The sequence below is a fragment of the Ambystoma mexicanum genome, chromosome 5q, assembly GCF_040938575.1.
Source record: "Ambystoma mexicanum isolate Mex_15411 chromosome 5q, UKY_AmexF1_1, whole genome shotgun sequence".
NCBI classification, from domain to species: domain Eukaryota; kingdom Metazoa; phylum Chordata; class Amphibia; order Caudata; family Ambystomatidae; genus Ambystoma; species Ambystoma mexicanum.
Genome location: NC_090933.1, coordinates 1,322,931,946 through 1,323,061,941, shown reverse-complemented (window position 1 = coordinate 1,323,061,941; position 129,996 = coordinate 1,322,931,946). Strand labels below are relative to the sequence as shown.

General features: G+C 47.3%; 1 protein-coding gene across 1 annotated transcript; it reads left to right on the top strand.

The window, feature by feature from the left end:
• Positions 1–39,754: 39,754 nt before the first annotated feature.
• LOC138498507 (zinc finger protein 850-like) lies at positions 39,755–103,428 on the top strand. The gene is made up of 2 exons (XM_069622283.1): positions 39,755–39,970; positions 100,420–103,428. The coding sequence occupies exon 2, from the start codon at positions 100,679–100,681 to the stop codon at positions 102,887–102,889; it is 2,211 nt and encodes a 736-aa protein (XP_069478384.1). The 5' UTR covers positions 39,755–39,970; positions 100,420–100,678; the 3' UTR covers positions 102,890–103,428.
• Positions 103,429–129,996: the final 26,568 nt, after the last annotated feature.

Here is a 129,996-nt window from a genome sequence, read left to right as displayed (position 1 = left end):
CACGGTTTCGCTTCCTGCCGCATCTGTGCCCTTGATCTACGTTAATCCAGCTGGTGAGGGCCCTTCTTGGCAGGCCTCTCCCTTATGGCCGTGGAGCAACTCCTCTCATGAAAGACATCTGCCCGCCCTAGTGTCTGAGCATTCGGTAGAGGATGCCTTTTTTGGAAAATTTCAGAAGCTTATGCATTCTGACTCCATGAAGTAGTATCTGAGGTCTTTTGAGGTAAATCTGCCCTCCGGTGCCGTCTCCTGTGCCGACGGTTCCTACTGTGACACTGGTTGTCCCGACAGCTGTGCCACCTCCAGCCCTTCTGCCCCTGCCTCCCTTGTCTCCAGTAGACAAGTCTTCGCCAGAGCCAGATGAGTGATGCAGGTCGATACGGACGCATTGGATGACACGCAGGGAGATCAGGATAACGATTACCAGCCCCACTCTGTTAGGGCGTTCCATTACCGGGTGCTGGACATGTGTCTTCTGGATGTTCAGTACCTGAGGCAACTGCTCTGCAAGAAGGGGTGCTCTCTGGGACGTTCACCTTGTCTCCTCAGGAGCGTAGCGGCTTGTTCTTCCAGAAGGACATTTTGGCCAAAGTCTGCAAGGTCTGGGATAAACCACACTTTGGACTGATCGTAAACAAAAAGATTGATGCTCGATATAGGCTTCATACTTCGGAGGAGGTAGCCTTATAGTATTGCCCACTCCCTTCCTCGACGGTGGTGGTGGCGGCTGCCACACAACAATACAGAGCGGCTTCAGCGTCGTCTAAAGCATCGGCCCAGGTCCTGGCCAAAGAGGACAAGCTTATTGACTCTTTGGGGCGGAAGATCTTTGCTAATTTGGCCCTGCAGTTGTCGGGTGAACGCAGAGCTCATATTAGAGGGGGCAAATATGAATATGTGGAAAGGTCTGTCGGAATTTGAGGAGTTCTTTCCCGCTGACAAGCTGGACGATTTTTAAGGCTGGCATGTCAGATGGCAGAGTCCTGGCGCAGGATATGCTTGAGGCTGCGCCGCATCATGTCGACACCTCAGCTCGGGGCCTCATGCTTGGTGTGGACACCTCTCGTCAGGCTTGGCTTCATGCCACAAAGTTTTCCAAGGAGGTTCAGGATAAAGTTCTGGACCTGCCTTTTGACGGCAAAGAACTGTTCCATTCATCAACAGATGTAGAGCTGACCAAGACTAAGGACAGCACTCAGACAGCCAAGTCCCTATCTGTTCTGGTGAAACCACCTTTCAGGGCTCAGAACGCCTTCACAGCCTTGGCCCTCCTCTGGTTTTCGGGGGTGTCTCGATCGAAAGACGCGTAGAGTGGATCCTGCAGCTGGAAACTCCCGTCAGCATTGAGGCTGGTTTTTCTCTCGATCCTCTGCCTCCTCCTCAGGATCAGGTGGTCCCGCCACTGAGAAACCTGCTAAATGAGGGTTTTCGATGCTCGCACGAGACCCAGGTGGGAGGGAACATTTAGTCTCACTGGGAGGCGTGGCAGACTATCACGAGGACCAGTGGGTCTTCTCCGTTGCTTAGGCAGGCTTCTGCTTGCCCCTTCCTGCTACCCCACCCATCAATCCTCCCTTCCATCAGTCTGGGACACCCTCCCTCGGAGCCGAGGTCCAGAAGCTTCTGGATCTCAAGGCTGTGGAACCGGTTCCCATAGGGGAGCGAGGGGAGGGCTTCTACTCCTGTCTGTTTACGGTGCCCAAATCCAACCAGGCTGGCCTGCACACCATCCTAGACCTTTCTAGTTCAACCACTGGGTGGGCCACTCCCACACCTGTCAATGTATGACTGCAGAATGTTACATTCTACCTATGTTTAAGTTTAAGCCTTCTGTAACAGCGCCACAATGCCTCAGGGCAGCTCTGTCTGCTTTATAAATGCAAATAAATAAAAAAGTTGCCTTCATCAGCAAGAGCTGGTGCTCCCATCCCACTTCAGGAGCAGTGGACCGCCGGTAAGTGCCCGCCCATCTGCGACGCTTCACGAGGAGTGTCGCCCGACCCCGGTAAATTCAATCTAAATTTATTGGCCACCATTATCTTCACTTTGCACCCCTTTGCATTCCCCTAACAGCGCGCAGACAGCACCACAACCATCTGCACTATTCCTCACCACGAGGAAATAGCCATTACAAAATGGCAGCCCGCATCTGTGCCTGATGGCTTTGTTGTGATTTAAGTGCACCTTGCCCCATCCTCCCGTGCCTATTGGCCATCAGCCCCTCTTATTCATCCAATAGTGAGCCGGCCGGCTCGAGAGCCGGTCCACAATAAGGCACTCACAAAGGCACAATGCCTGTCGTGAACCTGTGTGAGTGCCTCTCTGTGCCTTGGGCCACGAGTCCTACTCTGTGCCCCTGCCTATCCGCCAGTCCTTGCAACTTACAAGATCACCAGCCAAGCAGTGCTACACCCGCCTGTTCAGGACATCTTCAACATGAACTGTGACACTTGGTAAGCCTACCCCCAGGCCACTTTTTAAGATTCTGAATACTGCATACACTCTATCCTGCTTTTATTATGCATTATATGAAACTCGGTCTGCACCATTTACAGGTGCATACCACTTCCACCATGATTACTATGGCCATAATGTACACGCTAGTCGCTGTGCCTCGTTGTAACAGCCTGCTTCACGTTTGTTGCAGCCATTGTTTTAACCCTGCCTCATGCTAATCGCTGCGCCTTATCACTACAATTGCCCAGCCATATGTTTGCTAAGGCCTCTTTGCACTAGCCTTGCCTCTTGTTTGCTGCTGCTGCATTTGCCTTGCCCTCTCATGATTGTTGCTGCCACTGCATTCGCCTTGCCCTCTCATGATTGTTGCTGCCACTGCATTAGCCTTGCCCTCTCATGATTGTTGCTGCCACTGCATTCGCCTTGCCCTCTCATGATTGTTGCTGCCATTGCATTAGCCTTGCCTCCTCATGATTGTTGTTGCCACTGCATTAGCCTGCCGTGTTTACCTACTGCACCAGCATCGGCTGCACTGTATAGTATTAGCCTAGCCTAAACTGCTGAACCCTACTGTAGCTTGCCCACTCTGAACTCCATTTGCACCTACCTTTTGAATTAGCCTACTATCAGCCTTTCAGGCCCAATCAGGACACAGGCTTATAACCTATTGTCATTATGTACCCCCATTGGTCATACAAACTCCTAACCGGTGCCCTACCGAAGTTAGCTTGGCTTAACGCTTCACGTTGCCTTCTCCTTCCTCTCAGCATCACAGACCAATAGCCTGGTCACCAACACTCGCACCATTATGTTCTCCTGTACAACGACCCCATACAATACTCAAACCTGCCCCATAATGACAGACACACAAAACTGCATACAAAACCAGCCTGCAACAAGAATGCTCTATCGCACAGGCTCCATGCAGCACTGCTGATGGAAACCTAAGATTGCGTGCTCGCCTATCTAAACTATATGAACTACCGGCAGAAAAGATTGAGCATCTAAACTACCTAAAACGGTGCCTACCTCATAAAGTAGACGTAGAGCTTACTACAAGCTGCACCAATCATAAAAAAAACACACCCAACCATCCTAGACAGGCGACTCAAGACAGTCTCAGTGCCATTTCTGCATCAGAAAGCCACCCACTAAATCTTAAAGGAGCTCTCATAAATGCCAGGTCTCTAGTTGCTCATGCAACTGAAATATCGGACATTATCCTAACAGATAACCTTGACTTCTTGGCCATTTCAGAATCATGGTTGCATGATGCTGCAGGCCCTGCCCTATCTCTGGCAGTCGCTGATAACTATGATAACTATACCATCCTGCGAGCAGATAGATATAGCCCTCGAGGTGGAGGATTAGCAATTATAGCTAAGACCAACCTAGATGGTTGCCAGTCAAAGGATCGAATCTAAAGGGTCGACAGGTCAAAGGATCGACACCAAAGGGTCGACAGGTCAAAGGATCACATTTTTTTTCCACATTTGTTTTTCCCTAACCAAAAGCCTAAAATTTTTTTATATATATATATAATTAAAAAATAAATTCGATCTTTGACCTGTCGACCCTTTGGTGTCGATCCTTTGACCTGTCGACCCTTTAAATTCGATCCTTTGACTAGACACACTAGGTTATGAGAGTAGTTCTAACACCCACTATGAAATCTTGCAAAATGCCTCACGGTCAAATTACCCACTGCTAACTCCCAAACGTTGAATATCTTTCTTATCTATAGACCGCCAGGCCCTATTGGAACCTTCTTGGAAGACATATCCTCGGCCTTCTCCAGCATGGGGTCTGGCATGGATTCACATGTTCATAAATATTCCCCGTCGTCGGCCTGGGAATCCTCGGTAAAGAAAAAAATCAGTATCAGTTACATTTCTGATCTGTCTTTCTTAGTAGTAATCAATCACTGGTCTCTCGGTCATACTGCCCCCAGCCAATGACTGCCCTCTCCCTAAGCCTCTCCCCTGGCAGCCATCCTCAGATTTTTACCGCACGTTCAAGTGTTGGGAGTCCTTGTGCTATAGCTCTCGAGATTTTACTGCGTTTTGTGTTTTTTCAAGGAGTTTGATCTCATTTTTCGGTCAAACGAGCCTTAAGCTCCACCGTTTCTACTTCCGATCAACGAGGACCCGTTTTGGAATTTTCTACACCCCTCCAGGGTGAAGTTTCGTCGAGTTACACTTCTTGGAGGGTTCCATAAGATCTGAGGCCTACCTTGTAGACATGGCCCAGGACAAGGGAAGCTCGACACCCGGATCCAAGCTGTTCAGGAACTGCCCTGGATGCGGATTACAGAATGTTTTCAAGGAGGATGAGCATTTGAGATGTCTCTACTGCCTTCATGAAGACAAAATGCACGTGGAGAAGGACTGTGCGTTTTGCAAGAACTTGTCGGAATGGACTATGAGGGATCGTCGGATCTGCCTCGCCAGCTGGCTGGAGAAGAAGAAGAAGTAAGAGCGAAGTCCTGTGAGGGCGCCCCGGCGACGGGGGCCCAACAGAAGGCAAAGCACTGCAAGTCCACAGGCACCGGGAGCGCCGAAGGGTCTTACTCCTCGGCTGCCAGGCAGGATGCACTTACACTGATGCCATCAACCATTAGTCAACACTGTGGCTCGGTGGAAGAGAAAATCCGAGAACCCGGGTAAGCTTCTGGAGGAGAGGCCCTGGTCGATCTCTAAGGAACCAGCCGAGGGGAAGCGAGGCAGTGACCCTCCCCCCAAGGTGAAGGCCTCAAGCCCGCCTAAGATGGTGAGGACCTTCATTCACCCAGCTAAGGCCTCTATCGAGGGAGTCGCGGCGGCCATGGCAAAGCCTGTGGAGGCTACCCCAATGAAGGTGACCTCGGGGCCCAGAGTTTACCTGCCACCGCAGAGGGAATCCTCTTTTCAGCCCATCGATAAGACCCCCGTGAAGACCTCGGTGGAAAAAGAGGTGGGGCGGTGGCCGTTACGCACATGGATCCAGCCTCTGCGGAGGAGCTGGTTGAAGTTGTGAAGGGCCTCAACAAGAGGTTCGAGGAGGTCCGGTCTCACTGGAGGAATCCCGAGGAGGCGGATGAAGAGAGCGATGGTGGTGCCGACGAGGATCCTGTGGAGGAGCAACCATCGCGCCCGTCGCAACCAGTTCCCGAGCCTCAGGACAACTTGGTGGCCATTTTGATGGCAATCCAAACCGTATGCACAGAGATAAGGACAAGGTTGCCTCTACCCCCGACGGACGAACCAGCAGAACTGGCCCCGTCGGGAAGCCCTCCAAGCAAGGGGAGGAGAGTTTACCCGCCCTTCCAGCCTTTGCGGCCCGCTCAGCCTTCATCTCCTTCCCCTGATCCTAGGGATGACACAGGAACGGATACAGCCACGATGGGGACGGATGACGATGGTGGTGACGACGGGATGGGCCTTCCATCACCATCCCCTCGGGCCTCCCCGCCCAATGAAATTGGCTCTTTCAATGCCATGATTGCGAGGGCATCCAAACTTTTCCCGCTCTGCCCCGAAGAACAGAAGAAGGAAGGCTTCCTCAATCAACGGCGCGAGGCCAAGAGGAAGACGGTGCTCGCGGTACCGTTGCTTGACGATACCTGGGACGAGGGACTTGCTCTCCTGAAGAACCCGTCTACGACGCCTGCCAAGAGGGATCGGTACAAGAAGAAGTACCCGGTCCCCGATAACGCCCCCTTGTGCCTTAGGACACAGCCAACCCCGGATTCAGTCATCTCTGCGGTGGTCAAGAAGAAAGCGGCGGGGGGGGGGCGGCTTCATCTTCAACCTCCCCACCTGACGGCGAGGGAAAGAAACTGGACCTCATGGGACGACGAGTCATCTTGTCTGCGGCGACAATTAAGGCGGCCAACGCCCTAGCAATTGCAGCCTGCTACAACAGGGAGTTGTGGTACAAGATCGCTCCCCTGCTGGACTGCCTACTGGACGACAAGAGGGCGGAGGCCCTGGAGATCCTGCAGGAAGGTGAGGTGGTGTCGGACCACGCCATAACGGTGGCCACAGACATCGCTGACACTGGGTTCCGCCAGTTGGGCAACAGGGTTTGCCTTCAACGGCGGGGATGGCTCAAGGCAACAGATTTCTGCCAGGACGTGCAAACCAGAGTTTTGGACATGCCCTTCGACGGGAACAACCTGTTTGGAAAGACAGTGGATGAGTCACTTCAGGCCATCAAGAGCGACACGGAAACAGCTCGGGCCTTGGGAGTTTTGCAGCAACGATGGCCGCCCTTTCGGATGTCCGGAGTCAGACAGGGTGCCTTCAAGGGATCCGGCGGCGGTTCCTCAACGTACAGCCAGGCGGCCTGCTCCCATTGCAGGAGGCCTACAGAGGATCTGTCGTTGTCGCCAAGGCGTCAAGGCTGCCACCAAGCAGGAGTGAACTGGCTGTAGCATCAGGCCCCCACCTGAGCACCCCGGTGGGAGGCCAGCGGCGAAGTTCATCAGCGTGTGGGAGTCCATCTCCACTGACCGTTGGGTGCTGTATGCCTTGGCCCACGGGCACACTCTCGAATTTCTAAAAAAGTCCCCCCGCATTCCTCCCATGGCCAGGAAGGAAAATCACATCCCTTAACTGCTGTTAGAAGTAAGGGCGATGCTCAAGAAAAGTGCCATCGAGCTCGTTCCGAAGAGGCTCCGGGGCTCCGGAGTATACTCAAGATACTTCCTCATCAGAAAGAAGACAGGCGGTTGGCGCCCTATCCTGGACCTGTGTCAGTTAAACAAATACCTCAAGGCCCAGAAGTTCAGGATGGTCACCCTCCAGCACGTGCTGGGACAGCTGGAGGAAGGCGAGGTCCTGTCCTCGCTGGACTTGGAGGATGCTTACTTCCACATCCGCATTCTAAAAGGACACAGTTTCTCAGGTTTGTAGGACGGCACTACCAATTCAAGGCCCTGCCATTCGGATTGAAGTTGGCGCGCAGGGTATTTACCAAGTGTCTAGCACCAGTGGCGACGCGGCTGCGCCTGCGGGGGGGATCCACGTTTACCCCTACCTAGACGATTGGCTCATCCATGCAAGGACAAGAGAACTCGCCATCGAACACACAGCGAAGACCGTCCAACTACTCACGGAGATGGGATTTTCCATCAACTACTCGAAATCCCGCCTGGTTCTGTCACAGGTCGCACTGTTTCTGGGAGCCAAGCTCAATACAGTGGCGCGATTGGCCTCTCCGTCGGAGGAGAGGACGAAGGCCATCTTGGGCAAGGTGCAGCACCTGCTGGACACAGACGTGGCCAGGGTGAGATCCATCAAGTCCCTGCTCAGCATGATGTCCTCATGCATCTACCTGGTGCACCTGTGCAGGCTATGGATGCATCCTCTACAAGAGTTCCTCGACGCCCGTTGGATACAAGCGGCGGGCAGCTTTGAAGACAGGATCCCGCTCAACGAGGCCTTCCGCCAAGCAATTCGGTGGTGGGGCACCCGCGCGCATCTCGCAGCGGGCACAGACTTGCAGACCCCGGCACACCAGGAGACGGTGATGACGGACACCTCCCTGGAGGGATGGGGAGCGCACTCCGGAGATCTCCAAGCAAGAGGCCTTTGGCTCCTGGAGGAGCGGTCACTCCACATCAACATCCTGGAGCTCTGAGCTGTTCTGGGCTCTCGGGTCATTCCTTCCATCCCTCAAGGGCAAGGTGGTGAGGGTCTTCACCGACAACACCACCACGATGTTCTACATCCGGAAGCAGGGAGGCACCAGATCCCCAGCCGTATCCAAGGATGCCCAGGATCTGTGGCACTGGGCCGTCGCCCAGGGGATGTTTCTGGTACCATTTCATCTGGCAGGAATAAAGAAAACCATCGCCGACTCACTCAGCAGGGAGCTGCGCCCGTACTACGAGTAGGAGCTGCATCAGGATCAAGCGGATCGAACCTTCCAACGATGGGGCAAACCCTAGATCGGCCTGTTCGCGATGGTGGCGAACTCCAAGTGCCAGAGGTTCGCCAGCAGGTTTCCCCAGCCGAGGAGCATGGGCGATGCTTTCTCGTTCCCCTGGGATGGCCTGTTCCTGTATGCATTCCCCCCCGTTGCCGTTGCTCCAGCGACTCGTCAACCAACTCAAGAGGTCCCGGTGCAGGATGATCCTCGTCGCACCGACGTGGCCGAGGCAGACCTGGTTCCAGGACCTTCTGGATTTGTCAGGGTTCCCCCCCAATCAAACTGTCAATGGATGCGGATCTTCTCTCCAGAGAAGGAGGCGCCATCCTCCATCACGACCCGAAGTCGCTGAACTTGCAGGCCTGGCTCCTGCAGCACTAGAGTTTGGATGGTACGATATCCCGGCGGACTGCAAGGAGCTGCTTGCAAAGGCCAGGGCATCCTCCACTCTCAAGTGCTATGGGCACAAATGGAAGAGGTTCTCTGTCTGGTGCCGTGCACAGAAGATTAACCCTCTGTGAATTATGCCCCCACAAGTGCTGCCATACCTGCTATCGCTGGCCAAGGCGGAGCTGTCCCTTGCCCCCATCAAGATACATCTGGCGGCGATCTCCCGCTACACCAGAACTATGGGACGATCATCTCTGTGGTCTCATCATCTGGTGAAGGAGTTTATGAAGGGACTGTTCCATTCATTCCCGCCAGTGAAGGCTCCGGCCCTGGCGTGGGAGCTCAACTTTGCGCTGACCAGGCTCATGGGGGGGCCCCATTCGAGCCTCTGCATTCGGCACCGTTGAAGTTCCTGTCGTGGAAAACAGCATTTCTTGTGGCCATCACCTCCGCACGATGCGTGGGAGAGATCCATGCCCTATCCTGCAAGCCTCCATACTTGACTTTTCACGAGACGAGGGTGGTGCTGGGGACGCACCCCTCCTTCATGCCCAAGGTGCCGTCAGACTTCCATCTCAACGAGCCCTTGGTGTTACCAGTTTTCTTCCTGTCGCCGGCCGAAAGGACTTTGCACTCGCTGGATGTAGCTAGAGCGCTGAAGTTCTACTTGGACCGCACAAAGCATTTTCGGAAGACATCACAGCTGTTTGTGAACTTTGGACCTGTGAACCAAGGGAAGCCTCTGTCGAAGGCTTCCATTTCCAGATGGCTCTCCGGCTGCATCATGCACTGTCACGAGTTAGCAAACCGACCGTTGTCTGGCCGTCTGAGAGCCCATTCGTCCAGAGCGATCGCTGCTACCACAGCGTTCTTGTCTGGTGTACCCCTGCTGGACATCTGCAGGGCTGCTACGTGGAGGTCGACGCACACCTTCACGAAATTCTACTGCGTCGACCGGGATTCCAGGGAGGAGTCCAGGGTCGGCCAAGTAGTTCTGCGCAACCTGTTTGCCTGAAGGTGGGCCTGGTGAGGAGGTAAGAGTTGCTTAATGTTGAGTTGTTGAAATGCTTAATGTTGAGCCTTGCCATCTCCCGTGGTTTTGCATGTGTGTACTGCTATGTATTCTTATATTCATGAGCATGTGAATCCATGACGGACCCCATGCTGGAGAAGGAACAAGTTACTTACCTGTAACTGTTGTTCTCCAGCATGGGTCTGGCATGGATTCACATGCAAACCCTCCCTCCTTGCCCTCTGCGGCTCTTCACTTGGTCATACTGTCACTTTACGTGCTACCAAATCTGAGGATGGCTTCCAGGGGAGGGGCTTAGGGAGAGGGCAGTCATTGTCTGGGGGCAGAATGACCCAGAGACCAGTGATTGGTTACTACTAAGAAAGACAGATCAGAAACAAAACTGATACCGATTTCTTTTCTTTACCGAGGATTCCCAGCCTGACGACGGGGAATATTCATGAGCATGTGAATCCATGCCAGACCCATGCTGGAGAACAACAGTTACAGGTAAGTAAATTGTTCCTTATCCAACAACTTAAAAAACACCTCCCACACCTTAGTGCTAGGTGATTTTATCTTAGGTTACAATGATATCAAGGACACCCACTCTGTCATTGCCACAATACTGACAGAACTTGGCTTCACTCAGAAAGTAAACCTACCCACGCAGTGTTAGGAAAGATTTCGTAATTGTAGGTAATTTTCCTTCCATGTGGCAACCCCTAAACATTTTGCTGTTGTTTTTCACCTTGTTCTCGACTTTGCCAGGGAAGTGCAGCCTTCTGCCGCACTCCTCTGGGCTTTCGCTCCATTCTTAAACTGACTGACTGCCCTTAAAACAGTCAGTACCGGGAAACGCTGTTTTCCGTAGTTTCTTTTATCATGTTGCGGCTTTCGTGCAACATGACACAAGAGGGCACTGTAAGCTAAGTTACTGCTCTCTTGGGTCTCTAGCCTTCTACAGTCCCTAGATACTCTTTTAGGATTGTAACTGATTGGTGCAAGTGATTCACGGACGGGAATGGTGGCAGCAATTGTTTCTTGTGTTTTGAGCTCCTTTTGGCGTTTTAAGCGCGTTTCTCGCGCTTAACCCAAAATGGTGGCCTGGCTCCCAAAATGGCCAGACCACGAGGCTCCTTTGTCCTGTCCGCTGACCGTCTTGCTCCCTTCACCTTCCCCAGGTCGAGCCGACCCGGGGCCTTCCTTATTTGGGCATGTACTTTCCCGCGAAACACGGATGCTTTCGCGGGCTTCTACATGCCTGGTGTGTGCCTCCAGGATGTGGGGTGGGATGTCTGGTCCCAATACACATCCTGGGTGCCAGAGAGTCTAGGGTGTTGTGAATGCCTGGGACCACCGTGGTCCCTGATAGGTCCACGTATGTGTGAGTGTTGATGAGCGGATCTCCCATTGGGTCCCTTCCGTTTTGGCGCGAAGGGAACCGTGGATAACAGGGGGCTGGAAACACCACTACCATGTCGATCTCCTGAGTTCTCACGAATGAAGGAATACAGGAGCCAAGTATCCTGCAACCAAGAGGCTGAACCGAGGAATCTCTGGTGACCCGCTGAAGGACTGCTCCTCTGCACTGCTGTCGCCTTGTGAAACCCTTTTTACCTTTGATCGAACCAGAAGGCCTGTACTGGTACTTCGACCCTTGGAATAGCGGGAACAGCTATTCTCGGCATCTTCACCATCTCCTGCTAGTAAGCCTTCGGAAGCGTCTCTGGGCCATCCAGCAGACTGACCAGCCTACACAGGAGTCTTGCTCTGTAACCGCCGTCAGGTTGTGTAGTATTTCGAGTCCTTGTCACTCTCACACGATTCGTACACTTGGCGTTCCCAGGTCTGAAGTGAGTAGTGTACATTTGGCTCAGATACACACGTCCGCTCCGTTGCCCTGCTGTGGTAACAAACTGTGCGGGTTCCTTCGTTTGGGACGTCTTTTACTCAACTCTGCTGCTGCAGACTGAACACGACGACGAGACGTCCCCTGCTCTTCTGAACCTGCCAGCGACTGAAACTGACGCGGAGAAGCCTGGGTCTGCTTGCATCGGGGACCGGTGAGTAGCCTAGCTAGGAACTGGTCACCCTCCTGCAGGAGCCCATAGCTTTTCCCCGCTGTGTCAAAACAGCACGCCTTTCCGTACTCGCGCTCTGCTTCTGCCCACAGTGGAGGCTGCGCTTGAGTTGCGGAACACTGTTCTTCTTCATTTGTGCACTAAGCTGAACTGCCTGATTTCCCTCGAAGAGACTCCCCTTTTGCCCGTTTCCACCAGCGTGTGCAGGTACTTTTGAGCACAAGGCTCCACTCTTCGTAGGGCTCGGACTTCCTTTTAGTTAGGTGCCTCTGAAAGCGGACTGGGTCTAAGCATTATTTCGCACTGCCTGTTTTCCTTCCCTTTTAGGTGGACTACACATTTCGTGCATCTAACGCTTGAGACTTGTTGTATTTGTATATATATTGTATTGGTATGGTATGTGTTGGTTTACTAGAGTTGTATTGTGATTTCTTGCTACTGTCATTGTTTTAAAGGCCTTGCAATAAATGTGTATATATTTGTAATATGACACCTGTTTGGAGTAGTTTGTAAGTGTCCTTGCTTTGTGTGCTCATTGTGGGCTTTCAGTCACCCTCACCCCTCTTCAGACCTAGTCTTGACCGCCGCGATCGTTACCCTGATTGGTCTGGCTTGTCCAGAGGTTACCCTGTTCCAAGTAATTAGGTTGGCCTTCTGAACTTCTGCGCCACCAGGACAGAGTTCAGAAATCCGTCTTAACACGCACGACAAAGGTCGAACTCTCTACTGGATCGCAGAGTACAACTGTAATGTCAACATCACGCCCATTGCTCCCCAGATCTGGACGAACCACCATCTTCTAGCATTTACATTGGCAACCAATCTAACCACAGTCCAGACCTCCCCGCTTGCTCCACCTACCTTTACGAGGAATAAAAAATGCATGACAGTTGACAAACTGCTGCCCCACATATTACCTAATCTTAATTCTTTACCAGACAACTTGGACCCCAATTCCTTAACTGAACAGTATAACGCAATCATGAACTCTGCCCTTGACAATATTGCATCTCTCAAATTAAGGAAGAGCAAACACAAAAAACACCTTAACACCTGGTTCACCCCTCATCTAAAAAACCTTGGACTATGTGAAAGAAAACTTGAACTGCTTGGAGACTCTCACCCTCAGCAGAGGGTGAGAGTCTCCAAGCAGTTCAAGTTTTCTTTTAATATAACACCTGTTTGGAGTAGTTTGTAAGTGTGCTTGCAAAACAAATTAAACCTTACCAACATCTCAACCCAATATAAGAAAGACATCCTCCTAGCTAAACAGGAGATGTATGATAACAGAATATCACAATCCAAATCTAGTATCAAAGAACTGTTCATTATTCTAAAAGAATTGGAAACACCTATCACACTGCAAGAAAACTGTATCGAAGATAAAAAGTGGTGCACCAGTATCCAGCATGCCTTTACTAACAAAGTGTGTACAACCTACAAACTAAAATTGCTCATAAGAAAGCCTCTCAAGCACCTCAAACCTCTCACAGTATAGCTCCTCTGCCGCACTGTGAACATGAAACTCGCTTCAGCTTCTCTAAAGTTTATGTCATTGAGGTGGAGCAGGTCATACTGGGACACAAACCGTCCAATTGCAAGGGTGACCAATGCCCGCCACAACTTATTAAGGACGCTGCCAGAGAACTCGCGCCCTTCATTACCAAACGTATCAACTCCTCATTCACAACTAGTACTGTCCCAAACAATTTGAAATATTCCTGGGTACTACCACTACTCAAGAGCAAACCCTGCACCCCGCCATACCCACTAACTTTAGACCCATCACGACTATGCCATTTCTCTTAAAAATCTTAGATAAAGTGGTTTACATCCAAATACAGAACTTGCTGGAATCTAACCTTCTACTAGGCTCTCGCCAATCCGGATTCCGTCCCCAACACAACATTCTGTCCCTACTTCTGCATTGCTTTCTACGGACTTGACTTTTGGTAGGCATTCTTTAGGGTCTGTTGAAAAAAATAAAGAAGGTATGGGTTGGGGTGTTCTGCAATGTATGTGTGCTGTGTGCATGAGTGTTTGAGTAAGATGATGTATGTAATGGTGTCTGATTGTGCATTGGGTACTACAACTAGTAGGGATGTGTATTCTTCAATTAATATGTTACTAAACTCAGGTTCAGATGACAGAAAAAAATAAGCTAGTGGTGTGGAGAAGTACAAATAGTAAATCTAATGTATACAATAAAAACAGTTGTTTGTTCTATAATATGAAAATTCTAGCGGTTGAGTTGGGTAATTTGTGTATCCAAAAGTAGCAATTTGTGTGCCATTCTGGCTGTAAATCGCTGTTTAAGACATGGGTATTTTTGGACAGAATGGTGCACAATATCTATTTTTAGGCACAGAAATAGCATGAATTAACTTTACAGTATGTTTGAGTGATAATACAAATATTATGGTGATATTCTACTTACTTTTATACTAAAATGAGCAGTTTACTTCTTAGTTCTTCTTTGTTCTTGAAATTCGGATGCTTCTTTTCAGGAGAATGGTCTTCACTGCAATTGTAAAAGAAACAAATTAGTAATTTTGTTTGTATATAGCATTGTTTTTAATTTAGATATTGATTTTTTTTTAATTGAAATCCTCAGTGCCTTCCTTAAAACCAGTAAAACTATCTTAATCACATAAGATACGTCGCACCAGTTCAATACGTATGATATGTTCTTAATGAACAAATTGTATTGCAATGAGTAACTGTAACAAACAAAATATCTTTAGTATGTCTTGTGAAATTCATAATGTACCACTGAATACCACCATTTCTGTAACTAAGCTGTTCTAGTTAATAGTGCCTTAATGTCATGCTTAAATTAAAGTAATCAAATAAAAATATGTAATTGTATAAGTATTATTTTTTGAGATTTGAACATAGTGTGCATGCATGCAATTTTGTTTGAATATATGTAGTCTATATATTTCATATAAAAAATGTTAGTTTAACATGATTTGAGTGTGTGTGTGTAAAGAAAGTAAATAGTATAAAGGTTTATAAGTGATAGCTGATTTTAGGAAATTGGAAAAAACACAGTAGATTCATTTTACAGATTACACAAGCTAAAAGTCAGTTTGAAAATGTGTTCATGTACTGTACAGAAAATATGCATACCTGAAGTTTGTGTTCATGCATATGGATATGCATGGAGCTGCAAGTAGAAATCTTGGAGACTTGTACAGTATTTCTTGTAGATGGTGCTTGCCAATGATATGACACTTGAACTCAGAGAGATTCACAGTACATTTGCAGTGCTGATCTATGATGATGCAGTTAGATGTAGAGGTCTTGAATGTGATTGGTGCATGGTCATGTGATTTGTTAGCTACATCCAATGAGGGAATGGCACAGAGAGTGAAGTGTAAATGGTAGAAGGGCTGTTCATGTTACGATATGTCCGTGGACATGGCGGTAGTGTAACGCTCACCTGATTCCCACGGAGGCGCTGGTCTTGGCAGGAAGGTGTCTGTGACCCGAAAAGTGATGTGCAGGACTCTATTTGCTTCTGGGGCCGAACCTCTTCGCACTGTGTGTCGAACTCGAAGAGTGAGATTTCTGCAGGTGAAAGAAAATGGGGGTTAATGATCTGGGTTGTTGAATGTCCCTCTCTCTCTCTCTCTCTCTCTCTCTCTCTCTTCCTAGCTTCTCCGTAGAGCCCCCAGGTCAACATGCTCACCTTAGATAGGTGAATGCTGGACTCTCCATCTGCGTCTGGTGCAGGGTGCCGTTGCCAGTTCCTTCACTGGTGAAACATAGGCCTCTTGACATCAGAGGATCGCTACCGTCGTTAACTGCACGAGCGGTGAGTTTCCGGACACCTTTTTAGTCCTTATAGTCTTTAGGTGCGTGAGCACATTAATATAGAACAGGGCTCTGCATAATGCTTTTTCCTATTTGTCTTGCAGGGCTCTTGAGATAGGAGATGGTGTGAAGAGAGCCGAAGTTGGAGCCAGAGCCTTGGAATGAAGCGCTTGGAAATGCGTAAGTAAATGCAAGCGCTCTAACTGTCTCTTTTCCCTTGCAGCTGTGAGTTCGTGCTGAAGAGATGTTGGAAAACGCCGGAGTATTTGCAGGCGTTCAATTGTGGCGAGCGCGATGGACGTGAGTAAATACCTGTCTAATGTCTCTTCGTTTGTCTTTCAGATGCTGGGTTGCAGCATTGAAGAAATCCGGAATTCGCGGAGTGCTGTTAAGTAATACCAATGCTTTTGTCTTCACAGGCGGAGGTGCAGCGTGAAGAAATGTTCGCTGCTGATGGATCAGGTGAGGAAAGCGCTGCGTGTAAAGGTTACCGTGCTAACCTGTTGTTTCTTGTCTTTGCAGGTGCTGCTGAATTCTGGATACAGGAGTGGTAAGTATTGTTCTTGCAGGTTCAGGATCGGAAGGAAGAAAGGCTGGAATAGACTCGGTGAGCATTCTGCTGCAGATGCAGAATAACGCGAAGCACGTTTGTTCAATCAGGTGTGGTTTAAATAGCCTTGGAGTGATGAGGCATCTTCCTCCACGGCCCCGCCTAGGTAAGAAAAGAGTTCCAGAAGAGTTCCCGTGTTGTATCCAGGGACTGGAGCTTGCCCCACCCAGGTAAGAAAGTAGTTCCTGTTCACAGAGGATTCCTATGTGGCTGGAAAGTAAACAGCATGGTCTGCTGCAGGTAAGTCCACCCAAGCATCTTCATACATATTATGAGCCCGGCGCTTCCAGTGCCGGGACCGATGGCTTTGATGAACCTGGTGCCACCGGCGCCAGAACAAGGTCCAAAAGGTCCCAGTGGGGACCGGCTGGTGCCTAAGATAACGGTTAGGGGCCTGCTTCCAAGGACGTTGGGCTGTTCCTGACTCCTTGGAAGCAGTGATCATGACAGCAACCCCCCCTCCCCCAAGGCCCCTCCCAAGAGTCTTCTCCTGGGGTTTTGGCTTGTCGGGGTGATTCAAAGGGAATTTCTTAACCAGACGAGGTGCGTGGACATGCTCTGAGGGTTCCCAAGACCTTTCCTGGGGGCCGTATCCTTTCCAATCAACCAGGTAATATAATTTAGATTTGGAGATTTTGGAGTCTAGGATGTTCTTTACTTCGAACTCAAGTTCTCCATCTACTAAAACAGGTTCCGGGAGTTCGGTCAATCGGGTTCCTGGTTGCACTGGTTTTAGTAAGGAGACATGGAATACTGGATGTATTTTCATATGCGAAGGCAATTCCAATTTAACAGCCACCGGATTAATTATGGTAGAGATAAGATAGGGTCCAAGGTATCTCGGGATGAAAGTGCGGGGTCCTTTTAGAGGTAGGTGCTTAGTGGATAACCAGACCTGATCTCCCACTGCGTAGTGAGGGGCCTCTTCACGGTGCTGATCTGCTCCTTTCTTAAATTGAGCTTTAGCTCTTTGCAGATGGGCAGTGGCTTCCTTAAAAGCATGAGTGATCTCCGAGTGCAAGTGATCCACAGCAGGTGTTTCGAATTCTTGGGGAAGATCCAGGTTAGAGGTTCTAGGATGGTGTCTGTATAATAGGAAGAAGGGAGTCTTCCCGGTTCCAGAATGAGTCGAATTGTTATAGGCGTATTCAGCGATCCAAAGAATGTCCTTCCAAGGGTTTTCAGTTTTTTGGAGCATGCAACGTAGATATTGCTCTAGAGTTTGATTTGTCCTCTTGGTTTGTCCGTCAGTTTGGGGATGGTGACTGGTAGAAAGTCTCACATCAATTTGGGCTAAACGACAGCAACTTCGCCAAAAGTGGGAGATGAATTGACTTCCCCTATCGGAGACCAAAACCGAGGGGAAACCGTGTAACCGAACGATGTTTTCTAAGAATTCTCAGGCTAATACTAAAGCTGAAGGTAGGCCCTTCAGGGGAATGAAGTGAGCCATCTAGGAGAATAGATCCACGACTACTAAAATGGTATTATACCCTGAGCATGGAGGTAAGTCCATGATGAAATCCATGGACAGGGTATGCCATGGACAGGGAGGGATGTCTAGTGGGTGTAAGAGACCGGCTGGTTTCTCCTTCTGACTCTTATTCTGGGCACACACACCGCAGGAGATTACAAAGTCTCTAATGTCCTTCTTTCATGATGGCCACCAGAAATGTCTTTTGACCTTTTCCATGGTTTTGGTTATGCCAGGGTGACCCTCCATTAGTGAATCGTGATAACAGGAGATTACCTGTTTTTGTATTTTCTCACTGGGCAAGTACAATCGTCCTCGGAAATATGGTAGGTCTCGGTCAACTGAGAATTCTTTTCCTTTTAATTGCCAGTCCTGTAAGTCGGCCGGAGTTAAAAGTGATTTGACTGTAGTCTTAATGTCTTCAAAGGATTGAGCGCTGACCAAGCCCAAAATCCTTTGTTCTGGGATTATGGGTATTGGTTCTGGATTGGTCAAATGTTCATCTATTCCCATCCGGGAGAGGGCATCTGCTTTTCCATTTTTACTGCCTGCTCGATAAGTAATTATAAAGTCAAACTCAGCCAAAAACAGAGCCCAGCGAAGCTGCCTGGAAGACTGAGCTTTGGCTGTCTTCAGATACTGTAAGTTGCGGTGATCAGTCATTACGGTGACTGTGTGTCTGGCTCCCAAAAGATAATGCCGCCAGGCTTTAAAGGCCGATCTGATAGCTAAAAGTTCCTTGTCTGTAATTGAATAGTTGATCTCGGGAGCTGAGAATTTGCGGGACCAAAAGGCTACAGGATGTAATTGGTGTGTGACCGGATCCCTTTGTGATAAAACTGCCCCCATAGCAAGACTAGAAGCATCTGTTTCTACGATGTAGGGGAGTTCTGGGCGAGGATGTTTTAGAACAGGTGCAGAAATGAATTTAGTCTTTAAGTCCTGAAAAGCTTATTCTGCCTCAGTAGACCACTCAAAACGTTTGTTTTTCTTTAACAGAGCGGTGATGGGCTGGACTATTCGAGAGAATTCAGGGATGAATCCGCGGTAAAAGTTAGCGAAGCCTAACATGCTTTGGACTCCTTTTACAGAGGTTGGTGAAGGCCACTTGATGATTGCATCGACTTTCTTTGAATCCATATGGACTTCGTTAGGTGACAATATGAATCCCAGGAACTCAACTTCAGTTACGTTGAAAACGCATTTTTTGAGCTTAGCAAAAAGGTTATGTTGACGCAATCTCTCGAGGACCTCTCTAACGTGTTTCTGATGTTCTTCTTCAGATGATGAATAGACGAGGATGTCATCAATGTAGACAACAACACACACATCAATGAGTTCTCTAAGGACATCATTCATAAAATACTGGAAGGCGGCAGGAGCGTTGAAAAGTCCAAAGGGCATAACTTGATATTCAAACAGCCCATACTTGGTGTGGAAGGCCGTCTTCCATTCATCGCCCTCTTTTATTCGTACCAAATGGTAGGCTCCTCTGAGATCCAACTTTGTATATATACATGCGTCTTTGACTTGGTCCAGGAGTTCAGGGATCAAAGGTAACGGGTATCTGTTTTTAACAGTGATTTGATTCAGGGCGCGGTAATCTATACAAGTCCTAAGGTCTCCTTCCTTTTTCGGAACGAAGAACAAAGCCGAGGAAGCTGGAGATTTTGAAGGACGGATAAACCCGTTAGCTAGGTATTGGTCCAGATATTGTCTGAGGTGAAGATTCTCTGGCTCGGTGAGGGCATAAATCCTACTGCAAGGAGGAGTTGTTCCGGGTATCAGATCTATTTGACAGTCGTAAGACCTATGAGGAGGCAGGGTGTTAGCTTGGTCCTTCTGAAAGACGTCTTGGAATTCCTGGTATTCGGGAGGTAATTTGGGAACCTCAGAAGAGGTTGCCGCCAGTGAAACATCAGGCCGAGGATAACCAGTGGTAAAACATTCTGGAAACTGAACCGTCTTTGCTCGCCAATCGATCTGAGGATTGTGCTTCTCTAACCAAGGGATTCCCAGAATGATCTGGAACTGAGGGGCCTTGATCACATCGAACACTATTTTCTCCCGGTGTCCATCTTGGCTCACTAACGTCACTTCTTGGTTGGCGTGCGTTACTGGTCCGGAGGCTATCTCCGTGCCATCCACTGTAGTAATGACGTCTTTTACTGCCTTAGGGACAAGAGGTAGATTCATCCTTGATTCCATTTCACGGTCCACATAATTACCGATTGCTCCGCTGTCGATGTAAGTTTCAATTGCATGCAAACGATCCGGACGTTCAGGACTAATGAGGACCATAGGCACCACGAAATGCGAGGTCACGGGACAGATTTTAACGCTCGGCAAGAGGACCTCTACACTTGTCGGGCTAGGTCGTTTCCCTGCTCAGAATTTGTGGTACAGGGATCTGCGGCTCCTACAGCCTGCGGCTGGTTTCACTGGACAGTCTCGAAGAAAGTGCCCCGAGTTTCCACAATAGAGGCATAATTGCAGCTGTCTTCTTCTTTCCCACTCCTTTTGGGTTAAAGGTCCTTTCATGCCCCCTATTTGCATGGGTTCCAAGGTGTCAGCTCCCCTAGCAGAGGTCTGTGGTTTAGAAAACATTCTGGTATCAAATTTGGAACGATCAGCCTTCCTGTTCTGTAATCTGTGGTCCAATTGGACAACTAAGTCAATATAGTCTGAGCAATCTTGTGGAGGTTTCACGACTTGAGCTAACGCATCCTTGAGCTCTCCACGCAGGCCTCTGTAGAAGAGCGTTATTCTCTTATCCTCAGGCCATTGAGTTTCCACTATAAGTCTGTTGAATGAGGCTATATAAGTCAAGAGGTCTTGATTACCCTGTCGTAACGAAAGAAGTTCATTGTCCAAGGCCTGCCCTTGTGCATGTCTTGCGAACAGTTTCTCCATGCTGGACTGGAAGGCCTGGAAATCATGCAGAACTGGATCATCCTGAGTGACTAAAGGGATCGACCAATCTGCGGCGCTGCCACTGAGATAAGAAAGCACGAAAGCCACCTTGGTCTGATCTGTTGGGAAGGCAGCTGGTCGACATAAGAAGTGTCAGCGGCACTGGTTAATGAACACTGCAAATTTCTTTGGGTCACCAAAAAAGCGTTCGGGCGGAGCCAAGGGCACATTGCCGGGTAGATTGATTTGCACTGGATGATGCAGAAGGATAACTTCCTCCTGGAGCGGGCAAAGGTGTCTGTCCTGCCTGCGTTTGTAGCAATTGCCTAGCGAGGTCCTCTGTTCGCTCCTTGGAAATTATCAGCTCTCTTCTTAGAGAGTTTGTTTCCTGACGAGCTGCATGTACTTCTGCTCTTAGTTCCCCAAGCAACTGGGCTAATTGATCAGTGTCTGAGGTTTCCATTGCGCCTGGGTAGGAGTTTTGCGGTGGGCTTCGCGTTCTGTAACGCTCACCTGATTCCCACGGAGGCGCTGGTCTTGGCAGGAAGGTGTCTGTGACCCGAAAAGTGATGTGCAGGACTCGATTTGCTTCTGGGGCCGAACCTCTTCGCACTGTGTGTCGAACTCGAAGAGTGATATTTCTGCAGGTGAAAGAATATGGGGGTTAATGATCTGGGTTGTTGAATGTCCCTCTCTCTCTCTCTTCCTAGCTTCTCCGTAGAGCCCCCAGGTCAACGTGCTCACCTTAGATAGGTGAATGCTGGACTCTCCATCTGCGTCTGGTGCAGGGTGCCGTTGCCAGTTCCTTCACTGGTGAAACATAGGCCTCTTGACATCAGAGTATCGCTACCGTCGTTAACTGCACGAGCGGTGAGTTTCCGGACACCTTTTTAGTCCTTATAGTCTTTAGGTGCGTGGGCACGTTAATATAGAACAGGGTTCAGTATAATGCTTTTTCCTATTTGTCTTGCAGGGCTCTTGAGATAGGAGATGGTGTGAAGAGAGCCGAAGTTGGAGCCAGAGCCTTGGAATGAAGCGCTTGGAAATGCGTAAGTAAATGCAAGCGCTCTAACTGTCTCTTTTCCCTTGCAGCTGTGAGTTCGTGCTGAAGAGATGTTGGAAAAAGCCGGAGTATTTGCAGGCGTTCAATTGTGGCGAGCGCGATGGACGTGAGTAAATACCTGTCTAATGTCTCTTCGATTGTCTTTCAGATGCTGGGTTGCAGCGTTGAAGAAATCCAGAATTCGCGGAGTGCTGGTAAGTAATAACAATGCTTTTGTCTTCACAGGCGGAGGTGCAGCGTGAAGAAATGTTCGCTGTCGATGGAACAGGTGAGGAAAGCGCTGCGTGTAAAGGTTGCCGTGCTAACCTGTTGTTTCTTGTCTTTGCAGGTGCTGCTGAATACTGGATACAGGAGTGGTAAGTATTGTTCTTGCAGGTTCAGGATCGGAAGGAAGAAAGGCTCGAACAGACTCGGTGAGCGTTCTGCTGCAGATGCAGAATAACGCGAAGCACGTTTGTTCAATCGGGTGTGGTTTAAATAGCCTTGGAGTGATGAGGCATCTTCCTCCACGGCCCCGCCTAGGTCAGAAAAGAGTTCCAGTTCCAGAAGAGTTCCCGTGTTGTATCCAGGGAGTGGAGCTTGCCCCACCCAGGTAAGAAAGTAGTTCCTATTCACAGAGGATTCCTATGTGGCTGGTAAGTAAGCAGCATGGTCTGCTGCAGGTAAGTCCACCCAAGCATCTTCATACATATTATGAGCCCGGCGCTTCCAGTGCCGGGACCGATGGCTTTGATGAATCTGGTGCCACCGGCGCCAGAACAAGGTCCAAAAGGTCCCAGTGGGGACCGGCTGGTGCCTAAGATAACGGTTAGGGGCCTGCTTCCAAGGACGTTGGGCTGTTCCTGACTCCTTGGAAGCAGTGATCATGACAGGTAGTTCGCGGACATCGGGAGTTACATCCGGGGATTTTTGGGTTCAGAAGTCATGCAAATGAGAATGAACAGTGAAATGATTGGTCAGGAAAGCTTAGTGGGTGTGTTGTGCCAGGAGAGAGTTTCTCAGATGCTCTTTTTGCTGAGAAAACAAAATATAGCTATGGCTGTGTGTTTCAGAAAACAGATTGTTTGGATTTTGGGAGATTCGTGGATACATTGGTTGAAGGTGCATGCAGAAAGCTGTGGAGTAGCTGTAGATCTTGGATTTCCACATGTGGAAGTACACTGGCATGGAGTACATGGAACAAAGTGGTTGGACTTGCTACCTCTCTGTGCTACTTTGGAAACAAAGCAACATCCAGACATAATTGTAATTCATTGTGGAGGGAACAGTTTAGGACATGTGTCTGGAATTTCTTTGCAATTTGCTATGAAAGAAGGACTTGGGGAAAGTCATGGACATGTTTCCTAATTCTCAAGTAATATTTTCATGGATTGCGCATAGACAAATGTGGCTTTGTTCTTCTTTATTTGGTCCACAAATGGAAAAAGCAAGGCACAATGTTAATAAGGCTGTTTGTGCATTTCTAAGAGATTTTGGCATGTCCTCTTTTTCACAATGAAAATATTATGTTTCGTAGTGCATACATTTTTCGCAGAGATGGAGTCCATCTTACTTATGCTGGCAATCAGATTTTTCTGAGAAATGTACAAAATGCATTGCAACTTTTTTTAGAAATACAGGATCCATTTTGAAGTAGGTGTTAAGTATTTATAATTTTTGACATACAAACACCTCCCAAAGGCTCTTTTCAGAGCCACCACTTCCTCCCAGAGAAAAATGCAATGGTAACAATGGGGTACACCCCAATTTTTTTAATGTTCACGAACTGTCCGCAGACTTTTAAGAAATACAAAGGGCCCTGCTTTATTTATCTTCGCTTCTATTTTTTAACTGTGAAAGGCGGCTCTGAAAAGAGCCTTATTTTTTTTTATTTTTGTATTTCATTTTTATTTTATTTTGGTTTTTTAGACACAACACACTAGGAGAGGAGGGGAAAGGAGGGTAAAGGGGGGACACCAACCACAGGGATAAGAAAGGGCGAGCTGAGAGAGGAAGATGTAGAGTGGGTTTTATTTGGGTAGTGAGCAGGTCTTCTCATGCTCTGAGACGATTGTCTCAGAAGGACTCTCAAGTTGCTCCCCCCTGCAGAGTACTCTCAGTACATACATACAACTGTGACCCTCGAAAGGTAAGGGTCATCAGCATTCTGTATGGCCTGTGAGGCAGCTTGAGGAAGGCGCTGTCCCACAGAGGTGGTCCTTGTGGTAACAGGATCAGAAACGGAGGATGAAGTAGATGAAATCAACATACTATGTTCTTCGCAAGGTACAACCTTGCAAATAGCCCCAGAGTGAAATGACCTCAGGTGTCGTTTTATGGTCATGGTCCCAAAGCTGTACGAACCGTGCTTCCCGCGACTGAGTATCATTTTGCACTCATTGCAGATAACACGGTTTGCACGAGCCTTAGGACCATTCCCATAAATGGAAAATAACCGCCACACCCAAGACTCGCACCTAGTGCGGGTAGTAGGGATTTCCTCTACCTCATTCTCGTCATCCTCTTCTTCCTCCTCTGCATCCTCACTCCTGTTCCCCTCTTCAGGCCCTTGGGAAGGTGGTGGTGGAGGGGGTGGGGGTGGTGCTGAAGCAGGTGCAGCACCAGGTGGCATTTCTGCAGCCAGGGATGCCATCTCGATGGTGTAATCAGCAAGTTGCTGGAGAAATAGCTGTGCTCTGAAGAATAGCCAGAAACACAATGAGAATAAGCTCTATGGTGTAGTCCTTCATAGTGGTGCTTGTACGCCGTTCGCAGACATGTGCACTGTCCGCGGACAGATCGAACACAAAAAAGGGTTCAAAAAGTTTCAAAAGATATGTAGAAACTCAGGATTACTATGTGGGACTTGTGCCATGGTGAGTTTTTATGGAAAAATATTGTGGATTACTCGGAAATGTACTTTTGAATGTTCGGGGACACAAACAGTGTCCGCATTCAGAACACGCGATCAGCATGGGTGCGGTCACATGATCCCTTCGCGAACAGGTCCGCGAAGGAAGCTCCTGTCCGCAGGACACCAAATGCACGGACATTGGTTTGCGCATGCGCGCTGATGTTCTGCGGACAGTGTTCGGGTCCTGAATTAATTAAAAGTGCGTCACACATGAAACGAACATTTCTGGACATCATGTATGTTCTAGAACAGTTTAAACTTGCTAGCGAACACTACGGACAGATATAGTGTTCTTTAGGACACTTCCATTTTCGTTTGATTACGAAACTTTTCAGGACATCAATTGGGTTCTTAGAACAGTTTGAACTTGCTAGCGAACAATACGGACAGGTATAGTGTTCTTCAGGACACCTCCACTTTCGTTTATTTATGAACATTTCAGAACACGCGTGTTGTCCGCGGACATCTACATTGTTTTAAAAAAAATTAAAAATAGGAAGTAATTACAACACAATATAAAAATGTAATTTTATTTCACATATATTAATAATTTATGACAGAGAAGGTGAGGCAGAAACAGAAACAAAAACAGGAGAATTAGGGGTTTCAACATGATTGGTATCAGGTGAAGAAGGGATGGAAGACTCATCAAAACATTTTGGATTATGGAGAGGGTTTGGGGATAATTGACTGGGATATGGTGAGGGGGACAAGTACATGTGGGACAATGGTATGAGGTTTTTGTTTTAAAATGATCCTCAACAAAAGTTTTCAAATTATTAAAATTGCTCAATAATAAATCATTTTTTTCTTTTAAGCTGCCAAGCGTGTTTTCCATAAGTTTCTTCAGACATATTTTCTATTTTGGTATGCTATGTACAAAAAGAAATATATATATGTTAAATATATATAAAATAATAATAATTAAATGGTTTATATTGTAACGTGTATACCTTAGCTTCACTATTTTCTGACATTTCGTCACCTGGGAAGTGCTCCTCTAGCCATTCCAGAGTACTAGGCATTTCTGTGAAAAAAAAAATATATATAATATTTTTTTTTAATCTAATACAGAAAGTTTATAATGATATGAGTAAAATGAAGTGCACTTACTGTTTCAGTTAAGATATGTTCTGAGGACTCTGTAGGTCTGGTCTTGGTCTTAGTTGTGGAATGTCTGTGAGGTAATTATGTTGGAAGCCTATTTATCTTCTCTGGGTATATTCCATTTTAGAATATATTGTATTTAAATGAGTGGTTAGTGTGGTACATATAGGAGTTACATTTATTATGTATTACTACATATAATATGTATGTGTACTACTTTGTGATTTTTTTAAATGTTATCATGTTGTAATATAACAATTAAACATACCCCCCCAGACTTTTTAGGTAGTGGTACTGTTATCCGAATATGTCCACGGACATCAAAAATGTTTGTGGACATTACATTCAGTAGAAGTGGTTCAGTATGTTCCATATTACATGTACATAAAGTCAAAGTTACTATTAAGCTTTGCTACTAAAAACCTATTAAATTCAGTGACAAAAACGTTGTTAAAGGGATGTTATGGTTAAGTTGCGCTACTAAAAACCTATGAAATTCAGTGAAAAAACTTTGTTAAAGGGACGTTATGGTTCCAAGTAAAACCGAAAAACCCTTGAAATTCGCCAGTTATGGTAAGCTGCGCAACCATAACTCACGCCATCACCGTGCACTGCTAAGACTAACACCCACAACATCAAAGATGACATCACAAATGTCATTGGTGACATCACTGATGACATCACATGTCTGGCTCCCTCTTTTTTCCTTTACTGATATATCTAGGCCAGTTACAATCAGGAACTAAAAATTCACTATACTATAATACAACGTACTATGTTTGTAGACTTATACTACAAATATGTTCTTACAGTAATTCAATTAGGGTCCACTCAAAGCATATGAACCATATACAAGGTAGAAAACACAGACTTGGAAGACAACAATGCTTTCTATGTATGAAGATGATTAGTATGATTATCAACACTGTGTGTTATAGTTCTGTTGTTTTTTTATTACTGTACTTTCCCTGTATATGCTCTATTTGTATGTGTTATTGTCTGTTTGTGTTTGGTGTGCAGTAATGCAATAATGTAGTAATTGGGTTTTATTCGCTATCTATGACATGTTTCACATTATGCAAAACTCTAATAAGAAAGCAGTTATCATTTCATTATATAACATGGCAAGATTATGAATATTGCACCTTCATCATTTATGCTGCGCACACTGCTTATGTTTCTGCATGAATAGCTTAGTATACTGGATAGAACTTCATAATCAAATGCTATGTATATCAACACATTCCTTAATGCACTAATTAGCTCATGATATTTATTCCAATGATCCTTGACACTTTTTTGTCAATATTACAATAAGAATCCCTTCTACAGAGTTTTCATGAAAAGTAAATGCACATGTGATGTCATCTTTGATGTCCTGGGTGTTAGTCTTAGCACGGTGGCGGCGCGAGTTATGGTTGCTTATCTTACCATAACTGCCGAATTTCTGGGGTTTTTCGGTTTTACTTTGAACCATAACGTCCCTTTAACAAAGTTTTTCACTGAATTTTATATATATATATATATACCTTTTTTCAATAGTGATTTAATCTTATACATACAATGTAATAAGCAACTATCACTAAAATCAAATGATCATTTGGTGAATATTTTTTCCCAGGTAGACAACAGAGTCATAACCTGTTTCTTTTCCATCTTTGCATATGCCGATATTAATTCGACCACAAATGTGCCATTATTTAACTGCTGCAATTTTGCATATTAGATCGCTATCATATATTGCATTTTACTATTGACACTAGTAAGGTGTTTATGCAGTCGGAGACCATGTCGGCCTGGTGGTACAAGAGGGTTCTGGGCCTCATGGCCTTGTTTATTTTTTATTTATTTATAAATCGCAGCCAGGCCCGGAGGCATACGGGCGCGTAAGTTTAGATCTGGTTACAGTTACATTTGAATGCGGTAAGCAAAGGTTACAGTGGTTACGGTTACAGATAAGTCCAGACATTAGTAATACAGATACATACATACATGTTGCAATGTTCATGGGGCAGGTAATGGAGGCTGCCGATAAAATATAGTATAAAATAGATTAAATTAAATTATTTACAATACGTACAGTAGGCAGTCAGTAATTCAAGGATCTGGGAAGTTTAGGCTATCATTGTGTCCAAGTCGTGTAGCCAACGCTTTGTGTTGCGTTTGAATAGGTTAAAGGAAGGTTCTGACCTAAGGCACGCGGGGAGTGTGTTCCATAATTTCTATGCTTGTACAGGGGAACTAGCTCCACCCGAGTTATGGAGTTTGAATCTCGGTATGGACATGGTGTTTGCTTGAGCTGCTCTGAGTGGTCTTGATGATGTATGTGGTGTGAGTTGGTTGGTGAGGTAGGCTTGTGCAAGGTTGGCCCTGGCTTTGTGTGTGAGGGCCAAGGTTTTGAGGGATATTCTATGCTCTACTGGGAGCCAGTGCAGATTATGTCTAACCTCAGAAATATGCGACTTTTTAGGGATGTTGAGAGCTGCCCTGATGGCATTATTTTGAATTACTTGTAGTTTGTTGATATTTTTGTGGCTCGTGCCTAAATAAAGGGCATTACAATAGTCTACTTTGGACAAGACTAACGCTCTGGCAAGAGTAATGCAATTTGGTGTGGAGATGAACAGCCTTACATTCAGTGATCAATTTGCAGGTGTAAGCGGCTGATGATGCTACTGCATTAGTTTGTTTGGCGAAGGATAAGGTGGCATCAAGGTAGATACCAAGGGTTTTCATGTTGTTTGAAATGGGGATAGGATTACCATCTATGGTGAAAGATTTGAAAGCAGGGGTGAGATTTTTTAGTTTAGCGTGAGTGCCAAGGATGAGCAACTCAGTTTTTTCGTCAAAGTCCATTATGTGCATCCATGCTTGTATTACTGAGCAGATTTCATTGAGGGTTTTGCTGTCTGTTGCATAGTCACCTGAGATAGGAATGAGTATCTGGGTGTTGTCGGCATAGTTAGTATACGTGACACCCTGATAGTCAAGGATATCGATGAGGGGCTTTGTGAACACATTATAGAGCGTCGGGGACACACAAGAGCCTTGCGGGACCCCACAAGGTACCGCTGAAGGTTCAGCTGAATCAGTGGGAGATAAGACCCTCATGGTTCTGTTCACCAAGAAGGAACTGATCCAGGCAGTGGCTGCGTCTGAAAAGTGTGCTGCAGTTTTAAAGTGGTGACAGAGTGTTTGGTGGTTGACCAAATCAAAAGCTGCTGACAGATCAAGCAGTAAGTGGAGTGAAAGTTTACCGTTGTCTTTTAGGATTTGGATCTGGGTAGTGAGATCTATTAATGCAGTTTCCATGCCGTGTCTGGGACGGAAGCCGGATTGCCTGAGTCCCAAGAGATTGTTCGATTCTAGATAAGCCTATTTGAGTTAATCTGCTCTATCCAGTATTTTTAATAAGAAGGGTACAGTTGTTATTGGCCCATAGTTAGATGGGTTGGCTGGGTCAAGAGATGTTTTTTTGAGTAGAGGAATGACCCAAGCGTCTTTTATGTTATCAGGCACTACTACGGATTTGAAGGAGGCATTGATAAGGTTAGTAATAAATGGTGCCAGGTAATGTGCTGCTGCTTTGATGATCGGGGCAGGGCAGGCGTCACCTTGGCAATTTGATGGTTTGAGTTTCCTGTTGATGTTTTCTACTTCCCAAATTGAGAGGGGTGAGAAGCTGAATGGCTTGCAAGTTGACTTAAAGGTGGGTGACTTGTTAGGGAGTTGTTTGTAGTCGGGGTCAGTGAGTAACAGCGATTATTTTTTATTGTTGCATTGATTTTAGATTGTAAGTAAGCTATTTTATCTAATAAGGCTTTCTGAATGTTACTGCACCATAGTGCATCTGTGCCACATTTGTCAATAGGGGCAATAGGGGATTCTAATTCTCTTAGAATCTTGAAAAGTTCTTTTGTATTGGATTCCGCTTACGTAATGTAGGTGTCTTTTTTAGCGAGTAAGATGGCTATAGCTAGAGGATGCTAAGGCTAGTGCAATCTTGTTGGTTACTGTAGGGCACTTTTTCCAATGTGCTTCTGCAGTTCTCTTAGTTTTGCGTAATTCTCTTAGATACGGCGTGAACCATGTATTCAAGTGATGTTGTGGTTTAGATTTCTGCAATTTTTGGGGGACGATGGTATTCAGTGCTTTAAGAATTGCCTGATTGTACATATCCACTAAGACTGTAGGTTGAGAGTCAGAGTAAATGTTGTTGAGAAGGGGGAGCAATAGCGGTAGGAGTTTATCCGGTGTAATGTCTTTCTTGTTTCTCGTGCTGGTAGCTGGAGCGATGATAGGAGCCGGGTGTTGTGTGTTGGCTTTGATTGAAAAGGTTATTTTATGATGATCCGACCAGATACAACGATCATTAGATAAGAGATCAATAGAGCAGTTGAGGTTAGTGAGCCAGTCCAGTGTTCTTCCTTGTGCATGCTGGCCTTTCCTCTTGCTCATCTCAAGATGAGGAGAACGCAGATGGCTCTTTGGAGCTCGTGGCTTCAAGCAGTGGATCCAGATTCCAAAATAATATTGGTTCCACCTTTCATGAGGACAGACCTCCTGTGGTGGTCGTCTCGCAGAAATCTGTTGATGGGCACTCCTTTTCAGGACCCCTGTCCACTGTTGACTGTCAAGACGGATTCCTCCCTTCTGGGTTGGGGTTTGACATTGGGTCTTCTTCAGGTTTCAGATCTTTGGTCGCCACAGGACAGACCGCTTCATATAAACTATCTGGAGCTCCTGGCGATATTCCTGGCGCTGAAAGTGTTCAAACCAGGCATTGTCAACAAGGTGGTTCATGTCCTCACGGACATGCAGTGTCCATGTTCTATATCAACAAGCGGGGGGTACCAGGTCTCCTCCTCTTGTGGATCTTGCCATTCAGATTTGGGAATGGGCCATTCAGCATGGTATCTGGCTAGTAGCAGTACACATCCCGGGGCAGCTGAATATCACTGCAGATGCCCTCAGCTGATGGTCAATTGTCAGCTACAAGTGGGAACCGAACAAAGAGATCCTCTTGGATATTTTTTGCTGTTGGGACACCCCAGAAGTGGACCTCTTTGCGACTTCTACAAACAGCAAGCGTCCCCTGTATGCCTCCAGGAACGGGCTCGGAGCCTCTTCAGTGGGGGTTGCTCTCGAGATTCCATGGCACAACATGAGGGCCTACGCTTTTCCGCCTCTTCCTCTCATCCATCGGGTGCTTTGCAAGCTGAGGAACATGCTGAATTGCTCCCTGCTGTTCATAGCCCGTTGGTGGCTGGCCAGGTTTTGTTTTTTGGAGCTTCAGCATCTGTCGGTGTGCCCGCCACTCAAGCTTCTGCTGGTCCCCGATCTGCTTCACCAGAGCGGTCAGCAGCTATGGCACCCCGCCCTGCAATCGTTCAGCTTGGCGGCCTGGTGCCCGAGTTCAGATCTTTAGAGCATTTCAATTTGTCCGCGGATAATATGCGCATTATTTTGAAAGCCCTTTATTCTGCTCCCCTCCATGGTGGTGGTGTTTCTTCCAGAGCTTTGAAATCCCCTCATTCTGCTCCCCTCCGTGGTGATGATGGTGGTGGTGGTGTTGATTCCAGGGCTTTGAAAGCCCCTCATTCTGCTCCCCTCTGTGGTGGTGGTGGTGGTGTTTCTTCCAAGGCTTTGAAAGCCCCTCATTCTGTTCCCTGTGGTGGTGGTGGTGTTTCTTCCAGGGCTTTGAAAGCCCCTCATTCTGCTCCCCTATGTGTTGGTGGCTTTAGACTGTTGCTTCCAGGGTTTTGAAAGCCCCTCATTCTGCTTCCATCTGTGGTGGTGGTTTTAAAACTGAAGGGGCTTGATGTGCCCTTTCCTTTCTGTGGTGGCACCCTGCCACTTAATGCTGGCAGGGACATTGCTTTCAGGCCGCTGGCAGCCAAGCGCGAGCCGTCGGGAGGAACCCTTGCTGCCATTTTTTCATCTGGCCCACACAGCACACGTGGCCCTGGCTTTCACCTTCTCTGGTTTGCCCGGATTGGCCACCGTGTACCCCATTCCCCTCAGGCCACGCTATGGTCCCGGTCGGGTCACAGGACCCGTGGCCCTAGACTGGGGCATTATCTTCACCCACGGCCCCAGGCACAGGCGTTACTCTTCACCCAGGCCACACCGCACACGCGACCCAGGGCTTTCACCTTCTCTGCTCTGGCCCAGCCCGCAGCCCAGCTCGACCCCTTCAGGTTGCCCAGGGGTAGGGTTGCTCAAGGCTGTGACCCCCAGGGCTACAGCTCTTTCCTTTCTTTCTGTCCTTTTTACATTCAGCTTTGGTTTCTCTGCCTTTCAACTGTCACCTTCTAAGGGTCTTCCCTCTTCTGGTAATTCTAGTCCATGTCCCTGTCTGTTGGCCGGGAGGCCTGCTGATTATCCCTCAGCCTCAAGGTTCCATGTGTCTCCACTGGTGGGGACCGTGGTACAGTCGGGTAAGTTCATGTTACACACATACACATTTAATAAAAGCTTTAAAACTCCTTCTAGTGGCTTGTCTTTTGTTATCTATTTATTTATTTTTCCATAACCCCCTATCTGTAAGGGCCCCATTTGGGCAAGGGGTTACATTCATCTCATTTTTGAATTATTTTTAAATCCTTTTAAAGATGCACAAAATGAAAATGTAATTTGTCAAAGTTGGCATTTCTTACTGGAGAGAGTATTGCACACTTGCTATTTCTATGCAGAATGGGACTGAAATACCAGCGGTAACTGGCAAATCTATTTAATGACACTAGAGAAGGTTTTGCATGACAGAAGCAAGCAATTGATGGATGCATTATGTGGCCATACATTGACACTGTTTAATACACTGCAGCACTCAAGATCCATGTCTGGGGCAGGCCACTCATCCAGTCCCGTTTTTATTTGCATTCTAATTTTCAGGTTATCTGTAAATGTTCTCCTCACTGCTTACTCCATGAGCCACCTGGGAATGTTTACAAGTGAGGTATGTTTCCCCCTTTGAATGGATCTTCTGATGACGCCCAAAATCCCACCTCAGAGACTTTTCTAATGTTCATAAAAGTCACAGCTTGGAGAGGAACTTGTCTTCCATTTCATACGCTATTAAAATTTCTCACTAGGAGTGATTGTCTGACAGTGGCACGGAGCAGACCTCTGAGCAAAGTTTTTCTTGCACTTTGTGCTCTGGTTCAGTTTCTCGGCAACGTGAACCATTTGATGTTTGTACAGGTCAGAGCCCAGAGTGAAGCTTTGCATGCAGTTTGTATGCTGTTTCTCTTCAGTGTGTGATGCCTGTACAGATGAGAACTGGGACTGAACCCTTTCTTGCACTGGTATGGTTTCACCCATGTATACAGCATCTGATGTGATGACAGTGGAGAGCTCTGAATGCAGCTTCCCTCACTCTCTGGTATGCAGCTTTTGATGCCTGCATAGATTAGAGCTGTATTTGAAGCTTTTCCTGCGCTTTGTGCATTGGTATGGCCTCCCCCCTGTATGGATCCTCTGATGTAATAAGAGATTTGAGCACCAAGTGAAAATGTTCGCACACACTGTGCACTGGTGTGGTACCTGCCCACCCTCCCCCACCCCCATATGCAACATACAAGTCCTGGACAAAGAAGAGCTCTGAGTGAAGGTTTATTCGCACTCCTGTTGGGGCAGTCCCCCCAATTACCTTTGTCAAAACTGAGTTCCCCACCTGAGGAACAAGTGCACTTTTTGTACGTAAAGCAAGGTTTATTGTAAACATATCCAGGGAGCACTTAGATGGTACTGTAGGACCAAACTAACCCAAGTCTCAGAAAATTACATCAGTTGATATATTTGTATACATTTTAGCAACAGTTGAAACACTCCAAGATATTTTATGACCACCCACCCCTCAAACATGATTGGACAAAACATTTACAAAGTACCACCATCTTTTGCCCAGTTCATTCTTCCTCATTGATCATTGACAATCTTTACTAACATCTTCTGATCATGTTCGAAATCTGCCTTTACTGGGGATTGGTCTGTGGTAGGTCGTGACATTATGGCACAATGAAACATTCACATACAACATTATTCATTACTTGGTAACAACTGGCCTAGAGCCTTTTAACCTTAAGTGTGATTGCACATGGTCAACTTGGATATCTTAGCAATACGAGGAAGGGCTCAACAAACAGGTTCTCTTTGAACTACTGATTGCGATCTCATCTGCCCCACCATCCCTGTTCCTCTTTAGACATTCTAATTTATGCAACTAATACTCCAACATGTACACCCACTAGTTTTACCCTGAGGAAACAATTGAACACCGGGCACCCTGGCCTTAGGCCCTATCTTTATTGCTGGCCCAAACTCCTCTGCACAACTTCAATGCAATGGGCAAGATTGCATCTGTTATTTGCGGAACTGGTAAGCCATAAACCATTATGTCCTGCTTGATGGTTGACCTTCTACTGGATTACTTATTCTTCCCCTATCAATCCCCAAGCAGAAGAAATTCAGCTGTGAGTCTTCATCCCAACTCCCCAGTCCTTCAGGGAACTGGGGACTTCCTTCACACTGACCGCAAGTGTAGCACATTCTAATGCAGTGCCAGTTACAGCCGCTGCCCGGGATTATCTGTTCTAAGAGGAATCACTGCTGCTGCCTGGGAATGCACATAACACGCTGTCCCGCCGTGCCTCATAGCAATAATTACCAGCACCTGACACGGAAGGACAGCTCCCTTATGAAAAACGATATGTGCACATGCTGCGTGCGCACATGCTTCCCACAGCATTAAGGAAATTGTAGTTCCTCGCCACCAGAACAGTCTGGGCCCCAGCGCAAGACACCTCAAGGGCTTGTTAGCCTGCGCTTGGTGGCTCTGGCCACAGGAGACCCTACATGTTGCCCCAAGTGCCCCCATCCACCTAACAATGGACCAAAATTAGATGTTCCTCAGGTGTTACAAGAAAGGCCAAATAAAGGGTAGAAGAACTGCACACACCTCGCCAGGCTGGAGGCAACTGCCTGTATGGGTTGTGTCCACAGGTCTAGAAGTTATCTGGAAGAGCAGCCACACGTCGAGACATATATGCAATGAAAAGCAAGCAGCTGCAGTTCTCATTTGTGCCAACAGGCACTGTGCTAATGCCCATAAAACATGATCCCGTTTGGCTATGGGTGGTAAATCGAGCACAACCTTTGCTTGATCCGTTTGAGCAAAGTTATTTCTTCAAACAAAACATTAAAGAAGTGGGTTCCATTGTCGGATTATAAGATCTCACAAATTCCTCACTGCGGAAATGCCTCTCTCACCAGAAATCTCGCTGCCAATTCAGCATCAGCATGTACAAAGGGACCAACCTCAAGTTACCAGGAGAATGGAGAAGCTACCATGGTTAAATATCTAAAATGACTGCACCGCATGATCATGTCCACGATAGTGATGTGGAGTACCTTGAATGGACCAGAGGGCCTGGGCAAGGCCCCCCATCTTTGACCCCATGGTATTTCTGGGATTGAACTCCTTGCACACTACACAATTCCTTATGAATCTATTTACATGTTCTTGTAAGTTAGGGATAAACCAGTCCTCCTGCATCGCCACTGCGGTTTGTTGTAGAGAAGTATGCAATGGGTAGTGCAGAGCCAAAAGAGGCAGCTCTACAGGCATTACTATGTTCCCCGTCACCCCCTGTCTTCACAGCAAATCCGTGTGTTAGAGAACACATCTTTCCTTTTTCCAGAGCTCCTGTTCTTCTATAGGGGCTTCTCTTACATTTCTATAATCTAAAGCACCGGGACTGCAGTATATGAGGCTGGTAACCGAATGTGTTGGGACACGGGTTCCATGTACTGGAAAATGTAAATATGCTGCTTCCTTCACGGCCTTGTCTGCGACATCATTCACAAGAGCTATTGAACCTGTGCGGTTAGTATGGGCAATGTATTTAACTAAACCTATATCTTCTGGCAAAGTTATTGCTTCAATTAATTGGGATAGCAGCGCAGCATGCTGGACAGGGAAGGTGTCACGCCTCCTAACCCCTCTTCTCTATAATCTTGATAACCGAGCATGGACAGTGGACGTGACATACTCGGAGCCAGAATAAATGGTGACTGCCTTCCCCTTACTAATTGCTAGTGCCTTTATGATTGCCACTAATTCCGCCGCTTGCATAGAGTATGAGAAGGCAACCATCTCTTCAATCTGACCATGTGTTCCCCATCCACAAGACCTATGACAGCTGCATCTGTGCCTCTCACCCATCTCCTGGTTGATGGGTGAAGTCCCAGCAACAAAAATCAACTTGAGCCCCTCCACGGAATCCTCTTTCACATTCACCCTCTCTTCCTCTTCTCCCTCATACATGGCACAACCATGAACAATATCTTCAGGCTGCACTGGCTCGGCTACAAATGTTGCAGGATTCGGGAGGAATCGATGCGTTTGACAAATGACCTCATATCCTGAAACACGAATGCGAAAAAAGATCAAATGGCTTCTTGTAATTCAGGGTCAATAAAACCAGAGCATTGCTGATTGCAGCCTTGAGTTCCCACAAACAAGTCCCTGTTTCTTCTGACCACTCTATCGGGCCAGTCTTTTTTTATTGTATAATGTATGGTTCATTTCAAACCTTTCATACATTATCCATACACTTTAAAACTATTTTCATCATCTTCACAACCAGAATGTCAATGTTAATATTCTTTAACATCCACCCAAATAATGTTACATTCTTTTTCAAACAAACAATACACACAAAAAAGAAGTGGGGGTAAAACACAAACACAGGGGTGATTACAAAACCAGCCTACGGATATCCTAAAGCAGATGTCACAGATCCTCCAGCCAGTCCCTTTGAATGGAAGATCCGCAGCACCTCTTCCACAAATTTATGTATTTGTATGTCTGTGCAGTGTATGTTGTGATGCAGGGTTGGGGGGGGTGTCGGGTTTGTATGGGTGTTTGCATTTGTATGTCTGTGCAGTGTATGTTGTGATGCGGGGGTGGGGGGTGTCGGGTCTGCCTGAGTGTTTGTTTTTGTGTGAAAGTGCAGTGTATGTTGTGATGCGGGTGTGGGGGGTGTCGGGTCTGCCTGAGTGTTTGTTTTTGCGTGAAAGTGCAGTGTATGTTGTGATGCGGGTGTGGGGGGGTGTCGGGTCTGCCTGAGTGTTTGTTTTTGTGTGAAAGTGCAGTGTATGTTGAGATGCAGGGGTGTCAGGTCTGACTGAGAGTTTTTGTGTGAAAGTCCAGTGTATGTTGTGATGCGGGTGTGGGGGAGTGTCAGCTCCGCCTGAGTGTTTGTTTTTGTGTGAAAATGCAGTGCATGTTGTGATGCGGGTGTGTCGGGTCTGCCTGAGTGTTTGTTTTTGTGTGAAAGAACAGTGTATGTTGTGATGCGGGTGTGGGGGGGGTGTCGGGTCTGCCTGAGTGTTTGTTTTTCTGTGAAAGTGCAGTGTATGTTGTCATGCGGGGGTGGAGTGGGGTGGAGGGTCTGCCTGAGTGTTTGTTTTTGTGTGAAAGTGCAGTGTATGTTGTGATGCGGGTGTGGGGGGGGGTGTCGGGTCTGCCTGAGTGTTTGTTTTTGTGTGAAAGTGCAGTGTATGTTGAGATGCAGGGGTGTCAGGTCTGACTGAGTGTTTTTGTGTGAAAGTCCAGTGTATGTTGTGATGCGGGTGTGGGGGAGTGTCAGCTCCGCCTGAGTGTTTGTTTTTGTGTGAAAATGCAGTGTATGTTGTGATGCGGGTGTGGGGGAGTGTCAGCTCCGCCTGAGTGTTTGTTTTTGTGTGAAAGAACAGTGTATGTTGTGATGCGGGTGTGGGGGGGTGTCGGGTCTGCCTGAGTGTTTGTTTTTCTGTGAAAGTGCAGTGTATGTTGTCATGCGGGGGTGGAGTGGGGGTGGAGGGTCTGCCTGAGTGTTTGTTTTTGTGTGAAAGTGCAGTGTATGTTGTGATTCAGGGGTTTGGGGGGGGGGGCGGGGTGGATGGTCTTCCTGAGTGTTTGTTTTTGTGTGAAAGTGCAGTGTATGTTGTGATGCGGGGGTGGGGTTATCAGGTCTGTCTGAGTGTTTGTTTTTGTGTGAAAGTGCAGTGTATGTTGTGATGCGTGGGTGGAGTGGGGTGTGGAGGGTCTGCCTGAGTGTTTGTTTTTGTGTGAAAGTGCAGTGTCTGTTGTGATGCGGGGGTGGGGGGAGTGTCTGGTCTGCCTGAGTGTTTTTTTTTTGTGAAAGTTGGGGGTTTGGTGTTTGGGCCTGTATGGGTGCATAGTGTATTGGTGTATACTTGTGAGTTTGTGTGCTGGGGTGGGGGTTCGGGTCTGTATGGGTGTATGGTGTACACTTATGAGTTTGTGTGCTGAGTGGGTGGTGGGGGGTTCGGGTGTTTATGGGTGCATGGTGTATGCTTGTGAGTTTGTGTGCTGAGTTGGTGGGGTGGGGGGTTTGGGTCTGTATGGGTGCATAGTGTTTTGGTGTACGCTTGTGAGTGTGTATGCTGAGTTGGGGGTTGGAGGTTCGGTCTGCATGGGTGCATGGTGTATGCATGTTAGTCTGTACGCCAGGGTGGGGTTTGGGGTCTGCATGGGTATATATGCATGGTGCATGCTTGGTGGCATGGGGCATAGTGTTTGGTTGGGGGTGGGGGCCATGGGGCATAGTGTTTGGTTTGGTGTTGGAGCCATGGGGCATAGAGTTTGGTTTAGGGGTGGGTGACATGGGGCATAATCTTTGGTTGGGGGAGCGGGCCATGGGGCATAGTGTTTGGTTGGGCAGTGGGGCCCATGGTGCATAGTGTTTGGTTGGGGAGTGGGGGTCATGGAGCATAGTGTTTGGTTGAGGATGGGAGCCATGGGGCATAGTGTTTGCTTGGGGGGTGGGGGCCATGGGGCATCGTGTCGCACTCCAAGAGTGAACCCAATAATAAAGCTAAAACAGGCACAGTTAGGAGACGTACATCCTTTGCTTTTTGAGGAAACCTGACTCACCGAAGGCCATACTCCATACATGCCAACCCTCCCCATTTAGGCGGGAGACTCCTGACTTTTCAGTGAGAAATATTGCTTCTTCTCACGTTCTCCCGCCTAAGATAATTCCAGCGCCAATACATTTCTATGAGAAAAACTATGCCTCCCGATTTTCTCTCTCAAAAGTCCCTCTTAAATGGGCCTGAATGTTGGCATGTATGATACTCCTCTTGGGCAACCCAAACAGCAAAGTATAGCAGTCCAAAATAACGGAATGTCCAATCAAGGGTCAATAAAATATATATATAATTTAAACAGACGATATGCAATAACTAAATAGAAATACATGATAACAATGGAAAATGTGTAGTACAAAATGTAAGTTTGAAATACAAATAAAAATCGTTACACCTCAAAACGTATTCTTTTTCCATGTGTTTAATAAAAATTGGGGGTTGAAAAAGCCTTCTACCACGCCACGCCACGCCCCACCACGCCTATCACCCAACCCACATTTACTTTTCGGCCCACTACAGCCATCATGTCAAAATCAGTTGTGCATCCCTGGCTTAAATGCTGGGACCTGGAGGATGTTGGGCTGTTTCTGTACATGTCCTGGAGAGCAGTGTCTTAAACTCTGGACTTGTGCATTAGATTATATAATGGGGCTCTGAGGCTGAGGTGCTGCCTCTGTGCATGTCCCGGGGAGCAGTGTCTCATAGTCTGGACTTGTGCATTAGATTATATAATGGGCCTCTGAGGCTGAGGTGCTGCCTCTGTGCATGTCCTGGGGAGCAGTGTCTCATAGTCTGGACTTGTGCATTAGATTATATAATGGGTCTCTGAGGCTGTGGGGCTGCCTCTGGGGAGCAGTGTCCCAGGGTCTGGGCTTGTGCATTAGATTATATAATGGGTCTCTGAGGCTGTGGGGCTGCCTCTGAGCATGTCGTGATGAGCAGTGTCCCAGGGTCTGGGCTTGTGCATTAGATTATATAATGGGTCTCTGAGGCTGTGGGGCTGCCTCTGTGCATGTCCTGGGGAGCGGTGCCTCAGGGTCTGGGCTTGTGCATTAGATTATATAATGGGTCTGCCTCTGTGCATGTCCTGGGGAGCAGTGTATTATGCTCGGGGTTTGCGCAGTACCTTGGACATGATTCCGATACAAGGCTCCCATATTTCGGATAAGCTCCTGGTTGTAGCAGTGCGTGTCTGGAGTCTGCACCCCGCCTTCTGCTCAGTTACAGCCCCAGAAACTCCTTTCAGCTGCAGGAAATCCCAGCTGAGAGAGGAAAGGCACATCAGCTTCTGATCAGGTGAGTGATGGGCTGTGCAAGGTGTGCTGTGGGATGGGCTGTACAGGGTGTTCTGTGTGATGGGCTGTGCAGGATTGTGCTGTGTGATGGGCTGTGCAAGGTGCGCTGTGTCATGGGCTGTGCAGGAGTGTGCTGCGTGATGGGTAGTGCTGAGTGTGCTGTGTGATGGGCTGTGCAGATTGTGCTATCGTGATGGGAGGATGTTGGGATACTCACTGGAAGATGAGTGTGCACGGAATTCATCCCAATATCACACACCTAGGGTACGGGTGTGTGATCTCCCCATTGAATAGCACACTTGCCACATTAGGAAACGCTGGGAACTATATTAATCTGTATTTGTTCGTCCAGCCCCCAATCTGGAGGGGAGGGGGGTCAATTACCTCCACAACGCGAGGGTATCTCAGGGGGCAAAGTTCGTTTTCCCAAGAAAGGGAGCAGAATAATGGTAATAGGACAAATGGGGGTTGGGGGGTGGGGATAGGTTCCTAGAGGCAGGAGGTGGGAGGTATATTGTATTTACATATATATTATCACTGTGACCTTTCACAGACATTCCTATCGGTAGGAAAATCGGACAGGAAAGGTCTTGTCATTTTTTCATACCTGTCAGAAATTGCTATCTGCAGGAAATTTACAAAATACAGATCCATGAAAATTTGACAGGGTAGGACAATCTGACAGCAAAGGTCTGTGGCGTGGGAGTGTGCAGTCTACTGCAGTCCTCCCTTCATTTCCTGGTTGCATTGTTGTTTTCTGGCGGCGGAGCAACGTCCTTGGAGTAAGCAGAAGGCTGCTTTAAAGTCTACCCCTTCACCCCCCTACCGCGGCGCAGACACAGAGTGTGGCGTGGGAGTGTGCAGTCTGCGAAGGCGGTGAAGTCTGCGAAGGGAATGGACACCTTTTAAATGAACGTTGTTTGTTACAAAAGTTCGGCTGAAATGTGAACCTCCCTGGCCCTCTTTCAGCGAACTGCGTGGTTGGAACTGTGTGCCCCCAGGTACTGGAGATACAAAACCAAAGCCAATTGACATTAATGGCATATGGTGCTGCCTGTAGCCATTCTTTTTAAAAGACACCCTTTGGCTGCATTGTGAACATTGTGAACCAGTACCAGTGCTCCAGTGGCATAATGTTGAAAGGACTCTTCTACGCATTTAAAAACGTGCCGAGTGGGGGTCGAGCCTTCTAGTGACTGGTGCTGTGGGCAAAGGGTTAGGGCTGCTGGTATAGTCCCACCACCCTCCTCCATCTCATTACCCACCCTGTGTATCCCTGCACCACACTGTAAGGTTGGAGCTCCCAATTTATCTGCAGTTGTAAAGTGATGACGCGCAAAGCAACGCTTCGTAGTGCCATCAATCACAATAAGAGTCATTCTACAGGAAATGAAACTAAACATGACTTAACAGAAAATACTAAGCACAATTTGCCCTCACAAGCAGAGGTGACCTTTTTTGGAGATAAACCTTCCTAATCACTGCGTCACTCATCTATATCACTGGATGAGGTTCAAGAACATTCCCTCACACAGGCAATAGATAATAACAACTCTTTGTTGAAACTGGTGGTTAATTTGAAACGGGCGTCAATGGGTGGTGAAGCATTGTTGCCAGGGACAAATAATCTTGAAGATGCCATTGATATTAATCTCTCGACACACCTGACCTGGTGGTTTTTGCATCACATTCCGAATCGGCTAGTACAGACGACTCTGTGAGTGATTGTGATAGTATCAATCGGAGTGACCTCTCTCGGAGCAAACAGAGTGATCTTAAGGCTTCCATTGCCCTATTATCGACCAAGATGGACACTCAATCTGAGACCCTGGCCCTTATATTGGAGGAACAGCGCCATAGTAAGAAACATATGCTGAAATTAATCTTATCACTTCCTCCATAAAAAATACAGAGCTTCAATTACTTAAGCAGAACTATGGGTAGCCCGCAGGGAGGTAAAAGCAGCCCACCATGTCGCTCAACAAAGATTCCGACTGACAAGAAAGGTCAAAACGATTCAAAAAGATCATTAATCCCCGAGAAGAGTGAGAAAATAAATTCGGTGGACTGGGATTTTGAGGAGGTACATATTCCCCCGCCGACGGAATTAAAAACGGCCCTCACGAACAAGTGCCAACCACGCAATCTCCACTTATTCAATCAAAGTTGGAGAGTATAACAAAAATGTCAAAACATACCAAAACCTACGCTATCAAGAGTAGCTGTTGCAATAAGGGGACATTAATTTAAAACCATGCCACAGACGGTATCATACGTCAGACATATTTGAAGGGCCCGTTGAAAATTCGGGGGACAAGACCCTCTGGAATTTTTTTTTCCAGAGAAAGAGATTTCTAAAGAAGGGCATACAACTAGGGTGAAGGATGCCCCCGCTCCGGAATTAGTTTTCACTGAAGATTGGTCTGCTATGACAGAGTGGGTGCAAACTCAAATAAATCACATGACCCCAGAAGCCATGGGTATTAAGATTTCACTGCCTATTATACACCCTAATGCTTTAAAAGATGAGGACACCTGGATTATTTTGGTGGCGAATGCTCAAACAACTGAAAGTACCTTTCTAAACAGGTCTACCCTTCTGTCTATCTTTAAACAACTGCCTTACCTGGAAGTAATTCAATCAGGCAATATCTTAAAAATTGAGCTGTCTCTATGGAATAGTGCCACAAACTGGGCGTTGGTGGAGTTTGTGTCCCCTCTAATGGTGGCTCTCCTGAAAACACATACTGAGCAGCTGATGTATGCCAGTTACACCCTGATTGCCTGTAGAAAAATGCGAGGTCCTAATCAACGTGAAGGAAAACTACTTTCCGCTGGGGGCAGCCACGTAAATACGCAGTTGATGGAGCATGATGTGCTGAGAGCCTTGCAATCTCAGAGTTCCCAAGCACGTGAAAAAGCACCCACGACTGAATATTGGATACCAACTGACCATTAGAACTAACATCTTGTTTACACTGGTTATCCTGGAATACGCGTTGCATTAAACGTTTTTACATCGATGGCTGTCAAATATTATTTACATATGCTACTCCCTATAAGAAGGGTAGGCTAGCGGGGGCTCAGCAATAGGTGTAAAATCAAATCTGAAATGGACCTGCTTCCTAATGTGATGAAATCTGCAACTATTTGAATGGGTGTCCTGAAGTAGCCTCAAGCCACGTGAAGAAACCCTGATTATAAATATGTATGACCCTCCTGGTGTGCAAACCTGCAGAATTCAGAATATTGTGTTAGAGGCTATCTCTAATTGGTTTGAGCGAACACCTAATGGTCATGTCTTATTTGTGGGTGATTTTAATAAGAGAGATCTACATTTATTTTAAAATTCTTCAATTAGGAGTCCTAACTCTTGGTCAAGAATCATAGATTTCTTTGAGCTAAAGTTCTTGGAACTGCCTCAGGATTCTGATTACGAATTGCAACATACTTGGTCGAATGGAATAGCAACATTTTTTGTCACGTGATGACTGATCCTGAGCTTGGCCTTTTATGTAGTTCTGTTTCTATCACTCACAATAAGTTAAGTGACCATGGTGTACTAAGTTGGACTATGAGGGTCAAAACAAGTTTCCCATCGGTGGGTAAATGCTCCAAGGTTATGGTTAACCATGCGGGCAATAGACTCCGGTGGGTACCTAGTAATATCAAATTTATAAACGGGTTTATATAGCAAAGTTCGTCTGATATGGAGGAGATATTGATTGCACTCGGATGGGATTTGGGAAATATGGTTATTGCCGCAATGCAATTGCCCAGAAATGCAAAGTTTGAAAGTAAAAGGAAAGTTAATGCAAAAAATCCAAACCACTGTGATCACATTATCTCGGAAAGAATGAAACAATATCGCCAAGATTGTAAGGGGATTAGATCTAATGTCAGTGTTTATCCTCTTCAGAGATCAAAAATATTTATAAATCCGCCCACTAAGTATCGAAATTGGCTTAAATTGTATAAATCTTCAATTGGAGGATCTAACTGGCTGAAAGTATTTCAGTGTTTAAAGACGCATAATACGGGTACATTTTGGCGCTGCTATAACTACCGTACGTCCCTCTCACCGGTTAAAATCAACCCCATGTCTAAGAGGTATGGTTGATATATATCCAAAGCCTTTACTACTCCTTGGAGAACTCTCACAGTGAGACTGGCTGAGACCGGCTGTTCCGTCAATTTCGAGTCCTCGTTTAGTGAGGAAAAGAAATGGAGTATACTGGGCGATGATATCAAGGAGGAGAATTTGGTTTGCCTTCTTGACAAAGTCAAAGCATCTAGGGCCCCCGCCCCTGATGGAATGCCAAACCTCGTTTTTAAGAGTGACAGCAATCTGTGGGCTAGGGTTTTGGGTGTCTTGTTTAAGTACATAGTACAGATGGCGGAGATCCATCATGGTCCTGATTTTTAAAAAAGGCGGAAGATTAGAATCATGAAACTACCGCCTTTTGGCCATGATGGACTCCAGCCAGAAACTGTCTGCCGATATTCTACTGGAGCATGTGTCTAGTTGGTTGGAAGATAGGAATATCCTGAGTATATTCCAGACGGGTTTCCGAAAGAGAGATACGACTATTACAAGTATTGCCACGCTAGATTTTCTTATCCATGAAAGCACTAAAGGGCTTGGCAGACTCCATTGTTGCTATGTGGACTTCTCCAATGCTTTCAACTGTGTCTCAATACCTACATTATGGACCAAATTCAAAGAATGGGGTATCGACCCTCAATTGTTGTATTTCATACAATCTTTATATACAAATAAATCAATTGCTATTCGTTTTAGCTCTGAGGGCCAACATTCTGAATTTGTAGCAACAAATCTGGGCCACAAGCAATTCTATACAATGCTTACACAGCAGATATGGAAATAGCCTTGAAGTCCGTACATAATTTCCCACCGAGAATAAATGGCATAGAAGCAGTAAGTGTGCTTTACGCCGATGATATTATCATCTTCGACCAAACAAAAATTGGGTTGCAGCGTACACTGAATGTGTTGTCTATTTATGCCAGGGAAAATTAAATGGTCATTAACAAAATAAAGACCAAGACGATGAGCCTTGGGGGGTCCCATAGAGCTGTAGAGAGATTTAAATGGCAGATGGAGACGACCTTTTTAGAAAGTGCCCAAGAGTTCCTCTACCTGGGTTTTCCTACAATGATTAGACCATCCGCATCATATTATGAGTCCTTTGGAAACCGTGGCTGGACATGAAAAATTACATAGAGCATCGCGGGGGATGTAATATACAGGGATTTGTAGAGATTTACGGGCCGAGCATTGCTCCCTCAGTATTGTATGCTCTAGAAGCCCTACCGCTGGCTCATGTCATTTGGCTGGAAAAACTTGAGGCCAAATTATTACGATCAATCAAAACCTTGCTAAAGGAGTACCAGTTGAGGCTCAGAGACGTGAATATGTGAATATGTTCTCAGTTGATCAGTCCTCCAATGACTTACTGAAGTTGCTGGGTCAAAAGAGGCAAGGAGACTGTGAAAACCACGTTTAACCTTCACCAAAAGATATTTGTCAGAATTAGTATTATGTTTGGCGGTCTTTGAATCCCGCCCAGATTATGAAAGGGTTATTAAAAGCAAGGCACAGCAAATGGATGAATTGCATACATTGAAAACATATAGGGAACACTCGCTCCAAAGGTTTCAGGGCGCAGTACCACATAGCTACCTAACCAAATGCTGTAGCCCAGAGTTGAGGCGTTTCACAATGCAGCTCCGTCTTAATATCTTGCAGACTAAAGAATATGTTAGTCACTGGCAAAGTGTTATAGCACAGGATGAACTTTGCAGGGGCTGTAATTTGGTGCCAGAGACCTCTGGACCCATATTGACCTCCTGTCCGGCTTTAATGGGGATACTACTAGAAAAGGGGATCTGGCAGATATGTCAGTTCATTGGAAAGCATTAGGGGAGATCAATGTTGAGCCACATTGCTGGGGGCGCAGTCAGTAGTGATACATTCTGCAGCCTTTTTCATCTGGAAATTGGTTTTGAATCTAAAAATTGATGAATAAGCACGTCACACTTAATATGAATCTTTAAGGATGATGAAATGTACTTATGATTCTCGGTTATTATTAGAGTGTTTAATGAGTGTATGTCTGTTATATTGTAATTTTAGCTGTCGTGTTTTTACGGTAATCGTAAATGTATTTGTTTTTTTTAAGCAATGTGGATGCATTGTAGATGTTTCACTGTATAACTTGAGAATAGGTGATCTTTTTAAATGTGCTTAAAGTCTAAAAAATTAACTAGTGCACAATACATTTTTTTTTAAGTCATTTTCTCCGACCTATCAGAAATTCCTACCTGCAGGAAGTTGTACAAAATACAGAGGTAGGAAAATTTGACAGTGTAGGAAAACCTGACAGCAAAGGTCTCTGCATTTTTTCCTACCCATCAGAAATTCCCACCTGCAGGAAAATGTAAAAAATACAGAGGTTGGAAAATTTGACAGGGCAGGAAAATCTGACAGCAAGGGTTAGGCCATTTTCTCCTACCTATCAGAAAACCCAACCTATTGGAAAATGTAAAAAAATATTGAGGTAGGAAAATTGGACAGTGTAGGAAAATCTGACAGCAAAGGCCTGGGATAGAGAGAGCGACATTGCTGGACCCGCATGGGCATCCACTAATTAGAGGTGGGTGCTCTACCAGAGAGTTGTGTTCAATCGTAGACTACCAGGGACATAAAAGAGGGTCCTGACATCTTCCAGAGGCTATATTTACCAGCGAGAATGGCAGCCATTGAACCCCTGACACAGACTGGGACCCTGAGCTCACAGACCCGTCATGGACGAACTATGGTGGCTCCATGTGAAAAAAGTGGGTGGGGCTTAAACCTTATTTTTACTCCAGTATATCATCCCCAGATGGATGCACTAGTTGAGCATTTTAATAAGACTCTCAAAAACGGTCCTCCAAAAGTTTGTGGAAGCCGATGAAAGGGACTGCGATATAATAATACCGTGGGCTCTCTTTGCGTTAAGAAAAGCTTCCCAGTCCCTACGTTTCTCGCTATTTGAACTTCTATATGGACGTGAACCAAGGGACGTACTAGATATGCTTAGAGCGACCTGGGAAGAGAGGGAGGAAGCCGCATTACTTTTATCTCAGACAGCACAGAACATAAAGGAAGATATGAAAATTGTTCGAGATCAAGTCCATTCCCACTTAGCCAAGAATATCGAAAGGCCATGCATGACCTGAAAACAGCTACTCGCTCCCTTTCCATAGGACAGAAAGTATTAGTGTTGCTCCCTACAAAACTGAAAATAAAATGCTGTACTGCGGCATGGTCCATACAAGGTCTTAGAACAGACTGGCCCATGTAATTGTAGGGCATCTCACCCAGATAGAAGACTCAATCTACCATATTTATAGTAAGCACGAGGTGTGTCAGCGGAATCAAAACTCAAGTTAAGGAGGAAACCGGCAAAGAGTCAGGGAGAGGGGCTCCTAAATTCAGAATCACAGATCAAACCACGCAAAAAAAGAAAATAATTAGAAAACATAAATATTTTATTTAAATTTCATTTGTTTAAAACATAACATATTAAATCTTGTTTCGAGCTCATATCTAAATAGCAGCATTTTGTTGGTGAATAAAGTGCATAATCAAACAAAGTGCTTGTATAAAAACAAGACTGATAATTCACTCAGTGCTGGCTTCATGTTACCGAGCTGTCTGGACATCAAACCGGTTGAAGGCATCATCCGACTGATGGTCGGAGGCTGCGGCCACGTTTGACAATATAGGAAAAACCACAATTATTTAGACAAGGCAACAATGGTTCCTTCTAACGCAAAAACTAAACAGGAGTGCCGTACGTCGACTACTAAACTGTCATGACCTACTATATGCACTAGGTCTGACATGTAAACAGGAAATAGTTTCGATGGTGCAGAGCATCTACGCTGTTTCACAGTCGATGCCCATCTTCTTCAGGACGGCGCACTCCCATCAGAATATTTGCCACTAGAAATTTAAATATATATAATATATATATAGGGCAATAATGCATTCGGCTATAAAGGTTTGTACAAGCTAAATCCATAGTTTTGCCTAAAACATCGGAAAAAAAGGAGACAAGAAAAAAGACAAAAAAAACAGTCAAACAAACCCGTAAATTATTATATCACAGACTAAAAAACTGAATCAATGACCAAAAAATAAATTATAATAAAAATGATCTGTGAATAACGGATAGGATGCCCGCCTCCCTCTGGAATTGTCCGGAAAACACCCTCCATACTTGAGAAAGGGAGAAAGAAGGTTTGACAATTAAATTATCGAATTTACCATCATCTCAACCTTAAGGCTGGTCGCTTTTTCACGAATGTAGATCCTGGAAATGGATGAGGACCAACACAGCAAGTTCTCTACCAAGTAGAACTGCAGAAAACGAAAACAGGAACACGTTATAATAAAGGAGGGGTAGTGAATAACTAATAACCACTCCAAAAGACAGGGGTACACCACCAAGTGGCAGTCCTTCCCAATATGACAGTTAAATCAAGAAATAGTGCTCACCTGAGTAAAAGTGGACAGAAAGCAATGGAATTCAGTCTCAATGTTGTGTCACGATCGACGATTAGCAATTAGGCGTCTGGAAAGGTGTATCCTACCAGGGCATAGAAATGTTCAACATTGTGTAATTTAACACGCTAATAGCTGTAATAGTATAAATAAACAGCGTAAACAACCGATGTTTAGGGTTATCGACCAGCCCAATTGTAATTAAGTTATATTCCACAATGTTGCAAAAATTAGTTAAAGCAGTGAGACCACTGCAGCAACCACGAGAATTGCGGCATTTAAGAAACGCAGTAAAAAGAAGCAGCAACGGTTTCCCGATTATTGAGAAAGCGTAGAGTACCACTAAAGCGTAGCCTGTAAAATGGTATCAAGCGTCTCAGCATGTAGCCGAGGTCGCTGCGGCCCATGTTGGGCTAAGCCAAAAGCGGCTGCCGGCAGGCGCAAGTTGCAAAAGTCACTGCAGCCATGCCTGAGACTCAGCGTAAAGCTGAGCGCCTGTCCAATGCTTGAACAAACGCCCCCAGTGCCCCGGATCTCATCATATAACTGAGCGCCTTGCAAGCACTAGAGGAACACCCCTGACATCCAGACTCACCGTAAGTATATTCGCCCGTAGTCCTGCATGCAAACTCTGCACTGGGGCCTGAACGGATCTCCCGCGAGACATCGGATGGAAACATTTAAATGAGCAAATGGGTGGGTCCTGAAGTCCTGCGTCATATGTTTTTGCAGGGTTGCGGGTTTGCTTGTTTGCTGACGCGAGACGGGCCGATACCGGGCGCAGGAAGTCGCCAACTTTTATTGGGAAAGAGTGCCCTATCCAATACTACATAGTCTTGAGCCACAAGCCAGATTAGGTGAAAAAATAATAATTGCGTCACCAACTCAGGGCGCAAGAACAGGGCCATAAACTATAAGAAATTGGACCCGACACATGAGTTAAGTGCAATCTCAAATTATGAATGGATATTGAGCGCCCGAACCTACAGTATTGCAGTGTGTCTGTAAATGCTGACAACTCAAAGCTAAAGAGAAAAGGAAAAAGCAACTGAAATTGAATGAAAATAAAATAGCAATGTAAAAATATGTTGTATTTACAAACTACTGGAAGAGTGAACCCATCCAGAACTACAGTGTGTCTAGACTAGACGAATAGTGCAACCAAAAAGGTGGAGCAGAACAAGAAATTCAGTAAATGTGAATATAAATAAGAACGACAATAGATTTCTAATAGAAAAAACTAGAAACAAAGTAGTCTAGCTGCGGAAGAAATTCTTCTAAATTTAAGCAAATGTAGAGGCAGCGGCAGCCCACTCTTCCTGTGAGTTCAGGCCCACTTTATGACTTTGAGTATTATAGATCCACCAGTTTTCACGAGTGAACAGTCTATTAGCCGAGGTGTGAGGATCAAAGACTCTTACGTGTTCCACAGCCCACCAACGTAAATCATCACAGCCGTGATGATGTTCTAAGAAGTGGAGTGCAAGGGGAGATGTAAGGTTGCCTGTGCGAATCCTAGACTTGTGTTCAGAAATTCTGAGTTTCACAGGTCTAGACGTCTTGCCAATATAGGTCTTATCGCAGGGACATGTAATCACATATATAACATTCTTGGAGTTACATGTTGTATGGTCCCTAAGGTTCCATACCCTGTTGTTAATATTCACAGTGATGGTAGCTGTGGTTGACCCGCAGTGGCAACAATACCCACATGAAAAATGACCATGGACTTTGTTCATACCCCACATTTCAGTGATGGTTTTGGGTCCTGTTGGAAATGAGGACCTATCAGCCTTAGAAAGCCAGCTCTTGAGATTTTTACCTTTTCTTAAAGCAAACATGGGAGGAGTCAAATCTGAATGGTTCAACTGCAAAAGATGCCAATGCTTGCTAATTGCTTTCTTAATGACCGAATGATGGGTGTTATAAGTCATTGCACAAACCATTCTTGACTGATTTGATTTGTCACGAGTATTCTTAGCTAAGAGAATCTCACGATGCTGGTGGCGTGCCCTCTTGCGGGATTGACGCAATACATGATGTGGATATCCTCGATCGACAAGTCTGCTTTCGATAATGTCGGCCTATTTGGAAAAGTCTTTTTTGTCCGTACAATTACGCCTTGCCCTTAAAAATTGGCCATAGGGAATGCTGACTCTTAAAGATTAGAGGTGGAAGCTTTCAAAGTGAAGGATGGTATTTCTGTCCGTGGGCTTACGATATAGATCTACTGCAATTGCCCCATCCTTAACTTTCAACAAAAGGTCCAAAAAGGGTATTGACATATTGTCAACAGTCATGGTGAAGCGAAGATGATCGTTCAATGAATTCATCCATGTAAGAAAAGTTTCATGATTACCCAAAGTTTTGTCCCAGATTATTATAATGTCATCTATGTATCTTCGGTAGAAGATAATAGATTGAAGGTAAGGGTTGGATTCATCGCAGATGGAAACCTTCTCAAAAGCCCACATAAATAGAGTGGCATAGTTTGGAGCAAATGAGGTTCCCATGGCGGTCCCCTTGATTTGTAAAAAGAAATCCTGCTTGAACCGAAAGTAGTTCTTTGTAAGTGCAATTTCTAAGAGGTCAATGAGAAATTCACTAGGGACCTGCTGTGGGTCGCTTCTCATGTCCAAAAAGAATTTTATGATGGGAAGAGATTCTGACTGTGGAATGTTGGACTATAACGACTCCACGTCTAAAGTGATGAATAAGTTGGTGGCAATGTTGAAAGGTAGGCCCTCTAAATGTACAATGGCATCCGTTGTATCTGCCAAGTAGGTGGGAGTATCGGCAGCAAGAGCTTTGAGAAAGAAATCGAGATACTTGTCCAAAGGCTCTAAAATAGAGCTGCAATTCCTGGTGGATTCAATCTATCCTTGTGGATTTTAGGAAGGATATAGAAGAGCGGAGCTCTAGTGCCTTTAATGGTAAGTTATTGAAATTCCTTAGGGCTCAAAATGTTGATATCACGTGCCCGTGTAACCAGCGCAAGGATCTCATCCTGTATGCTATCCATCGGGTCTCCTCTGAGTTTCAGATAGAAAGAGGTATTATTAAGTTGTCTCATCACCTCAGAGTCATAGTACGTAGAGTCACAGACAACCACCCCTCCCCCTTTGTCAGCCTGCTTAATAATGATAGAAGAATCTTCTTTGAGTTTTTTAAGACATTCCAATTCCCTCTTAGAGAAATTGTATGACCTGTTGTGTTTGGCATCAGTAGGAATGGAAAAGATAGAGTGGAAATCCCGGAGTACTGACTGTTCGAAAATAACAGTTTCAGGAGAAACCATTTGGGAAGTCGGTGTAAATGTGGACTTCAAATGGAATGGAGTTTTGTTCTCTTCTAGCATCTCAGAATTACTTGTACCGAAGTAGTCTTTTAGGCGGACCTTCCAAAAAAGTTCCGGAGTTCTATTTCTAGGTCCATGTGACTAGGATTCTTCATAGGAATAAATGAAAAGCCCTTTTCTAAGATGTCAGTTTCCTGTGTAGAAAGAATGGGTTTGGAAATGTTATAGACGGCTGAAAAATTATTGTTGGGAGTGTTCACCGCCGGTAAGCCTTCCTCCTGGTTTGGAATACATTTTCTATGGGCAGAGGCCATAGATCGGTTGGAGGAAAAGGAAGATTAGGTGGAGGGAACCCAGAATATGGGCCCTGAGGGACATACATGAGCATCTGAGGATATTGTTGAAATTGCCAATTTTGGCGTCCTCTTCGCCCCCTGTATTGGCCTCTATTCAATCTAACATATTAACATCTCAAAAGAATGGAAGGAAGATCTGGTAGAGACTTCTTTGGTAGTGATGGCCAGTCTGTTAACTGAGGAAGGGGAGAAACATAATCTAATACCATCTGACCGTCCTGTAGCCCAACAGCATAACATCCATCCCACACTTTCTCGTCATCAAATCATAACACTTAAATCATCATTGAATCATCATTAAAATGTGTAACGTTTCCAATTTCATAAAAGACTAAGATCTTCCCCAGCATTTATCTGCGCTCTGGAGTCATTTGCTCCTCACTTAAACGTTCTTTTTGAGCACGCAGAAAAGTTGTTAAAGCAAATAACACTGATTTGTTTGATCCGTCAAACATAGCTTTCCACCAGTCTTCCGCACTCAGTGATTGATGTTTGTTGATCATAGGACCGAAGATAGTTGTTCATTGGGGCTGGAGTGCAGGACAGGAAAGCGTTACATGTTTTAGCGTCTCCTTAGTTGTTCCACAAAGACGACATGTAAGATCTATGTTGGCAAACTGAGTCCAGACGTTCCTTGGTTGCCAATGAGATGAGCTTAAATTGCATGTATAATAATCTTGCTTGTTGATCTGGAAAGCGATTTAAATAGGCTTGGAGCTGGCCATATGCTCTTGCTTTGCCAGGGACCTCATTCATTAGTTTTGATTTGGATCTTAAGTTACATGTATTAATCCAGTCTGTTCTCCAAAGCTTCCTCTTGGCCAGATCTGGAATTTCTATCAAAGTTTGTAAAGTAATTTTGGAAACTTTGATCACATCAAGACATTGGGCGTTCCATTTAAAAGGGATAGTATACTCCTTTGCCGTATCTAACTTGTGCAGTATTTGAAATTGTGGCACTGGAACCGGTAACGCTGTTTTTCTGAACAGGTTTAACAGGTTCCAGCATACTCTTGCTTGAATTGAGATGAGGCCCAGTTAGGCAGATAAAGCACTTGAGTCCAAAATATGTTTTTGAGTGTGTTCCACAACTCGTAAGAACAACCAAAAGCATTCTCTGCACCGTAAATCAGTGCCAGCACCACCTTTTGTTTGAAAAAAGTGACAGTTGGCTTCAATGAGAAGTTACCATATTTTTTATTGATCATTGCAGCTTGGCATGCCAGCTGTCGACATTTGCTCTTCGTGCTCTCAATCCAAGGGGCATCGTTTCTACTAGCCCTGATCCTCATACCTAAATAGGTGGCGTTGTTTACAATCTTAAGAGCATCTTTGTCAAGGTGGCAGTTGAATTTTCTCCTTTTTCCACTGTTCCCAGTCAGTTTCTCCATCACCAATATTTCACATTTTTATTTGTTGATGCAGAGACCATTAGATGTTATATAGGTTTCAAGAATAGCGAGTTTTTCGCTGAAGCCCTATAGGGGTCAGATCTAAAAGAATAAGGTCATCTGCATAAACTAGATAGTCAATGTGGGAATCGTGAATTTTCAGTGGAAAAGTGGCAGCTCCGTTGAATACACCATTGACGTCGGATATAAACAAGTTGAAAGTAATGGCTGCCAAAGGGCATCCCTGTTTGACGCCTTTGTGTGTACTAATTGGCGTGGGTAACTTGCCTTTGGAGTCTAGTCTGATCCTTATTGAGGTGTCTGCGTGTAGCTCCCTGATTGCGTCCAACAAGCTGAGGGGACAGTTCCACTTGCTCAGTTTTTCCCACATCAGGTCTCGATTAATACTGTCAAAAGCCTGAGAAAGGTCAATTAGAGCCAAATAGACCTTGGTGTCAGTTCTTAATGCTTCCATCTTTAGCAACTTCAACAGTAGCAGGTTGAGTCCACACCCAACTCCCTTTACAAACCCCGCTTGTCTTGGGTCTACGTGATTGGTTTCCATAGACCATTTTAGGAGTTTCTTTTGTAGGAGAGTGTGTAAACCTTTCCTAACACGTCGAGAAGTGCTATAGGTCTGTAGTTTTTTGGATTGGTTCTGTCGCCCTTTTTAAAAATTGGGACCACCACGGCACTCTTCCACGATTTTGGAGTGGCACAGCTTTTAACAATTCTATCGAATAAGATTACACAAAAGTCTGCCCACAAGTCTGGGTTACGTTTTATGGTGTTGTTTGTGAGGCCGTCTGGGCCAGGTGCTCTTGAGTCACGCACGTTTTTAATTGCGTGTAGAATGTCTTCTCTCTGGAACACCAAGTCCCAGTGGTTCATAGCCGGGGCGTTCCAATCCTTGCTCCCTACATCCTTATGGAAAAGGTTTGTGTAGCACAGCACCCACTCAGCTTCTGGGACTGAATTGGCCTGTAAAGCATGTTGGGGAGCCAAGTTGTTATTTATTTATCAGTCTCCAGTAGTCCGAGGAGTTTTTATTTTCCAGTTCAGAATTGTTCTGTAACATATCGGCCTTATGCGCTTTGATCCAGTTCTTATATTTCTGCTTGATCACTCTTTTGCAGACATAAAAGGTGGTGTTATCGAGGCCTGCTAGCTTTCTTAGGTCGAGCCTCATTGTTCTTTTTCGCTGCAAAATTTGTAAGTCAAATTTATGTTTTGGAACAAACTCTTCGTTTTTGTTCATCAAATTGAGTCAGAAGGTGTTGATATTCAGGTGTATTTGGCTCTTGTTGAAAATCCGATGTAATATGAGTTACCTCAGCATCTCGAAGGTTTAGACGAATCCTGCTAGCTCCAGTGTTCACCACGTATGGAAATGTTATATATTTTAATGATGATTTAAGTGTTATGATTTGATGACGAGAAAGTGCGGGATGGAAAAATGTGTTTTATGTTGTATTCATTCACCTTTTTTTGGCTTTGGCTTGGGTTCTTTTAAAGGTTTGAATAAACCAATAAAAAAAACTAAAAAGAAAATAACATCCACAACCTCTTGAACCAATTCCTAGATGTTTCAATGAGGAACCAGGAAAGGTTAAGGTTTTCTTTCCCTGCATCCGTACCTCCTGTGATTAATCCTATGGACCCCTCACTAACCCCCTGCCTAAAGTCTCCTCCCAGGTGGCCAGGGAAAGACAGATGCTTCCTGATCCTGGCCCTGACGGTGGTGCTCTGCGGGAGGATCACCTGGAAGGAGACAAGGCTCAGGGTGGTGAGGCCATTCCATGGCATGAGACACAGTATTTGTCTCCCAATGGGAAGAACCTTTTACAAATACCAAGGCATGTAATGGCTTATTGCTGTTGTCATTTGTCTGATCCACAAATTAAACATCTTAATGTGGGTAAAGCTAATGTGAAAGCCCTAAACACCTTAAGAAATGAAAGCCAGTCTGAGACGGATAATGTTAAAAAATCATCCTAACTCCAGAGGTACAGTGAAAGGAAATCTGTAAATAATGGCTTAAATGAACTGCCTTGCACTTAACAAGTACATTCTTGTGATGTTTCCTTAAATACACTTAATAGAAATGAACTTAAGTTCTAAAGTGGAAAGCTTGTTAAGGCAAACAACCCACACCTGAGGGAGGCAGAGGGGCTTAAAAGGCCCCTTCAGGTGCACAAGCATTGGGAGGAGTAACAGCAGTATCAGAAGGAATCTGAAGGAGGTACGTTGTTGGCAGTCACAGCAGAGGTTGGAGTAAAGAGAGGGCGCTGAGACCATTGCAGTACAGAGTTCAGCTGCTGGTCCCGAGAGGGCCCTTTTCTACCTAAATCTGAAGTGCAGAGGTGTCGATGCAGAAAGTGTGCAGGAATTAGGCTTTTCCTCATCCGAACCAAATTGCATAGACTGCACAGTAGGAAGTGTGCAGGAGACCGTTGCTGGGGGCTGGTATGCACCTGGGGTTCTCAGGAGCAAACCGAGCTCTGTGTCTGTGTGATGGGAATGAAGGCAACATCAATGAGGAAGTGTGTCCATTCTTGAGAAGCCAGAGCAGTGGAAGTCCTGCAGCATGCAAAAGGATGAATTGAGAAGGAAGAAGCCGGTGAGTGTTACTGAGCGCTCCAATCCCTTTTGCGTAATAAGGGCAGGCAAAAGTAACAAGAGAGAATCACTCGGTGCGAGTGAAATTGCTGTTAACCTTACTGTTGATTGTCGGACAATGGAGTGCAACAAAGGTAACACTCGCGTATGAGTGAAACTGCTTTGTTCATGTTATTGGAATATCGAACTGAAGAAATAACCTAAATACTAATCGCGCATACCTAAAAGTGATTCTAAAGTGAAAGCAGAATCCTTTAGAAGCAGCAGAAATGTTGAATCAGTTAAGCCCAACTGAGCAAACTTTAAGGTTGTGAGTTTCATTGAACATACACGTATTGCCCAAAGCCATTAGTGATACAAGCATTGCCCAAAGCCAAGAGACTAACATCAAGGCATATCATTAAATGAGTATAACCAATAGGAAGAAAAGGGGAAAATGTAATGTTTCCAAAGATGAAGTTTGTTGACTTATGAATGTTTCATGACATTTAAAGTTATTATTACATCTCACATTGCGAAAGCCAGAAGGAGGAAAGTCAAAGTCATATCTTTAATGGTACTTGGTTACTGGAATACAAGCATGGCAAAGATACTGCCCTTCTGGAAGGTGAATGTTCAGAAGAAGATTTCCTTGCTTGCATTGACGTGTTGAAGAGCAATAATGTAAAACTTGTCTTTTCTGAAAAATTTTTGAAAGTCATAAAAATGAAAACTGCTGAAGCTGTAGATCTAGAACTTCAGAAGCACTGTTGGTTGTGTAAAACAGTCGGGAAAGGGAGTAAACCCATGCAGTGGATCTTTGTAGAAGTAGACCTGGTGTGAGAGTAAACCAGGCGTACGTTGAAGTACTATGAAGTTATCCTGACAGATATACAAACTGTGATTTGTGGTGTTAAAAGGAGAGCTAAGAGTAGCTGATATCAAGAAACTGTGTTTCTTTGAATCTTATATGTTGTGGCAAATCATCCTGACCAAGAATATCAACTGATGCGATTTGATGGACTGAAAATATCTATTCGAGGGAGAAGAGGAATCTTTACGTTGTTGAACATTGGATTAGTGGAACTTTCTTTTGACAAGTTGAAGGTGCAAAGAACTGTGTTGGAACTTTGTTACAAACCCAGATGTCCTTGTCCTTTTTGTTGAACAGTGAACTGAATCCAACGGAAAGCCTGGGGAAGGGGAATTCACCCATGTTATAAAGAGAGGCTGTGATTACGTTACAAATACAATTGTTGTTGTTGTGAATTGCCATATATTTTCTTGTGTATTTTATGTGCAAGTGTGAGGGCCAGATATCCCTTGTTTGAATGTTTCCTTTAGTTTATTTCAGGCAGGGAAATCCTCGTCAGGGTAGGAATAGTGAGGTGTTTATTGACATTTATAATTTAATAAAATGGGATTTATTGATAAATCATCTAATGTTGCCCGCCTCAAATTTTGACCCCTTAAGACCTTATAGGAAAAGTGGTGAATCTAAAACCATACGGGATCCCAGAAACTAGAAAAGAAGTAATCCTGAAGGAAGTGGAGAAGATGCTAGCAGCCAACTATAGAGCCCTCTCAGAGTCTGTGATCCTAGCCAATAGTCTTGGTAGCTAAGCCTGATCAATCATGGAGATTCTGTATTGATTTTCAAAAACTAAACGCTGTGTCCCAGTTCGATAACTATCCAATGCCCAGGATAGATGACCTGATTCATTGACAGGGCGCAGCCGTTTATATTTCCACGACTGATCTCCTCTGAGCCCTGAAGACAAGGAAAAGACTGCATTCTCCACCTCTGTGGGATTACTTAAATATAAGGCACTTCCGTACAGCCTTCATGGTGCACCAGCACCCTTCCAAAGGCTAACGGATTGTGTACTAAGACCATATTCTAGTTTCTGTGGGGCATATATAGATGATATCATCATCCCCACTTAAACCTAGGAGGAGCATATGACACACCTGTATAAAATCAACAAAGCCCCAATGGGCTGGTTTGGCTGCCAGCCCAAAGAAGTGTCACTTAGCCCAATCCACTGAGAAGTATCTGGGCTTCTTTGTGGGCAATGGGTTCTTTAAGGGCTTTCTTTGGGCTGGTAGGATACGCTTTATTCCCAATACATTGAGAAATGCGGAACCTGAGAAGATAAAGTGGGGGAAGGAAGAACAAGGCTGTTTTGATAGTCTTAAAACCATACTATGTCGTGAGCCCGCTGTTAAGGTCCCTAACTCTATTAAAGCAAGGCATAAAATAAGCATTGTCGCAGAGCAATTTGCTATGCAATTTTGTAGGTTTGCTAATTAAATTAGCACTTGTGTAGCAAAGGTAGCTATTTAAGTTACCCTGTTCAATGAAAGCACAGCTCACCCTGCATTCCTTTCTTGCCTTCAGAGCTCTCTCCACCCTATTTTCTCTGTTCACTGCAAGTTCAAAGGGGCTAATGAAGAGAGAGTGCAGCAGTAATCACCCCCTTCACTCATGTGCCAAAAGGCCTTTGTGGAAGTGCTACGCACATTTTAGTTTTCAAATAATTGCAAACCAGAAATAATCGGGATAATACTGTCATTAAGCTAACTGTATCCTGTCTGGCAAAGACCAGGTTGTGTTTTTTTTTTTTTTAAATGTTTAAAGGCTTTCAATTCCTTTTCTAAAAATGTAATGGGTTGCATAATGCATACTTACGATATTGCTACTGTAAAACACTGCATTGGCTCCATGCTTTACAGTGAAGTGTACCTACATCGCAGTGTCAACTAGATTTCATTTTGTTGGGGAAGATGCATCATATTGACAAGTGGACACTTTTGAAAATGTACATGACCACGCGGCCACATGATTTGATGGCAAACCTAGTCCTGTGGCCTGCTGCTTACATACATCTTGCAACTGGTGCTCAACCCATGAGCTGATCCCATACTCCTTGACATTCTATCTTACCGTGTTAGTTTATACCCGCTACCCTGAAAGTGAGATGGCTGCAAACTACAATATTCTGCCTAGTTCGCCCAGTTTTCTGCCTGCTATGCCATTCACTCTTAGTTTTTTACATAATGAATACACAAAGCTAACTTGATATTTACTTAAAGTAGCGATCAATAGGTTCATCCAGTCTGTACATCTACAGACCCACTGCAAAACTGTACACTGTAGTTGGCCTCCAGAGCTCAGTTTGCTCTATGATTATGATTGCATTATATAGTTGCACCTGCAGTGGAGAGAGTTGGCCAAACTGTTCTTAAGAGTTTTTTTTATCATATCTATTTATTTGTGTCCATTCATGCAGCTAACCTTTTTACAGACACTCATCCAGGGCTCGCAAAGTATTTTCGCCCACTCGCATAGTCTGGTAGATTTTAAGAAGGGCCAGTAACCTTTTTAGGGGATGTTGGAAACTTTTATTTAAACTTTACTTAGTTTGCAGTAAATGTCAAATAAAAGTTTCACTGTGCATGGGTGGCAGCAGTGTGCCAAACTAAAGTGGGTTTGTGGTGGCATGCACCATTTTACAGAAAGAATTTGCAAGGCCTGACTTATCTCACTAATGTCTTACTTCAGCGGTATACAAAACAAAACTGCTGTATTGTTATTTTATATCTTGGGTACAAGTATCTTCTGGTGGCATTAAAAACATTAGTACAAAATTGATAATCAAATGGGTGTGTTTGCTAATCAAGAAGAATTTGATGAGCAAATTCTGCTAATCAATTTATGAAAACTAAATTATGCCTCGTAAAGATGTTATACTCCTAACTGACTCCTCCCAGGTGGGCCTGGGAGCAGTGCTTTCACAGACCTAGGAGGGAATAGAGCATTCAGTGATGTATATTAGTAGAACATTGTTTCCTCGGGAACAAAACTATGGACCCATTCGGCTAGAGGCCCTGGTGATAAAGTGGGCAATGGGACATCTAAAACATTACCTCACTGGCAGGAAGTTTACCTTAATCACAGATCAATCGCCCTTTACGTGGCTTAATTTGAGGACACATAAGAATCCTTGGATCATGCGCAGGATTTTCGATTTGCAACCTTTTTGATTTAGCGTGAAACATTGCAAAGGTAAGGAACATGGCAATGTGGATTTCTTGTCCTTATTTCCTTTACCCGATGGAGAAGCCAGCTGCACGAGGGGAAGGGTATGCAAGGAATCTGAGTGTATTGTCACTGCTTCCATGGGGGAAGCCCCTTCCCATGAGGCCGGGGAGGTGAGGCTGCTACCCGACAGTCCCCCTAGGGTAATACTCAGCAGGTGGATCGCATGGGGGATGAAACCTTTCATGGGCCAGGGACTATCACCTTGGGAGAATGCATTATTCCCCTCCTTTGTTTATGTCCCCTCCTTCTTTTCCCCCCACTCAGGACCCTGTGGTCCCCCACACGTCTATTTGTGTAGAGTTGAGGAAACCAAGTGCCAGGAACATGCTGAGATGAGGAAGAGTGCTACTGGAGCTCAATAATTATTATCAGTTCAGTACTGTGACAAGGAGGAAGGACGGAGCAATATGGAATGCCTGTGGGAACCATAATATGCAGACTAGTGGCCGGAGACTGCCTATTGGAAACTCATCATACAAATTAGAAGGACTAGATTATTGCTCAAACCTGTCCCGGAGGAAGGGAGAGCAAAGGTTGAATGCTACAGACAGAGAGAGATGCAGGGAAGCTGCAGACCGGGATGGCTGTGAAACAGAGACGCCGTCCCGGAGGGTGCTGCCAAGAACCAGCAGACCATGAGAAGTCAAAGGGATGGCAAGTACGCGGAAGCCTTAGAATGCCTCCCGAAGGAGAACCGTGCAACCTGACTCTCTGAAGCCAATGTAGAGACGTGAACAGCAGCGGGAGCGGAGTGAGGAAGATCGAGAGGTGCCATGGAGCGGGAACCAAGAAACAAGGTACGGGTGCTGCTTGGGTCCTTGGGAGGGGCTGGGAACCAAATGAGGGAGACATAAGAAGGGTCATGGACTTGATACAAACTGAAGCTGGTAAGACATGGCTCAAGGACCCTAATAGAAATATAAGGACAGAGCCCTCCACCACATTCATAGACATTTGGCAGGAGAGTGAACCAAGCATCCTGGAAGACCAATAGAAAGGGGTCTGGGACCCAAGTGAATCACAGAGGCAAAATCTATATAAGGGGGACACGGACCCCGAGATTGTCCAAAGGGAAGTAAGTCAAAACTATATTTGGTGGGAGAAACCATAACCGTTGGCAGCAGAGTATACAAGATCTGTTCAGGTGGACCTTAGCTGAAGCAAGAGAACCTGTGAAGGCAATACACCAGGGTCGGGGACCCATATGAAGTTGGGCAAGGCTCACAACAGCCAGGCATATGTGTCAGGGACCCCTAGAAGAGCAAGGGAACATCTAGTCCAGGGGCCTAGACCCAGAGTGAATTGGAGACAACCCAGAGGAATCTGGAAACCAGGTGAAAGAGAAAGAAAAGTGCAAGAGACGGAAATCAGGGGTGGAGATCCCATTTCCAAAGGAAGAGACATTACCTGGAATTCTGAGTTATCCAGCCAAGCCAGTTGGATAGTGCACCAGACTTGACCCTACAATCCTAAGGCTTGTGAAAGGTACAATAATGTCTGAGCAGTTTGAAGTTTGAAGAGAAACCGGGGAAAATGATAGGGGGTAGGGTAGCATCCCCCTAATAGTGTGAACCGAAGACCAGAGGGGAGGGAGTCATCTCCTGGTTGACCAAAGAAAATTTGAAGTCTGTCGGACCGCCCTAGTGGGGCAACTAAGGTGGACAAGAAACACTGAAGCATCAGTGAACTGTGTTCTGAGAAATTATTTGGAACTGATTTTTTTTCGAGTGAGAAAGAAGGCTATTTGTGGGAAGGGAGACCTTTCCTAAACACATTGAACTTTTGGAAGACCCACCTTTTCTTTAGTTCAGTTTAGAGTGTACGGGAAGGAAATAGATTTTGGCACAGGAGGGTGAACCGTTTTACTTTGGACTGACATGCTGACTGAGTCATTAGTGTATTAGTTGATGTACGGAAACCCCTCTTAGTGATAGGGCATGATAGGATTTTCTTTTCCTTTTGTTACTTGAATAAAAGTATTTGCCAACAAATATGCCACCACTGTGTTAGGCTCGTGCTTCTGCACCCTTACAGCTGTAGGGGAGACATGGTATCACAAGTAGGACACTGACACAAAATATACAATTTGTAAAACCTTTATTAACTTTGTGGGGTTTGGAAAAACTCCTACTTTGCCCTATAATTACAACGGGAGTCATCTCAACCATCAAACAATGAAGAACAAAGTCGTGTCTGTCAAATCAAAAAGGCCTATGCTAACAAAACCTAATGCCTAACCTATCTCATGTACAAAACATTGTGTAAAGGATAAATGTGTATGAAAGGAAAATCTGTGTTTGACAAAGTATAAATGCATGTGAATTTGCTTGCCTTTCACGATTAGAAAGCAAAGAATAAGGCAGTCTCCATACGCAGGATGACACACTCTGGCTCGGGCTGTAACTCTGAAACAGTTTGGAACATGGATCGAGGCCACCTGGCCTTCCACATCAAAGGATCTGATTCCAGTCTTCCCATGTTCACACCGGTCCCTCAAGGAAAACAAAAGTTTCACGTTGGTCCCCCTCTGCCGGGCTCAGACCTCTTCAAAGAAAACACAGTTCAACGAAGGTCCCCTCTGCTGGGGTCAGACCTTTCACAGTTTAACAATAATTTGCTGGGGTTCCCTTCCCCAAATCTTTTACCTTTTGGGTCTCCCTCAGTCAGACTCAAACCACTTTTCAGATGTTGAAGACTTTGGAATGTGCAGGGCTTACCTTTAAGGCCACCGCAGGACCACTTCCACTTAGAATTCAATGTCCAGCTTTTCCTCTCCCCTTCTCTCTGGGTTCTGTTCGTTCACTTCCCCATGCTTTTTACAGTTCAGGTCACCCTCAGTTGGGCTCAGACTGCTTTTCGGGTGTCAAAGGTTTTCAAATGTGCAGGGCTTCCTTTACAGACCACCACAAGACCACTTTGACTTAGAATTCAATGTTCAGCTTTCCCTCTCCCCTTCTATCAGGGTTCACTTCATGCACTTCTCCATTTACCGTTAATTTACTTCTATCACATCAGACAATGCACCTTTCACTGAGATTTTCAAATGGGCTACTCCTTATCACCAGACCACTCAGTTACTCAGTATCATTAATTCCACAGCTATCTTTACTTTAAAGTTCATTCGCAGGTCTGCCTTTCCTAGCCTCTCAACCACATGCATTCAGCCTTCACTTGTGATATACTGTTACAAACTTCATTCTTTCTTGGTACACACATGTCTCTCAGGTTGCTTGCCAACTGACCGGCTGTGTGCGGTTCTTTATTGCTTTTTCGATATCCAATTCACAAGTCAAGGTTCGTACCACAGGCTTGGCCTCTCTTCCCCAGCTCTGTTGGTCACCCGGGAGGGTCGCTGGCATCCTTGAAACACTCTGCAGTCTTCGATATTGGGATATGGCTTTCTCCACATGTCCTTCACCGCCCTGAGGAGGCAACGACTTCCTGAAGGGAAGTCTTGAGGTTCCTGATCCGCTACTCTCGTCCCTAGGTCCGTCAGTCTGCTCCAGTAGGTTTGCCTTTCCCCCAGAAGTTCTGCTCGTACTGGTGTTCCACCTTGCTCAGAGTGGCTCTCTAGGTTCTGCCTTTTATCCGTGTCAGTAGAGCTAATTGGAATCAGGTGTATGTATTTGAAGTCAAGTGCCTGACTTTGCCTGACCCAATAGTGGGACATGTCCAGTACGATGTGCACGGTCTAGTTTACATCCATTTAACCTTGCAGTCAATGGGGTATATTACTATAAATGGTCAGTGGCAGCAGAGTCTTTGTTCAAAGGTAAGTGATTGGCATTACACCATTCACAGGTGTTCTAGCCTCTCAAATCTTCAAGACTACAATTAAAACATCCAAAACCTGACTCTCCAGGACGTGCAAGTGCTGTGCAAAAACAAACAAATGAAAGTTACCAAATGAAAGTTACATTTGCAATTGAAATAGAAACTCAGCAAAACCTGTCCCTGTGATAATCCAGATAGGTATTTAACGTTATGGTTCTTCCAACATCTAGGCACTGTGATTATCATACACCAGTCGATACTTAGTTAACCGACCTCTGAAGAATGTTAGCAAATAAGATAGCTCAGCCGGTTGAACAGTCGTTGCTGCGATCTGTGCATGATCTGTAGGTTGCAGGTTCGAATTCCGACAAGGCCAACTCAGCTTTTCATCCTTTCAAGGTCGATAAACGAGTACCGACTTCGGTTTGGTGATAATTGTGATAAATATGTTCTATGTACATCGATTTGCCAAAAGTGCTATATGAATTACCATTTCACCATGAGATTAGATATAGAATTTAGCATTGAGTCCTTGCCTCTCTGCACTGTTGTATCTTAACATTGGCATACCATTAGGTAGTAATAGTTTCAGGAAACAAGGATTTCATTAAACATCAAAAGACAATTCTGCTATCAAACCTCAAAACACACAACACAATTCATGCTTGCTTTAGTATGTAATTGGCTAGGTGTTTGTGTTTTCAACATTTAAATATATACAGGAGAGATCAAATGGCCAGACCTTGCAGAAAACTGCTGCATAGTAGGGATTTCCATACAGTGTTTGCACACGTCGACTGGATGTCACATACATTTTACTCTCTTGCAAAGGAGAAAAGTCATTTTTACTCTCTTAAAATCACATTTACTCTCAAAGTTTAAAAATAGGGAGTAAAACACTCCCACCTCAAAATCTTATCTGGAGCACTGCCTGTGTGTATTAAAGGAAAATCAGTGTTTGACAAAGAATAAATGTGTCTGAATCAGCTCTCATCCCCACGTTTAGACAGCACGGAATAAGGCAGTCTCTATGGGCAGGATGACACACTCTGGCTCGGGCTGTAACACTGAAACAGTTTGGAACGTGAATCGAGGCCCGGCTGGCCTTCCACGTCAAAGGCTCTGCTTCTTGTCTTCCCAACAAAACAAAACATTTACACCGGCCCCCCTCTGTCGGGCTCAGACATCTTCAAAGAAAACACAAGTTCAACATCGGTCCCCCTCTGCCAGCCTCAGACCACTACAAAGAAAACACACATCAACGTTGGTCCTCCTACGCTGTGCTCAGACCTTTCACAGTTTAACAATACTTTGTTGGGGCTCCCTTCCCCAAGTCCTTTAGCCTTTGGGTCTCCCTCAGTCAGACTCAAACCACTTTTCGGATGTCGAAGACTTTTGAATGTGCAGGGCTTACCTTTAAGGCCACCGCAGGACCACTTTGACTTAGAATTCAATGTCCAGCTTTTCCTCTCCCCTTCTCTTTGGGTTCTGTTCGTTCACTTTCACTTTTACAGTTCGTTCAATTTTATCACCTTAGACAGTGCACCTTTCACTGAGACTTTCAAATGGGCCACTCCTTTTTGCCAGACCACTCTGTGTTAGTACCTGATGTTGGTTTCCACTGGTTTCTCCAGGCCGGGATAGGGTGAAAGTACTGGAAACTGAGAGTCTAGAACCCAAAGGTTCTGTTAGAACACTATCGGGTCCCCAGTCTGATGTGTGATCCAGAGCAGTCAACAGTGAGCAGCTTACCCATAGGTATCTGGCTTGGATAGGTTGACCTATAACAGAAAGGTTAGATTTAGAACTCTGTTCTATATATTATCCGGTTCCATGTCATTTCATCGCGGGATGTTTTTTCGCTGGGTCCCCCCCCCATTTTCTAAAAAATGTGATGGTTTTTTTCTAAAACAAATTTGCGGTAAAAAACCCAGTGAAAAAAATTTCCGCGACGAAAGGACGTCGTACCGTCTTATCCTCCCCTTCCTCAACTAGCCCTTAAGTAATATACTTACTGTATTAGTTTGTGGATCTAGCTTAGGAAGATTGGACGAAAAAGGAATCATAGGCATGAATCACTTGGAGAGGGGAGTATGGCATAGGAAGGTAACAACAAGGTAACTCTATTAGGTATGAAGAAAAGAAATGTCTCTCTGAGAACTAGGCAAAGTTCTCTGAACTGTCCCTATCTAGTGTTACTTGAATAACCCAGGATTGAGAGTGGGATCTGGATCTGGCATAGATCATGAAGAAAGGTACTCAGTGAGGACCGTAAGGCAAAGAGTCGACTTGAGAAGTTGATTGGACACCCTTTTTTCTTGTGCGTCCGATCTTTATAATTGCGACCCGGAAGTACTTCAGGGTCTTCTGGGTCATGAGTGGGGCTTTGGCATGGGAGACCTGTGAATCTGGCGCTGTCCCCATTTCTGCCATCTTGGGTACAGGCGCCAGGTCTTAGCATGCTGCAGTTGCTTCGTGTCTGTGCCCCTTCGGGGAAGAGTTCACCATCCGCTCTCCAGGACAACCATGATGTCTCCCAAAACCGGGAGTTAGGAGCCGGGCACAGGTGGGCCTTTGTCACATTCTGTCTGGGCCACTGCAGTGATTTCAGACCCAAGGTGGGGGTGTTCCTAACACTCCGAAACTCAGTATCGTTAATTCCACAGTTATCTTTACTTTAAAGTTCATTCGCAGGTCTGCCTTTCCTTGCGTCTCAACCACCACACGTGCAGCCTTCACGTGTGATATATTGTTGCAAACGTCACTCTTTCTTAGCACACAGAGGTCTCTCAGGTCGCTTGCCAACTCACCGGCTGTGTGCGGTTCTTTATTTCTTTTCCGATATCCAATTCACGAGTCAAGGTTAGTACCAAAGGTTTGGCCTCTCCTCCCCAACTCTGTCATTGACCCAGGAGGGTCGCTGGTGTCTTTGAAACACTCTGCAGTCTTCGATATTGGGATCTGGCTTTCTCCACGTGTCTTTTGCGGCCCTGTGGAGGCAACAACCTAATGTTGGGAAATCTTGGGGTTTTGGACCTGCTGCTCTAGTCCCTTGCTCCATTGTTCTGCTCCAGTAGGTTTGCCTTCGCCCCAGAAGTTCTGCTCGTGCTTGTGTTCCACCTTGCTCAAAGTATGTCTCTGGGTTCCACCTTTTATCCTTGTAAGGAGAGCTAATTGGAATCAGGTGTATGTATTTGAAGTCAAGTGCCTGATTTGCCTGATCCGATTAGCGGGACATGTCCAGAGTTGGTTTTGTTACTCTGTCACCCTCTTCCTCGGCCTAGTGATTGTGCAGGAGGGGGCGGGGGAGCTGGGACATCAGTTCCTAAAGAATTGGAAGGGTTGGATGTACAAAAAAGGGTGGAATACTGCGTCTCACCATCGGCTGCCGCACCCCTCCTTCCCAAAGACCTCTCACCCAGGTGATCCTCACACACTGGTCCGCCCCCAGGGTCTGGATCCAAAGGCGATGGCTGTGCCCTGGCTACCTGAGAGAGAGATCCCCGGGAACTAGTGGGTGAGACACTCTGTGGTTTCTCACACAGCAGACACAACTGGAGGGACCAAAAAAGAAGATATGCCCTCAACCAAACTCCTTTCAATCTCCTCTGTGCTGGGTACGCTTTTATAGCCTAGCCTATCCTCTTCCAAGGGAAGGGAGTGTAGACTTCTCCCGGCTCTGAGTTTTCTCTCTTGTCACAGGCTCCCCTTGGCCAGTTTCTGGCAAATCTATACTGGGACGGCTTTAAGAAGTCATTTAGACCTGCCCCTTTTCAATCTCTATTGTGGGGTGGCAGCAATGTGCTCAGGCTTCTCTTTTTCCTTGTGGCTTTCTTCATATTCTGGTGAGGTTTGTTTTCAGTTGGGTTTTGGGTGGATTTCTGTGTCTCCACTGCTCCCCTGCAATCCTTTCTTCCTCTCAGTTCATTTTTCCTTGCCCCACCATTCCCCCTGGGCTCTGTATTGGGTTGTTGGGCTGGGTGTTGGGTGTTTTCAGCCCTTTTTGGCATGAAAAATCCTAGTTCATCATTCTATGTATGGTTTCGATTCCACTCGGCTCATTCCAGTCTGTTTCTTTTTGGTTGTGCCCAGGTGCATTCTGGGAGTTGCAATTCTTAAAATGACAAAAGAGATCTGTGACAAATCCAGGGAGTTTCTCACCTCTCCCCAATGGGGAGGTGGGCAAGGTGGCATTGTGACTAAGGACCTCATTATGAGGTTGCAGTAACCCCGTAACACTGAATCCGGTGCCTGACTTCCCGGTGCCACTGGGACATTACAAGTACCGGCAGTGCAGGAAGTCGGGCACCCCGTTTTGTAAGTCCCCATTCCCGTGGAGTCTGATAGGGGACATTGAAACACTGGCACCGTTGATTACGGTGCTGGTGCTTCTGTGACAAGTCTGCCTGCAGGAGCTGTTGTGCCTGGCAGGGTCAGACCTGCCGGGCACTACGGCCCCTGCAGCCAGACTTGTAGTGTGGTGGTCTGTAAACAAGGGTGCCGGTAAGATTACCGGCAGCCTTGTTTCCAGACAGCCACACTCGTACTGAGGCCCTAAATGTATTTTATTACCATCTAAAAACCTCTTCCATCCCTAGTCCTCGGATCTTGGCCCTATTCTACAAAAGAAACTGTCCAATGGTGCTCGTCAGTGAGGTTGTTGCAAGCAATGAAGTCCTTTGTCTGAAAGCCTATGTTAAATTAGATTCTATCCCTACCACTTACAACAAAACATATAATTCAACCAAAGATACAGTCAGGGCCTCAGCCGTTGCACGTGAATGGTGGTTGGTTTCTGACTCCCACACAGGCATGTGGTCTTTAGTAGGGATCACTGCATCCTGTAATGCACAGTTAATGCAGTGCTCAGAATGTATTTTCAAGTGCTCTCTCTCCAGCACAGCTCAGTCAGGTTCCATGAGTGCTTTCATCTGGTTCTAGTCCTTTTCCACCACTCTTGGAGAGAGTTCTGGGTATCGTCTACTAGGATGGTTCTGACCGTTCTCGTCCCCAATATAGTTTTTAAATGGTACCCTGTCTTGGGTTTTGTTTTCTTGCACCCGCCCTTGGAGTCTGGTGTCTCTCTTCTGCTTTGAGGTTCTGTCTCTCTCACTCGTGTCGGGATCTTCACCCCTTATCCTGCTTTGGGATTTCACTCACCCCGCCTTGGAGCTGTGCTTCTCTCACCCTACCTTATGGCTAAATTCTGTCACCCCACCTTGGGATCTTGTCTCGCTCACCCCACCGTAGGGTTGTTATTCTCTCACCCTATCTTGTGGTCTTGTCTCGCTCACCCTGCCTTGGAGTCTGGATTCTCTTGCCTCACTTTGGGGGTCATCCTCATCTCACCCTGCCTTGGAGTCTGTGTCTGCTTACCCCGTCTTGGGGTCTGATTCAACCTCCCCTCTCCCAGTTCCCCCGGACCAACCGCATACCTTTACTTACGTGGCAGTGCTCCTCGGGAGAATTGGGGAGTTCTGTCTCCATGATTCCGCTTGTGCAACGTGTTCCTGCTGCTCCACATCGGGCAGAGTTGGCCGGCAGGCTGTCTGTGTGACTCCAGTAGCGGCTTCTTGGCATGCTTGGGGTTCAGCGGTTTGTCCTTCTCTCAGCTGTGCCTTCCCGGCTTCTAGTAATATCACATTACTCAATTATCAGACATATATACAGTCACCTTTAGGTTTGTAGGAATGGATACAACAGCTCAGACAACTAAAAGAAGGTAAGGAGTGATGCAGTAGAATGAAACTAGCCACAAAAATGATGCCCTAACTTTATATTTATTTATTTATTTATTTATACAGCGCTCATGATAGGCCCGCAGGCATGGGAGAGCTAAAAACAGAAAAGGCAAACAATCCAGTCATATTGCCAGAGTTTTGAGCAGCATTAGGAAAGGACCTCTGAGAGACCATAGTAAATCTAACTTTGTGCACAGACAGAAGTGAAGAGTTGTTATATCGAAGTGTCCTCACAGCAGGTAGCAGAAAAGGCTGTCAGACAGATACGCTGGACTTGTGCCATATACGCACCTGTGTGTTATAGAAAGTAGGCGAAAGGTCATTCTTGAGGCTACCGAAGCCAATGCAAGGCTTTCCTGGCCTCAGAGATGTGATCCCTCCTATGAAGGCCCTGAACATCTTGCACCGCATTATACTGCACTGTCTACAGTTGGGCAATTTCCCCTTTACCATGGCCATACAGGAGACGAGAACAATAATCTAGTTTAGCTCCCACTATATCCCTTGCAATAGTAGTTCGATTATCGTGACTCAAGAACGGTGACAGCTGTGCTAGTAGTTTGAGACAATATGAGGACGATGAGACAGGACTGCTCACATGCGCCCTCAAATTAAGCTCTTGATACAAGATTACACCCATTGTTTTATCCCTATGAAGTGAAGCAATCATACAACCAACCAGTTTAAATTCACCAAACTCTGAACCAAGTTTTCCAAGTTGGGCACTCGTGCCTGTAATCATCAGCTCGGTTTTGATGTTGTTGCGTGAGAAAACCGAGTTGATGACTTCGGTGTCTTTGGTGTCTTTGATGTAATCGCCAGTCAATGGTATAAGACACTGACTATCATCTCCTTAATTAGTATAAAGTAGCTGTGGCAGTCCACTCCACTCTATGCTGCTGAGACCTGAGTCTCTCTACTGTTCCTGTTCTTTTTGTGGGAGGACCCATAAAATCTGCCAGATTCCGCAGCGCGGCCGTCATGTTAGCTGCTGAGTTAGCGCAGTCTCTGGCAGTCCGTGGACAGGACTGGCAGATCCCCTCCCAATGGCGGCTGGGAGCCTTGAAGAACCTCTTCTATCGCCTCAGGGCAGGGACGACGAGGAGAGGCCCTGGATGAGAAGTTCCAGGCAGGGCCATCCCAGACTCGACCCTCCATGCACCCCCTCGGCCTGCTCCTCCTCAAGAACACCCTTTTACCGGTGCAGGGGCCTTGTAAAGACTTTGCACTTCAGCAGAAACTGCACACATTCCAAATCGCCCAAACAGCCGAGTCATCAGGGGAGCGTTCATCTGAACTTCCTCAGAAATTCCCCCAATCAGAGGAAGCTGTGACATCCTGGGAGGACTCAACCTTAAATCATAACACTTCGTAGAAGAACCCAGAAACGGACGCCATGCGAGTGTGTGAGCCAGCGCCGGAGCATCCCATTCCCGGCAAGCACCCAGTGCAGACCACCGAAGGGTGGACTGCGAGGGACATGCCTGCGGGTTCTTGGGACGCGGACACTAGAGCCTCGCAAAATGAAAGCCAACGTTATTCATCTAACATTTTGCCACCTACCTCGATCATTGCGGCGCAGGCGACAAAGAGCGCGATCTGGTCCCCTGGTCTGTCTGACCAGGCTGGATCCCCCAGCGGCCGTGGGGGAGCAGGCATGTTCACGCCGTCCGCCCCACGGCTCCAGGAGATCGGGTGGGAACCCCCTCCGGGCCCGCCACATCATCAGAGCAGAGGGAAGTGCGGACTCTGATCCACGCGGCCGAGAGCGAGGCTCGGCTTTCGCATGGGGGCGGTGGCGAGGAGCTCTCTGGAGGCGGGTCCATGCTACCGGTTGGAGGAAGAGCGGGGCTTGGATCCCGTCCAGAAAACACTAACTAGGAAGTATCAGTCCTGGAAGAAATACGTGCTTATCCCCCGGCATCCACCTTGATTTCTTCAACACCACCCCAGAAGAAAAATAAAACCAGAAACGGGGGAAGAAGCACCCAAAAAATACAACTAAAAAATAAAAGACCAGCACGTCCACCAGTCCAAAAACAAAAGGGACCTTCCGTGAAGGTCCTGTCAAAATCATCAATATGTAACTCCTTGAAAGAATACTTTGCCAGTCAAGGCAAAAGAAAATACAACGTGTTAGCAGAACTAACGATGCAGAAATGTTGGACGCCACCACAGACCCCCCAGTTGGCCCTAAAGCTTGAAAAAACCCTTTTATGCTAAATAAGGGGCCCTCAATAGAAACAGGATCTTTCATGGAAACGCCCCTGCTGCCAGGAAACCATCCCCAAGACCCCACATTGCCACCCCTCCTCCGACCCAGAAAGCCACTTCTGTCGATTCTTTAGAAGTCCCACTGAGACCCAGTAAATCTCCAGCTAAAGCCTCTCCTATTGCCCTGCCGTCTTTTTCTGCAGCAAACCCAATTGACCCTGAGCACATGGGACACCCATTCCCCGTCAAAAAACCAGTTCCGAGAGACCACCAAAAAAACTCCACAATGTTGGAATCAACAGACTTACCAGCCCAGGAGGAGAACGCCCCACTGCATTTGACACCATCAAAAATCCACCCGTCCCAGGGCCTTCTCCTTCTTCAACGGCCAAGGACCAGCGGCCTCTGAAGAACCCAGCACAAGTGCCCCACCTACAGGTCTCTCTGCAAGCTACACCTCGAAGAAAAAGCAGAGCCGGAGAACAAGTTGACGACGCTCAGAAAGACACTCTGACAAAAAAATTCGATTTAACAACATTGATGTCTGCTATAATAATTGCGCTTGCCCCTTCGGAAAACTGTACGAGGCCATAAACGATATGTTGAAGGACCAAACCACGCTAATTGCAATGACCCACACCAAATTGACCTACTTGGAGGGGTACATTACAGCCAAAGAAAAAGTAGACAGCGAACTGTAAAATGAAATCATGGCTGCTCCCTCATGGATCGGCCCTCCTACAGGGGCTCCCTTGCCTCGAGCAATTGTCATCAAAGACTCAACAGACCTTGCCACACAAACAGACTTTAGCTTTTCCAAAGAAAACCGACTGATGCCTCAAAAACAAGTGGCTGAAAAATCGAACCCTAGTGGAAATATTTTTGACCTGCATAAAAAACAACAAAAAAAACGGCAAAATAAGGAAAAGACCGACCCAATTCACCTATTTACGTTCGTAGGGTGCCAAAAGGGGGCCATCAAATCCTGCTCACAACAAAAGGGGACGAAAGCTGGTCCCCTGCAAATCCTGATAAACCCAAACCAGGGCTCTACTCAGGCGGATTTATCACCTAACGCCAAGATAGCCGAGAACCCAAAAAACGTTTTACGAATAGTGAAAGCAGCAGAACAAATTGACCTAACAGCAGGAAATGGGGCCGTTCCATCTTTTGGAAAGATGGACCTCTCAAAAAAAGCCACTGAGAACTGTGGCTCACCCAGGTCTCCGACGCAGTGTTCCCGCCTCGCCAGGAACCCCTCACAGTCCTCTGCACGAGAATCACCGATCACTGCAGAGGATTTTATGAGAGACGAAAACTTCATGAACATTACTCTTCACATATCACCACCGTGTGCCTCCCAACACCAGAACTGGGAAAACGGGAGAAAAACTCCGACCACCAAATCCAATCGCGCAGATTCTACAGTCTCTAAAAAACGCAGGAGGCACAGGGATAACAGACAAGTCGAGAATCGTGAAAATAATTCTAGCTATCCGAGAGGCCCAGAATCTCTTAGAACCCGCCCTTCAATGCCAAAAAGGCATTACAAAGGCACGGATCTATCCAACAGAGACAAAGAAGAGCGCAGAGAAAGGCGCACTCCGGACAGGCGGACGAGAGAAACTCAGCCACAGAAGCAGAGTAGCCCCCACAGGGCAAAGGCTACCACACAGAAAATCATGTCAGCGTCGCCTAACACTGACAAACATTTTCAAGTTAGAACAGATCCCACAAAATTCTGAGGCAATAACCCTGAATAGGGGAACAGTCCTAAAAGTCCTGAAACACTCCAGAGATTTTAAAGACCTGATGACGGACAACATAATCTTAGTCGAGCCATACCACAAAGACCAAAAGGCGAAGACCTACTTACATGTCAGAGCGAACCTCCTAGGCAGGAGGACCAAAGAAGGCGAGGCAGACCTCCTCAGAAGGGGCTACTATGTCACAGAGATGACAAGAACAACAGGTGAGCAAACAACCCGAATTCGGGACAGACATTCTTCGGCCCAGAAGCCCCATTACAGGTCAAAAACAGAGGCCAACAAGTGGAATTTATCTCACGCCCACAAACCAGGCATTCACCAAACGCAGGCTACCACTGATAATCAATTCCAGACCGAGTTCGCAAACAGGAAAGCCACCAATAATCCTTTGAGTTTGCCAAGAGTAAGCAAAGACGTTCAAAAGAACAACGCCAGTCCCGGTTTGTACCGGGCCGCCGCAACGAGAGGCCAGAGTCCTCTCTGATAAGGACCATCAAGCTCCCGCGCATTTGGAACCCGTATCTTCTCGCAATAACTCGTCAACATTTGCACCAATCAAACAACTTTTGGCGTGGCTTCCGAAAGCCCCGGCGAATCTAAAGAGCAAATAGCAACTAACATCACCTAGTAAAACTACGAGGAAAATCGCAGACCCTACAAAACTAAATGGATTTTACATGGAGAAGATTCAAACTGTGGATCTCAAAATGATGTCCTTGAATACCAGAGGACACACTCACCTAACAAGAGCAGGAGATGTCAACCTGGGAGACTTCGACATTATACCACCACAAGAAACATGGCTCCTCGACACCCTGTCAGGGAGAATTCTCTGTAAAGGCTAATTTCCCAAACCTAGTGAGTCCCCCAGCAGCTTTGCTGGATTTTTGGGGTTTATTTTGTTCTCCTGCTAAGAGTGAGACTCTTTTACTCCCACTCTTAGACATGATTTGAGGTGTTCCTTTGACTTGGTATGTGTTTAATGGGCTATGGGGTCTTTTACTCCATAGGGCTTCATGTGTTTTTGATATGTGTGTTACACAGCACCTTCCGTGCAGTAACACAGGGGTGTTCTAGAGACTCCCCAACATAGACTCCATACCCTGGGACTGACTACTGTCTCCCAGGGCATGTAAAGTCACCATTGGCTTTACTAGTCCCAAATTGGGAACAGAACCAGTACAAACCATCATATTGTGGACGTACTGGTAGGGGCAATTCGATTGCCCCTGGGTCTGTTGTTCGAGGGGGCACTGTCCAGTCCCCCCTGATCGAGTTTTGGCTGGTGGCAGAGGAAACTACTTCTTATATTCAACCGCAAATATATTCCTATGGTTTTTTCCCATTGTTCGAGGCTAATACTTTTTAACATAGCCTCAAACATACCGCCGGGTTATTTTTTTAATATTAATTCACTGGTTGGTATTTTTTGCCAGAACTCGGTTCTAAAATGGCATTTGTGTTCGCTCCTGTGACTCCAACCCAAAGTTGAGCCCTTTGTTCCACTTTTGGCGGGCTTCTACACAGAAGCCCTCCAAAGTGGTGCCACTCTGTCTGGGTAACACAGGGGGTGTGGGAGGGGGATTAGGCACCCTGGACTGAGTTGCCTCGGCAACTCAAGTCACACTCTTGTGTGATTGGCCCAGTGGTGAGCCGCCCGGCTCACCACTTAGCATGTTTGAGTGACAGCTGGCACTGATGAATGGGGGTTTTCTGCATAAAAGCAGGGCTTTGGGGACTGGAACTTCAGAAGTCGCCACAGGACCTAAAGAATCCGAAGAGAGAGAAGCTGAGCCGACCTGCCACGACGACATCACCGGTGAAGCCCTGCTGAATCGCCTCACCACTTCCCGACGACAAAGAAGATCTTCATTCCGGAGAGTCTTCTTCCTTTGACTGGTGGGGATAACCAGTTTGCCCTCTTTTCGCCTTCCTGCATCATCCCGTGGTCGAATCGCTTGTGCCAACCACCCCGGCGGCCGGATAGCCACGTTTGACCACTACCGCGAATCAAAGGGTAGTACCTTTAACCGGAGAACTCCGCGGCTGGTTTCTTCCCTGGCAGTGCAACGACCTTCAACTTTCCTCCACGTCGAGACCTCCTCTTCCTCTGGACGAAACACCGACTTGCACCCGCTGTCAGGAACAACTTCCCCTGCTGGAGCGTTCTCACCATTTCAGGTACTGTGTCCCGCCTGGTCTCCCTTGCAACAAACTGTTCGCGATGACCGGTAAATCCTCGACTCTCTAACCTGGGTTGGCCTGGTGCCTGTTAACTAACTTTCTAAGAACTGATCCAACTCTTTTTGAACCATTTGCAAAGACTCTTAAGCATAACTCCACTGTGTGATCTTGGGCACATTTCGCCTGGCTCTCTCCCAGAGTTGGCCTGGCCTATGAACTTCCTTGCTCCTCAGCAGACTCTGCCTTCCTGGCTTACTGTGGATCTTTTAAAAAGTGTTGGTCTTGTGTGCTCTCTTAATTCTGCTTTTCCCTCCATTTTTTTAATAACTTATTGGAGAGCCATCTTTGGCTAAGCGCTCACCTCTGTCTGCAAATAAGTGGTGTTTTAACTAAGACGTGACCTATAAGTAATCAGGGTGTATATATATTAATAGTGACTGTGTTTTGAACTTGCTTGCCATATTAGTGCTAGAGTATTTTACAAGTGTGTCTTTAAATAAATAATTATATACTTTTATACCAAAGCTCTGGTCAGTGTTTGCTTGTGTTACTGTATCTCTGTACCTATTATGTATGCTCTGTATACTGCCTAACTCTTCTTGAGAGAAGTCTGACTGCTCAGCCGCAGCTACCAGGTAAATCTGGGTGGTACAGACTGCTACCAATTGGGTTTACTGCCAACCACCTGTAGTCCTAAGCCTTTTGCAGTGGTCCCTAGGGGAACTGCACAGGTTTCTGCCTAACACACCCCAGTAATAGACGGCTTTTCTGTAGTGGTCTCTCCAGCAATTAAAGGACAACTGGGCCGCCCTTCGGCTGGACTCTTAGTGGCAGTCCAATCAGAGCCATTTAGCAGTACTAGTGAAGTGGGAGAGACCTGTCGCTCGCACCCAAACCACGGAGATCTCCTGGCTCGCTATAATAACAACCTATTGGAATCCTCAGGCCATTTCGGACAAGAAATTCTTAAACATCATTGAAACAGAGATTGACGGAATTATTGCAGACCAGGACGAACATCTAATAATAATAAGTGGAGACTTGAACGCTAAATGTCAGAGGGGAGTTTCAAGCACCGATCCACCACGCCATAAACTCCAGGTAGAATCTCGCGTACAATTATGGCAATCGCTCATGGACAATCGCTCGTGCCATATTCAGACATGGGAAAGATGCTCCCAAAAAGGGACAATTGACTATATTTTCACATCAGAATCAATGCTCAGCCTGATCACATCCTTCAAGGTCATACGGACCGAGGCCAGCGACCACAACATCCTTAAAATTGGGTGGCACACTGAGAGCAGTCTGAGACTCCATATGCCCGAAGAAATTGAAACAACCGCGCAAGGAAATCGCCTTAGATTAACAGTGGAAAGAATCGGAGAACTTTCAAAAAACTACGCCACTCAACTCTCCAGGAAGGAGAGAGGATTTACATCCCCAACTGACTACCAACCTCTATTAATACCGTACTATTCAAATTCACAGAAAAAAACAAGGGGAAATCAACAACCCCTTCACGAGTACGATAAGGAGCTGGTGATGAAACGGCGAAACCTGAGGAAATTGAAGAGACAGGCTGCAAACACCAATTCTGATATTCTAAAGAAAGCTTATTTAGATTAACAAAAAAGTATAAATCCTGGTTAAGATTCCATCGATGTTCTCTATATCAGCAAGACTCCAAGGAAATGTTGAGAAAGCTAGCAGACAAAAACTCCGGAGCATTTTGGCAATTGATCAAAAAGATTGGCAGTGCACCGACTCTCACAGTGTTAAACAGTGTCTCGGAGGAAAGCTGGAAATCCAATTTCATCAGCATATTTCAGCCCCTCCTGCCAAAGTTGATCACCACTCAAGAGGATCCTGAAGTAATCAATTGGGAAGATTTCTCAAATACAGACGACATTGAGATGGCCATAAGGAGATTAAAATCCTCCAGAGCTCCAGGCCCTGACGTAATCACCAATATAGATCTGAAAAATCATCCGGCAGAATGGGCCACGTTCATCAGCCAAGTCTTTAAAAACTGCTGCCTTTCAAGATCGATTCCAAGGTCCTGGACCTCCTCTGTGGTCGCTCCAATTTACAAAAAAGGAGATAGGGTGGTGCCTGGCAACTACCGCCCCATTGCGCTGCTGGACACGATCGGAAAGATCTATGGCTCATTTCTCTTAAGGAGTTTCCAAAAATGGGTAAAAACCACTCCATGCAATGACCCTTTCTAAGCGGGATTTATGAAAAACTCCGGAACGACAGTCAACATAATGATTCTCAATATCATAAAAAACAAACTCATGACAGGGACAGGAAAGGTGTTCTTGGCGTTCATAGATCTCACTCAGGCATTTGACCAAATAGACTGAGAGATGCTATGGTCTAAACTGGACCACTGGAGCTGTCCGAGAGAAAAGCTTGAGCCAATCAAGGCCTTGCAAACCGCAACCACCATGAGAGTCAAGCTAAATCAAGAAGGTCTGTTATCTGAGGAAATTCCAATGCACAGAGGGGTAAAGCAGGGCTGCCCGCTTGCCCCGGCCCTGTTTATTTCATTTTTGGGCGACTACAAAGAGGGCGACAGCGTCATAAGATCCTTCCCGCCCAAAATTGGTCCGACAGCAGTGGCCCGCCTACTATACGCAGACGACATTATTCTTTTTGATCAGACTGCAATTGGCCTCCAGAGACAACTGGACAACTTGGCCAAATATATATCAAAAAACAACTTGGAGATAAACAAAGAGAAAACGAAAATCTTGATTCTAGACAAACCATCAAAAAAGAAGGCAAAGAACCTAGGCTGGCACATCGAAAACTTGAACATCGAAGTAGTTAAAGACTTTAAATACTTGGGCGTGATGGTGGACAGCTCAAAAGGTGAGATAACGATGCAAAAACACCTGTGGGAAAAGACACAAAAACTTACCACGCAGGCCCGTATAATAGACAGGAAATATGGCCGTTTTTCGCTGTTACCAGTACTAAAGTTATACAAGGGGAAAGTTGTGCCGAGTCTGGTGTATGGCAGTGAAGCAATGCCAACGATCCCCTCGACAATATGGCGAAAACTGGAGGGTTATTTTTGGCGCAAGGTCCTTCAATTTCCCAATTCAACGTCCATCTCGGCAATTCAAAGAGAATTTGGTTTACTCTCTCTGAAAGCAGCAAACGAAGCTGGAGAAATGGCTTTGTTCAGAAAAGTGATAATGTCTGAATCTCCCCCACTGTACAACATGATAAAAATGGAAATGAAGGTCGGAAGCTGCAAGGCGTTAATAACATGGGCCACCAAACAGAGATCTCTTTTGACCGACATTGCATGCTCTGAAGAGGCTCTGATTCAGAATCCAACAAAAGTTAAATGTAAAATGGACCAGGTAGATTGGATCGAAACACAAGCCTTAGCTGAGAAAAACAAGCTATTGACCCATTTACCTTTTCAGACTCAAAAATTGCACTTCACTGCCCAAATCCTTAAAAGGTTCCCGATAAAGCTCTGAGACTCACCTTTCTAAGGTCACGTCTAAACGTACTCCCGACAAACGAAATTCGGGCTGTAAGGGACCTATCGACAACAAATCATTGCTGCCTATGCAAAAATGAATCTGAAACCGAATCGGTGAAACACCTCCTGATGAGCTGTCCATCGACCATCAAATGGAGAAGAGCTTATCTTGGACCCCTAATTGAATCAAGCATCCTTTATGAAGAAGAAGTATGGTGGAGTTGACTTTTGAGTGGTACAAAGACATCCTGGCCCCTAGCAACTGCAAACATTTTAAGGGCTGCTCTTGACGAATGTACTAAACAAACTATTGATTAACTCGGCCTGGGCCCGGTCATCTAGAAACTGTGAAAAAAGTAAATCTCTACGGAACAAGGCAACAAGACATAAGAAACAAGAAACAAAACACGACATCAAAGAACTTTGCGAAATCATTGATTTGATAAAGGCAAATAATAAAAAAATAAAAAAATAAAATTAGTATAAAGTACCTCATTAGAATCAAGCAGATCAAGAAAGTGTGGCAGAGTGAAGATATTAAAAAATGTAAGTGACAAGCAGGAGTCCCCAAGAAATCGTGGGCCCAAAGTCCCCCAAGAAAGCCCTAGCCGAGAGGTCACATAGAAATGACTCGAACCATCCGGCTGCCGCAGGAGAAAAACCAGCAGAAAATAACAGGCTAGATTGAGAAACTAATTATCAACTATGTGGAAACGCTGTCGACAAAGCTAGGAGCATAAGAAGTGCAGTGCCACCTCTCTCAAAAACCTGAAGCATATTTGCCTTCAAATACAACAGGGCGGATTCAGTACTATACGCACTGTGAAAACCGGACTGTCATCGTCGCAAGAGCTTATTGCTGGACAGAACATCCTGTATTTCAATATAGGTCACCCTATCCAGAATGTTGAACAAAAACGTAGTGTTAGTAATAGGCCAATAATTCAAAGGGATGTTTGTATCAAGTGTTGCTTTTTTAAGTAAGGGTGATATCCATGCCTGCTTAATACATGGTGGAACAAAACCTTTTCTAAGGAGGAATTAATACATTTCACAATCAAAGGAATAGATTGTGAAGCACAGTCCTTAACAATCATAGCAGGACGGCATCTCCCTTACAATAAGTGGGCTAAATCTGTTGCAAAATGACTAGGTCCTCAGATTCCGTACCCATCCTAAACTCGAAAACAGGAGCGATAATCTCAGAGCTTAAAGAAGCAATATTTGGTTGCAACCCCTCACACACGGTAGTTTTGCTCACAAAATCATCCGCTATTTGCACCGGCTTATGATCCGGCGGAACGGAATTAGTGGTGCTATTACCGTTACTGCCACTTTTAAGGTTTACCGCCAGACTTGTGATGAGCCCTGTAGTGTTTTCTCTAAGAGCGGTGGTGTTCAGAGCAAATTTGCATGGTATTAACATTTTTCGAAACACGACCCGTTCTTCTCATTTCATATCTTAGAACACTTTTTAGGAAATACAGCAGTAGATGTGGTTTAAGCTACTATTGCTGGAACACAGAGTTTTGCCAGTCATGCCCCAGTGTCAAGATTGCAGTTATCTGAAGCATATGTCCAAGTTCTTAATAAATGACTCTCTTTTGTCCTCACACTGTTTCCCCCCAAGTTTATGATTGAAAAAGAGATTTGACAATTCATGAGAAAGATTAGATTACACGCGTTCTTTGACAACGACACAGAAAAAACAGGTCACCTTTCAGTCACAGGACTGCAGAGTAATTCATCCTTTTTACCAGCCACTAAAGTAATGCCCAAAGAAGTACTCACCTTTGAATCCATTAGCCTCAAATGGTTGGATGACATCTTGGCAGACAAAAAACATGCCAAATTCAATCTCACAAATGACCAGTACTTGGCACTCTGATCTTTAGAACAATAGAAGTCTGTCATTATAAAGCCAGCCGACAAGGGAGGAGGGATTGTGATATAGGATGTAGAACAGTACATAAGGAAGCTTACCAAAAAGCTTCAGAAAACCACTCTTAAATTAACCGACCCAGCATATGTTGAAGGTCATCTTAGTTCCGAAGTATTTACATACCTAAATGAAAAGAATCCAAAAGTACCAGCTTTTTATCTGGTGCTCAAAATCCATAACTCCTTGGAGTCACCACCAGGAAGACCTATTGTCTCTGCTTGCAGGACAGTACTGAAACCAGTGTCAAAATATATAGATTTCTTTGCCAAACCTTTGTCAGCAGAGGGTGCTTTATATCTCAAAGATACAAAAAAGATATTCAACTCATAGAGGGATTTACTTTTGGTTTGGACACAGACTGGTAAATTACATTAGACATAGAGTCAGTATATACTAACTTTCCCCAAGACCAAGGACTCTACTCTATGTACTAGAAGTATCTAGACACTACAGCCAGACCACAGTAGGTGCCAACTGATGTCCTCTTCAATCTAGCAGAAGTTGGCCTCAAACGTAATTACTTCATCTTCAGAAACAAGTTTTTGCAGCAAACCAAAGAAACATCTATGGTGGCGATATTTGCCCCAAGCGTGGCCAATTTGTTTGTCACTGTCTTTGAGGCAAGGCACATTTGGTCTCCTAATAACCCAATATCTGGTACATATCAAACTGTATTAAAGATACATCGCTGATGTCCTTATCTGGACGGGTATCCAGATCCAACTCGCAGAATTTGGCCGGTGTATGAACACCCTGGACTAACTTAAGGTTTACACAAACTAAGAGTCAATTCTCCATTTCTTACCTAGACCTGCTCATTAAAGCAGACCGGGGACAACTAGCGGTAAATTTATACTGCAAGCCCACTGATAGGAACACCATCCTACATCACCACAGCCAACATCCTCAAAGTTTGAAAACTAAAATCCCATTTAGTCAGTTTCTCAGAGTGAGACATAATTGCAGCAGTCTCTCCAATTTTCACAAAGAAGCAGAGATTATCACTCAGCGCATGCAAGCAAGGGGCTATGTGATGAATCGATAATGATTCCTTCCAGAAACCTGCCCTGGGGCCAGGAAAGGGCAGGGAAGGGCAGACGCGTTCTGATCCCGACCCCGGGAGTGGTATTCTACAGGAGGATCACATGGGGAGGGAAACAGGTCAGGCCAAATGGGAAACTCCCTTGTTCAATTTTCCCTGTAATCCCACATTATTGATGGGGTACTGCCATGTAGACAGAGTAGGAAAGCCTAACTTTATTGTTTGGAACTACGAATCCCATAATACCAAAAGTACTGGGACGAAGAAGAGTGCTGCAGAGCAGTGTTAGAACCAAGGTTAGTCATTCGGGCTGAATGCCCCACACCTCAGGAAGGCTGAGAGACTTAAAAGCTCCCAGCAGGTGCAGCTTGGACGAAGGAACTGTAACTGTGGTGGAGGTCGGAATAGTAGACAGAACTGGAACTGTGGCTGGAGTTCGTGCAGAAAGCAGAAGACAGGGTGCTGGCAATTTAAGCAGAAGTAGGAAATCCAGGAAAACCAAAGAGATGCCGGGACTTGAAACAAGCAGATTTCAACTGCCTGTCCTGAGAGGGTCTTGTTCTCCCAAAATCTGAAGTGCAGAGACTGCGCAGCAGGAGATGTGCTGGGAGGTTGTCGTTCCCCATGTGAGCTTGATTCCCATGATTGACGGACATAATTGCACCCGTCTCGCCGATTTTCACATAGAAGCAGAGATTATCATGCAACGTATGTGAGCAAGGGGCTATGTGATGAATCGATAATGATTCCTTCCAGAAACCTGCCCTGGGACCCTTCTCATGTGGCCAGGGAAGGGCAGACACTTTCTGATCCCGATGAAGTGCAGATGCTGCACAGCCGAAGACGTGCTGGCAGGCTGTCATTCCCCATGTGAGCCTGATTCCCATGATTGCTGGGCATATCCCATAACAGAGATCGAAGCGAGGAGCTGTGTTTGAGTCGCATGTCTGAGGAGTGAGAGGGGCTCCTAAACTAAGTGGCTGGACCGAGGCAGCCTTCAGTGTGGAAGGGTGCGGGTCCTGGAAGAGATAGAAGTAGTAGAAGTTGTGCCCGAAGTTGTAGAATTGGGGCAATTAGCAGAAGTTCATATCAGAACCCGGTTAGTCAAACCGGGCGTTCTGATCTCCTGCGCCAGCACTGCCTGCAACAGTATCCGGTTCAAACCTTCACTCGTGCATAAGGTAAAGCGAGCTTAGGCGTGAGTTCAAATCTTTTTCTTTAATGTTTTTTTTTGCATTTTCAATAAATATGGAACATCCCCCTTTCATTCCCCTGCCACAACGACCCCCCTCTTGAACAAATGGACAGCTGACCCCTCACCAAAACTTCCCCCCATGCGTCTTCAAGCCAGTTCCAGCATCCACAGTCTTTGTGGGCAAAGTGCCTTTCGAGAGTCTTTGCGAAGAAAGGATAAGACTACATCCGAGTCCTGGCCAAACATTTGCGAATTCCCCTGCACAGAGTATGTCCCTCGTTCCACGGCAACAATTTTCCAAATTTTATCTTTTCCCTCTTGTTCCGTGGGTATAGCCTTGTTTTTTCATTTCTGTACCACTGGCAGCAATGCCGCCATACTGAGGATAATGTAAGCCTTCCTCTGAGCCTTAGTCCGCATTCTCTCCATGGCTCCCCCCTATCCCCAGCATGGTCTCCCCAGATTCCTGTGAGCCTGCATCCCATAAATCCCTGATATTGCACTCTTTAAAGGATCCCAGATGGGCTGTAATTTCCCACATGACCACAATATATGATCCCAGGATCCAAGCTCATCACACCCTCTCCAGCACCCATAATGGATCACCAGATAGCATTTGTGCAGTCTTTCGGGGGTGAAGTGCCACTACACCATGAACTTAATCCACATTTCCCTGATCAGCACCGCCCTAGTCAACTTCAGTATATTCCCCCACAATCGATCCCATTGGTCCCCTTCTAATGCGTGTCCCAGGGTGGCTTCCCACTGTTGCATATACGGCCACTTCGCCACCACTAGTGGATTGGAGAATATCTTATAGAGTGCTGCTACCACTGTTAGTCGTTACATATTTCTCAAAGGGGATGAGATCTCTGGTCGCAGCCTTCATGACCACCGGATTAATAAGCCAATCCCGTAATTGAGTGTACCTAAATCTCTCCCCCTCCCCCAATTCAAAGTTTTGTTTGCACTGTAGGTAATTCTTGATATCTTAACCCTCCACCAGGGCCATCAGCTAAACCAGGGAATCCCACACCTCCCCCACCAGCGCTGTGATCCTACTCCTATACATATTCTTAGGCCTGTCTGCCCTAAGGCACCAACGCACTTGTCTAGGGACTTCCCCACTACTGCTCTATCCATCTGCCTCCATATCTTGCCCTGATCATATTTAAACCACTCAAAAACCACCCAGATCTGGGCCGCCAAATAATAGAGATGAAAGTTCAGTACCCCCAGACTTCCCCCTACACTACAGAACGAATGAACACCCTCAGGAACTTGGAAAGGCGTAATGCCAGTGTACACTACAGAATTAATGAACACCCTCAGGAACGTGGGAAGGTGTAATGCCAGAGTACACTACAGAATAAATGAACACCCTCGGGAACTCGGGAAGGTGCAATGCCAGGGTGCACTACAGAACGAATGAACATCCTCAGGAACTCTTGAAGGCGCAATGCCAGCGTACACTACAGAATGATTGAACGCCCTCATGGAACTTGGGGAAGGCGCAATGCCAGCGAACACTACACAATTAATGAACACCCTCAGGAATGAATGAACACCCTCAGGAACTTGGGAAAGGCGCAATGCCAGCTTACGTTGGTACATCATTTTACAGAAAAATGCCATTCAGCAGACAGTCTGCCAGGGTGTGTTCTAATTCCAACACAGCCATTGCCGCAGCGCTGGCCAAAAGCGGGCCCTTCTGGATACACTCTTTGAGGTCCTATCCGGAGTGCCTCGAGGAGCATGAGGAAGAAGCCTTGAGGAGAATGAGTAAGGGGCATCCGTAATGTAAGAGGCTCGATAAGCTTCCACTGCCGCAGGACCCTCCCTTTCACTCGGGGAACATTGCTAATGCGCCTTGAGGTGCACGATGGCAGGCTCCAGGCACTGTTCACTATTGTAAATGGAGCATTCAGTACTTGGTAAACACGCATGTGCCACCATGACCAGAAGGGCTGTTATTTTCACGCAATATTGCATTAGCCCCGGGGCAGAAAGCAGTGGAGAGCATGTTATAGGTGGCCAGAGAGAGCCGACTACACCACCCATGAGTCTGCAGTATAAATAGACTCGTGGGGCAGCGCCAGCACGGCAGAGTGAATCGCGAAGGGCACTACTCAGGCGAGCAGGGGGTCCCTAAGCACAGGGGACATTCAAGAGCACACGCTTTTAAGATTTAAAGTGTGATCCTTCTCGCCAGATGCAGCTTCCAGCTCTCAGTGACAGCGCACAGGACCCCCCATCACTCTGACAGCACCCAGGTAGGATCTGCAGGGGGGCATGAACATGTAAAGACTATCACAGGCCCAGCATAAGCAGCAAAGACAATGCATAATCGGTACATTCATTGTAATATACAATGCATTTACTCCATCGGCCCATTTATGAGGTTTCTGAGCCTGCTGGGGCTCGGCCCCGGCTAGCCCTGGCCCACTTAACGCACTGCCATCAGGGTTCAGTTACATTACCAATAAGATTGTTCTCTTTACAGGGTTGACCGTCGGTCCAATCATCAGCTTGTAGACAGCAGGAAAGACAGTGGGCCTCATTACACGGTAGGCGGTAGGGACATACCGTTACCAGTAAGGGATTACCGGTATCGGTAAATCCCCTCCCCAATCACGAACCGGACATACCGCTATTAGCGGCACCGCAAAGTACGGTGGCACTATTAGCGGCAAGTCCGTGAGCGCGCGGCCCCTCAGACCGGAAATAGCGGCATAGCGCTAATATCACGGCATCACGAGCCATGCGTACATGGCAATACCGGCATGTAGTAGACCCAAAGAACCCTTACCGGCAAGGCGCTAATACCGGCATCGCGAACCACACGTTAAAAGAGCACAGCAGAGTTCCCACCTGCCACAGTTGGACAAAATCAGCACAGGTGGAGGCAATGGAGACTGGCAGCACAAAAGAGCACACCACACCCCTCCCCACACCCATTCCCACACCAAGATGGATGCAATACTAGCAGCATTACATGGGCTAGAGGACATGATTGCAGTGCAGCAGCTACAACAACAGGCAGCACAGAGGAGACGCAGGAGGAGGAGGAGGAGGGCAAGACAGGCGCAGCAAGCACCACCAGTGCACCTAGTGATACCACAGAGGCAGCCACCAATTCCCAGGATCAGAGCCAGTCCAGTCAACCTAACCCCTGAGCAGATACACACCCTGTACCGTCTGGACTGGGATACCATCACCACCATAGTAGACATGATATACAACGACATTGTGAGTCTCATTGACATCCGTACTGCCATCCCCCCTCTACTGAAGGTGGTAACTGTGCTCCACTTCTTGGCCACAGGCACCTACCAGCATACGGTAGGTCAGATGCATGGCATATCACAACCAGTATTCTCACGCACACTGAACCAGGTGCTCGATGCCCTCCTGCAGCACACAAGTCAACACATATACATGCCACGGACTGCCCAGGAGATCTCCAACACCAAAGTTGGCTTCCATTCACTGGCAGGCATCCCAAGTTGCATCGGGGCCATCGACTGTACCCATGTAGAACTGGTGGTCCCACATGCCAATGAGGTAGTGTACCGTAACAGAAAGCAATACCACTCCATCAACGTCCAAATGGTATGTGACTCCAATAAGATCATCACACATTGCTGTGCCCAATATCCCGGTTCAACCCATGATGCAATGGTCCTGCAGAACTCGACAATACCACGATACATGGAGCGACATGCTGGACAACGTTCGTGGCTACTTGGTGAGTAGCAGGCCGACCACATGTCAGTGTGATGTGGATTGTGAGTGGGGGGGGAGATGCATACTCCAACTGGGCGTGAATGGGGGGGGGAGATGCATACTCCAACTGGGCGTGAATGGGGGGGTGGGGGAGAGATGCATACTCCAACTGGGCGTGAATGGGGGGGGGGAGATGCATACTCCAACTGGCCGTGAATGGGGGGGGGGGGGGAGATGCATACTCCAACTGGGCGCGAACTGGTGTCATGAGAAGAATGGACATACATATTTGCATCACTGTACAGTGAGGCAGCCCACAATGGACCCAGAGACAAAACCACATGCTGGAAGTGAGTGCCACGGCAAACATATCAATCCATTACGCCAAACAGGCCATTCCAAACAACATGCACACCGCACAACACACCATTCCCCCATTACACAAATCAGCAACATGCATATTAAAATCACAACTGAAATGTACGCTGAACAACATCAGAAATGGTCCGCGCACATGAGTGCATACAAATGGATCCCCTGTAGCCATTGTGGTGAGGCACACCCGTACCCCACCACAGAATTGCCATCAAACAGCATGGGGACATCAACTAAGGAATGGCAGTGTACTAGCAGTGTGGCACTAACGTTGCCAGGGCCAGGAAACACAAATCACTTAAACTCTGGCGGGACATGGCAATCCCTGCTGTATGCATGCATGGTGCATGTCCACTTGCAAGGACCACCTCACCTTCCCACATTGCAGTTACTCTGATTGCCATGCGTGCTTGGATCAGTGGATGTCGTTGAATATGCAATGTTTGTTTGTGTGATATGTGCACGCTCCACATTATGTAGACACTTACACATACCCATTGTTGCACCCATGCAGGTGATGCAGGTTATCCCCTGAAGAGGTGGCTCCTTACCCCTGTGCGGAACCCACAGAACAGGCACGAAGAGGACTACAATCATGCACACACCCGTACCCGCGTGGTGATCGAGCAGACATTCGGCCTATTGAAGGAACGCTTCCGGTGCCTCAGCAGGTCGAGCGGGGCACTCCTGTACGGGCATGAGAAGGTGGCCAAGATCACCATGGCATGTGTCATGCTTCACAATATGTGTATCAGACGGAATGTGCCAATGCCCCCTGACATAGAACTGCGACCACCGTCTGAGGATGATGACGGGGATGAGGATGGAGGAGAGGGGGCTGCAGGTCATGCAGGTGGCGATGCCCATGAGGGACGTGCTGTGCGGCAGCACCTGATAGACCATTGTTTCTGATGCACATGGATTAGGAGGGTGCAATTGGTGTTCAGCTCAGGGCACGGGGTGTATGGAGGACATAAACACAGTGCACCCTTCAACAATAAAGCACACATACACAATGATCAATGTCCAGTCATGTGATTATCCATGCCATTACGTGTGTATTGAGCATTATGACATTCAAACGTGCATGTACCCTCCACCCCAACAACCCTCACCCCCCCCCACAACTCCCCCAAACACCCTCACCCCCCTCCCCCACAACTCCCCCAAACACCCTCACCCCCCTCCCCCCACAACTCCACCGAACACCCTCACCCCCCTCCCCCCACAACTCCACCGAACACCCTCACCCCCCTCCCCCCACAACTCCACCGAACATGGTGTGCACATCAGTGCTGCATTAGTTCCCAAGTGTCAACAGGGACAGGCTGGCCCTACTTCCCTCCTCCACTACCACCATTGGGGGGTTGTGAGTCTGACCGCCGCAAGGACCGGCTGGACCTGCGCAGGATGGTTGTCTGGTCGGAGCTAGTAGACGAGGGGGTGGCTGGTTGATCTGCTCCCTGTGAGTGACGCATGCTCTCCATCGCCTCAGCAATGCGCGTTAGGACCTGCCTCACAGCGGCCATCTCGTCACATAGGCGCGTCGTGTTGCTGTCCATGGCAGCTTTCATGTCCCTTGACAACACCCGGATCTCCTCCCTGGTCGAGGCAGCCTCGCTCACTTGCCGGGCAACCAGGGCATTGAGCTCCTCCTGGCGCTGGCGTATCAGGCTCATGGTGTCGTCTGCGGCCCTGCCCCTGTTACTCCTCGGCGCAGCTTGCTGCATGTGGCCGACATCAGGTGAGCTCGCCACGGGACTGAATGACCCATCCATTGCATCTCCGGCATGCACCTCATGGATGCTGCCATTGGATGTGTTGCATGGGCTGTGGAGTGGGGACAGCTGGGTGCTGGGTGTACGCTGCCCTTCCGGTGTCGGACATGGGTCGTCCACATCACTCATAGGTGCCGTGGCTGCTGCTTCCCCGATGGAGCTATTGGCTGCGGACGGCGTGCCTTCTGGCACTGGCTCCTGAGTGGTGGGGGTGGGTGGTGGGGGTGCTGCCACAGTGTCGGATGGCATTTCGACCCTTGGTGTGGTCATTGCGTGGGTGGCTTTTGAACGCTGGGCCACTCCAGATATCCCAGTGCCCCTCGATGTACTGGGCCTGGTGCCTGCATCCTTTCCCTTGGCCTGCTTTTTGGGTGGTGGGGCCTGCGTTGCAGAGTCCAGCTCCTCACTGTCAGATTGTGACCCTGTGGGGGAGCAAGACAGGGATAACATCAGTGATGGGTCAACGTGCATCATGCATATGTTGTTGTTGCTGCAGTTCTTTGGATTTGGACATCTAGTTTGGGCCTGCAGGTTGTTGGCCAGATGGGTGGGTCATCCGGACATGTGTCAGGGTGACACGTGTGTGAGGTGCTGCATGCATGTGGTTGTGTGGGGATGTGCAGGGCATATATGCAGGGTTGTGTACATGTGTGTGTGATGACCCCATCCATTAGCTGATTCCCAATTCACATTTGGGGGAGGGACTCATGCTTGGCATTGCTGTGTTTTGCGTGGTCACTCACCTCCGTCTGACGTTGTTGCCACACCACACTCCATTCGGCCCACTCCCTCGATGGATTCTATGCCAATGGTGCTGGCACATGTCTCCTCCCACTCCTGCATCTTCATCTTGGATCCACCTCCGCCTCCTGTGCCCATGGCCAGATTCCTGTTGGCCGATAAAATGCTGCGTACACTGAGGCGCAGATCATCCCACCGCTTGCGCACGTCCTTTACGGTGCGGGGGGTGGAGCCCACCGCACTGACTTTCTGCGCCACCTCAGCCCAGATTTCCTTTTTTCTCAGGAGTGCCGGGCGCCGCATGTCGCTAGCGAACACTACGTCTGCATTTGCAGCCAGGGTGTCTGCCAGCATTTTCAATTCCTCGTTTGAGAAGCGTTCTTTGCGCTGGAGCGCATCGGCTTTCTTTAGGGCCTTGGGCATTGTTTCTTCTTGTGGGATGTGGTTGTGCCAGTCGTGGTGTTGCTGCAGGTCCTGAGTGCAGGGGATGGCAATGGATTGTGTTTTTAAAGATGGCCGCCGGGCTCTTTCCCGTTCCGGTGCGATGACGCTATTTCCGGTTCCGGTGTTTTACGGTGACCGCTAATAGCAGTGACCGCTAACAGCGGTGACCGCTAATAGCGTGCAGCATGAGGGCGGAGGTGCTATCAGCACTTTGGTCGGAGCCGGTAAGGTGCTTTTGCGCCATGGCGGTAGGGTCATTTACCGGCATGGCCCTATGCGCGTGTCCGCTAACTCGTAATGGGACGCTATTAGCGGTCTCCTACGATGGCGGACACGCTAATAGCGCCATGACGGTAAATCACATTTTTTAGCGCCTACCGTGTAATGAGGCCCAGTGACTTTCTTTTTTAAAAAAAATTATTTTGATTTAATTGCATTACAATGTTTACAAAATAAATAAATCCGACCAAAATGATAGTTCATTTGTTCTTTCTAGGTTAAGACTGGAAGATTTGTTTTCAACTGGAGGGCTACTTTTACAGGTTCAGCCTCTTCAAGAAAACAGAAACTCTGATGGCCAATAGAACCCATAGACTTTCTAGGTCTAGGGTGCAATAGTTCTTCAATGGGTCAGCCAAGAAACGGTGTCTATTTGCCGTTAGGCCGGAGCATTCAAGGATCACATATTTGGTAGTTTCTACCGTGTCCAGTACTCCACAAAAGCGACAATTATTTCAGGTGGATTGATTTCTAATTAACAGAATTTCATTTGTTTTTAATTGATTCAGTCTGAACCTTAAAAAGGTACTTCTTAGCCGTTTGTCTGGAAACTTGCGGAGGTATCCAGGCACCTCGTCTAGTTTTATCGGCGTGTTGGGTAAGTTGGCTGTGAACGAGTAGTTATTTGCAACTTCCAGAGTGTTTATCCAGTCTGCTTCAAGACATATTTTTTGGATACCCGGTTTGGATTTTGTATCAATGTGTAGTGACTTTCTACAGGATCTCTACAGTTCGTGATTCAATGTCCCCACCCAGACCCACAAGGGTAACCCCAAAACACCAGGTACTTTCTTGAAGCATTAGTAGAGCAGCATAGCAGCATGTGTCGACATGGAGTATACAGCTATGACCTTATATATATATATATATATATATATATATATATATATAACGGTAATGTATGTTTTTTTAATTGTAGCACAGAGGAAGACCAGCCCTGAAGAAGACAACCTTTTGTCGATACTAGCCAGCGGCCACTATTGAAATTGTCATTTGATCTGAGTGTAGATAGCCAAGTGTCCACAGGTTTAGCTCGTAGGCACTTTGCACTTTTTCCACAGGCCCTCAGCACTTTACTCAAGGGCCCCAGGAATGGTCCGCACCAGGCCTAGTACCTGCAGCTGTACATTGTACAGCACCAACGTCCTAGTACTCTTAGGACCGCGTGATAAGCTATAAAATCACGAGCAATGCAGTTTCACACAATGGGTAACATAGGCCCCACAGGGGCCATTACAGTGTCCGAGCACCCATGTGCTTTTATGATTTTGGAAATGTAAGCTCTGAATTGTTCATGTATTGTTAGTGTGATGTGTGTCTCCTTATTGTCATGAATGTTGGTCATAACAGCACAGTTCCAGGGGTGATGATGTGCCTGATTACTCTTGACTATGTCTGGAATTCAGCAGCTGATTAAACATTGCACTTTGATCAGAATAAAGTTACAGAAATCCTTCTTAGTCTTCTTCTCCTTGGGGAAACTCATGCCTTGTCCAGGCAGGGCCCATATAGGCCAACAAGGGTAGGTAGTAGCAGTTCTTTGCAACCTCATGATATTCATTGCTCACTAGAATCCTCACTTCTAGCCATACAGCTTTTCTGTGTGGTTTTTACAAGTCTCCCTGTCCCGTGTGGGAATACAGGGACTCGCAGAGTTGGTTACACACAGTCACGCCCCTCTGGGCAGGTGCCATGTAGTGGTTGGTGATGTTTGCCAGAGGTACTACTACAGTGGCTTCAGTCATGTCCCCCATTGTCCTCATCTGTTCCTTCCATAGGATGCCTCCTGCTAGTGTGTCTATGCTGGGGGCCTCCATCAGGACCACCAGAGTGGCAGCTCCTTTCAGCATGAAGCCGCTTCCCACAGGGATGGTGACAGACTGTCCTTTGGGTATGGTGGTTTCAGTCATGTCCCCCATTGTCATCATCTGTACCTTCCGTAGGATGCCTCGTGCTAGTGTGTCCATGCTGGGTACCTCCACCAGGACCAGAAGAGTGGCAGCTCCTTCCACCATGAAGCCGCTTCCCGCAGGGATGGTGACAGACTGGCCTTTGGGAATGGTGGCTTCAGTCATGTCCCCCATTGTCATCTACAGTACCTTCCCTAGGATGCTTCGTGCTAGTGTGTCCATGCTGGGGGCCTCGACCAGGACCACCAGAATGGCAGCTCCTTCCACCATGAAGACACTTCTCGCAGGGATGGTGACAGACTGTCCTTTGGGAATGGTGGTTTCAGTCATGACCCCCAATGTCATCAGCAGTACATTCCTTAAGATGCCTCCTGCTAGTGTGTCCATGATGGCAGCCTCCACCAGGACCACCAGAATGGCAGCGAGTGGCAGCTCATTCCACCATGAAGCTGCTACCCACAGGGATGGTGACAGACTGTCATTTGGGAATAGTGGCTTTAGTCATGTCCCTTACTCATCAGCAGGATCTTCTCTAGGATGCATTCTGCTAGTGTGTCCATGCTGGGGGCCTCCACCAGGACCATCAGACTTGCAGCTCATTCCATCATGAAGCCGCTTCCGGCAGGGGTGGTGACAGACTGTCCTTTGGGAATGATGGATTTAGTCATGTCCCCCACTCTCATCAGCAGTACCTTCCGTAGGATGCCTCCTGCTAGTGTGTCCATGCTGGGGGCCTCCACCAGGACCGACAGAGTGGCAGCTCCTTCCACCATGAAGCTGCTTCATGCAGGGGTGGTGACAGACGGTCCTTTGGGAATGGTGGCTTCCGTCATGTCCCCCATTGTCATCATCTGTGCCTTCCGTAGGATGCCTCCTGCTAGTGTGTCCATGCTGGGGGCCTCCACCAGGACCACCAGAATGGCAGCGAGTGGCAGCTCCTTTCACCATGAAGCCGCTACCCGCAGGGGTGGTGACAGACTGTCTTTGGGAATAGTGCCTTTAGTCATGCCCCTCCCTCATCAGCAGTATCTTCTCTAGGATGCCTCCTGCTAGTGTGTCCATGCTGGGGGCCTCCACCAGGACCACCAGTATGGCAGCGAGTGGCAGCTCCTTTTACCTGAAGCCACTTCCCGCAGGGATGGTGACAGACTGTCCTTTGGGATTGGTGGCTTGAGTCATGTCCCCCACTGTCATCAGCAGTACCTTCCGTAGGATGCCTCCTGCTAGTGGGTCCATGCTGAGGACCTCCACTGGGACCACCAGAGTGGCAGCTCCTTACACCATGAAGCCGCATCCCGCAGGGTTGGTGACAGACTGTCCTTTGGAAATGGTGACTTCAGTCATGTCCCCCACTCTCATCAGCAGTACCTTCTGTAGGATGCCTCCTGCTAGTTTGTCCATGCTGGGAGCCTCCACCAGGACCACTAGAGTGGCATCTAATTCCACCATGAAGCTGCTTACCGCAGGGGTCGTGACAGACTGTCCTTTGGGAATGGTGGCTTCAGTCATGTCTCCCATTGTCATCATCTGTTCCTTCCATAGGATGCCTCCTGCTAGTGTTTTAATGCTGGGGGCCTCCAACAGGACCACCAGAGTAGCAGCTCCTTCCACCATGAAGCCACTTCCCGCAGGGATGGTGACAGACTGTCCTTTGGGAATGGTGGCTTTAGTCATGTCCCCCACTCTCATCAGCAGTGCCTTCCGTAGGATGCCTCGTACTAGTGTGTCCATACCTGGGGCCTCCACCAGGGCCACCAGAGTGGCAGCTCCTTCCACCATGAAGCCGCTTCCTTCAGGGGTGGTGACAGAATGTCCTTTGGGAATGGTGGCTTCAGTCATGTCCCCCATTGTCATCATCTGTACCTACCGTAGGATGCTTCCTGCTAGTGTGTCCATGCTGGGGGCCTCCACCATGACCACCAGAGTGGTTGCAAGTGTCTGCTTTTTCCACCATGAAGCCGCTTCACGCAGGGGTGGTGACAGACTGTCCTTTGGGAATAGTGGCTTTAGTCATGTCCCTCCCTCATCAGCAGTATCTTCTCTAGGATGCCTCCTGCTAATGTGTCCATGCTGGGGACTTCGACCAGGACCACCAGAATGGCAGCGAGTGGCAGCTCCTTTTACCATGAAGCCACTTCCCGCAGGGATGGTGACAGACTGTCCTTTGGGTTGGTGGCTTGAGTCATGTCCCCCACTGTCATCAGCAGTACCTTCCATAGGATGCCTCCTGCTAGTGTGTCCATGCTGGGGGCCTCCACTGGGACCACCAGAGTGGCAGCTCCTTCCATCATGAAGCTGCATCCCGCAGGGATGGTGACAGACTGTCCTTTGGGAATGGTGACTTCAGTCATGTCCCCCACTCTCATCAGCAGTACCTTCTGTAGGATGCCTCCTGCTAGTTTGTCCATGCTGGGAGCCTCCACCAGGACCACTAGAGTGGCATCTAATTCCACCATGAAGCTGCTTACCGCAGGGGTGGTGACAGACTGTCCTTTGGGAATGGTGGCTTTAGTCATGTCCCCCACTCTCATCAGCAGTACCTTCCCTAAGATGCCTCCTGCTAGTGTGTCCATGCTGGGTGCCTCCACCAGGACCACCAGAGTTGCAACCGCTTCCACCATGAAACCGCTTACCGTAGGGGTGGTGACAGACTGTCCTTTGGGAATGGTGGCTTCAGTCATGTCTCCCATTGTCATCATCTGTTCCTTCCATAGGATGCCTCCTGCTAGTGTGTCCATGCTGGGGGCCTCCAACAGGACCACCACAGTAGCAGCTCCTTCCACCATGAAGCCACTTCCCGCAGGGATGGTGACAGACTGTCCTTTGGGAATGGTGGCTTTAGTCATGTCCCCCACTCTCATCAGCAGTGCCTTCCGTAGGATGCCTCGTACTAGTGTGTCCACACCTGGGGCCTCCACCAGGGCCACCAGAGTGGCAGCTCCTTCCACCATGAAGCCGCTTCCTTCAGGGGTGGTGACAGAATGTCCTTTGGGAATGGTGGCTTCAGTCATGTCCCCCATTGTCATCATCTGTACCTACCGTAGGATGCCTCCTGCTAGTGTGTCCATGCTGGGGGCCTCCACCATGACCACCAGAGTGGTTGCAAGTGTCTGCTTTTTCCACCATGAAGCCGCTTCACGCAGGGGTGGTGACAGACTGTCCTTTGGGAATAGTGGCTTTAGTCATGTCCCTCCCTCATCAGCAGTATCTTCTCTAGGATGCCTCCTGCTAGTGTGTCCATGCTGGGGACTTCGACCAGGACCACCAGAATGGCAGCGAGTGGCAGCTCCTTTTACCATGAAGCCACTTCCCGCAGGGATGGTGACAGACTGTCCTTTGGGTTGGTGGCTTGAGTCATGTCCCCCACTGTCATCAGCAGTACCTTCCATAGGATGCCTCCTGCTAGTGTGTCCATGCTGGGGGCCTCCACTGGGACCACCAGAGTGGCAGCTCCTTCCATCATGAAGCTGCATCCCACAGGGATGGTGACAGACTGTCCTTTGGGAATGGTGACTTCAGTCATGTCCCCCACTCTCATCAGCAGTACCTTCTGTAGGATGCCTCCTGCTAGTTTGTCCATGCTGGGAGCCTCCACCAGGACCACTAGAGTGGCATCTCCTTCCACCATGAAGCCACTTACCGCAGGGGTGGTGACAGACTGTCCTTTGGGAATGGTGGCTTCAGTCATGTCCCCCATTCTCATCAGCAGTACCTTCCCTAAGATGTCTCCTGCTAGTGTGTCCATGCTGGGTGCCTTCACCAGCAGAAGCACTCATCCAGTAGATGAGCTGGGGAGGTGTCTAACTTAGCTTTTGATGGCTGTGCCAACACTTTCTTTACACAAGAGGCTGCTGATGAGCAGGTCAGCAGCACCTCACTGCTGGGGCACTTTGCAGTTTAAGAGCAGTTAAGAACTAGAGCAAGCAGTGTGACCTGCCCTCTGATGCACACTACTGCACTGTTTATACCCCACAGGGGCTGATGCAGGGACACCCCAGCACTTGTGATCCCTGCATTAGCACCAGATGAACCAGAGCAAGCAGTGTGACCTGCCCTCTGTTGCACACTGCTGCACTGTTTATACCCCACAGGGGGCTGATGCAGGGACACCCCAGCACTTGTGATCTCTGCAGGAGCACCGGATGAACCAGAGCAGGGACTGTGACCTGCCCGCTGATGCACACTACTGCACTGTTTATACCCCACAGGGGGCTGATGCAGGGACACCCCAGCACTTGTGATCTCTGCATTAGTACCAGATGAACCAGAGCAAGCAGTGTGACCTGCCCTCTGATGCACACTGCTGCACTGTTTATACCCCACAGGGGGCTGATGCAAGGACACCCCAGCACTTGTGATCTCTGCATTAGCACCAGATGAACCAGAGCAAGCAGTGTGACCTGCCCTCTGATGCACACTGCTGCACTGTTTATACCCCACAGGGGGCTGATGCAGGGACACCCCAGCACTTGTGATCTCTGCATTAGCACCAGATGAACCAGAGCGAGCAGTGTGACCTGCCCTCTGATGCAAACTGCTGCACTGTTTATACCCCACAGGGGGCTGATGCAGGGACACCCCAACACTTGTGATCTCTGCATTAGCACCAGATGAACCAGAGCGAGCAGTGTGACCTGCCCTCTGATGCACACTGCTGCACTGTTTATACCCCACAGGGGGCTGATGCAGGGACACCCCAGCACCTGTGATCTCTGCATTAGCACCAGATGAACCAGAGCGAGCAGTGTGACCTGCCCTCTGATGCACACTGCTGCACTGTTTATACCCCACAGGGGGCCGATGCAAGGACACCCCAGCACTTGTGATCTCTGCATTAGCACCAGATGAACCAGAGCGAGCAGTGTGACCTGCCCTCTGATGCACACTGCTGCACTGTTTATACCCCACAGGGGGCCGATGCAGGGACACCCCAGCACCTGTGATCTCTGCATTAGCACCAGATGAACCAGAGCGAGCAGTGTGACCTGCCCTCCGATGCACACTGCTGCACTGTGTATACCCCACAGGGGGCCGATGCAGGGACACCCCAGCACTTGTGATCTCTGCATTAGCACCAGATGAACCAGAGCGAGCAGTGTGACCTGCCCTCTGATGCACACTGCTGCACTGTTTATACCCCACAGGGGGCCGATGCAGGGACACCCCAGCACTTGTGATCTCTGCATTAGCACCAGATGAACCAGAGCGAGCAGTGTGACTTACCCTCCGATGCACACTACTGCAGTGTGTATACCCCACAGGGGGCTGATGCAAGGACACCCCAGCGCTTGTGATCTCTGCATTAGCACCAGATGAACCAGAGCGAGCAGTGTGACCTGCCCTCTGATGCACACTACTGCACTGTGTATACCCCACAGGGGACTGATGCAGGGGCACCCCAGCGCTTTTGATCTCTGCATTAGCACCAGATGAACCAGAGCGAGCAGTGTGACCTGCCCTCCGATGCACACTACTGCACTGTGTATACCCCACAGGGGACTGATGCAGGGGCACCCCAGCGCTTGTGATCTCTGCATTAGCACCAGATGAACCAGAGCGAGCAGTGTGACCTGCCCTCCGATGCACACTACTGCACTGTTTATACCCCACAGGGGGCTGATGCAAGGACACCCCAGCACTTGTGATCTCTGCATTAGCACCAGATGAACCAGAGCGAGCAGTGTGACCTGCCCTCTGATGCACACTACTGCACTGTTTATACCCCACAGGGGGCTGATGCAGGGACACCCCAGCACTTGTGATCTCTGCATTAGCACCAGATGAACCAGAGCGAGCAGTGTGACCTGCCCTCTGATGCACACTGCTGCACTGTTTATACCCCACAGGGGGCTGATGCAGGGACACCCCAGCACTTGTGATCTCTGCATTAGCACCAGATGAACCAGAGCGAGCAGTGTGACCTGCCCTCTGATGCACACTGCTGCACTGTTTATACCCCACAGGGGGCTGATGCAGGGACACCCCAGCACTTGTGATCTCTGCATTAGCACCAGATGAACCAGAGCGAGCAGTGTGACCTGCCCTCCGATGCACACTGCTGCACTGTGTATACCCCACAGGGGGCTGATGCAAGGACACCCCAGCACTTGTGATCTCTGCATTAGCACCAGATGAACCAGAGCGAGCAGTGTGACCTGCCCTCCGATGCACACTGCTGCACTGTTTATACCCCACAGGAGGCTGATGTAGGGACACCCCAGCACTTGTGATCTCTGCATTAGCACCAGATGAACCAGAGCAAGCAGTGTGACCTGCCCTCCGATGCACACTGCTGCACTGTTTATACCCCACAGGAGGCTGATGCAGGGACACCCCAGCACTTGTGATCTCTGCATTAGCACCAGATGAACCAGAGCAAGCAGTGTGACCTGCCCTCCGATGCACACTGCTGCACTGTTTATACCCCACAGGGGGCTGATGCAAGGACACCCCAACACTTGTGATCTCTGCATTAGCACCTGATGAACCAGAGCAAGCAGTGTGACCTGCCCTCCGATGCACACTGCTGCACTGTTTATACCCCACAGGGGACTGAGCAGGGGCACCCCAGCACTTCTGATCTCTGCAGGAGCACCGGATGAACCAGAGCAAGCAGTGTGACCTGCCCTCTGATGCACACTACTGCACTGTTTATACCCCACAGGGGGCTGATGCAGGGACACCCCAGCACTTGTGATCTCTGCATTAGCACCAGATGAACCAGAGCAAGCAGTGTGACCTGCCCTCTGATGCACACTACTGCACTGTTTATACTCCACAGGGGGCTGATGCAGGGACACCCCAGCACTTGTGATCTCTGCATTAGCACCAGATGAACCAGAGCAAGCAGTGTGACCTGCCCTCTGATGGACACTACTGCACTGTTTATACCCCACACCAGCACTTGTGATCTCTGCATTAGCACCAGATGAACCAGAGAAACAGTATAACTCTGCATGCAATGATGCACTCCACACTTTCCTCTTGCACCCCAAAGGGTGGTGAGTAATAGGCAGGCAGTGCCCCCAATATCTGAAACAACCTGAGGAACACATTGGACGACTGACATTGAGTGCAATCAACATGGTGTATTCAGTCACTTAGCCCCAAACAGAATTTGCCAAACAAGAAAAATACTTCCCCTGCATTCTAGCCAATAGCACCACATGCCTTGACCTCCTCTTTAGGGGTACCCCTCACCCTATAAGTCAGCAAGGTAGTTGCTCGCCCCGGCATCTGTATTCACCTTGCGTGACCCAGGTTCAAATCCCATTGGTGCTGACTCAGCATTTAACCCTTCCCGGTTTCTTTCCATGGAGTACCTTAACATTGGGAAATAGCATCTGTTATTACAGCGTTTGGAACCCGGAATGAAGCGCTATATATAATGTGATAGCAATGTTAGCTATTATATTTCACCTACTGTAAGATTTGGCTAACAGTCTGAAAGCCCCCCTCCCCCTTCTTAACTCTTGCACTCACAGGCCATTATTTCTCGTTTACAGGTGCGCAGCAGTGATAACTGCAACAGCCCTTGCAGAAGAAGTACAGCACTACGAGTCGCCAGAGGGAGAGTGATCAGACATCACGCTAAGCTCGATGCATCGGAGCACCCATTCTGCACTGCATCTTTGCTCTGAACCTGCATCCCTGCTCACATCAGATGAGCTGTACTGAGAACAGACTAATGCAAGTGTGCTGAGTTCAAGAAGGCATCACCCAAAGCTCACACTTTTACAGATATCACAGCATCCTGCTGGCAAAATGGCACAGTGTACTGGGCATGAGAAAAGCTTCAGTCATGGCTCCCATCTGTCCAGGAAGCAGATGTTGCAGATGGGGAAGAAACCACACCAGGGTAGTGAGCGTGAAAAAAGCTTCACTCTAAGCTCTCATCTGTTAGCACACCAGGGAATCCATACCGGGAGGAAACAGTACCAGTGCACGGAGTGCAATACAAGCTTCAGGCATTGCTCTTCCCTTTCCAGGCATCAGAGGTTACATACAGGAGAGAAACCATACCAGTGCACAGAGTGCAATAAAAGCTTCACTCGGAGCTCTCATCTGTTATCACATCAGAGGATCCATACTGGAGCAAAGCCATACCAGTGCACGGAGTGTGGGAAAAGCTTCACTCTGAGTTCTAATCTGTTATCACATCAGAGGATTCATACTGGGGGCAAAACATACCAGTGCACGGAGTGCAATAAAACCTTCAGGCATTGCTCTTCTCTTTCCAGGCATCAGAGGCTGCATACAGGAGAGAAACCATACAAGTGCACAGAGTGTGAGAAAAGCTTCACTCTGAGTTCTAATCTGTTATCACATCAGAGGCTGCATACAGGAGAGAAACCGTACCAGTGCACGGAGTGTGATAAGAGCTTCAATCGGAGCTCTCAACTATTATCACATCAGAGGATCCATACTGGAGAGAAACCATATCAGTGCACGGTGTGCCAAAAAAGCTTCAATCAGAGCTCTCATCTGTCCAGTCATCAGATGTTGCATACTGGGGTGAAACCATACCAGTGCACGGAGTGCAAGAAAAGCTTCAGGCATAGCTGTCATCTGTCCAGGCATCAGATGTTGCATACAGGAGTGAAACCATACCAGTGCACAGAGTGCAAGAAAAGCTTCAGGCATAGCTGTAATCTGTCCAGGCACCAGAGGCTGCATACAGGAGAGAAAATGTACCAGTGCACAGAGTGCAAGGAAAGCTTTGGGCATTGCTTTTCTCTTTCTATTCATCAGATGTTGCATACAGGAGAGAAACCGTACCAGTGCACAGAGTGCAAGAAGAGCTTCAATCAGAGCTCTCATCTGTCCAGGCATCAGATGCTGCATACAGGAGAGAAACCGTACCAGTGCACAGAGTGTGAGAAAAGCTTCACTCTGAGTTCTAATTTGTTATCACATCAGAGGATCCATATTGGAGTGAAGCCATACCAGTGCACGGAGTGCGAGAAGAGCTTCCATCGGAGCTCTCAGCTGTTATCACATCAGAGGATCCATACAGGAGTGAAGCCATACCAGTGCACGGAGTGCGAGAAGAGCTTCAATCAGAGCTCTCATCTGTCCAGGCATCAGATGTTGCATACCGGAGAGAAACCATACCAGTGCACGGAGTGCAAGAAAAGCTTCAGGCTTCGCTGTCATCTGTCCAGGCATCAGATGTTGCATACAGGAGAGAAACCATACCAGTGCACAGAGTGTAAGAAAAGCTTCAGGCATAGCTGTAATCTGGCCAGGCACCAGAGGCTGCATACAGGAGAGAAACCATACCAGTGCACGGAGTGCAAGAAAAGCTTCATGCATAACTTTTCTCTTTCCATCCATCAGAGGCTGCATACAGGTGAGAAACCGTACCAGTGCACGGCATGCAAGAAGAGCTTCAATCAGAGCTCTCATCTGTTATCACATCAGAAGATACATACTAGAGGGAAGCCATACCAGTGCACGGAGTGCATGAAAAGCTTCAGTCATAGCTCTTCTCTTTCCAGGCATCAGATGTTGCATACAGTAGAGAAACCATACCAGTGCATAGAGTGTGAGAAAAGCTTCAATCAGAGCTCTCATCTGTACAGGCATCAGTTGTGGCATAAACGAGAGAAGCCATGCCAGTGCACAGAGCCTGAGGAAAGATTCATACAGAGGGGGGAGTTTGTTATCATATCAGAGGATACAAACTGGGAAGAAACCATACCAGTGGACAGACCAGAGTGTTTGAAAATCTTCCCTCAGAGCTCTCGTCTGTTATCACATGAGATGCTGCATACTGGGGGGACGGGACCATACCAGTGCACAGAGTGCGAGGAAAGCTTCACTCAGAGCTGTCATCTGGCATCACATCAGAGGATCCATACTGGAGTGAAGCCACACCAGTGCACGGAGTGCGAGAAGAGCTTCCATCAGAGCTCACATCTGTACAGACATCAGATGTTGCATACAGAAGAGAAACCATGCCAGTGTACGTAGTGTGGGAAAAGCTTCAGTACTAGTTCTCTCTCCAGTCGTCAGATGCAGCAAACTGGGGAGGAACTGTAATCGTGCACAAAATGCATGCAAAGATTTACTCTGGGCTCTGACATGCTCAGACCTCAAATGGTCTATGATAGCGGGAAACTGAACCAGTGCACAAGATAACCTTTGCTCAGAAGTCTGCTTTGTGCACTGTCAGATGATCCATTGAAATGAGAAACTCTGAGCTATGAGGTGGGATATGGGCCATCATCAGAAGATCCATTCAGGGGTGATCAATACCTGACTTGTTAAAGACAGAGGTCACATGTGGCTCATGGGGAAAGCATTGAGGATAACATGTACAGATAGCCTGAAAGATTGTAATACAATAGAAACCTGGACTGGATGAACAGCACGCCCCTGACATGGATCTTGGTTGCTGCAGTGTATGTGTTAAACCATATATTTATGTGTACAGGTAAAGCATTCATATATTGCTTCATCGTGTCATGAAGAACCTTTGCTTATGTCATTAAATTGAGTTGCAAATTACAGCTGATAGCCCAGCCTCATTCTGCATAGAAATGTCAATGTTAAGTGTGTAATACCTTTCTCCAGTATAGAAAGGCCAACTTTAAAAATCTCATCATTATTTGTTGTTTGTTTAAAGGGTTTAGGATAACATAAAGTCCCACATCTCGATTTCATTCCTGTATAATTGTAAATCCTCTAAGAAGCAACATTAATTATCCTATTCTAAAAGTACTTCTTATCTTTAAGAGATAAAGAGAGTGTCATGCCACTTACCAGTGGTCCCGTGTGTTGACTGGGGGCTCGCAGGGTCCCACCCTGGTTCTTGTATCTGCGATGGTGGGTTTTCCACAACAGTTCCAACAGAGAACCAGCGTTTCATTCCTAGCCTGCCTCCTCCGTCTGCCAGTGTACCTGTGGAGCCCTTTTTTGGTTGTGCCCACATGTAAAATGCCCCACAATAAGATCTTGCAGCATTTACGGTTATTGCATTGCCGAAAGTCCAGACAAGCCTGTTGGGCCTTCTTCTTTTTCCCAATTTGACCTCAAAGTGATTTACATCCCTTGTAAATGGAATCAGAAAGCTGATGCCCTGTCACATTCTTTGGAGTCTGTACTAGTGATACAAGAGAACGAAACGTTGGTTTTCTCCCCAAAACACTTCATGTGTCAGGTACAACCATACCTGCAGACCTTCCTACAAGAAACAGCAACAGACCCATGGAAGCCTGATCTTCTACAAATGTCTGATGTTACCGAAAGGAATGGATTGCTGTTCTTTCGGGGTCGGCTTTTCATACCGACGACGGCTCTTCGTTCTCTGGTATAACACAGTTTCTATGATGCCAAGATGAGTGGACACTGTGGGGTGAAGGCCACACAAGAATTAATAGCCCAACAGTTTTGCGGGCCAGGATAGGCAGGCCAAGTACACGCCTATGTGAGTACTTGTCCGGTTTATCACCAGAATAAGACCAGCCGAAACGTCCATTTTGATTACTATAACCCAACGAAATTCCACTGTTTCCCTGGCACACTTTTGCCATGAATTACATCATTGAACTTCCTGCATCTAACGGCCACACTATCATGGTGGTGGTAGACTGCTTTACAAAGACCACACACTTCATACCGCTGGTGTCTGTTCCTACTGCAACCCAGACAGCACAGGTGTTTTTACACAAAGTCTATTGTCTGCATGCACAAGAAGATACTGTCTGGCCATAGCTCTCAGTTTCTTTCCAACTTCTGAATTCAATTGTGCAAACAACTAGGTATGCAGTGGGCATTAAGCTCTGGCTATCATCCCCAAACCAACGGGTAGACTGAGCGCACCAACCAGACCCTGGAGCAGTATCTGCGATGCTATGCAAACACCACCCAAGACAATTGGTACTTGTAATGGATATGGCAGAAGTCGCATCCAATGATGCCATACATTCAACCACCGGCCTGAGTCCCTTCTACTGCTCCACCGGGCAACATCCGAAACTACATCCTCTACAGGCAGTAATGCCCAGTCCCATTGGGGCTACGGACATTGTGGTGGCCCGGATTCAGGAGAAACATCTAAAGGCCATGGTGGCCTTGGCAGATGCATAGAATCACATGAGTGTACAGGCAGACAGGAGATGTACACCAGAGCCCTTGTTTCAGGTGGGAGACCAGGTTTGGCTTTCCTTTAAGAATTTGCCAGTCAGGAATCTCCACACTAAGCTGGCTCCCAGATTTTTTGGTCCATTTAAGATCATCAAACGAGTGTCCTCAGTTGCTTTCCGCCTACTATTACCCACGGTCTGGCGGGTGCATCCGTTCTTTCGTGCATATGATATGATAAGGCATTTACAACGCGCAAAACACTTTTAAATCACTCTCAAAGGATATCCATGGCCGTTCCTGCAGTGTGTCCTGGAATTTGAGGTACACGAGAACTGTGACTCGCAAATCCGGCATGGAGTGCTTCAATTTCTGGTTGATTGGAAGGGCTATCCTGCCAGAGATCGCTCTTGGGAGCCTTGTTCCAATGTCCATGCACCATGCCTGGTCCACAAGTTGTTCTGCAGGTACCCCGGGGAAGCCCAGGGCTCCGTGTCTTCCTTGGAGGGGGCATAGTATCATGCCACTTACCTGCCATCCCGTGTGGCGACTAGGGGCTCGCAAGGTCCCATCCTGGTGCATGTTTCCACAATGGGTTTTTTCTGCAACGGTACCCTGCAGTGTTCCGCTTATTGGGGCGCTGCCATCATCTCGCACTGCGCATGCGCTGACAACCGTGGTCGTCGATCCGCGCATGCGCAGTACTGAGGGTTATACGGTTGCGTCCGGCTGCCCTTCAAGTCTTGCTTTTGCACTGCAGCACTATTTCAGGAACTGAGCCGGTTGACTCTGCGTGTATCGAAGCTTTTCCCGGTTTTGTTCGTTTGCCACACTTTTACGCTCCTTGTGTTCCTTGTTTTGCCTAGCCCTGCTTGGATCCTGCCTTTTGCCTTGCCCTGCTTGTCTCCTGCCTCTTCCCTTTCCTTCATGCTCCCTCTTGATTCCTGACCAGCCCTCTTTCCCCTTTGCTCTAACTGCCTGTCTCAATCCTCTTATTCTGCCTGTTCCAAGTTTGTCCTGGGGATCCCTTTTGCCTGCCAGGACAGTCTTTTGTCTGGTTATCTATCTGCCTGGTGTACCCATGTAGCCTTGTTACGCTCACCTGATAGCCACGGGGGCGCCACACAACACCAGATGAGAGGCTGTGCACTATCATGGACCCCTTCAGCTTGTTTGTATGTTGGCTGGTGGACAGATCCTATGACAGGAGAATGGAGGTTAGTGACCGAGTCTGTGATGGAGACCCCCTCCTCCCACTGATCAAACCCCTTCCCTTGGAGGTTCTGCCTCACCTTGGTTTCTTGTATGTTGAGCTCTCCATCCTGCCTCTCTGTGTAGGGGTGCGTGGCAGCTGGGGGCTTTCAGTGGGCCTAGTTACGTCACTGGTCCGGTGCCCCTTGTGTAGGGTTCAGTCCGGCTGTGACAGCGACTCTGTTTATCTACGTATAGAGTTCAGGTACGTATTTTAATTCTGTTCCTTCTCCTGTCCTTTTGATGTTGCTTAAAGTCTCTTTCTGTCTTCCACAGGTGTATTGATTGCGGAGCTGCTGCGCCGGATGAATAATGCTGAGGTAAGTGGTTTAGCATGAAGCGCCACGCGGCTCAATGTGACTTAGTTGCTAACCTGCCTTTCCTTCTTTCTCACCTTTTTCAGGATGCAGTGCGCTGACGATCCGGAGTGAAGTAAACCAACGACCGGTTATTCAGGTGAGTGAATTTTGGTGTTTTTAGCTTGTCACCTTTGCAGGAAGCGTCGCGCGATGTAGAACCAGTTGCTCGCCGAGTGCGGGTTATTAATCTGCTGTCCTTTGATCTTGCAGGTTTCGGAGCACTCCAGGGATGGGGAAACCATCGAGCGTTCATGGAGATGCGGATGAATGTAGGAACTGCTACTCACAGGTAAGCTCCCTTTGGTAATGCTGTTCTTGTTCTTGCAGGCTGCGAAGCACTCCAGAGATGGCGAGACTGCCGAGCGCTGGTGGAAGTGCGGATGGAAGTATCACTGGTAAGCTTCCTTTAATGCTGCTCTTGTTCTTGCAGGTTCTCGATCGTATCAAGGTTGATTACTCCAGATGTAAGCCGCCGGAAGAAGCTGATGAGCTAGAACTGGACACGGTGTGCGTTACGCTGCACGAGTTCAGAATAATGTGAAGCGTGAATCCTAGTTCAGGCGTGGCTTATAGAGCCAGCCCAACCTGAAGATCGACCACACCCAAAACACTAGACTGCCAAGTTCAGTTCTTGGGGCTGAGTTGAAATAAGGGCCGCCATGTTGGATTAAGGTCCCAAGTGGTGCTTGCTTCCTTCTGAGTAAGGGGCCTGGCGCCAAAGGCACCAGGACTGACTCCATGTCCTCTGCTGGTGGGTCTTTACGGCCCTTGGAGTCTTTTGGGGGGGTGTAGCCTCACTGCTGTCATGGGGCTGTCGCCTCTGAGGTGGTCCGGGGTAGAGATTGTGACAGCACTCCCCATAAGACCCCTCTCAAGGCATTCCTTCTGGCCAGCCTAGGTTTGGTTGGATGATCTTGATGGAAACATTTAGGCAAGTGTGGTGCATGAAGGTGCTCGCTCGGCTCCCATGTCCTGTCTTGAGGGCCATACCTATTCCATTCCACTAAGTAATATAACTTGGACCTGGTGATTTTTGAGTCTAGGTTGTCCTTAACTTCGAATTCAGGCTCACCATGAACCAATATCGGATTTGGTGGTGTCTTAACCTGGGTTCCAGGTTGAACTGGCTTTAGAAGTGAGACATGGAACACTGGATTAATCTGCATGTTCGGTGGTAAGGCTAGTTTTACCGCCACAGGGTTTATGATAGCCTTGATGGTATAAGGTCCTAGGTGTTACACTACGGCCTGCATTTAGGGGGGCTCCTGGGTTTGTGTCTTCACATAATAAGGTCAAACCCAGGTTTTGCAGGCGTCGCATTACACTTCACCACGGCATAAGGAATGTCGCGGCTCCATTCCTGAACCGCTGGCGGTTTTCCTGGAGGAAAAAACTTGGTTCACTTTTGCGGACTACAACTCCCATGATTCCTAGACACCAGGTGTAGTCCTGTGTAGGCAGACACCTGAGCCTCGGTTTCGCCGGGTCAGTCCTCCTTTCTGATATAGTGAATGGCAGCTCAGTGAACGCTGCTTCTGTTTGTAGTTGCTACCGGCGCTATTCTGACCTCTGTGTCAAACTTCCTTTTTCAAAGTAACTTTTGTGTACCAAACCCTGCTTTTCGGATGGACTACTTTTGGATTCAATTCTGTTCAACTTTGCTTCGTGTGTACCAAACCCTGCCTTTCAAGTACGGACTGCTTTGGGATTCGATTCTGTTCAACTTTGCTTCGTGTGTACCAAACCCTGCCTTTCAAGTACGGACTGCTTTTTGATTCGATTCTGTTCAACTTTGCTTCGTGTGTACCAAACCCTGCCTTTCAAGTACGGACTGCTTTTGGATTCGATTCTGTTCAACTTTGCTCTGTGTGTAGCAGACCCTGCTCATTGTACAGACTGCCTTTGGATTTTCTGATTTTCAACTCATTGGTTCCTGTGTTCCAAACCCTGCACCACGACCCTGAACTGTTCTTGGATTACACGCATCAACCCCTCGAGCTGATTGTCTCCAGCGATCCTTTGCCCTGTTTATTCCTCTCCATTACCTGGACTTCCTACCTTTCAGTGCACATTGGGATGCTCTGCTGAAGTGCACCATCCCGTCCCTAGTGCGCTCCTCGTGTCGCCCGGGCAAAAGCTACCCTACTAACATTCCTTTTTTTTTATTTTATACTTTTGTTGTTTCCCTCTTGGATTTTCGTCATTCCTATGCTCCAACAGTGGTAAGAGAAAGACATCATCTTACTTATCTCCAGTTCTTTAAAGGGTTCATTATCTGATTCTGATCTCTGTTCCTAGGGGGGTGGCTGTGATCCAGTTCCTGTTTTTTCAGTATAGGATAGCGGGGAGAGACTTAAAGGTAATTGTAGTAGATTATTAATAATTAGGAAAGTGCTCTAAATCCTTGGTGACTCACCACTATTACTTTCTTTACAGCTGGGTCCGTGGCGGTGCAGTTCTCCCCGCTCTTTTATATGATCAGTTTCTCTGTTAGTAAATACAGTACTACAGAGGGTCATATCGCAGAAAAGGTCTTTATTTCCCTCGCAGAGAGGAGGCTTGGTTGGAGGCCCCAACCAGGCTCCTTCAAGCAAGTCCCTGAGAAAGCCAGGCATCCTGTCTTTTGGCACTCTCCGTCCGGTGAGTAACAAAAACAGAAGCCATGGAAGAAGATGATCCCCTTAACACTTTAGTCCGTTTAGTGTCTGAATTACGGAATGATATGACTGCAGCACACCATGCTCTGCATCAGAGGATTGATGATATCCAGAGGTTTCCAACTCTGCAATCTTTGGGTGTTAATGTGTCTGACCCTCCTGCCTCCGGCTCTGAAGCCTCTACGGCGGCTGCTTCTGGCTTTTCCGCAGCACCGGTTCTTATGGCCACTCAATTTCCATTGGTTCCTCCAGAAAGGTACACTGGGGACCCAAAACAGTATCGAACTTTCATTAACCAATGTAAATTACACTTTCTTTGCCGTCCTACGGCTTTTCCTAATTCCACCACTAAGGCCGCCTTTATTCTGTCGCATCTAGGGGGAACAGCAGCCGCCTGGGCTAACCCTCTTCTTGAATCAAATAGCTATGTATTATATGATTGTGATGCTCTCATCTCAGCCCTGAATAGGGTATTTGATACACGGTATAAATCCCAGGCTACGGATCTAGAATTCCTAAACCTACGCCAGGGTTCTTCATCTGTATTTTTATATCTTACTCGTTTCAATCAACTAGCCGCTGAAACAGACTGGCCGGAGGAGAAAAAGTCAGCTGTATTTTACAAAGGTCTGTCTGAGGAGTTAAAGGATGCCCTGGCTACAGTCCCGGTGGTTCCTACCACATTTGGTGAACTGTTGGATTTGGTCTTACAAATAGATGCCAGAAGCGCCGAAAGATGGGGCGAACGTAGGACACCTACGCAGGCTACTCCTCTTCCAGATGACACTAGTTCACCTGCCTCCATCCCAGAACCTATGCAGGTAGGGGCTGTGAGGGGGCCTTTAACACCCGCACAACGTGAGTACAGACTTTCTCACAATTTATACATGTACTGCGGATCGGCCGAACACCAATTAAAAGAATGCCCTAAGAAACCCGTCAAGAAGGCGGGAAACGCCAGAACCCGGTGATATGTGGAGACCCTGCGCCGGGGGTACTCTCTTTGGACTCCCATGGTATAAATTCCGCTCCCGTCAGTTTGCCAGTTGTTTTTACTACGACATCTGACAGCTCTTTCTCTTCTTTGGCCATCATTGATTCTGGGGCAACCGGAAATTACATGGATTATGATTACGCAGCCAGTAATAATATTCCGGTATCCATCAAGGCACACCCGGAAACCGTTCATGCGGTAGACGGCACCTCCTTGATTTCTGGGCTGGTAACCCATAATACGTCTCTGGTACGGATGCAAACAGAAGAGGGGCATGTAGAATCTATTTCCTTCGATTTAATCAAGGCCCCTCAATTCCGAGTCATTTTAGGCATCCCCTGGTTGCAACATCATAATCCTGCTATTGATTGGGCCAAAAAAGTCGTTCAATTCCCTATGTAATGAAAAGTGTTTTCAGAATACAGTGTATGTCCTGAATCATCTTGTCAAGCTTTAGTAGCCTCTCTGGCGTTAATAGGGGCCATATCTGCTGTTTCTGATAACCCGATAGCTACAGAATATCAGTCTTTCCAGGATGTGTTTGATGAAGGGGGTGCTGATCATTTGCCACCGCATAGACCATATGACTGCCCCATCGATCTTGTGCCTGGTGCCAAGATTCCTGCCGACAGGATCTATTCACTTACCTTGCCAGAAGACAAGATATTAAAGGAGTACATAGATAAGGCCTTACAAACTAGTTTTATTAGACCATCCAAATCTCCAGCGGCATCTCCCCTCTTTTTTGTCCCTAAGAAAAAGGGCGATCTTCGCCCTTGTATTGATTACTGGGCACTCAATGCCATTACAGTAAAAAACCAATACCCTCTTCCATTGATATCGGTCTTATTAGATCAGCTGGGTTCCTCAGTGATATTCACTAAGTTAGACCTACGGGGTGCGTATAATCTCGTCCATATCAGAGAGGGGGGACGAGTGGAAAACGGCCTTCAAGACACGTTATGGCCTGTTCGAATATCCCGTCATGCCATTTGGCTTATGTAATGCCCCAGTCACGTTTCAGGCATTTATGAATGATGTGTTCCATGACTGCCTGGATCAATTTGTCATCGTCTATTTAGACGACATATTGATCTACTCGACCTCTACTGATTCACAGAGAGAACATGTGCATTTTGTCTTGCAGACGTTAAGAGAAAACCATCTTTTTGTTAAAGCGGAAAAATGCGTCTTTAATGCCACAGAGGTGGAATTCCTTGGTTACGACCTTACAAATCATGGAACTAGAATGAGCCGTTCTAAAGTCAAGACGATTCTGCACTGGCCTGTTCCATCTTCCATCAAAGCCTTGCAATCCTTTTTAGGTTTCTCAAACTTCTATAGACATTTCATCCATTAATTCTCTGCCATTTCCGCTCTCTTGACTGCCTTAACTAGTTCCAAAAAGCCCTACCGTTGGTCTTCCGACGCACAATCGGCTTTCGACGCCCTGAAGGCATCATTTTCTACAGCCCCGGTGTTACACCACCCTAATCCGCTCCTTCCGTTTTTTGTGGAAGCTGACGCCTCTGGAGTGGCAATTGGAGCAGTACTGTCACAACGGTGTCCGGACTCAGGGGAGATACATCCAGTTGCATGTTTCTCAAGAAAACGTACCCAGTATGAACGCAACTACCCGATCACCGAACGGGAACTCCTGGCCATCAAAGATGCCTTCTCTGAATGGCGCCATCATCTACTTGGTGCGCGTCATCCGGTAACAGTCTTTTCAGACCATAGAAGTCTCCTAGCCTTTAGGTCGATGAAGTGTCTTACCGCCCGACAAGCACGCTGGCATCTTTTTTTCTCTCAATTCGATTTCACTATTACTTACCGTCCGGCGCGTCTCAACACTGGTGCTGATGCTCTGTCTCGTCTGTCTTTGGGTCCTTGTGATGCTCCACTGGAACGGCCCCTTTTGCTACTTTGTCAAGTTGTCTGTGGATGCACCGTCCAACCCTCATTGCGGTCTCTGATTTCTGATTGGGTGTCCTCCCATTCTGATGATTGTAGGGACCTTCAGTTGGACATTATACATGGCATGCCTTACATCCAAGGCCGTTTATTCATCCCTCCGGGACAGGCTCATCTTCGAGCATTAGCTTGGGCTCATGATTCTTTGATTGCAGGCCATCCGGGACAACAAAAGACCTTTAAGGCTCTGCGTCGTTGGGCCTGGTGGCCTCGTATGTCTCGGGACATGATAGACTACCTGGCTACCTGTTCGATTTGCTCACAATGTAAAGTATCCCGTTCTAAACCTGTGGGTCTTTTACAGCCACTTCCAGTTCCACACAAGCCTTGGTATATGTTGTCTATGGACTTTATTGTTGAATTACCGCCTGTTGACGATTTTGACACGATCTGGGTTGTCATTGACTATTTCACCAAGATGTCTCTGTTCATTCCCTGTAAAGGACTGCCTTCGGCACCTGTTCTGGATTCTCTTTTTCTGAGTAATGTTTTCTGTTTCTTTGGACTTCCTTCTATTCTGATATCTGATCGTGGACCTCAGTTCACTTCACGTTTTTGGAGAGCCCTGACAACTTCTCTCCACATCGATGACCGTTTCAGTTCGGCCTATCACCCTCAAACGGATGGGCAGACGGAGAGGGCCAATGCCACGCTTGAACAGTACCTCCGTTGTCTTTGCCTACGGTTCCAGTCTACCTGGTTGACTATGCTTCCGTCCGCTGAATTTGCTTATAATAACTCACTGCATTCGGCTTCGGGCGTCTCTCCTTTTTTTGCTCTCTACGGACAACATCCGCGTACATTGCCTTTTGACCCTTCGCTGCCTTTGGACAACCCGGCAGCCCGGGCTTGTATGCGTGATCTTTGTACTGTCCGTAGGTCTGTCCGGACCCACCTCTTGCGTGCCCAAGCCAGAGCCAAGAAATGTGCGGATCGCCACAGGGTCCCTGCTCCGGAGTATCGACGCGGTATGAAAGTCTGGTTGTCAACTCGCAACTTGCGGATTCCGGGGAAGTGTATGCTCCTTCCTAGGTACGTGGGACCTTTTCCGATCGCCAAGGTTATTAATCCTGTGGCTATGCGTCTTTCTCTACCCTCCTCATGGAAATTGCATCCTGTTTTCCGTGTATGCCTTCTCAAACCTTGTCCTTTATCTACCCGTCTGCCTCGTCGCCCCCCTCCGGTCCGAGTGGTGGGTGGTAGTGAGTATGAAGTTGCTGCTATTCTGGACTACACACTGCGTAGGGGCCGTCCCTTCTATTTGATTGACTGGAAGGGATATGGTCTGGAGGATAGGACCTGGGAACCTCTGGTTAATATCCACGCTCCTGCCAAGCTACGCCGCTTTCATGCCAGCAGGGGGTTGGAGCCGCCTTTGGGGTGGATGCTGTTACACTACGGCCTGCATTTAAGGGGGCTCCCATGTTTGTGTCTTCACATAATAAGGTCAAACCCAGGTTTTGCAGGCGTCGCATTACACTTCACCGCGGCATAAGGAATATCGCGGCTCCATTCCTGAACTGCTGGCGGTTTTCCTGGAGGAAAAAACTTGGTTCACTTTGCGGACTACAACTCCCATGATTCCTAGACACCAGGTGTAGTCCTGTGTCAGCAGACACCTGAGCCTTGTTTTCGCCGGGTCACTCCTCCTTTCTGATATAGTGAATGGCAGCTCACTGAACGCTGCTTCTGTTTGTAGTTGCTACCGGCGCTATTCTGACCTCCGTGTCAAACTTCCTTTTTCAAAGTAACTTTTGTGTACCAAACCCTGCTTTTCATGTACGGACTGCTTTTGGATTCGATTCTGTTCAACTTTGCTTCGTGTGTACCAAACCCTGCCTTTCAAGTACGGACTGCTTTGGGATTCAATTCTGTTCAACTTTGCTTCGTGTGTACCAAACCCTGCCTTTCAAGTACGGACTGCTTTTGGATTCGATTCTGTTCAACTTTGCTTTGTGTGTACCAAACCCTGCCTTTCAAGTATGGACTGCTTTTGGATTTGAGTCTGTTCAACTTTGCTCCGTGTGTAGCAGACCCTGCTCATTGTACGGACTGCCTTTTGATTTTCTGATTTTCAACTCATTGGTTCCTGTGTTCCAAACCCTGCACCACGACCCTGAACTGTTCTTGGATTACAAGCATCAACCCCTCGAGCTGATTGTCTCCAGCGATCCTTTGCCCTGTTTATTCCTCTCCATTACCTGGACTTCCTACCTTTCAGTGCACATTGGACGCTCTGCTGAAGTGCACCATCCCGTCCCTAGTGCGCTCCCGGTGTCGCCCGGGCAAAAGCTACCCTACTAACATTCCCTTTTTTTTATTTTATACTTTCGTTGTTTCCCTCTTGGATTTTCGTCATTCCTATGCTCCAACAGTGGTAAGAGAAAGACATCATCTTACTTATCTCCAGTTCTTTAAAGGGTTCATTATCTGATTCTGATCTCTGTTCCTAGGAGGGTGGCTGTGATCCAATTCCTGTTTTTTCAGTATAGGATAGTAGGGAGAGACTTAAAGGTAATTGTAGTAGATTATTAATAATTAGGAAAGTGCTCTAAATCCTTGGTGACTCACCACTATTACTTTCTTTACAGCTGGGTCCGTGGCGGTGCAGTTCTCCCTGCTCTTTTATGTGATCAGTTTCTCTGTTAGTAAATACAGTACTACAGAGGGTCATATCGCAGAAAAGGTCTTTATTTTCCTCGCAGAGAGGAGGGTTGGTTGGAGGCCCCAACCAGGCTCCTTCAAGCAAGTCCCTGAGAAATCCAGGCATCCTGTCTTTTGGCACTCTCCCTCCGGTGAGTAACACTAGGTACCTGGGATGGAACGTTTGAGATCCTCTGATTGGTACGTGCCGAGATGCTAACCAGACTTCATCTCCAATTCGGTAGACTGGGGCTCTTTGTCGATGTTGGTCAGAGAACTTTTTCTGTCTTTCTTTGGCTTGAATCAGGTGTTCTGCCGCCCTTTTGAAAGTCTGGGTAATAGTTGTATGTAGGGTCTGTACCGCTGGCATTTCCAAGGTTGTGGGGATGTCCAACTCCAAAGTATGTGGATGTCTTCCATACATGGTATAAAATGGACTTTGCCCAGTGCTGGAGTGTAATGAATGTTTATAGGCATATTCGGCTATCCAGAACACATCTTTCCAACCTCCTTCCATTTGATGTAACATGCACCATAGATATTGTCTCAAGTCTGATTCGTCCGTTCCATTTGACCATCAGTTTGTGGATGGTGACTGGTGGATAGACGGATATCAATTTGGGCCATTGCACAGATCTTCCTCCAGAAATTAGACACAAACTGGCTGCCTCGGTCTGAAATCAGGACGGAGGGGAATCCGTGTAGTCACACGATTTGTTCCAAAAATATCTTTGCCAGACTGGATGCATTTGGTAGACCCTTAAGCAGTATAAAATGGGCCATCTTTGAAAAGTGGTCAACTACCACTAAAATAGTGTTGAATCCCTGGCAGGGGGGTAGGTCGGTGATAAAATCGAGGGAGAGTGTATGCCAAGGCGCAGGTGGAATTTCCAAGGGCTGAAGGAGACCCGCAGGTCTTTGCTTTAGGGATTTATTCTGTGCACAGATGCCACATGATAGGATAAACTGTATAATGTCCTTGCGCCAGTTTGGCCACCAATAATGTCTTTTTACTTTGGCTAAAGTTTTAGCAATCCCTGGGTGTCCCTCCATCAGGGAATCGTGGTAACCTGGGACGACTCGTTCTTAAAGTACCTTTGTTGGTAGATACAAACGTTCCCTGAAATACGGGAGCTGATCCTTGATTGTGCGATGTTCGTTTTGAGTGGCCCACTCCTGTAATGCCTCAGTGCTCATTAGGAGCCGAATTTCCTTTTCAAGTTCGTCCAAGGATACTGTGGCGGTGAGACCTAGCAACTTGTCATCTGGTATGATGGCTACGGGATCTGGGGTCGTGTATGCGTTTTCATCGACTCCCATGCGGGATAAGGCGTCTGCCTTTCCGTTCCGAACTCCTGGTCGAAAGGTGATTATGTAATCGTATTCTGCGAAGAATAAAGCCCACCTGAGTTGAAGTGATGATTGAGCATTTGCCGACTTGAGGTATTGAAGGTTCCGGTGGTTGGTAATTATAGTGATGGTATGTCTGGCACCCAAAAGGTAATGTCATCAAGTCTTAAAGGATGCCTTGATCGCTAGGAGTTCTTTGTCTGTTATTGCATAATTAAGTTCAGGTGCGGAGAACTTACGTGACCAAAAAGCCACGGAATGTAATTGGCCGGTCCCGGGATCCCTCTGGGAGAGAAACACCCCCATTGCCATGCTGAAGGCGTCCGTTTCCACTATATACGGGAGGTCCTGCCGGGGGTGTCGCAACAATGGGGCTGAGGTAAACCTCCTCTTAAGTTCCAGAAAGACTTTTTCTGCCTCTTCCGTCCATTGGAAACGCTTGTTATTTTTTCGTAATAAGGAAGTAAAGTGATCGGATGTACAATCTGCGAGAAACCCAGAATGAATCGGCGGTAAAAGTTTGCAAAACCAAGCATACTTTGGACACCTTTAATCGAAGACGGAGACGGCCAATTAAGAATGCCTTCTACCTTGTGCATATCCATTCGGACGCCTCTGGGAGTGAGGACGAAACCAAAGAACTCGACTTCGGTGGCATGGAAGGAGCATTTCTCATGTTTTGTGTATAGCTGGTGGTGTCAGAGTTTTGCAAGGACGGAGCGAACGTGCCTAACATGATGCTGTTTGGACGAGGAATACACTAAGATATCATCAATGTGAACTAGGGCACATACGTGAATCAACTCCCGCAGTACATCGTTCATGAAGTATTGGAATGCGGGGGGAGCGTTGCAAAGCCCAAAGGGCATCACCTGATATTCGTACCGTCCATACTTGATATGAAAGGTAGTTTTCCATTTGTCTCCTTTCTTTAACCGCACGAGATGGTATCCCCTCAGGAGGTCCAATTTGGTGTGTATTTGGGCATCTTTTACTTGGTCCAGAAGTTCCGGGATTAGGGGTAAGAGGAAGCGGTTTTTTACTGTTACTTGATTAAGTGCGCAGTAATCGATGCACGTTCTCAGGTCCCCCTCCTTTTTGGGTACAAGGAATAGCGGTGAGGCTGCTGGGAATTTGGACGGGCGGATGAATCCGTTGGCCAGATATTGGTCCAGGTATGACTTCAGATGGAGATTTTCTAGCTCTGTGAGTGCATAAATGCGACTACATGGGATTTGCGCACCGGGTACTAGGTCGATCTGACAGTCATATGGCCTGTGAGGGGGTAGAGTGTTGGCCTGTTCCTTTTGGAACACATTTTGTAAGTCTAGGTATTCTCGTGGCAGCGTACTCGTTACGCCTAGAACCGCTGCCTCTTTACCTTGAGCTGGCGTGGAAGGGTCGGACATTGGCGTTTCTACTTGGTAGCAGGCATGGACACAGTCTTGGGAGAAGGTCAGTTTCTTTGCATGCCAATCGATGCTAGGATTGTGAGCCACTAACCACTGCATCCCCAAAATCACCTGAAACTGAGGGGCCTTGATAAGGTCAAAGGCTATGGTTTCCCTATGTCCATCTTGGCACAGAAGGATCAATTCCGCTGTGCGCTGAGTGACAGGACCCAAAGCTATCTCCGTGCCATCAACGGTGGTAACCTTATCAGTTGTCGTTTTTTTTATTTTTTTTATTTGTGTATATTCAAAAGAATTTTACAAAAAGAACCGAAGCAGTAAATTGCGCGATAACTAGCCAGGGTGGGACCCTGTGGCTGTTGTCATTTTCATCGTCTGTTCCAATATTTTCAGAGTTGCCAGGAGCCAGGTTATTTTGTCTCCGCTGATCAGTCTATTCCACCAGGTGTCGTTGTCCCACCCTCGATCCTCCACAATTAGAAGATTCAAGTAAGCCCCTCTCAGGTTCTGGTTTTTCGGGCATGACAGAAGCAAATGTCTGATGGATTTGGTTTTATTTTCACATAAGCGACAAGCGCTCGTATCAGATAAACCTCTGATTTTGCGAATTTCGTTTGTGGCCACCAAGTTCATCCTTATCCTTAGAAGGGCATTCCGAGCCCCCCTATTGGGGAATTTTTGAAGGTACTTCATTGGCTCGTTGAGCTTACAGAATGTTGGAGGCAAGTGCTGGAGAAGTTTGTTGTTTGAAGCAGACTCCTGGGTTTGAATCCAGTCAAGCTCTTTCAATTTTTTGAACACTCTAGTTGGATGTGAGGTAAGGTCAGCTTCCAAGCAGACGACTGAGTTGAGTAAAGCCAAGTTTGCTTCTTTCCATACTGCCAGCATTTGCAACTTGCCAGAGTTTAACTCCTTATTTAGGAGACCGAAAATATCATCACTCCCATCCATGATGCATTTTCGGTACAGTCTCAGGGAACTAATGTCAACTGTTGTCTTTAGAGACACTAGGCTCAGTTCTCTCCGGATAGCAGCTATGGACTTTGATTTTGGAAGGGACAGGACCCCTTTCCAAAACACACTTTCCAGTTTCTGCCAGATTTTACTTGGAATCAGAGGCATGGCTTCGGCTCCGTAAGTGATGGAGGGGATGACTTTCTTTCTGTAGAATTCGATCACAGGGATACAAGAAAATGTACCGAATTTTGTGTCAATCGCCTTTCCTTGAGATGTCAACTTCTTTATTCTAAGTTGAAGGTTTGCCTGCGTTGAACTTTCTTGTTTGGTGCTGTCTATCAGGACTCCAAGGTATTTGTATACTGTTACTTTCTCCATCACGTAGTCTTCCAGATACCATTTGAATTTGTCTGCGTTTTTTTTCTGGCCGGACTCCAGGGACAAGATTTTGTTTTTTTCTTTGTTTATTTTTAAGTTGTTCTCAGACAAGTAACGCAGGAGGTTTGATAATTGCCTCTGGAGGCCAATCTGGGTCTGGTCGAGTAGGATGAGGTCGTCAGCATACAATAGGTGGCTTATTTTTGCTGTGGACAGGGAAGGCGGAAAAGTCCTTGACGGATCTTCTGAGATGCCATAATCACCAATATAGGCCAGAAACAGTGCTGGAGCTAGGGGGCAGCCTTGTTTCACCCCTCGACCCGTCTGGATTTCAGATGACAAGTTGCCCATTTGTGACAATTGGACCCTGAGGGTGGTTTCTGAGTGGAGAGCCTTGATTGGTTGCAGAATCTCCTGAGGGCACCCCCAGCCTTCGAGTTTGTACCAGAGGCGCTGCCTGTCGACCAAGTCAAAGGCTTGGGAGAGATCGACAAAGGCCACAAAGATCCTTGGTTTGCCCTCCAAGACCTTGCTTTTCAGTACACTGATGGTAAGTATGTTAGCCACTGTTCCCACATTTCTTTTAAAGCCCGTTTGAAATCTGTCATTACAAGGGGCTGACTTTGACCAGGCATCAAATCTTTTTAAAAGAAGGCTCCCGTAGACTTTCCCAATGCAGTCCAAAAGGGCTATAGGGCGGTAATTTAGTGGATCGGTGATGTCACCTTTCTTGTAAATTGGGACGATAACCGCCCTCGTCCATGATGGAGGGAGCGATTTCTGGGCGGCACACTGCGCGAAGATAGCCCGGATAAGTGGTGCCCATTCGTCTGTGTTTTTTTTCAAGTCTAAGTTTGAAATTCCACCCGGGCCCGTCGCTCGGGAGTTCTTCAGGTTTTTAATTTGATCTCTGATTTCCGCCAGGTCATCCAATTTCAACCAGTTTCCGTTTTTCGATTTTGAATCAGGCAGGCTTGTGGAGAGTGGAGCTTGAAAGAGGGACGAGAAGTGACTGAACCATTTTGCTTCCGCCGTGGCGTTGATGGTCGTGTTGTTTAGAGAAGGTGTTAAAGTTTTTAGCTGAGACCAGAAATCTTTTGCTTTATTTCCGCAGAGTGTTTTTAGCATGGATTCAGCGTCCTGCTGGTACAAGTTGTGGCGGTGGTTTTTTACCCAGTTTGTGTAGGCCTTTGTTTCTGACTTTAGTTGGTCTTGATTTTGTGGGAGGGACCCAAGCCGCCGTTTCAGTCTGCGCAGTTCACGCCTCTTTGCAACCAGTGTTGCATCAAAGGAATGTCTCGGAACATTAAGTGATGGGGCCGACGTTTTTGATTTGGCCCTATATTGTAGAAGAAGAGGTACGTAGTCCAAAGAATCTTTTCTTCCAGAACGTAGCCGCAAAGCATATTTTGCAGACAAATCTGAGACTGATTTCGTTGTCAGGTTCAAGCGATTGCCTCGTGAATTTGAGGCAACCCCTACCACATACGGTGCCGGTGGATTAAAATGGGATTGCAGAGACATGGTGAGCTGGTTATGGTCGCTCGCTTTAGTTTTGCGAACCTCAAAGTCTTTTACCTTCGAAAGAAGGTAGCGCGAGGCAAAAATGTAGTCAATAGTGGCGTGGTGAACACCTTGCTCCCAAGTGGGTGGACGGTCAGCGTTGGGGAAAACTGAGTCCAAATTTTCTATTTTTCTTGATGCCATCAGTGTTGACCACAGGCTCCCTCTTTTTGCGGCGGGATTCGAAGAAGAAGATTTGCCCAACTTTGTGCGGTGGTCTGAGCAGTGGGCGTTTAGGTCACCGCAAATGATGATCGAAGGGACCTGATTGGAAGCTTGGATTTCATCTACTAGATTTTCCATTGTCGCTAAGTATGACTGTTGGTTTATAGCTGCTGGGTTCCAGTAGGTGTTGATAATTGCGGTTTGAGAGGGCCCGCAATTTGGTTGATCCGCCCAGTCAAATATTACTGCCAGGATTGAAAGGTTGGAAAGGAGGGTGGCCTTGATCTTCAGACCCCTCCCCTGCTGGTAGGCGATGAGAAGACCCGATGTCGGGCGGCCCATTAATCCTTTATTTGCTGGTGCCAAAATGACGTTGTAGCCGTCCAGAGCAGGCAATTTCTCGAGCCATGTCTCTTGTAGGCAAATGATATCAAAAGCAGCCAGGTTTGCGTCGCTCGGCATTGTTAGGTGCAAATGACCACGGCTGTTCCAAGAGCAGAGACGGAGGGGGGGTGGAGTTGGGTCGGCAGTCGAAGTGACCGAAAGCCCTCTTGGCCGACCTGCGCATTGCTATTTTTTCTTGAGTGTGAGAGCCTTTGGGAGCCAGGCCCACAAGCTCTGAGGTTTGTCTTTTGGCTGATTGATGCTGTCCGAGAGGTCTTTGTTAGCTGAACAATGTGTGGCATTACTCAGAACAGTGGAAGTATCGGGTATAGATGTCACCTTTCCGACTGTCGATTTAGCCGAGTAAGGCCCCTTGCAGTCAAAGGTTTTCTTTATACCCAGCGGTTCAGATTTTCGGTTTGAAGACGCGTTGATGGAAGCTGGGGGCTTCTGAATGTGGCTTTCAGAAACTTGCTTGGGATCGGAGTGACTTTTCCTTTCACTCCTGTTTTCGTTGTCACAACCTTTGACGTTTCGTCTCAAATTACACCCTCGGTCTCCCGATTGGTGAGAGTGAGATTTCTGATTTTGGTTTTCCAAAATGAAACCAAGGAATGCCAAATCCTCTTCAGCTCGAACGATTTCCTTTTTTGCGCTTGTTGAGGCAAGGTAAATATAGGCTTTTGCTCGAAGTTTGAGTGGTAAGGGTCCACTAACTGTAGGTCAGACGATTTAATTCCACGTAGAGCTGGTACGAGGCTGAACAATGCAAGTAATCCTCTTCTATTTAGGATTATGTCGTCTTTGTTTCCGGGATGCTGGACCAGCTTAATAGGAGACGCTCTTACGTGTAAATTGGCTTTTCTGTATTGTTCGGTTTGTGAGGAAAAGTGAGAATTTGGGTGTTTCCCTCTGTCATTTGTTTTTCCACTCGAATGTTTGGAGCTTTGTGACGTGGAATGCCAGTCGGAAACCGAGGCGCCAACCTTTTTTCTCGCGCTTGTGGTATGCCAGGGATCCGCCTTGTGCGCTCTTGGACCCCGGGGGACACAAATGACAGAACTCGAAAGTTAGGGGAACTAGGGAGCTTGTGTCTGGACCCCTGATGTATTTTCTTCCTGCAATCTTCCAGGGTGCTGAACTTTGGGGATGATTCGTCTTCTGATGAATCTTCAATAGTGTTCAAGTCAGCCAAAACGCCCTGAACCACTGGCGAAACAGCAGCGCGAAGCCCCCGTGCTTTCTTTCCTTCCTTCAGTTGTTGCTGGGCTTGAGGATCATCAAGATGCTGAGAGAGGTTCATCATGTCCACCTCTGCCAGAAATTCCTCCGTTGAATGGGGAGAGGCTTTGTTCAGGTTTTGTGTAACCGGTGGTAGAACCGAAATTTGAGCCGTACTTTCAGTTGCCTCTGTTCTCAGGATTGGAGTAAAGATCCGCAGGGTAGCTTGTTTATCTTTTTTGTTTATTTTTTGGACCACACCTCTTTGTGGGTGGAGGTCTGGTCTCGTTGGAGAGAACATCGAATATGCACATTCATCTGTTCCCCCCGGAAAATGTTGGAGAGGAGGCAGTGACGGTGTGTTAATCTATTTACAACCGCAGTAGTAGGCCTTTGAATAGCCGAGGTGGAGGCTATGGTAGGAGGTTGTACCAGCGTATTTTTGACCACCTGCTCCGACTTCCATCTGATTTTCTGAGTGAACCTCTGCGAAAGCCTTGTTTCCTTTAACTGCGTCTGATTTTAGGCTTGACAATTTGCCATCGAGGGCGGTGATGTAGCCTTCTAAAAAGGTTAATTTTGAATACATCTTTGCTTGAATCGAGGTATGGTCTTTTAAGGACTCATTTATCCCCTCGTAGAGTTTAATAAACGGATTTAGCGTTATGGTGACCGCTGACATAATTGGTAGAATGTCCCTCTTGTTTTGCGAGGGAGAGTCCGTTTGGTATACTGGTTGATGCGTGAGGCCTTTCGGGTTTGGAGTTGTTGTTTGACTCTCATTTGAAAGTCTTCTTACTACAGGAGAGGATGCTAGATCTAAGGATCCACGTCTGATTCTGTCCGAGTGAGTCGGTTTATTTTGAAGGTCGGCCAACAGGCTGTCCTGATACAGACGGGATTGCTGCCTTATGTCGGCAGATGCTTGGCATGGCGCTTGCGGTGTAGTTTCAAGCATCCGAGCGTTTGAAGGTGCCACCACCCTTTGGTCTAAGGCTGTTGAAGGGTGAATGGAATGGGGCCGCCTTGGGCTTGAGCGTCCCGGCGGGTCTTTGTTGGTCTGCTTGTTTGAATGAGTAGAACCATGTACCGTGCCGAGTGTATTTGTTTGGTTGACCAGGACTGGTTTTCCCGTGAGGACCAAAGGAGACTTTTCACTATAATTTGTCGGTGTAGTTTGGGTGACTGCGCCCTTGTCACTTGGATCAGCTGATAAGACTTCGCCAGGCAGGTCAAGAAACGGTTCCTTCGGGGATTGGGCCCGCGGCAGCCGAGTTGGAGAGATTTGAGCCGTTTGCGGCTTTGAGGCGTCTTTCATCTTTGGCAGCTGATCTGGCGCCGGGGACCTTTTCCTTGTTTTTTCTGGGGGTTGACACGTTTTAACTGCTTCCAAGATTTCCTCATCGGTGAGGTCCACTTGTCTGCTCCGCGAATCCGGAGCGAAGGCGTGGAAAAAGTCTGTAACTAGACTTGCCACTGAGGGCTTTATGGACTCAGGATTCCATGGTTTTTTAACGGAGTGGCCGCTAGGTTTAGTTTTGTTCGACGCTAGACTTGTAAAGATTTTATTTTGTGTTTTTTGCTTCAGCAGGCCTTTTCTTCTGAGAAGACGAGGTTTTATAGAATCAGATGCCTCCACCTCCTTCCAGCGACGTTTTTTTGGATTTAAAGTTTCTGTGCAGGAGGAAGGGCTCATATCCGCAAGCGGAAGTAAAATGTGATCGAGTTGTTTGACAATTTGAGTTCCCTCGCCCCTCTGGTCCGCCGGAAGGCGGGGGCAGGTTTCCGCCAGGAGAATAGGGGCTGGCGAGTCCGAGCCCAAGTGGACTTGTGCCTCAATTTGTATCAGAGAGTTGGCGACAGTAATTTGAGGACTTTGTTCAGTTCTCAGTTCTCTGTTTTCCCTCTGACCCACGAGGAGGGGCGATGGTGGTGTTTGCTTTGCCGGGGGCGGGGGAAGAAGTCCACTCCCCCCACTACTCTCCGCACTCGATGCTTCAGTGGGGGCCGCCTCCTTGGTGTCTTCAAGCTCCTCCCCCTGAATGGGGTCCGATTTACGGGCGGCTGAAGGGCACTTTGCAGGCTCCCCCCCGCTCACGGCCCTCGGTCCTCCCTCCGGAGGTATCCCAGGCTCGGAGCTGTGAGGGAGGAATCCGCGGATGCAGATGTGACAACGGGAGTCGCGGCGCCACCGGACCTGGAGGTGAATGGGGAGCTGCGGCGCGCTGTGTGTCATCGCGCTGAATTACTGTGTTAGCCTGACTTCCTCGCGCCATTGTGGCGGGGACTTTTCTTGCGGCTGGATCTTTGTTTTCTTTACTTTCGACCCGCCGCCGAGGGGGGACTTGAGATTGTAGTTGGCAGTGTGAAGAATCCGAGGTTAAGAGGCTCATGACGCCTCGAGGGTGAAGGTGTTGTTTTTGGGCAATTCGGGGCCGAGCACTTCTAAGCAAACGGCCCTCCTCAAGATCCATAGAGTCTGGCACGGTAGCAGAGGCAATGTCCAAAAGTGGCGAAGTTTCAGTGACGGCCGCCATGGCAGCCATGCACAGACTGCCAGGGACTGCACACTCGCAGCCACACTCCGCGGTCCGCTCCGCGGAATGAAGGGTTCTTGTAGGTACAGGAGGGTCGTAGCACCACCCACAGCAACCGTAGAAACAGTAGAGAGACTGCCAGAGACTGCACACTCGCAGCCACACTCTGCGGTCCGCTCCGGGGAATGAAGGGTTCTTGTAGGTACAGGAGGGTAGTAGCACCACCCACAGCAACCGTAGAAACAGTAGAGAGACTGCCAGAGACTGCACACTCGCAGCCACACTCCGCCGTTTTTTGACAAAGGGGAAGCCCCATCCTTGTTGCCAGATTTTGAGCCATGTACTTACCAACAGCTCCGCTGTCAATATAAGCCTCCACGGCATGCATCCAAGACGGTTGTTGGTGACTGATCAATATCACAGGCAGGGCAAGGTGCAAGGTCTGTGGTTCTTCCTTTTCGCTCGACAAATGGACCTCTACGTTTGCCGGGCCTGGAAGTTTTCCGACTCATGATCCCCTCCTTCTTTTTCAGTAGCTATGACCACTCTCCTAGGTAGCTTCACTGGGCATTCCCTAAGTATAGGGATAGTTGCTGTTGCCTTCTTTTGTCTCTTTCAGCTTTGGTTAGTGGACTGCGCACCCCCCCACCCCCCGATTTGCATGGGCTCTGAAGTGTTTTCTGATGCATGTGGATTATTCTCCTTAGGACGTACATACATAGTACGGTTATCAGTTCTGGCCCGGTCCGTCTTTCGATCTTGCAGCCTGTGGTCGAGCTGTACAACGAGGTTAATAAATTCAGCGCACCTGGTCTAGGACATCTTTCAATTCTCCCCGTAACCCTCGATGGAATAACGTGGTTCTTTTCTCTTCCGCCTACCCGGTTTCAACAATAAGTCTGTTAAAGGTGGCGATGTATGTCAGCTAATCTTGGCTGCCCTGGATCATCCTGTTTCACTAGCGGTATGGACCAATCTGCGGCACTACCACTCAAATACGACAGAACAAAGGAACCCGTGGCTGGTCATTCGGAAAGGCTCTGGGTCTGCAAAGGAAATGGAGGCGGCACTGGTTCATGAACACTGTGTATCTTTTCGGATCCCTGGTGAAACTTTCTGGAGGGGCCAAAGGAACGGCCCCAGGGAGGACTACTTGTACTGAATTGACTAATGTGGCTGAAACCGATGGAACAGTTCCTGGCAATGGAGCCTGACCAGCTTGTGTTTGGAGTAATTGCCTGGCTAATTCATCGGTGCAATCCTTAGCGACTATCAACTCCCTCCTAAGGGCATTGGTTTCTTGCCGGGCGGAGTGTACTTCAGCCCGTAATTCCCCCAGTAACTGGGCTAATTGGTCAGTTTCTGATGATTCCATGGCACTCAGGTGGATGTTTAAATGTGGTTTTGCGTTCTGTTACGCTCACCTGATATCCACGAGGGCGCCACACGACACCGGATGGGAGGCTGTGCACTATCCTGGACCCCTTCTGCTTGTTTGTATGTTGGCTGGTGGACAGATCCTATGACAGGAGAATGGAGGTTAGGTACCGAGACTGTGATGGAGACCCCCACCTCTCACTGATCAAACCCCTTCCCTTGGAGGTTCTGCCTCACCTTGGTTTCTTGTATGTTGAGTTCTCTGTCCTGCGTCTCTCAGCAGGGGCAGGTGGCAGTTGGGGGCTTTCAGTGGACCTAGTTACATCACTGGTCCGGTGCCCCTTGTGTCGGGTCCAGTCCGGCTGTGACACCGACTCTGTTTATCTGCTTATAGAGTTCAGGTAAGTCTTTTAATTCTGTTCCTTCTCCTGTCCTTTTGATGTTGCTTAAAGTCTCTTTCTGTCTTCCACAGGAGTATTGATTGTGGAGCTGCTGCGCCGGATGAATAATGCTGAGGTAAGTGGTTTAGCTCTAAGCGCCGGGTGGCTCAATGTGACTTAGTTGCTAACCTGCCTTTCCTTCTTTCTCGCCTTTTTCAGGATGCAGTGCGCTGACGATCCAGAGTGAAGTAAACCAACGACCGGTTATTCAGGTGAGTGAATTTTGGTGTTTTAGCTTGTCACCTTTGCAGGAAGCGTCGCGCGATGTAGAACCTGTGCAAAACCGTCGAGAGTTGATGGAGATGCGGATGAACGTAGGAACTGCTACTCACAGGTAAGCTCCCTTTGGTAATGCTGTCCTTGTTCTTGCAGGCTGCGAAGCACTCCAGAGATGGCGAGACCGCCGAGCACTGATGGAAGTGCAAATGGAAGTATCACAGGTAAGCTTCCTTTAATGCTGTTCTTGTTCTTGCAGGTTCCTGATGGTATCAAGGTTGATGATTCCAGATGTAAGCCGCCGGAAGAAGCTGATGAGCTGGAGCTGGATACGGTGAGCGTTAAGCTACAGGAGTGCAGAATAACGCAAAGCGTGAATCCTAGTTCGGGTGTGTGGCTTATATAGCCAGCCCCACCTGATGATTGACCACACCCAAAACACTAGACTTCCAAGTTCAGTTCTTGGGGCTGAGTTGAAATAAGGACCTCCATGTTGGATTAAGGTCCCAAGTGGTGCTTGCTTCCTTCTGAGTAATGAGCTTGGCGCCAAAGGCGCCAGGACTGACTCCATGTCCTCTGCTGGTGGGTTTTTAAGGCCTTTGGAGCATTTTGTGGGGGGGTGTAGCCTCACTGCTGTCAGGGGGCTGTTGCCTCTGAGGTGGTCAGGGGTAGAGATCGTGACAGCCTGCCTCCTCCATCTGCTGATGCACCTGTGGAGCCCTTTTTGGTTGTGCCCACCATTTTCCTCCGGCTCAACCCAAGTGACCGTCTGCCTACTTGCACCAATTTATTCGCTGAGACCTGCCCTGTCAGTGCTTGCATTGTTCCAATGCCATGCAAATCAAGGAAGCACTGTCCCGTGATTTTGGGAGTCGACTCAGCACTGACCCCTCTTCCTGATTTAGGGTAGGGTGTTGGGTTGGTTCCCTGCTCTACATCAACTTCTCAAGTCCCCCGTTGTCAGTCTGGCTTCAAGATCCAAGCAAGAGGCCCAGCGAACAGGTACGCAGCACCAGAGTGAGGCTCAGTATAACAGAGAGTAACACGGAATTGAAGAGTCATTAATATATGAATAATTCTTGAATTAGCTTCAACTCACCATTGAGAACTTCAATACTCCAGAACAACCTCCCTGTGATGTGCCTTATTATTATTATTATTTTTTTTTATTTTTTATTATAACGTGCCTTAGATTTCATGAAAGGCCAGGCATTTTCCACTTCTGGAGGGCACCGAAAAGACTTTGGCAGGACAAAGTGGTGCTTTTTCCGAGGCCAACAAAGCACATTAAAGCAATAAACTCAAATTACTTAGGCTGGGCTTGCTGAGCTTGCTTGGCTTGCTGGGCTTGCTGGGCTTGCTGAGCTTGCCTTACAGCTGAGCAATGAGGTAGGGAATGAGCAATGGCCTTGCTTTGGCAGGGATGGGCTTTCCTTGATAATGAGGGCCTGCTTTGATAGGCACAGGCTGGCATTAATAAGACTGGGATTCCCTTAACTCTGCTGGACTTCCCATGGTACGGTTGTAGAGATGGACCTGACGTGATAGAACTGGGCTTCCCTTGATAGGACTGGACTTTCCATAGCACAGATGTAGGGATGGTCTTGCCTTGATATGGCTGGGCCTGGATTTGTATGGATTGTCTTGCCTTGATATGGCTGGACTTGCTGTAATAGAGATTCCTCAATGAGGCAGTCCCTGCATTGATAAGGCTAGGCTTTACCTTGATAGGGCTACAGTCACCAATAGGGCTCAGCTTGCCTTGATGGGGCTGGGCTAGCCTTATAAGGGTTGGGCTTGCCTTGATAGGGCTAAGCTCATCTTAGTAGGGCTCAGCTTCCCTTTATAGAGCTGAGATTGCCTTAATAAAGCTGGGCTCACCTTGCTGTAGCTGAGCTTGCCTTAATAGTGCTGAACATGCCCTGATATGGCTGTGCTTGCCTGGACAGGGCTACGGTCACCTAATGGGGCTCAGCTTGCCTTGATGGGGCTGGGCTTGCCTTGATATGGCTGGTTTCACTTTAGTAAACCTGGGCTCACCTTGCTAGGGAGAGCCTGCTTTCATAGGGCTTGGCTTGTCTTAACTCTTCTGAGCTTGCCTTAATAGTACTGAGCTAGCTTAGTAGGGATTGAGGAATGGGCTTGCCTTGATATAAATGGCCTTTCCTTGATAAGGATGGGTTTTCCTTGATGGGCTGTGCTTGCCTTATCAGGAATGGGCTTGCGTTCATAGGGCTGGGCTTTCCATGGCAGGGATGTAGGGATGTGCTTGAGAGGATAGGGCTGGACTCACTGTAATATGGCTGAGCTTGCCCTGATAGGGCTTGGTTTGCCTTGATAGGGATGGGCTTGCATTCATAGGGCTTGTCTTGTCTTAATTATTCCAAGCCTGCTTTAATAGGACTGAGCTGGCATTATAAGGGTTGGGCTTGCCTTATCAGGAATGGGCTTGCATTAATAGGGCTGGGCTTTCCATGGCAGGGATGTAGGGATGGGCTTGAGATGATATGGCTGGACATGCTGTAATAGGGCTGATCTTCCCTTAATATGGCTGAGCTTGCCCTGATAGGGCTTGGTTTGCCTTGATAGGGATGAGCTTGCCTTCATACGGCTTGGTTTGTCTTAATTATTCCGACCTTGTCTCAATAGGACTGAGCTAGCATTATAAGGATTCGGCTTGCCTTGATAGGGATTGAGTTAATAAGGATGGGTTTTCCTTATTAGGGCTGTGCTTGCCTTATTAGGAATGGGCTTGCATTAATAGGGTTGGGCTTCCCTTGATAGGGCTGAGCATTCCATGGCACAGATGCAGGAACGTGCTTCATACGGTTGGGCTTAGATGTGTATGGATTGTCTGCCTTGATATGCCTGGCCTCTCCGTAATAGGGCAGATCTTCCCTTAATATGGCTGAGATTGACTTATTAGGAATGGGCTTCCATTAATAGGGCTGTGCTTCCCTTGATAGGGCTGAGCTTGCCCTGCTTGTGCTGGGCTCGCCCTGATATGGCTGGGCTTGTCTTGATAGGGCTAAGCTTGCTGTGATATGACTTGACTCACCGTAATAGGGCAGAGCGTGACTAAATAGGGCAAGGTTTGTCTTAATAGATCTGAACTTG

Bases quoted from the DNA above. Each gene is read 5' to 3' on its own strand.
- LOC138498507 (XM_069622283.1), top strand. From the start codon at position 100,679: ATGGCACAGTGTACTGGGCATGAGAAAAGCTTCAGTCATGGCTCCCAT.